Genomic DNA, 144179 nt, shown 5'->3' on the forward strand with positions numbered 1-144179 from the left:
AGTCATCTTACACCATATACCACAATAAGCTCAACATATATATGGCACAAATCCTAAATGAAGCAAAAATGTACTTAGGTACTTCTCACAGCTATAGATACTGCAAAATTCTTGACAAAAAAAGTGGATAGAAGAGGTTGTTTTTTAAAAATAAACACTGTATGGCACATAAAATTGTAAATGGTCTTATATGAATAAAATCACCAGAAACAGAAGTAGAAGAGGATAGGAAAATATTTACATCAAATTTTACCAACAAAATTGGAAATCCAAAATGCACAGAGAATCGATATAGTTATTTAACATCATACACCAATCCCCAATCAGTTCAAAGATTCAGTTTTCAAAAGAACAGCAAACTATGATTAACTCCATTAAAATATTCTCCAAGTCACTAATGGTAATAGAAATTTAAATTAAAAAACCTCTTGAGGATCCATCTTATAACATGTAAACAGAGAAAAATAACCAAAAAGGGGGAAAAGTCAGTGTTGAAGGGACTATGGGGAAAGAACGCAATAGAAAACAGAATCATGAAGAAGCCTATGCTTTGGGGATCTAAATTTGGAAATAAGCGAGAAAAGTGAGTAAATTCTCGATACTCAGTGATGCAGTCACACAATTTCTGGGCACATAGTCAAAAAAGTTAGTATACCAAGGTCCAATATTTAGCAAAATACTCATAGCAGCACACTGAGAGATGATTTTCAAAACTATGGTAAATGAATAAAATGTAATAATGTACAGTTAAAAATGACAAGTATGAGCAATTCAGAATAAAGAGAGATTTGCATGAATTCCTGGAAAACAAAAGAAATTGAATCAAAAGAAGAATGTCAACATGATGTTGCTGAGTCATTTTTCAGGCATGTCTGATATTTTGTGACCCTTTATGGGGCTTCCTTGGCAAAAACCCTAGAATGATTTGCCATTTCTGTCTCTAGCTCATTTTACAGATGAGGAAACCAAGGTCAACAGGGTTAAGTGACTTGCCCAGGGCCACACAGCTCATAAGTGTCTGAGACCGCATTTGAACTCAGGAAGATGAGTTTTCTTGAGTCTATGCCCAGTGCTCTATAAACTGTACCACTTAGCTGCCATGAACATGATTACAATGTAAACAAAAAGATCACTAAAAGGGTGACTTACTCGAAATACCTGGAAAATCAAGGAGGGCTTAGAAGAGCAAAAAGAGAAAAATACCTCTTTCCTAAAGGCACAGAAACAGAGGAAAGAATATGATATATGGCACCTTCTTCAGATACTAGAATGATAACAAATAGTTTCACTTAATTGTTTCCTTTGTCATAATGGAAGATTAAGTGTAGAGGAAAGAGTGAGAAAAGATTATGATATAAAAACAAAAGGCATCAATAGTACATATTTGTTAATACTTTTAAAAATAAATTTAAAATGTAATGTAAAAAAGATTACATTGTATTAAGAGAAGGAAATAGTATTTTTTCAAAAGCAAAAAAGTCTTTGCATATTTGAACATATCATGATAACTACTGTTTCCATATAAAATAGTAATAATACAGTACTTTATTGTTTGCAAAACAGACCCATGTTTACCCATTTACCTCACTTTACCCATGTTATCTCAATTTATCCTCATAACAACCCTGTGGAGTCTTATCCCCATTATGCAGATGAAGAAACTGAAGCATATAGAGGTTATATGACTTCCCAAAGAACACACAGCTAGGAAGTGTCTGAGGCACAATTTTGACTGAGATCTTCCTGACTCCAAATGCATCATTAAAACACTGCGGCACTGGGGGCAGAGCCAGAGGCAGAATAGAAGAACAGATCTCCTCTAGCCACACACACACACACACACACACACACACACACACACACACACACACACACACACACCCATAGTCCATAAAACACCTGTGAAAAATGACTCTAAACAAATTCTAGAGCAGCAGAAGCCACAAAATGACAGAGTGAAACAGATTTCCAGCCCAAGACAACCTGGGAGGCCAACAGGAAAGGTCTATTGCACCAGGCTCAGAGTAGAGCACAGCCGAGCCTTGCCATGGCACAGACAGCACTGGAGCAGGCTTCAGGACATGGAATCATGGGTAGCAGCTGTGGTTCCCAGATTGCTCAACCCACAAATGCCAAAGACAGCTTCAAAGGTCAGTAAGAAAGCTCTTTCACCTGGGTAAGAGGGGAGAGAGGTCTGGCTCCAACCCAGGTCCCAGGGCAATAGCAGCCACTACAGCAGCAGTTTCTACTTTTGGAGCCCTCATCCTAAACACCCTGGGGGAAGGGAGGAGCTGATCTGAGTCTCAGTTGTGAATGGTGGTCCTGGGGTGAAGAGGAGTGCTGGCATGGGAGAGCTGTTGGCTGATGTGGAGAGGAATCCTACTGACAGTTTCAGGGCAGAAAAGAGTGCTTGTGGTTGCTCACAGGCCAGATTTCAGGCCAGGAGATGAGTAAACTCCTGTCCCTTGATTGTGTCACCTTATAGCAACTGAGAACTTACAGGTCCCTAGAGATATCTCAGAGAACAGCTGCACAAAACCTATGAAGCCTAGTGTAGTATACTCTCCACTTGGCAAAGGATTCAAAAGTCAAGTAACTGGCTGGAAAAATGCCCAAAAAGGGGAAGAAAATAAGATTATAAAAAGTTATTTTCTTGGTGAAAAGATTTTCTTCCATCCTTTCAGATGAGGAAGAGCAAAGCATACCATTAGAGGAGGACAGTAAGGTAAAGGCTTCTGCAACCAAAGTCTCCAAAAACATATGCAATTGTCTCAGACCATGGAAGAGCTCAAAAAGGATTTTGAAAATCAAGTAAGAGAGGTGGAGGAAAAATTGGGAAGAGAAATGAGAGCAATGCAAGGAAATAATGAAAACTGAGTCAACTGCTTGCTAAAGGAGACCCAAAAAAATGCTGAAGAACATAACACCTTTAAAAAACAGACTAACCCAAATGGAAAAAGAGGTTCAAAAAGCTAATGAGAAGAAAAATGCTTTAAAAAGCAAAATTGGCCAAATGGAAAAGGAGGTTCAAAAGCTCACTGAAGTAATTGGTTCTTTAAAAATTAGAATGGAGCAAATGGAAACTAATGACTTTATGAGAAACCAAGAAATTATAAAACAAAACCAAAAGAATAAAAAAATAGAAGACAATGTGAAATATCTCATCGGAAAAACAACTGACTTGGAAAAAAGACCCAGGAGAGATAATTTAAAAATTATTGGTCTACCTGAAAACCATGATCAACAAAAGAGTCTAGACATCATCTGCCAAGAAATTATCAAGGAAAATTGCCCCGATATTCTAGAACCAGAAGGTAAAATAGAAATGGAAAGAATTCACTGAGCACCTTCTGAAATAGATCCAAAAAGGAAAACTGTTAGGAATATTGTAGTCAAATTTCAGAGTTCCCAAGTCAAGGAGAAAATATTACCATTAGTCAGAAAGAAACAATTCAAGTGTTGTGGAAATACAATCAGGATAACACAGGATTTAGCAGGTTCTATACTAAGGGATTGAAGGACTTGGAATATGACATTCTCGATGTCAAAGGAGATAGGATTAAAACCAAGAATCTCCTACCCAGAAAAACTGAGTATAATACTTCAGGGGGGAAAATGGAATTTCAATGAAATAGAGGATTTCCAAGCATTCTTGTTGAAAAGACCAGAGCTGAATAAAAATTTGACTTTCAAATACAAGAATCAAGGGAAACATGAAAAGGTAAACAGGAAAGAGAAGCCTTAAGGAAGTCATTAAAGTTGAACTGTTTACATTCCTACATGGAAAGATGTTATTTGTAACTCATGAGGCCTTTTTCAGTATTAGGGAAGTTCAAGGGGAAAATATGTATGGATATATAGGTATATATGGATATATATGTGTATTTATTATATATGTAGGTTTGTATGTGTACATGGGTATATGTGTGTATGTGTATAAATATACATAGATAGAGGGTTGAGGATGAGTTGAATATGAAAGGAGAATACCTAAAAAATAAAATTTGCTATTGAATGGAATGTACCAGGAGTAAGCAAAAGGGAGAGGCAGAATGTAGCAAATCATTTCACATGAAACAGGCAATAAGGACCTTTTACAATGGAGGGGAAGAGGGGGGAGATGAAAGAAAATAAGTGAGCCTTACTCTCATGGAATTTGGTGTAAGGAGGGAATAATACAATTGGATATGGAAATCTATTTTACCTTGCAAGAAGGCAAGGGAGAAGGAAGAAAATAAAAGGGGCAACAAATTGGAGAAAGGGATAATCAGAAGCGAATTTTACTGTGGGAAGGCAGGTCAAGGGAGAGAATGGAATAAATGGAGGACAGGACAGGACAGAGGGAAATGTGGTTAGTATTTCACAACATAACTATTATGGAAGTGTTTTGCATTGTCACACATGTATGACCTGTGTTGAATTGCTTATTTTCCTCCATGAAGGTGGGAGGGGAGGGAGGAGAGGAGAGATTATGCACCTCAAAGTTTAATAATGAGCGTTAAAAATTGTTTTAGCATGCAACTGGAAAAATAAGATATACAAGCAATGTGGTATAGAAATCTATTTTTCCTTACAGAAAACTAGAGGGGAAAGGATGGAAGAAGGGGGGGTAGTAGAAAGGAAGACAGACTGGAGAAAGGGGTGGAAGGGATGCATGTTGTCCTGGGGTAGGGGTTGGGGAGAGATGGGGCAAAAATTTTGAATTCAGATTCTTATGGAAGTGAATGTTGAGAACTGAGAAATAAATTATATATTTTAAAAAAAAACACTGTGGCATCTCCCCTCCTCTCCTTCAATTTTAAATAAATTTAATCAAATAAGACTGGGGGAATTCATTAGCACAGTGGATAGAGTGCTGAACTTGACATGGAGATCTGAGTTCAATTTGAACCTCAGGGACTTACTTAACTATGGTAACTATGGTTACTTAACTATTTGACCCTGGAAAACTCATTCAATTTCTCTCAGTCACATTCCTTATCTGTAAAATGAGGATAATAATATCCTCTATCCTACAGCGTTTTTTGAGCATCAAAGAGATAATGTCTGTGAGTTGCTTTGCAAACGTTAAATCATTATGTAAACTCTATTATTAATTATTAACAATAATGGCAGCATAATGTATATAGAAGATACTAAATAAATGTTTGATCCTTTGAATATTAGGAGGGTATCAAAGGATAGAGTAACTGAATATTAGAACAGACTAACAAGATAATAGACTCTCATTTCTAGATATCTTAATTAAAAATTGAACAGGTGGTTATTCATCTTTCATAGCTTTAGCAATGACTTGCCAATAGGCAAGTGAATGGATTAAATGACTTCTTTATGTTCCTTCCAGATCAGACTTTGTTTCCTTGGAAACTCCCTCTTACAAAGAAAAGCCTCTCTTTTATAAAATGAGACATCCCAATTCCAGATTAAGGATCATTGGGCAAATTCCTTGATATCATGTAACCAGTAAAGCCCTAGAATGGAGTCTTTCCATGTTTTCATCTCTTCAAATACTTATTTTCATTCAAGATCCAGATTCAAAGAAATCTCCATGAAATCTCTTCTGATCACCATAGATGAAAGTTAGTTCATCATCCACATTTCTTTATATTACTTCTTTTTTCTTTAACACATAGCACTATGCCTCATACTTCTTTGCAAGCATTTCTTTTCTTCTCTAGTAGACTATAACTTCCTTTATTGGGATGGCATTATTTTTCATCTTTGGATCTTTCACAGCTGGAACAGGACCTTGAACTTAAAAAAATATGTATTTTGCCATACTGAACTGAAAGATTGAATAGTATCACCTAAACTCTAGGATGTTTAAGATTTTTCCTTTTTCATAAGTTTTACCTCCCTAAACTATATCACTTTGCTTTCTTTCTATAGAATAAGGGTGGAAACTTTGAAAGTTAAGAAATTCATTTGGTGGCATCCAGTAACAAAGAGTTAGTGTTGATTTAAAAATATCCTGCCTTGAATCTCAGACTTAAAATGTTTGAATAGATGTCAAATAGAAACTCAACATGGGGAAACTGGCTTTCCCTGAGTACTATTTCTTTGTCTACCTCTGGCTTTAAGCATGACTGACAGGGTGAGTGCAATACTACCTATATTAGGGGAAATGTACTATTTTTATGTTGAGCTGTAAGAGAGTATGCATTACAATCTGAACAACTGCCAGAAAGATGTCCTGAGAATTTTCCACTTGAAAGAGGTTAGCAGGTGAGGACTGTGTAAGAAAGTTCTGGGGATTACTTTTTACTTACATTTTAGAATCAGAAATTTGCAATGGTGGAAATACTTGGAGGTCTTCTGTTCTGTTTTAGTTTGTTTTGTTTTCTTCTGAATGCAGGTCAGAACACATCATTACAGTCAATCTGGTTTTGCTAGTCCTAAAATATATCATATCAATTTCCTTCTCCAGGTCATAGAACAAGAATTAGTACAAGAATGCAGTACTCCATAGCTGGACAACCCACCTGAAGGATGAGGAAAGGAGAATGTATTCAACCAGTACAATTTGAATGTCAGTTCAGGAATTTATCTGGAATATTCCTTCACTATCACTATGCTCCCCCTGTTCTAGTGTGTTTTTGAGAGATTCTAGAGCAGCACAAGTACATGGTTCTAAATTCTCATAGATAAGAAGGAACACCATGAACTCACTATAAGGAAAAGATATCTGAAGTCCAGCAATAATGATAAAATTCTTAGGAATTACAAGTACCATCTTCCTATGCAGGAATATAAATAGTTTACCCTTATCAAATCTCTTCAGATTTCTCTTTCCTGTTGATCTTATGCTTCCCTTGAGTCTTGTATTTGAAAGTCAAATTTTCTATTCAGATTTGGTCTTTCCATCAGGAATTCTTGAAAGTCATTTATTTCATCAAATATCCTTTTTTACTGAAGAATGATACTTGGTTTTTCTGGTGATTCTGCGTTGTCACCCTAACTCCTTTACCTTACACAATTCTATATTCCAAGTCCTCCATTACTTTAATGTAGAAGCCGTGAAATCTTGTGTGATCTTGAGTGTAGTTGCACCTTATTTGAACTGTTTCTTCCCAGCTGCTTCAATATTTTCTCTTTGATCTGGTACCGGAAATTTGTCTATACTATTCCAGGGAGTTAACATTTTAAGATCTCTTTCAGGAGGCAATCTATGTAGTCTTTTGATTTCTATTTTACCCTCAGGTTCTAGAATATCAGGGTAGCATTCCTTGACAGTTTCTTGAAAGATAATATTTAGATTCTTTCTTATCATGGCTTTCAGATAGTCCAATAATTATTAAATTATCTCTCAGATCTATTTTCCTAGTCAATTTTTCCAAAGAGATATTTCAGTTTTATTACTTTTATTATTCTTTTGTCATTGTTTATTGTTTATTGATGTTTCATGGAGTTATTAGTTTCCACTTGCCCACTCCTAATTTTTAAGGAATTATTGTCTTCAGTAAGTTTTTATTCTTCCTTTTCTATTTTAAGGAGTTCTTTTCTTCAATGAATTTTTGTGCATATTTTTCCATTTGGACAATTCCACTTTTTAAAAGGTTCTCTTCAGTGAATTTGTGTGCCTCTTTTACCGTTTGGCCAATTCTATTTTTTAACGTGCTATTTTCTTCAGTATTTTTGTGTCTTCCTACCAAGTTGTTGACTTTTTTCATTTTTTTTTTGCATCACTCTCATTTCTTTCTCCAGTTTTTCTCTACATCTCTTATTTGATTTTTTAAAATCCTTTTAGAGCTCCTTAATAATTTGTGTGGAGGCTAAAATCAATTCACAGTTTTCTTTGAGGTTTTGCATGTAGCTATTTTAACTTTGCTGTTTTCCTCTGAGTTTTTGTTTTGATCTTCCCTGTCACCATAGTAACTTTCTATGGTCATGTTTTATTATTGCTGTCTGCTCATTTTCCAGGCTTTTTCCTTGACTTTTAATTTTATGTTAAAATTGGCTTCTGCTCCCTGCTTACAGATGGCACTGTCCTAAACTTCAGGGTTTTTGTATTGCTCTTTTCAGGGCTAGTTCTGGAGGTATCTGAAAGTTTTCAGTTAGTGGCAAAGGTCAGTTGAAGGTGGTAAAGCTTAGGCAAGTCACTGTCTTTACTTTGCCATCTTCAAGTTGTAGCCTCTGTGCCTTCTTTCAACAGATCTCATTTCCTATCCTTCTACAAGACTGGGAATTTTGAGTGTAATGAGGAGAGGCCACACAAACTGCAGGGGGTCCATGCTCTGCTCTCACTATAGAAAACCCTATGGAGTGCTGATTCTGTACCCTGGAAACTTGAGAGAAAAAACTACAAAAACTTGGCACTTGGGAATGATGCAATGCGTACTGAGCAATTCCTTGGTCCTTCCCACACCAGTCCTTGATGGTAGCAGCAGGGCAGAGGGCTCAATCAGTGAAATACGAGAAGCAATTGCTTTCTTTCTTTCCTTCTTTCCTTCTTTCTTTCTTTCCTTCTTTCCTTCTTTCCTTCTTTCCTTCTTTCCTTCTTTCCTTCTTTCTTTCTTTCTTTCTTTCTTCCTTTCTTTCTTTCTTTCTTCCTTCCTTCCTTCCTTCCTTCCTTCCTTCCTTCCTTCCTTCCTTCCTTCCTTCCTTCCTTCCTTCCTTTCTCTTTCTTTCTTTCTTTCTTTCTTTCTTTCTTTCTTTCTTTCTTTCTTTCTTTCTTTCTTTCTTTCTTTCTTTCTTTCTTTCTTTCCCTTTTCCTTCCTAGAACTCTACAACTTATGAGTAAATCACTCATAAGGTATGATGGAGTTCCCCTATTTGTCCTCTCCAACAACCATCGTAAGTTTCTACTACTCCCACCTAAAAGAGTAGACTAACTAGATATGGTTGAACCTTGGCCACTGGGTACATCTTCCTGTGTGTTGTTAAATAAAGACTAACATTAATTGATCACTTTACCCACTTAGTACCTTCAGAATTCTACAAAAAATATCTCTTCTCTAATAAAGGAGACCTGGACTTAAAGACCTTCACCATCAAAATTTTCTTCTTCCATAAGTGAATCATCTAGGACTGTCCTGTTTATAGCAAAAAAAAAAAAAAAAAAAAAAAAAAGGTTGCTTCTCATCTCAATCCAGTCTCCTGGTTTTGTATAGCTCTTGGCACCTTATGAACTCTTTACTCAACTTACTTAGAAATGGGGGGTATCTAAAGTTATTTTGGAGGGAGGAAAGTCTTGAACCCACTTTAAAAAACTTGCTCTGATGTAAATCAAATTACTTTCAGGGCTATATGAAGAGGCAATATAGTATTGAATGGAACATTGGACTTAATCTATGAAAGATTACTGATTTGAATTCTGCTTTGGGTATTTACTAGCTTTTTGCCCCTGGACAAGTTATTTAATATTGTTGGGCTTCAGTTTCTTGATCTGTAAAATGAAGTAGTTGGACTCAATGACCTCCAAGAGCCTATGATACAATCATGAGGGAAGAGAATATATTTCAAAATATTTCAAAATATCTGAAAAAGGAGACAGTACCAATGACCAGGGTGAAAAAAATATTCAGATTATATTATACATTTAGTCAAACACAATATTGTGTGTATCTTGGACAGTACAGATGGACAATGAACTAGGCAGAGAACCCAACTGAATATGAAGTTGAATTATATGTGAAAAATTAAGTATGGTTTCAATAACTACCAATACTGTCCTGGAACATCTTTCTAACATTCATATTTTCCCAGTTTCTTTCATGATGATATATTTATGGAATGCACAGCTTCTGAAGAATTAAGGCCATGAGCACCCAAAGGGCAGTGGATGGTCACATAGTGGGTAGAGTTGGGCAGCAGTGCAGAATTGTACAGGAAAAGAGACACAAAGGATACTAGTAGGAATATTTATAAAGAGCAATGGTATGGGGAATTCATGTTAAGCAACCAAGGAAGGGCTAAATGAGGGATGGCTCATGTGCATCAGTAGTATCTAAGCAAAGGAAAGAGATCTACAGGATGTCTTCTACACTGGATGGGCTTCCTGTGAAACATTTATGGAAGGAAATAGACAAGAGTAACACAAGAAAAGAAGGCATTGCTGGGTGATAATCTGTACCATAGGAAGTAGTACTCCCCCAGATATAATGAAACAACAAAAGAGGTACTTTCTTGGTCTCTACTTGCTTCATGTATTTATCTGTCCTCTTGAACTATAAATAATGAATCATCCAGTGTTTATACTGAAACTTCAATATATTCATCACAATTCTAGAGTTCATAAAGATGGAAAACAAAGTAGAATAAAGGACCTGCCTTTCAGGAGCTTAAATTTAGTTGTAGAGAAAAGATATTCACACAAACAGCAACTGGAAAACAATATGTATAGGAATATGTATAATATGATAGTAAACTGTGCAGACCAGACTTCAAATGTCATTAAAGTGACCTCTCATTGAGGCCAGGATCATGCCAGTGAGTAGGAATTATTCCCGATTCCTCCTGGTCTCATTCAGGGAGTCAATAGAAGAAAACCAGTGTACAATGAGAAAGGAACTATCCAAGGTGCTTCATCTTTCTAATACTAATTATAATTCCTATTTACAGAGAAATCTAAGGTTTATAGAGTGACTGCCACACACAGAACCTCTATGAAATAGGGTAAGTAGAGTTTCATATAATCCTGGGAGGTGCTTGTTCACATTTCAGAATTATAATTTGTCATTTTGGATCAACACTGTAAGTCCACTTTCCTGCAAGGGGAGAGAAAAAAAATATCCTCTGATGTTAACTGGTCAGAGAGATTTATTTATCCTCCATTTTTTTATGTTTTATAGAATTAATAGTTACTGTCAGAGGTGAACTTCATTCTGGCCATTATACACAAAAATTTATAACATTCCACTTTCTTTTTCTAGAACATGAAACATTGATATGAAAGCTTTTTCTTCATAATGTTAATATACTGGATGCATTTCTTACAATTTGATATTAACTGACAAGATGGTTTGCTTAGAACTTTCACATACAGCCAAATCCCACTACAGAGTAAAGTATAGACATAGAGTTTTTTTATTTGGAAATCTACTTGTGTTTTGTTCATAATTTCAACTAGTCAAAATTCAGGCATGAAGCTTTGAAACTCCAATCAAATTTCTTTAATCTGCAGAAAATGCTATTTGTAAAATGATAGTGTTGTTCCAAAATGACAAATTATAATTTTGAAAATGGTTAAAGCAATTAACAGCCAATAAATTTTAAAATACTTGGGTGTTGGGGGACTGGGTGAATAAATTTTAGTTATTTATTGGCAATATCAAGAAAGCACTCTGTTAACAAGATTGCAAAATGGTATGGCATGTTAGAATGCTGTGGATGGGGAGGCATTTCTTGTTTATATTTTATGTATGGTAGATTTCTCAGATTCCTTGATCAAATCAAATTGAATACTGATTCAAAATATAATCTCAACTGAATTCCACCTAACTTGGAAACTGTAATTAGTTGTTACTTCTGATGATAGGGTGTGCTCTGAAAATAAGTATTTCTATTGTGCCAACTATTACCATAGTAACTCTGATAGCATACCTTTTAAGTTCAGTCACCTAGTTCCCATATGTACTGACAGTTTGAGGTTCCAAAGAGAAAGTGACTATTCCTTGCTGTGTGGTGGGTCTGCTTTCCCAATATGCAGTGGGGAAAGTGTACCCCTGGCTTGAGTGAAGGGTGGTTTTGTAACTTTTGTGTTGCTATGGCTTTACAGAAAATGTTATTTTTTAAAAGCTACTTGATATCAACTGATTAATTAATATTGTTAAACACACCAATGGTGGTTCATAATGGTTACTAGGGTAGTTGTTTGTCCTTCGTTATTGAAGGAGATCATTGACATCTTCACAGTGATGTCTTGACTTGCAAGTGACTTGGATTTAAGTGAGGCACAGCTGTTCAAAGTCATCAGCTGCATCCACTCTCTCCTCCAGAGTCATCAGAGTCCAGTGGCAAGACATGGTTCAAGATGACTGGTGATGGTCCAAATTGCAGTGGGAGACTTTGGCCTTTTTATGATAAGGTCTCTTCCAGGTCTCAGTTTTTCAGGGTTTTGATGACTCAGAGTAAGTGTAAATAGCAATTATTTCTGTTCTTGTCAGAAACTCTGAGGGTCTTCCCTTCCCTGATTGTGAAAGTGGCTCATAAGGGGTTGTATTAGAACCCACAACCCCTCAAGGTTATTCCTTGACCAGAGATGTCAAATTGCCTACAATATTCACAGTGTATCCAGAACCAGATTAAAGTATAATTCAGAAATATTTTAAAAAATTAATTTAAAATACAACAGAATATAGATCCTATTCATACATGGTTTTCTAAATCAACATGCAGCCCACAAGAATCCTTGTGTAAATGATTTAGTGGACTTTGTTTCCTAGACCCTTGGAATAAGGACCCAACCTGTAAGAGTGAATACTGAGAAAGTGATTTAAGAGGGGATACTACAGTACAAAAAGTAATGAGTTTTACACTGTCATAAATCAGAAGGTTCAAATTTAAGTCAGCTTCAATCCATAATTATTTCATAGCCTTAGGCAAGACAAAGAATCTCAGCATTTTAAGAAACCTTAGATTTTAGTCCAACTTGTGCTTGAAAAAAAATCCCCTCTCCAACAATGTACCCCATTCGGCTTTGCTTAAAAGTATCAATGAGGAAGCCCAAGTTATCTCATTCTATATTTGGGTACATCTAATTACTAGCTTTGGGCAGCTAAGTGGCAAAATAGATAGAATGCCAGGTCTGCAGTCAGGAAGACATCTTCCTGTATTCAAAATTCAGCTTCAGATACTTCCTAGCTGTGTGACCCTGGGTAAGTCACTTAACCCTGTTTTCCTCACTTTTTTCATCTATAAAAGAGCTAGAGAAGGAAATGACAAATCACTTCAGTATCTTTGACAAGAAAACCCTAAATGGGCTCATGAAGAATCAGATATGACTGAAACAACTGAACAATAACAATTATTAGATTAACTCAAAGGAATTAAATTATCTAACCTCCCTGAGCATACTTTGTTTTTTACCTATGACATGCAGATAACATTTGCACCAACTAACCTCAAAGGACTGCTGTGAGGATCTGAAGTGATAAGATATAAAAAAAAAATTTTTAACCTGGAAAGCTCTATCCAAATGTGAGCAACTATTAAAAATGTTTCTATTATTACTTGAAACAGTTTAGTTCTCCCCCTTCCTCACACTCTTATTTTGATGCCTCTTCATGGTACAGCCATATTCCTGTATCCTTGAAGTATGCCAATAGAACACAGGCTCTGACAGGTCTGACCAAGACAGAAAGCTTTCTAGTTTCAGTTGACTATGTCATCTGAGGATGAAGCCAGTTATATTCAGATATGTTCATTTCCTTGCAGTTTAGACACCAAGTAATAAAATGTTTTGGTCTTAGAAACTCATGAATATCGTGTATTAAAGAGAGTAGGAATTGTAATATGAGTTGATAGATTACCTTCTCTGATGAAATCATGTATCTCCTAAAGTATTAACTTATCCGACAGAGAGATTCTTATTTTGAGAGAGCTTTGCTTCAAGGACTTCATTTTGTCTTGTAAAAAAGACTTGGCAAATTGAACTAAAACCTCATTGCTGGGGAACCCAATCAATCTCCCAGCTATAATGCAATGGCTTCATTTATTCTTTTCCGCCCTTTGAGTGCCTTGGGCTACACTGGGCTTTCCAGAATAGAAAGAGAAGAGGCTTGGAGGTAGGAATGGGTGCAGGGAATACTCATTTTCTTCAGTTAGACCCAAATTAAAGAATGAGAATGTACCTGGTTCATAGTTAATGCATCTTTGCATGTATATATTTTAATTTAAATGAAAGAAAATTTTTTTAATAAGAAAGACTGTATTCAAAGGTAATAAACCCTTTGACATTATTAAGCTAATCTTCAAGAGTACTCCAAACAATTCACATTTTTATTCAAAAATTTTACTCCCTTCTACTTTAAAAAACAGATGTGGGGCTGCTTACAGATCCAAAACAGCATAAGATAAGACATTCCAGGATAAAACTCAACAGCATTCATATAAAGGAAATAAAGCAGAGTGAATGCTTTCAGGAATAGAATTGAGTAGATTATAAAATTTGGATAATAAATTTGGCTCTGAGTTTCCTGGCAGCTAATACAGGAGGAAAACTTGCATATTCCATAGTTTTAGTTTAGTTAGTTAACTATAAGAAAATACAAAATTTGAAGTTTCTTCTGAATAAACTCCAGTAGAAATTTAGCATAATTGACCCCATAATACTACACACACACACACACACACACACACACACACACACACACACACACACACATACACACACACACACACAGATGAGCTCTATAGATTGTACAGCAAACTCCATATCATAGTCTGGACAGTAGGCATTCTTCATCTATTTGGTTTTTCCACTGTGAAGAGTTAGACCCAGTTCTTTTGAGTTGTTTCTATGAGTCTGTGTTGGAATCTGAATTCACAATACAGACACTATTTTCTAAGAGGTCTACCAGATAATGACATGATGAACTAGAGAGTACCTGAGAATGTTTGCAAAAGATTTGAGGAAGTAGAAGGAAGAAGAAAACTAGCTAAAGCCATCGGGATCATTTCCATCTTGATGGCATGTGGGATCTGCTGAATCAAGCCTCCATTTGCCTCCAAACTCTCTGAACCCTTCCACACAGAGTCTAAAAGTTGATGCTCAAAGGTGGCTCTCTGATGTTTAGACTGGGTTGTGGCCTCAGTATACAGACAGACTAAAACAGACTGAGCTATAATCGCTAAGACCATACCCCAATATCCTTTCTTTTTATTTCTGAGTTGGGAATTTCTGAGTTGAAATTCTGGAAACTGAGCAATTCTTATGAAAAGCCTTTGTTCTTCTCCCCACTGAGAGGGGAGAAGAGAAAGAATTTGAACCTGGGAAGTTGCCTTTGTTACTCCAGTCCAATCTTAGATTATGTCTAATGAATTATACTGTAAAGATTCTTCTCCCTGAATTCTCTCTGTGTTGTTTTTTCTAGTATTTATCCCTCTGGCATATACAAAATATTTGAGTAGTCTCTAGTCCTGTCCTGTGTTTTGATTTCCTGTTCAGTAGTAGAGTTTTGGGAAAGAAGGATCAAGTCTGAATAAGAGACAGAAAGACATCTTAGTTCTTCCTTTCCTTAGTGAAAAGAGTGGGGAAGTAATAGAGCAGTGGGCTCCTCTTAGATACTCACAAACCTAATGGTGCTTTCTAGGGCAGTCCACAGCGATAAACAGCAGAAATAAAAGCAAAGAAAGAGATTCTCTGAAAGAATAAGAGTTGCATATCCCCCAAAGGACAATGGAGAAGCACATAATGGGTATGAGTAGGCAGTAGCATATTACCAGAAGTAATTGTTCTGCAGCAGTGATATAAAAGATGTCCCCAGAAACTTATAACTTGAAAAGGATATGGGTCTATCTTGTAGTAAGAGTGAGCAAGCCCTATTGATATCTCAATGATCCAGATACTCAGAGATCCAGAGAAGGTCCCCAATAGTTTGAGTAGAATTCAGCAACATAGTGTTTATGATATGCCGAAAACATTTGAAACATAAAGATGCACACAGATTTAAAAGAAGCAGATGAAGCAAAAATCTACAATGCTCCAGCAGAAGTCAGAAAAGAAGAAGCAATTGTTATCTCAAAGTAAAAGGAAACTTGCTTTTTAACTTCCTTTAAACCTAGTTAAAAGCAAAACAGGGAAATTGCATTCTGTTTTAAAGCATCATAGACAGTGAATTGATGCAAATACTTAATGTATATAGACTGAATGGCATTACACCTAAAAACTAAAAGTTAAATGAATCAAGGGAGAAATAAAAAAAAAAAACTACAATCATGAGGAACCCTTTTCAAACCTAGATATATCTAACAAAACCAAGAAAATAAATAAATTAAGAAAGAAGTAAAAGACCTGAATAGAACTTTTGAATAGTTCTATTAGATCCCTCATTATTATTGAGTGAGGATAGAGTATAAATGTTTGTCAGTTGTACATGGCACCTTTGCAAAACCTGGCCATGTACTAAGGCATAAAATCCTCACAAACGAATCCAGAAAAGGAGGAATATAAACACATTTTAGTGACTATAATGTGACAAAAATATATTAAAGAGACATTAAAGAAAGATTAAAAATTAATTGGAGGTTAAGTAACTTAATCCCAAGAATTTATTGATCAGAAGAAAAATCATAGAAATAAAACATAATTTTAATAAATAAAATGACAATAATAGTACAACATACCAATATCTGAGAGATGCTGCCAGATAAATATCTATGATAAAAATAATCTTTTCAAAAATATAAAATACACAGATGAATGCCCAGGGCACAGCCAAGTGACAAAGTGGATAAAGGAGTGGGCTTGTAGTCAAGAAGACCTGGTCTTACACATTAATTATGAAACTCTAGGCAAGTCTCAGTTTCCTCATCTATAAAATGGTTGTTATGAGAATCAAATGAAATAGTAATTACAAAGTACTTAGCCCAGTCCCTGACACATAGCAAGCATTATACAAATGTTACCTAGAATGTTATCTATATGAAACAAGAAATATAAAATTTAAGTAACCTAATCTCAGAAGAAATTGAACAATGCAAAATTAACTATGGTGGGGGGAAAAGAGACAAAGAAACAAATGTCAAATACATGTGTACGTGAATTCCACCAAAAAATTCAAACAATTCATTCCACTATTATCTAAACTTTGCAAAAATGCATACAATATTAACAATATTGTAAAAACAAATAACTTTGAAAGCTTAAAGAATTATGACAGATTAACTGAATAACCACAATTCAGAGGAAGAAAGATGAAACATGTGGTGAATTCAAGATGTAAAATGACATACATTTTTTGTAAATGACCAATTTGACTTGTTTTGCTTCTCTTAACATATTTGTTAGAGGGGTCTTTTTTTTTTTTTTCAATCTGTTGGGAGAAGCGATAGGAAAAAGAAAATAAATGCTCATTAATTGAAAAAATTTAGAAAAAAGTTCAAGTTAAAATGATTTCTGTGGAAACTAAAGCAGCAGAAATAATACCACTCAATAATCCTTTGATTATTGATACATGACAAGAAATAGAACAGAGAGATAAAGGTTTGACAAAAGTAATACTTACTGTGTTAGAAGAAATCCAGCATAAAGTTGAGGACAAAGAGGAAAATGAGGTCCTCCAGATGTTCCCGTTTGTGAATGACATTGTGCTGACTTCATCAAATCCAAAAGATGTTCCTGAGTGTCGTGGAAGAAATCTTTAACCATTCAAAGTATCTTGGCCTATTCAAACAGACAAGAAATACCAACATATATCAGGACAGACATTGTATAGAACTTGTCCAACAGTATGTATGTTTGGAGAAAAGAACTGACAGAAGAAGAACTCGGTTCATCATTAAAAAGGAGAAGGAAATCAGGCTGGATTACTTTTGGCAAAATACAAAGCTCTTTTTTCTGACTTCCATGATTCCCATAACAGTAAAACCTCATCTTTTGAATACCAACATTAAACCAGTGTTATTATATGACAGTGAACAGTGATCACTATAGCCTATGAAGAACTAAAAATGAGCATCACATGGATGTCATTGAAAAAGTGACTGTGGGCAGTCTATAAGAACAAGAATAAATAACAGCATCAAAAATTGATAAAAATACTGTAATAAGAGTAGCAGTAATAGTAAAAATAAGAACTATACATTTATACAATGCACTTATACAGTTTGTGAAGTTCTTTACATATATTACCTCCTCTGATCCAACTGTGTGAAGTTGAGACTATTATTATTTTCATTTTGAAAATTAAAAAAACTAAGGCTGAAAAGGGAACATCACCTTCTAAGAGTCAAGCACATGGCTTGGGGGTGTCTGAGAAAGAATTTGAACTCAAATCTTCCTGAATCCAACATCAGCACTAAGTACATGAAATCATACACACTAAGCCTGTTCACATCCTCTTGAAAGAGCAAGGCATTACAGGTAGAAGGTCAAAGTGTTCCTTTGTAATATAGGAAGAAAGGAAAGAAAGCCACCACCACATGGGGTGGACCCTCTCTGTGGAAGTTTTGGGAGAACCTGGATAAGAGTCACACAGGATGGATGGGACAGCCCAAATGGGTTGCAATCTGCTTTGTTGGAAGGGACTCCCAAATCCATGAAACTACAAATCCCTTTGAGTATTTGAAGATGAATGTGAATAATATGATTAGGTGTGGAGGAAGTATGCATAATAATGAGATAACAACTTTACTGAGATATCAAAGTAAATATCAATGCATATGTCCATGAACCAAGCTAGTTTAGTGACTTGCCCAATGTCACAATCTAAAAAGCGGCAGAGTTGATATTCAACCAATTCTTCTGACTTTAACTTCCATTATCCTTCTCCTCTATTATACTGATCCTCAACTTGGTACTATGACGAGAAAAGAAATGGACATCTCCCTGTGCTCAGAGAGCATATGGTCTAATTAGAAGAATAGTGGGACTGTATGGAAAAGACATAATAAATCATGCATGGATCATGAATAAATTAGTGCACATGAACACATTGAACAGAAATATGTAGTTGGTATTGAAGGAATGCTGGAAAAAAAACACACCATTTTGGATCATAGATCCACAGCTGGAAGGTACATTTAGTTCATCATTTAACCAATGAAGAAACTGAGGTTGAAAGAGGCCAAAGGTCACACAAGAAACTAGAATTTGTGGTTGGATTCAAACCCAGGTTCTCTGACTCTAGATCAAGTGCTCTTTGCCCTGCACTATACTCCTCTGATTCAAGCAGAATAAAGTATATAGAGAGTGCAAGAGAAGGGGAAGGGGCAGGAAATGAGATGGAACTAATGATGTTAATCAGGTAATTTTAACTTCTACTAAAGAATTCATTTCTTTGTACTATTAAACTGTGTCTTTAGGGGAGCTACTGTATCCCCAGCTGTTTCTGCATCCCAGCTGCAGCAGCTGTGATTAATATAATTTCCAGATTGTATTAGGATAACCTGCTGTGAATGGGATTACCTTGAGAGCATGCCAAAGTGTAAGCTGATAGAGAATTTATCAACTAATTGTAGCTCAGCTAAAGCAAAAAGGTGGTTTATTGTCATTATTGTTGTATTTGTTTTTAAAGTAACTCATATGTAACTTCAATATGGATATTGTTATTTTTGAAAAGCTAGCTAATACTTTCTGACCACTATAGTGTTGACCATTCATTAGGTTACAGGACTGTTTCTGATTATCATACGGTCCTTGGTTCTAGGAGTCTAACTTAAAGACATTAGCAGCCATCTGGTAGTAAGGAAGGCAACATCACTTGGTGAAATATGACTGTGTAAGAAAAAAGAAAGATCTAGGGAGGTTGGGGTTATTGATCACACTAAGCTTACAGAACCTGAAAATAAGTATATGTGACTTTGCTAACATGAGAAGTGATTTCAAAACGATCAACAAACATTCATTAAACACTTATTAAATGCTAGTCACAGAGAAGTACTAGGGATAAAAAGGAAAGTACAACGAACAAAAAATAAGGGGAAAAAATAGGTTTCAACGAGTTAACATTCTATTTTTGTTGTTGACATCCAGTAGTTTCAGTCATATCCCAACTCTTTGTGACCCCATTTGGGTCTTGGCAAAGACACTGGAGATGTTTGTCATTTCATTCTCCAACTCATTATACAAATGAGGAACAGAGGCAAACAGGGCCAAGTGACCTGCCCAGGGTCACACAGTTATTAAGTGTCAAAAACTGGATTTGAACTCAGGAAGATGAATTGTCCTGATTCTAAACCCAATGCTCTATCCACTGTTCCACTCAGCTGGTTAAGTGACTTGCTCGGGTTCACACAGCTAGTAAGTGTCTGAGGTCAAATTTGAACTCAGTATTTTGTGATTCCAGGCCCAGCACTCTATCCACTGTGTGCCTATCTAACTCAAACTACACAGAAAGTGAATACAAAGCAGAATTAAAGAGGAAAAGCACTAACCAATGGAGGAGGGAAATGGGAAAGGCCATTTACAAGAAGACGGCTGAGTCTTAAAGGAAGTTAAGAATTCTCAGAGGTGGAGATGAGAGAGGAGAACATTCCAAGGATGGGCAGTGGGCCAGAGTGAGGACCCAGTCGGTGCAAAAGCATTAATATGGGAAATAGAGTGTTCCACGCAAGAAAGAAAAAGTAGGATTGTAGAGTACAGCGAAGGAAGACTGGAAACCACAAATAATATATAAGAACGCTAGCAAATATCAAATCAGGTTAATGAATTGGTTTGTAGTCCTGATCAGCCTACTCCTCTCCGTTCCCTACAGAGTCTGAGTAACTTTTACCAAAGCCTGAAAGACATGCCCCCCCCCAACCCTACCCCTTGACACGTAAATATTTAGATGGAAGATCACAGACATCCTTAGAAAAGGACCTAACATATTTCCATTGAAGACTTGCTTGTTTCAAGGACTAGATCCCTTTCAAATCTAAAAGTGTGTGATTGTTCCCTGTAATGTGAGCTTCTTCTCCAAAAACCTACTTGGAACCCAACATAACCTGAAGTCTACTGCTTAAGGCATCCATTCAAAAATTTTTTTACTCCATGTGCCATCAAAGGAATTTGACTTCTCCTGAGAGATTGGGTCACTTGAGTCAAATTTGGTAGCAAGCAGGTCTATACTGACCTGGGTCCAGCAGAGCAAAAGAATGCATATAGACATGCCATGCTACATTAACATCTCACAAATTCTAAGTCCATGAGAAACTTATCTCAAACATCCCACATGCCTCAGTAAACACTATACAATCAGGATCATACCACCTCTCTCCTACTCTAGTTTTTATTTTTCATATTTTGACAAGTCTACCACTCTGTATCAAGTCAGCCTGGGCTGTTACCTCAAGTTTCTCCCCCCACTCCCAGCCTACATTATCTAAGAATGTGCAGTTCATTGAACACACATGTGACTGATTTTTGATTATGGCACTCAGGTGTGATTTCTCTCACAGTGGGCTAATCCTTCCTTCACACAATCTGAATCTAATTCACATAGCACTTTATCTAGTTTCTTAAAACAGGAGCACACATTATATTTTCTAGCACATACTATATTTCTTAAAGCCAATTATTAATACCTTACACAGATTGTGTGTCCTAGCCAATAGACTTAGCAATATTTGGATGGAGTAAATCCTAATCAAATTGAAGCTTAACTTAACTTGAGGACAGACTTCATTTGGGTCTAAACCTCTGGCCAGAAAGCATCCTAGGGTCATTGGATTCAGAAGTAAAATGGACCTTTAGATAGCTCCTAGAAGAAAGAATCTCACTGAACTGCTTTTTAGAATTGATTTTTTTTTGTTTTTACATTAAAAACATTTCTGAATATATGTCCCTATCCCCTGCTTCTCCACCAGCAAACTTTCCCTTATAACAAAGATTAAAGCAGGAAGTATCCTAATAAAATCATTGAATTGATCTAATTAAGCCAGTCCATTTAAAGAAGGATAAGAGGCTATGCTTTATTAGTTTAACCAGGTGAGCACACATCTTCATCAGTCATACAAATCTGGATGACTAATATAACTGTTAACTGTGGGTGAGGAAGCATGGGGTGGGGGAGGGGATTCAAGAGCTACAGCATTAGAAAGGTAGCCCCCTACCACTTCAAGGCTAGAACCCTGAGGAGGGTTACAGAGATTTCCTATGAGTCCTTGAAAAGTCACTGCATGAGGGAGTTGTGACAAAAACCTCATGATTTTGCATGTGCTGCACATGGATCCCTGACTAATTCATATCCACAATTTCTTAAAGCTCAGTAATATTTTGTCATTTTTTAATTTATGAATGGCTACTTTTTCCCTAGTCATTTTGCTACCGCAAAAGCATCACTATGAATATTCTGATATTTATGTGTCTACACATGCATCCCCATGTATATATGGATCATATTTGTATCATACTATTTATATCTATCTATCTGTTGGCTTTTTCTTTTAATTTTTGTCTTTCTTGAAGTATACCTTTTAGCTGTGGGATCTGCCAGTTAAAATATATGGATATTACACTCTCAGGGACTATTTTAGAGTATTAAGAAAATGCATGAAGGAGAAGTACCCTGAAAAATTTAGTTCAGATTCTAAAGATGCTAAACTTCTATGTGATCCTAGGGTCTCAGAAATAGCAACAGTATGACTTTCTCACATAAATCACAAGTGAAAATAAAATTTCTTTGGAATTTGGCCTAAAATGTAATGTTTCTTACTGCCAACATAATGCCAGTTCTGCATGTGGATAATAACCTTCAATTATCACAGAAACTCCCACTACAATCATTTAGCAAATAATTCAGCATGAACAAGTCTTCCATCTTTTTTCCCTTTACAGTAAATATTTCACTTTGCATCATTTTAGAAGAATAAGACTTGAAGCATGACTGAGTGTCTCTTTGCCTTCTATTTAATTGTGCGAGAATGCTTTCTTTTATATTTGTGAAATTTTTATTACAGGATCTAAACATGACTATAGGTTACATGTAAAAGGTATTCTTATTAAACTAACATTTAGTCACTCACAATATTCCATCTTTGAATCAACACAAGCACCAGACTGGTTCAGCAAGTCCACTAGTGCCTCCTTAGCCTCCCTACTCACACTCATGCCCTCTGGTCTTCCTTCCCACTATTGTCTCTTTATCATATGAGGAGCAAAAGCTAAGTCAAGGATAGAAATAATAGCAGTAACAAATCCAGATTTCTCCCAAAGTCATAGCTGGACAGGAACAAAGGTCTCATCTCAATAAGTTTTGTTTGAGTGACTAAAATAGGCTTGCATGAGTTCAGGTCTTCTACTATAATATTTAAGTGGATTCTAATCTATAATCTTCAATTATTCCTCTATAGGGGATTTATACTACTTCTCAAGAACATTCCTCTTTTTTTTTAATTTGCATGGGTACCAGGGCTCCTCTCAGAATGTCCATTTGTTGTCTCCTATTCAGTGCATGACCAGACCACATGGTTTTCCAGGTATTCTGTTGCCAAGGCAATATTCACAGCACTGATGGTGACTACGAATATGTTGGTGTAGTTCTGAATTGCCAAGTATAACAGACTCTCCATACAGAAGGAAGAAGAAAAGCATGTATTCAGACGCTAGAAAGCCAAATCCCAACACTAGAAATCATATTTGTATCATACTATTTATATCTATCTGTTAGATTTTTCTTTTAATTTTTTTAATTTAAACTACCATCATAGTAACTAAGAAATCAGCACACATTAGCACTGCAGGGGAAAACACCATTCCCAGGCCCTTCCCCTTCCCAACCGAGGGCCTTCCCACAAGCAAATACTCACAACATTCATTGTCTTCTCTCTCCTCCGTCCTAACTGCTCTCACCAACTACCTCCCACCTCTGCTCCATTCTTCCTGTTCCACCCATTCAGCAAGCTCCTCCTACCACAGATGACTTAGGCTTCCATTTTATTTCGGCAGGTCACATGGGCCTATTAATGGGTTGGAAAGATCTTCAGATTAGGCAAAAATACATTAACAATACAGTCACACATTTTCTGGATGCTGCAGGGTGACATCATAATTTAAAAACACTGAACTTAGAGTTGGTAAGATGTGAATTCTGAGCCTACCTCAGACTCTCACTTACAATCCTGGGAAAGATCAATTAATCTCCCTCAGCCACAGTTTTATCAGTTGTAAAGAGAAGATAATAGCATGTACCTAAGAAGATGGTTGGGAGGGTAGATAGATAGATAGATAGATAGATAGATAGATAGATAGATAGATAGATAGATAGATAGATAGATAGATAGATAGATGGTAGATAGATTGATAGATTGATAGATGATAGATAGATAGATAGATAGATAGATAGATAGATAGATAGATGGTAGATAGATAGATAGATAGATAGATAGATAGATAGATAGATGATAGATAGATAGATAGATGGTAGATAGATAGATGATAGATAGATAGATGATAGAAAGATAGATAATAGATAGATGATAGATAGATAGATAGATAGGTAGATAGATGATAGATACACTATGTGTGTGTGTGTGTGTGTGTGTGTGTGTGTGTGTGTGCGTGTGTGTGTGTGTGTATCAGAGAGAGATAAAGACAGAGAGCTGCAGCTAGGTGGAATAGTGGGTAGGGTGCTACACCTGGAATCAGGGAGGCCTGAGCTCTAATCCAGCTTCAGACACTTATTAGCTGTGTCATCCTTGGTGAGTCACTTAACCTCTGCTTTAGTTTCCTCAACTTTAAAATGGGGAAAATAATATTACCTACCTCTCTGGGGTACTATGAGGAGCAAATGAGGTCATATTTGTAAAAAATACTTAGAACAGCACCTGGCACATAGGTACTCAATAAATGCTCATTTGTATATGCATATAAACATATTTTGTGTGTATACATACATACACATACATACATATATATACATATACATACATATACAATGCTTTGCAAACATTTGATTCTAAATTGTTGTTAATGCCACTTCTTACACAAAAATCATCTTGGTATCTATCTCTCAATTCGCCTTTAGGTCACTTGAAATTTTGATTCTTCAGAGAGTCCAGTGTTCATAATTCATATTCATTTATCATCATCAAGAGAATACTGACTTTCAAAAGATTTTTTTTTTGCATCAAGATACAACTTAAGATAATTGAATTAATTATACAATTTTGCACATGGAATCCAACTTTATTTCTTCCTATTTAACTACCCTCTATCATCATCAATCTTCAGTGCCTATTAAATATCTATGTACTGATTATTCACTCAATGGGCTTCTTATCAAAGTAGATGTCATAATCTGGACAATATTAATTCTCCATTTGCTTGTCTTTTCCTGTGTCAACTGTTAAGCCAATTTCTCAAGGGGCTACCAATCACAATAAGGAGGTCCTATAGTATTCTTGGACTTTATCATGTCATAGGATTTAGAAAACTTCACTACGTACAGTGAATTCTTATTCTATTTGGAATTCATATGGTATATCTTCTAGGGCAAGGGTAAATCCCATTGTTGAAAACTCATTTTATGTTTTATTGGGGATAGGATCAGGGAGAAGATCTGGTCTTATGGATCCGCTGGCACTGGGAACTCCTGGATAAGGAAACACCTATTGAGAGGATCAAAAGATTTCACACTTACACACACACACACACACACACACATTCTCTCTCGTGTGCTCTTGCACTCTCTCTTCTGCTGAATCCCATGTACCTTGTCTCAGAATATTTTTAAATGCATAAAATAAAGTACATAAGATTATGTAGGAAACCAAGTATATTGAAATGTAGTTATCAAAATGTTTTAATTTTGAAGACATCAAATTAAGAATCCCTACTTAGAAGGTGTGTGTGTGTGTGTGTGTGTGTGTGTATCACAAAAAGAGAGTCTGAGATACACAGAGATGCATGTAGTTGGCACAGTGGATAGAAGTTGGCATCTTCTTTTCAATTTATAATTTGAGAAAAGGGATTCTTAAAATATTTTGTGGCCTGGACCTCTTCTGGTGAAGTCCATTTTATTAGTAAGCACATACACAGGGGGGGCCTGTTATCGTATGTTCTTTGATCTACTTCTCTAAAAGGAAAGGCAACTTTTGTAGGGTTAACAATCACTTTAATCAAACACATATCATTCAGGGGAAAAAGTCAGCACTCTGAACTTCAGAGAAAATACAGAGAAATCCAAAGCAATAGACAACACTTCCAAACTATCTGAGATAAGCAATACATACATCATAAACCAACAGACAGATCCAACTACATCTGGGTTTTCTAAAGTCTCATCTGGCACACAAACCTTCTTCCAAAGTCTAAGCCACAAATAAAGCCTCAGCTCAGAGTATTTATACCTTTTTTAGAGCCAGAGGCATCTGAAACCTTGAGAACCAGTGCCTCAATAAAAAGTTTGGGCCTTCCTATAAATCTTCCCCTAAAGAAACTCCTCTTAATGAACATGCCTATTAATGGTGTGGGAAAGATCCTTCTCAATCACATCATTTAGTCAGAGGCACTTTATTCTAAAACAAAAACAGTGAAAGATCTTATTTTGCTGGTTGTCACACCCATGTACCCTATCTCAGAATGATATTTTTAAATGCATAAAGTACCCAAGATTATGTAGGAAACCAATTATACTGAAATATAGTTATCAAATTATTTTAGATTTAATGATGCCAAATTAAGAATCTCTACTTGGAAAGTTGCCTAGAGAAACTGAGAGGTTAATTGATTTGTATATGTTGAGTCAAAACTTAACCCAAGTCTTCTTGGCTTCAAGGTCATGCTGCCTCTCATACTTCAGTTGATATTAATCAGTCACCGAACAACGTTATCTTTGTTTTTCACCCTTTCAAGGACTCTCTATCTTTATAACATCTGTATGATGTTAACAAATGTAAAAGCAACATTTGTATTGGAGCTTCAACAGTAAGGATGTATTTTGTTCTACAGATTCAAATATTTTCTTATAGTCAACAAATCATAACCACAGTGGAAGCTTGTATTCTTTTCACCTTTCATATAATTTATATAATTATGTTACTCAGAAGATACTGTCTTTAAAAGCCTTCTCCATCAATGAAATCATCCTAAGTTTCTAAGTCATTCACATAAAATTTTTACAGATATTTGAATGTACGCATATGAAATTAAAATATGTAGGTATATAGCAGTAGAAATCTTCTTTTTGGAGTAAGGTAATTATACAGTCAATCTTTCAGTGTTGTTCCAAATTGTAGATAGATAGATTAGATAGATAGATAGACAGACAGACAGACAGATAGGTAGATAGAAAGAGCATTTACTAATATTCATAAGACACTATTCCAAAATATTGGGATATAAATACAAACAAAAACAGCCTATAGTCAGGGATAGGAACTTAATGGCCTTGAGGACACATGTGACCTTCTAGGTCCTCGAGTGTGGCCTTTTGACTAAGTTCAAGTTTTACAGAACAAATCCTCTTTAAGAGAATGTATTCTGTGAATTTGGATTCAGTCAAAGGGCTGCACTTGAGGACCTAAAGGCCACTTGTGGTCTCGAGGCCATAGGTTCCCCATCCCTGATCTATACCCTTAAAGAACTTACCTTCAAATGGAAGATGTAAAAGGAAAGTTGGATGGAGGAAAAGTAAAAGCTCCTGGGGAGGAGGGGAAAAGTTTGAAAAGTGAGAAGTGGATCTGGGAGTGAAGCAAGCATAGCCTGAGCATGTCAAGATAGCAGTCTAGACCCTGGGCCTGTGAATCCCAGGGTGAAGCTTCCTCCAAGGGTAGAAAGACTTCAGGAAAGGCAGCATAAAAGTCTAAAGACCAAGGAGTGGAACCAGTTGAAATACTGTAAAAACTAATTATCAGTGTTCAAACTTTTGTGCCTTTCAGAATGGATATCATCAGTGAACAGGGGCAGGTAGGTGGTACAGTGGATAGAGCACCAGTGCAGGAATCAAGAGGATCTGAGTTCAAATCTCACCTCAGACACTTGACACTCACTAGCTGTGTGACCTTGGGCAAATCACTTAACCCCAATTGCTTTATCCTGGGTCATCTCCAGTCATCCTGATGAATATCTGGTCACTGGATTCAGATGGCTCTGGAGGAGAAGTGAGGCTGGTGACCTGCACAGCCCTCCCTCACTCAAAACAAAGTCAAGTGTAAGTCATGTCATAATTTCTCTGATGGCATGGTCTTCTTCGGCAATGAAGGATGAAAACACACACACTCACACACACACACACACACACACACACACACACACACACACCATCAGTGAACACTTGGCCTAGTTTAGGGGGTCTTCCTGACTTCCTTTTCTCAAGTGATATTTTGATTTCTGTGTAGAGGATATTACATACCATGCTATCCAGCCCAAAAGCATTCACAAAGTATGTTTTCATTTTTATAATTTTTAATAATTTGGTCCTTATTTTAACATTTGCTCCAGCTAGCTAACATTCTGATTACATGCAGGTACCTAACACAAAAATGACTTTCACATCCATAGCTATTCATTTTCTGTTACTTAAAAGTCAATTTCACGTTATGTGATGATCAATATTTATCATTTGCAACACCTTGTGATACTTCAAGAACATATTCATAGTACATAGATACAAGATTTCTGAGTGACACCTGTCTTTGACCTCTTTCACTCCTTAATTCTTATCATCTTGTTCTGCATTCTCCCCTTTGTTCATCTTTAAAATAAAGTTGCCAATTAACTGACTTGGTCTGAAAGACCTTACTGAGTTACTTATAGAATTTCTTTTCATTCTGTGCAAAAGATTTTAGTAAATAAACTCCAAATATCTTTAGGGTAGTCTTTTTTTCTTATTCTATTTTTGAAAAACATGTGATAAACTTATCAAATGTGTTATCAAATGATTCTTCTTGTCCCAGAGAGCATGATGAAATGCTTTGTTGCTACCACAGAGTGAGTCTATGAGCCAGTTCACCATTCACCTGCAAATTTCTTATATTTTATAGTTTGATTTTAGAGAGAAAGTAAATCTCAATGTGGTTAGTTTTCTTCAGAAGTATCTAACTTGCTAGTTATTAGAAAAAAATATCTCACATTCAAAGTAACAACAGTTAAATTAATACTTATGGAAGATCTCAAACCATGTCCTTTTTCAAAATGGCACTATCATCACTGTTAAAACAAAAAAGGGTTTCATAGGAAACCCTTTTGTCCCAAAGGAAACCCATTATGTCCCATAATCCCTTTGTTTCATAGGATGCCATGGTCAAAGAATTCCTCACTGGGGATGCAACATATTGATGATGAGCTTCTCCATAGTTAAACTTGCCCTTGTTGAACAGATTCTGTCATTGGGATGCTACTTGAAATCTTCTTAGCTTGATAGAATCTTTCTAGAGCTTGCTTTCCCATAACATAGACTTTAAAAAACTCAGTGGCACTGCTCAATTAAGCACAATTTTATAAATCTAGCCTCTTTATGGATTTGGAAATTATATTTTTGTAGCCACCATCAGGTATGGATGGTACTATCAGGTTGCCATAGGTAAAGGGTTAAACCCATGGAAGTGTGTGTAATTGCAGGATAGTAGACATAATTTCATTTCTTCATGTGAAAATAGATATCATTTAAAACTATTAATCATTTGTAATGCAAGAGCTCCACTCCTGGCAGGTTCACATTAGACTGAGTCAGACCGAAGAATGAGAGTGGAGCAATAGATAAGGGGTTCATACCAATCTATTCTCATGGACAACAGATTGAGAATGAAGTGTGGAATCATCCGTCTAATTACTCGTCTCATGACAGCAGGCAAGACATGGGGGGAAGGGAAAGGAGCATCTATCTTTACAGCATCAGCCCCTGGAATATCTGCACTTACTGACCAGTGCACATCTGATTTATGGAGAAACAGGCAAAGAAGGCAACATGCCAAGCACAAGCTCCTAAGTTTTCATTAACTTGGGTTGTATCATGACGTGTCCGCATACAGCAGGCACACTGTACTGTGTATAAGTTAAGCTCAAATGTTTATATTATTTGTGATTATGTAATAATACACAAACACAGTGGAGCTGTTTACAAGCCATGATTCTGAGAATTTGTACCTTTAAAAAATCCATATTACCTTACACACCTCATTACACTCTTTATGAAAGGAATCAGGAATAAAATAGTATAAAGAAATTCTCCATGAATTTTTTTTCATGATTCCCATACCTTTCCACCTGTCCACACTGTTTCATATGATCTTTCCTTTCCTGACCCTTGTATAAAACATATATTTTTCTTGGGCTCTTGCAAAACTTTCTTATGCATTGTAAGTATTTCATAGCTATAGTAAATGCGTGTTATGTTGCATATTTCCTCCTTAGCAGATTATAAATCCAATGACAGAAGATACCATGTCAATTATTTTTATACCTCCAGGAGCAAATAGCCACAGTGGACAGAGCACTGAGCCTGGAATCAAAAAAAAAAAAAAATCTGATTTGGCGTTTGATCTCAGACACTTAACTACCAGCTGTCTGACAGTGGGCAGATCATTTAGCCTCTATCAACCTCAGGTTCCTCAAAAGCAGACTGGAAATAATAACAGCACCTACCTCACAGAGTTGTTGTGAGAATCAAATAAGGTAACATTAATGAGATGCTTAGCGCAGTCCCTGGAAAGTAGTAAGCACTTAATAAATACTTATATAGTGCCCATCAGTGCCTAGCACTGTGTTTTGCACATAGTAGAAGCCTGATAAATGACTGCTGAATGAATGCCTTTTCATGTCAGTACCCTGGTACAAAATCTGAGTTAACTCTATGTTTATTGTCCTATATAAAAGATATCAGATTTCAGACTAGATGGCACTTTTGAGGTCATCTGACTGAACTTCCCCATTTTATTTATTTTTATTTTCCTTTCCCTGAGCCCACAAGATGGCGACAATAAAGTTTAGATATGTTTCTTTATAGCTATACATATGTACATATATACATACATATATAGACATATACTTTCCCAAACATATTCTATTCCCGATCTTTGGTTTTTATGTTTATGCATATCTGTTTCCTATCCCTCCTACCTCCTGTACTTACTTCTACCCACTACATTGCCTTCTTATTACTTACCTAGCCCCCTCCAAGGATCTCTCCCCATCCTCCCATTCTCATAAATCTAAACACCATTTTATACTCCCCTTTAACCTATTTCCCCCCTCCCCTCTAAAGATCCCTCCTTTGTCTTCTTCCCTGTCCCTATGCCCCTACCATTTTATTTCTTCTGAATTTAAAAGACTTTTATACTCTTCTAAATATATTATGCATTGTTCCCTCTTAAACCCATTGCTGAGTAAAGCAGGTTGCCAGAACTACCAGCCCTCCTCCCTCATCTAATTTCTCTGTATTGATTCTTCCTCTTGCACCTCATTTGTATAAAATGATTACTCTTTTTAGCTGTTCTTAAATGGTTTTACTTTTTAAATTCAGACCCTACTCAGGTTTTCCACAATTTTACCTATGAGCTACCCAATTATTAATAAGAATCTTAGACATATATTTTACATGTAATATATATATATATATATATATATATATATATATGAAAAGTAAAAAGGTAACAGTCTATTCTTATGAATCCTTTCTAATCAGTCTTTGGTATGTACCTCATACTTCTTTTGGTTCTTGTAGGTCAAATCTCCCATTAAGTTCAGGATTGTTTTTTAACAAAAGTCTGAGAGTTTATCAATTGTCCATTTTTTTTCACTCAGGATAATACTTAACCTTGCAAGGTACGAAATTTTTAACTGGAGCCCAGTTCTTTTGCTCTTCAATATATTATGTTCCAAGATCTTGTGGTCCTTTAATGTCTCTGCTGCTAGGTCTTGTGTGAGGCAGTTTGTGGAACCACCATATTTAAACTGTTTTAATCTTGATGCTTTCCGTATTTTATATTTGAACTGAGGGTTTCAGAATTTGACCATGATATTCCTATGAGTTTTCCTCATACTATCTCTTTTAAGTGAAGATTGATGGATTTCTTTTCTATTTCTATTTCCTCCCTCCCTTGTTCTAATGCTTCATGACAATTTTCTTTAATTATTTCTTGTATTACTGTATCAAGATTCTTTTTTGATCATAACTTTTAAATAGATTGGTTATTTTTATATGTTCTCTTCTTGATCTATTCTTCAAATCTGTTGTTTTTCCTATACTATGTTTCACTTTCTCTTCTGTTTTTTCATTATTTATATTTTGGTTAATTATTTCTTGATCTCTTATAATTTCACTGGCTTCACTTTGCCCAGTTCTAATTTTCAAGGTGTCATTTTCTTCCTTAAGATTCTGTATCTCCTTTTCTTATTGGTTGACTTTCCTTTCATAATTTTCTTGTTTTTCTTGGATTATTCTTGTATTTTTCTTTAGTTTTTCCTCCATCTCTGTCATTTGATTTTTAAACTCTTTTTAAAGATCTTCTAAGAATTCTTTTTGGGCCGGTGACTGTTTGAAAATACTCATTGGGGGTTTCTTTACTTCAATATCCTCCTCTGAAAATGAACCCTGGTCTTCTCTATTCCCATAATAGCTTTCTGTAGTTGGATTCTTTCTCCTTTGCTTGTGGATTTTTTGTGGTAATAGCTTAATTTCTCATTTTGTCAATTGTATTTTTAAAATCATTGGCCAATTTTTCTTTTACCTCCCTAATTTGGCTTTTAAAATCCTTCTTGAGCTTTCCAAGAATGCTGTTTGGATTTGAGACCAGTTCATATTCCTTTTTGAGGTTTCAGATTTGAGTACAGTGTCAATGCTGTTTTCTTCTGAATTTGTATTTTGATCTTTGTCCCCATAGTAAGATTCTATGGTCTCTGCTTTCCTGGTTTGCTTCTTGCTCATAATGATTGCTTTTTTTCCTGGCTTTTAAAGTGGATCTCTGCTTCTAGGGCACAGGGGGCTCTGTCCCACATTTCTTGTGCTGAATACTTGAGGCTTTGTGTGTTGTGGCCTCTGGTTCTTTCAGCTAGAAGCTAGAATACTGTAGTTTATCTGGTACTGAGTTGGTTGGTGTGTGCCAAGGCAGAGGCTAAGTGAAGTCTTTCTGAGTTTCCCTGGGGTTACACTGAAGCTCACTGCATGAGGTGTGGGGTGGGGTGGTCTGGCTGCAGATGGTCTCTCCTCCCCTGAACTAGACCGTAGGCAGGCTCAGTGGCTGGTGAACCCTTCTCTGTGCAGATGTCTGCCCAATTCCTCTGTCTGTGCTAAGGCACAGCTGTGGCCCTGGTGTTGGCACTTATAGGCTCTACCCCTCTGGGGCTCAGGATCTCCTCCTTGTTTGCTGACTTGAAGTTTGCTGCGATGCCTCCTGTCTTGCCCTAGTCCCCTTCAGCCACAGGAAAAGGGACTCTTCCCTTAGATCTCCCTGGTCTCCCAAGCCAAGAAACTGGTCACCCTTTGGCTGATCCCACTATTCCAAGATTTTTCCTGGGGCAGTATTCTCTGGGTTTTTCAAGGTCAGCAAGGGGAGGGTGAGAGCCCTTAAAGTTTACTCCACCATCTTGGCTCCTGGAAGTTCAAGTAGGTGACTTTCAAACCTTTAATCTGTGGGTCGATAGTCTCAGGAGCAGCTACTGCTGTTTCCAGGGGTCCTCCCCTTCTCTTCATTCAGTTCCACTGGACACCCATCTTGTGCTGATATGTTTGAGAATCCACACTGCCACTTCTGCTTCAGTCTGCCTGGGCAGTTCCTGCTCCACTGCGCTGGTGCAGCCTGTGCACTCTGTACACCCCCTACCCTATGTAACAGATCCTTCCCATCAACCTTCTGTGCTGTCCTGGGCTGGAAATCTGCCACACTCTGAATCCTTCTGGATTCTGCCACTCTATAATTTGTTCAGATTCTCTCTATAGAGGTATCTGAAAGAGTTTGTGCTAGGGCTCAGGTGAATCCATGCTCTCACTCCACTATCTTGGGTCCACCACCATCATAATTTAATTTTTGTAATCACCTCCAGTTCCGGAGTGTGGGAGGTAGTGTTCTTGTCTCAGATCTTCAGTTCTCCCCTTCTCTCTGGAACCAAAGCCAAATCTCTAACCTCCTGTAAGTGCCCACAGCCAGGTACTTTCTGCCCCACTGCTTCTGTACTCACCAGGTATGTATTGATGCTTCTCACCCCTGCTACTCTTTACAGCCTTCCTTATCAGCAGAGGTTCCCTCAATCTTCAGGGGCTCAACTGCGCAACTCTCTCCACTATCATGGGGTGAAAGTTCCCATCTCTGGGTTGAAGCAGCCTCTCAAACCAACTAACCCCAGGTCTTGCTGCTTGTTGTTAAAAAGGACCCTAGCCTGGAGGTGTTTACTTTTCACTGGGACCAAATCTCATCCTGGGATTTTTTTTTTTCTGATATTCCCAAACTCCCCTAAGAAAACCTTTGTTGTGTCCCTGTTCTTATTTATCTCCACCCACGTTTTGTTCCTGCTAAGGTGCTATTTTAACTCTTTTGTGGGGGAAAATCTTGAAAGCTCTGAATTTTCTGACCTACTCTGTCATCTTCCCAGAATCCTCTCACTTCCCCATTTTATAGATGAGTGAGGTCAAAAAAAATTAAGTGACTTGCCCAAGGTCATCTAGGTCAGGGCTACTTAAACTTTTTCCATTTGCAACCCATTTTCACCGGAGAAATTTTTACATGACCCCAAATATATAGGTATATAAAATAGGTAACATATCAAACATTTACTGATATTAATCATAAAGAAAATTTATTTTAATCAATTCTTTGATTTACATATTATTTCACCATTTATTAAAGGAGAAAACAAATTTGCATACTCATAAGACAGATGTGCTGGCTTATTTTTACATAAAAAATTAAATCTTGGTGAAATATTTGATACTGCAGGACATAGAGCATCTTCAACATTTTTCAGAGTTGATCAATATTTTGATTTTATAGTCATCAATGCTGTGTTCCAGAGCCCAGGTTGCAGTGAACTCACATAATGAAACACAGGTAAACTCTGACAGAAACACCTTAGATTCATTACATGTTTGATTTTGAATCGATTTTACTGTTACAAATTTTTTGCGACACCCATATTCAGTTACATGACCCCACATGGGGTTGTGAGCCACAGTTTAAGAAGTGCTGATCTAGGTAGCAAATAATATTCTACTTTTTTAACTCAGATCTTCTGCCTTCAAATCCAATGCTATTTCCTGAATACAATAGTATATACTGAAAAATAAATCTGATTACATAAATTGCTTTAAGGATTTCATACAAGCTATATTTACTCAAAAACAGTAGACTAAATTTGGATTAATACCACAATTTTACTTTCCCAAAATATGAACATTTGTTCATGTTTACTCAGTGGTACTTACTCTGTGCTGGTTACAGAATAAGCATTCAATAAATATTTAATGAATTGAATTCCAAAGGACAGAAGTGAGCCTTTGAAAAATAATCAGTTTTTCAAAAATGTCTAAGGATAGCAGATCTTTGCTTGTTAGTATTCTTAGCACAGATCATAGGATCATAGATTTAGAACCAGAAGAATACTATCTAAGAAGTCATCTTGCAGATGAAGAAATTTAATCCCAGTGAAGTAAAATGACTTTCCTAAAGCAATAGAACTGGAATTCAAACCCAAGTCATCTGATTTGATATTGACTGAATAAGACAGATGTTTTTATTTTTAAACAGCATCAGCATTAAAAAAAAAAAAAACAGGCTAAAAGCTATGCTTAATGATTAAATGAAACAATGGAAGCCAAGATAGTAGTGAAGTAATTTTCTTTTAAGCCAAATTGGAATCAAGGAAATATTTGATTAATACATGGATTCCTTAGAAAAGTTCATTATGAAAAGCCATCTCAACATGGTGGACACAGCAAATTTCCTTCCCTCAGTTCTGCTGCTATTTGATTGTTTTCCCTCCTTCATTCTCCTTCCCCATTCCCCTTCAGGCTAACATCTGTGATTGCCTGCTCTCAGTCAAACCCAGCTTCCTGTAACTAACACGTGAAGTTGAACCCGGAGCAGGATTTACAATGCAGAAACACCTGGAGTAAGAGGAGAGAAAGGCTAATTCCCCTCTGCTATGCCTTCCTTATCTCACCCCCACAACAGCCACTACCTGTCCTAACTCCAATTCATGTCTCACTGATTGTGTTCTGAGACTTCAGAAATGAAGAAATATTGAATGTTGGAGCTAGATGGGACCTCAAAGATTGAGTCCAACTCTCTCCTTTGTCCAGTGGAAATTAGGAAGAGTAGTGATGCTTACCAGGTCAAAGTGCTGATTGAATGCAGAGCTAGAGATCCCAATTCTTGAGCCCCATGATATTCCTATAAAATGTTAAGAATAGTGTCAGTCTGATTTTCTGATAAAATGAAAGTAAAGGACACCTCAGTTCCTTGGCTACAAAGATGCACCATCTAACACCAATGGGCAACTGTCTTTCTGCACTAAGTGAAAACAGAGAGGACAATATTTATCTCTTGTTGATTCTCTCTTTGTTTTGAGACAAGAGAAAAGAGAAGAGACAGGGGAAGAGAGAAACAAAAGGAAGAATGAAAAAAGGAAAAGAAATAAAGGAGAGAGGGGAAGAAGGAAAGAACAAACAACTTGAGAAAACTTATTAAGAGTGTGCTCACAATTAGATTGTCTGTTCACACTGGGCCAGAGAAGAAAAAATCACCTGTATGTGATGATAATGTATGTTATAGAGAAGGCATTTTTTTAACTCCATGTTGAGTTAGAGAGTCTCTGAGGTTTCTTGTAGCTGAAATTATACAAGTCTATTGGGGCAGCTAGGTGGTGCAGTAGATAGAGCACCAGAGCAGGAGTCAGGAGGACCTGAGTTCAAATCTCACCTCAGACACTTGACACGCACTAGCTGTGTGACCTTGGACAAGTCACTTAACCCCAATTGCCTCTTCCTGGGTCATCTCCAGTCATCCTGATGAATATCTGGTCACTGGACTCAGATGGCTCTGGAGGAGAAGTGAGGAGCCCTCCCTCACTCAAAAGTCAAGTGCAAGTCATGTCATCATTTCTCTGATGACATGGTCTTCTTTGGCAACAAAGGACAAACAAACACCATACAAGTCTATTATCATTATCATTCCCTATCTCCTATCCCTGCCAAGCTGGCTGTCTCTTCCCAGATCCTGCCCTCTATGCTTCTGGGAGTCATTAGTGAGGGTACAGAGGAGGCAATAGCATTAAACATTTTCCTAGGTTTCTATATAGCTTAAATTGAGGAGCACTGGTTAAAGACTCCTAGTCCATGTCTTAATTATTGTATTATAATCAGGAATATCTTGCATCAATTTTCATTTATGGCAAAGAAATGATTATAGTTATCCTCTGAAGAATTCAAAAAGAAATATCATTCAATTGGATTCTCTGGATATCTTTTTGAAGCATTTTCAATAGGACTGATTATCAGATGCATGAAGTAAAATCCAAGCTCAGACAAGGCCAGGGAGATTCATGTCAGTATTATTACTGAATTTCATTGTGTAAAGTATATCAGAAGACTGAATTGTCCTTAAAATTAATTTTCCCTCAAATCTATAGCTATTTTTGAAAGAGCAAATGGTGGAGAATGGTCTGTTCTTAATAAATCAGGATTAATTTCTTTGTCTTGACTATCTAATTAAATATAATATAATCATTGATATAAGAAGATTCATTCACTGTGTTGCACCAAAAAAAAAAAAAAAAGGCAGAAGCAATGAGACAATCATATAGTATGTCAGAGGTCATCTAGTCTTGTTCATAGAGAAATAGAAATCCCCTCTGTAGAATACCTAACAGTATATGTACCTACCCAGCCTTTCTGAGAACTTATACTCCTCCTGAGGCAGCAATTTCCACTCTCAGATAATTCTTATTTTTAGGAAAATTGTAATGATATCAAGCAGATACCCACTTATTGATCCTAGAAAGACTCTTTTCCTTCTCTGAATTTCTCTCTATCCAAAGTCTGAGTCTAACAATGTAGCAGTTCATTTTAGGCTCTTTGTACTGTCTATTTTTCACATACATAAGTCTTATTTTCCAAAAAGTGCATGAAATTCTTCAGGGATAGAATCTATATCGTATATTCTGCTTACCTTCTTTTCCAGCACAACCATATTTGCCATCCTCTTGCCCACCATCTTGCCCTCTTGCTGTATTCCCTGTCCATCTCATCTGAATTTATTTTAGATACGAAATTTTATGGTGACAGGTCTGACAAATTTTTTCTTATGTTCTTGGTCACTCCTTCTGCTATTTTGACTCTAAGCATCGTTAGTCGCTAGAATTTGACTCCATTCCTGTACATCCTGCTATATATTACCTGACTCTTCCCCTCTTCTTCCACGCCTTTGAGCTCTAGGTTCGAAATTCCAAAGTACTCTTCCTAACCTGAAACATGTCTCATAGTGCTGGCTATTTTTTCCTCCCAATAAGTTCTAAGTATCTGAGAAAAACACATATCGAAGAGAATGCCAAACTAATCGACTAACTCATTCAGTGAGACACTTTGTCAGTGTTTAAGATACTTAAATGAACAAGGATGAGAGCCAAAACTAGGACAGGACAACATAGGAAAAGGAGAGATTTTTTCTTCCCAGGGCAACCACTATCTTCCTGATGCCTCAACACATGATCCTACTCTGACCATTCCCTTGGATGCTGGTCTTAATGTCCTGTCACCATGGTTCTACTCTCCCAGGAATGTCTTCCCTTATCTCCATCACAACTCCATTGAAGAGACAGATTTTTGTCATATGGGCCAACTGATCTTCCAGTGAGTGCAATTGCACTTGTGGTCAGACTGTCCTAGGTTTTATGTCATTCCCCTACTCACTCAACTGATTTTGATCTAGAAATAAGAATCTCTAATTATAGCTCTGGCAGACAGATGTTACTGGTAACTCTCTCTGCTATTTGGACTACAGGAGTTAACTTAGCTGCTAGATTCCATTTGCATTCATGTGCATCCTGGCACATATTTCTTAGCTTCCCTTTACTTTCTAAAACTCTTAGCTCCAGCTTCCCAGTTCCAAAAGGTCTTCCTAACCTGCAGTGACTGATAACATTAAGACAAATTACCAATGGGTTGGGAAGGGTGGGAGAATTACATTTTTATATGTAATATTGACAAATGTCAGAATCATTTTATATTCACACCCCATTTTTGATCCAGAAACATTTTGCTTCTTACATGCTAATCAAATGACATATATCTATTTCCAAGAATCAGATTCAACTACAGAGAATAAGTTATTATTACTACTCAGAATATTTTTTAAAAGGGCTGCAGACTCTGAAGACTTTTCTAAATGAATGACAAATTTGTTTCAAACAGGGGGAGGAAAAGCAAATTACCTCCCAAGGAAGTGAATTTATAAAGGATAACATTCATTTGAATATGTAAATGTCTTTATTATGGTATCTTGTTTGTTTTTAAATTATGAAACTTTATTAAGCACTTGATTTTGACCAATTCAATTGATTCAACATTTACTAAATATCTCCTGTGTAAAAAGTACTATGCTCAATGCTATACAGAAAATATAAATAAGACATAATCCCTATTCTCTTGGAGTTTACAATCTGGTACAGACATGTGACTCATATACAAGTAACTACCCTACAAAATAATCCATGGCAATCCAGCTGACATATACAAAAGTATTTTGTGAGGTCCAATTGTAATAGCTCATTACTGACTAGCTGAATCGGTGAGAGCTTCATGGAACAGATGTTTGTTGAGTTGTTCTTTAAGCCTGTGCAAAGGAAGTCAAAAAATCCCCCCCAAAATGAAAAAGAAGGTACCATAGGCATGGAGGACAGCATTTTCAAAATCATAAGGTTGGGAAAGTGTAGGACTGGTCTGGGAAACAAACAAGTAGTTCAGTTTTCCTGTAGAATTGAGAACCGTAAAGTAAATTAGATGAGAGATATTTCGAAAGTTAGGTGATTTGCAGATAGTGGAATTCCTTGAATTACAGGGAGAGGTTTTGATCTCTTTTTAAAAAGTAACAGAGAACCACTGAAGGTTTTTGAATAGGAGAATGGCATACTCACACAGTCACGCCAAAAAGGTATCAATGCAAATCATTTTCGAATAATGTTTAAAAAAAGAAAAATAATGAACTTGGTTTGGGACAGGTTAAGCTTAAGGTACTAGTGAAACATCTGGGTGGAGATTCTCAGCACTCCTGAATGGGACTTTAACTTGGATAATTCTTTAGATTATCCAAGAATTGTTATATTTGATTAGTGGCATTCTTGATAATTATACTGAACTATATACATGTAACTGCCCATGTTTGTCATGGAATAGTTTAGAGCCAGGAAATGACAACTGGATCAAACTTATTTCCACCCCAGTTTTTTTTTTTTTTTTTCTGGCAATCAGAGCCACAGCTACTGCTGCTTTGGGAGACCTTTCAACTTCAAAGGCACTGCTCCAAAACCCTGCTCCTTTGGAAGATAAATAAGCTAGAATGTTAGCAAGAATGAAATTATTAATGCTCCCATCAAAGAATCTATTAATTTCCAAACTAAAAATTTCAATCTGCTTAGACTAAGAGTAAATCAACCTTTCCCTAAAAGAGTATTCATCATAAATATTGTATACTTGGCAAACTACGTCCAGAGCGCTGTTCTCCTGTTTTAGTTGTTCTTTGTAATTGATTGCTTCATCTACTTTACTGAGATTTTCTTGCCTTCTGCCATAATGGATCACACCATTAAAAAAGTTTTGTTAGATCTATATTCAAGCAACAGCAGTTATAATAAAATGAAAAAAAACAGCTTGGTATAATGAAGAGAGAACCCAGGAATTCCTCTTTTCTACTGCTACACCTAATATATGTTAGCTGTCTGAACCAAGTTAGTTTTTAACATTATAAACTAAAGAGGAATTGTCAGTATGGTAGTGGAGGGAGTTATCCTATTAGAGTTTCTGCCCACAGAGGACGTTATAGATCTAGAGCTGAAATCTTTCCCATTTCCCACTAAAATAAAAAAAAAGAAAAACAAGACAAAAGATAGCAAATTGATTCTATGCATTATTGCTGTTCAGTCACTTCAGCCACTTCTGACTCTTCATGACCTGATTGGAATTTTCTTGGCAAAGATACTTGGGTGGCTTGCCATTTCCTTCCCCAACTCATTTTACAGATAAGGAACTGAGATAAACAAGGTTAAGGGTCTTGTCCATGGTCACAGGGGTCACATCTGAACTCAGGGAAATGAGTCTTTTTTGACTTCAAGACTGGCATTCTATCCACTGCAGCTACTCTGGGCTTACTCTCTCTGTTTACCTGTCCCAATTCTATGCATTAGAGGTCTACAAAAGACACAAAAGTAAATTGAAACCAACTAAAATAAATATTGAGGAAGAAATAGTGAAAACTGTTATTTCCAGATGTTTCTCAATAAAAGACCCAGTTGCGCTGCTCCTCTTCTGACAGCTCAAATGTGAGAGCGAATATTTCTCCTACATGATGTTGTTTCCCTGGAAACAAATACAAATCCACTGTCAAGGTAAGTTTTTTCATATTATGTTCCTGATTTACAAAAAAAAAAGAGATACATTGTGATATTTTTAAAGAACCAGATTCTGTATCTTTTTTGGGGGGAAAGTCTCATCAGTTTTGACTGTGGGTGCACAGAGATTTGTCTCACCAAAGCCTATAGGACCAAATAAACAAATGTTCACCAGGGCAGAAATATCCTCTTCTGGAAGGTCAGTAAAACCTTAGAGAGCATTCAGTTGAATCATGCATGATTCTATGACACTGGAAAAGCTAATAAAAAAAAACTCTCGATATATCTCCTAAGCATTATATGATTTGCTTTTATAGCTAGGTCCACAGTAGTGTAAATAATTAATCCCCTGAAGTGGTTACATTATTCATATTTGTACTACATATCTCCATTGGACTGGAACCAATTACAGTAGATCTTGATTCTTAGTATATTCTATATATGTGAGTTTGCCTACTAACTAAATTTATTTGTAACCCTAAAATCAATATTGCTGTACTTTCTAAGCCATTCATGGACATGCACAGAGCTGTGAAAAATTTGAGTCACCAGACACATACATTCTCAGCTAACATTGGATAAGGCATAGATAGCTCTGCCTTCTTGTTTTAGCTCTCATACTGTACACAAGTGTCCTTTTCATGGTGTATTCAATGCCATATTTCTCAACTTTTTGTGCTTTTTGTTGATGATTTTGCTGTTTAAACTGGCCCCCAAGGAAATGATGAAGTGCTGTTCAGTGTTATGATACGCTTTACAAAGAAAACATATGTGTTACATAAGCTTTGTTCAGGCACGAGTTATAGTGCTGTTGGCTTTGAGTTCAATGTTAATGAATCAACAATATGGTTGATTACAGAAAAAAGAAAAGGAAATTCACAAATCTGGACACTGCTCCAGAAAATGCTAAAGTAAATGTTGTGACCAGAGGCTCACAGAAATCTAATGCTTTATTTCCCCTAGGAGCAACATCTCAGTTTTCAATAATTCAGTATTTAAGGCAACTTTATAGAATATAACTACCATGAATAATGAGAATGGATTGTACCATATTTTACAAAATTATAACTCTGAGTAATGTAAATTCAAATACATGTGAACACTTCAGGAGAATCATTGTTCACACCGACCAGGACCTAAATGATCAAAATCAAAGGTTTGGAAGAAACCACTGGGATGGTCCATATATCCGGGCTGCCAGGATCAATGGCGTAGTATGTGTCTATATTTGTTTTTGAAGATGATCAAGAGAAATTAATGTGGCATTTCTCATAGGACTGTGAGATATATACATATACATATACATATATATATCTCATATATATGTGTGTATGTGTATAGACAGATAGATATAGCTATCTAGAGAGATATGTGTGTGCACATGTACATATGTGTATATATGTATATACATATCTGTATATATGTACATATGTCTGTGTCTATGGCTGTGTATCTGTGTCTATATGTGTTTCTGTGTCTGTGTGTATTCACTTAGATTTACAGAGTATTTCAAAAGTCTTAGTAAGGTTTTATACTTAGCAAAGCTTAAAATTAAGCTTTTTGAGATACCTTGTGTTTTCTTTCTCTTTCTATTTCCATAATTTTCCTCCTTTTTCAAGGTTAAAGGGTTACTTCCGTCTTTGGAACAAGATCCTCACTGACTCATAAAACTTTAGAACTGAACAGGGGCTGAGAGAATCTACTCCAAACTGCTCATTCTGTCAGTTATCAAGGTGAGAAACCAAGACGTTAAATGTCTTGTCCAAGATCAAACCAGTCAGTTGCAAGTTTAGTACTAGCACCAAAACATCTGTTTCTAGTCCTGTACCATTTCTATTACATTCCTTAGGCATTTATTTTCAGTCTTTGAATCATTTTTTTCAGAAATGTCTAGATTGTTTTTAATATTTAGTTCATTGTACATATTTATGTATTCATACAAATTAATAGATATTTAACATCTACTGTGTTCAATTCACCAATTTGAGTATATTTTAAAAGATCGATCTCAGCCACCACTATTGTTTGTACCTCAAAAATTAATTCTTCAGAAGTTGAATTTGTAGCACACTGTGGAGACATTAATGTATTTTAATACACAATCTCCATTCCTTTAATGAGAACTTAATATAAAATCAGGCCATTGTTTTCTATAGGGAGGATATTTCAGTATTGGTGCCACTTCTTCAAGCCCCATACCTATGTCAAGGGATTAGTAAGATTGCTTTATCCCCATTATCATTGCTGCATTCTATGGTTATCCCCAGTTAACAGAATAAGTACTATTATTACATATCTAAAGTAAGTTTGGAAAATCCATGTTACTAAAGATTTTAATAAAATTTATATTTTCTAGTGCTATCCAAATGCTATTTCTTGTCCCTTCCCATCTTTCCAAGCATAAGGAGATTGTATGATGAGATGTGGCACTGCCACAGGTTGAAATCTAAGCTTTTGGGGAGCATGAAAGAACCTGTCACTTATAATTTTGATCAGGAAGGTTTTTCTACTTCTTTGTAACCATCAGACTTTCCTTACTGGCCTTTACCATCCTCAGAGCATTGCCTTGTGGAGAGAGTGTGAAATTTAAGATTATCTCAAAGAGACTTTAAAGAACTACCATTTCAAAAGGACAAAGGTCAATTCTGCAGGTATAAAGTAGAAAGTGCTATTCAAAGAAAGCTACCTTTTCACAGCATTCTATTTCCTACAACAGACATGGTGAAAAACAACCAGAATAGGTTTGGGATATTACTATGTCTTCCTTGAAAAAAAATAGCTTTTAATTTGCTTGGCCCAAATTTTGGTTATCCTGAAAGACTTTGGAAAGGTCTAGACTAAGGAGATGAGAAAAAAAAAAGAATTCACTTCATGACCACTATTGTACAAAAGTTATATCAGGGACCCAAACAAAGTCTGTTATAGTATGTTAATAATTATAATGGTCACAGGACACTTTTACCCAAAAGGATGAGAATTATAATTAAAATTCTAAAGGTTTCTTCAGGACTGCTATAAAATGTGATGAAAAGAGAGACTGATCTTCTAAAACCTTAAGTCTTTAAGATTACATTATAAATAAGTCATTTCAGTATGCTTTAGAGGGAAAAAGTCAGAATACGAGGCCTAGATGAAATGGGGATAGAGGAAAATGGAAAGAAGGGACACAAAAGAACTCCTGCATTCATCAGCTTTTAAAATATAGGTATAAAATCATTGAAACTCATGAGTTGTCTAACTCAAACTGTCATATTTGTTTGGAATCAAGATGGGAGCTTGTTCTTTTCATGGGAAAAATTAAAAGACATATGAGATAATATAGGCATTTTTTTCAGAGGGTGTCTTGAGTTATGAATATAAAATGTCGGAGTTTAGTCAATTTTTTATGACTCAGATCCTGTCGTATATCAGCTCACAAAGTCATCAGGCATTTGGCAAAACTATAGAAGCATGTAGTGGGGGACGGGGAGGAGGCTAGAGTATTGAAAGGAAGAAAACCACAGACTATTAAGTATCACTGTCCACATTTTCATACAGAAAATTTAGGACTCAAGTAGATCAAATAAAGGATCCATACCACCCAATAATCCCTGGATCAGAAGTAATCTCTTCAAAATGGGATCATCCTTGAACAATCCTTTATTAGCTACCACCCTGTCTCCTAATATATTTCTTATCTTTTGCATAGCAGAGAGAAAATCCAGAAAGCCTTTACTTGATATTAAACATGAAATTCCCCTTGGTGGCTTAGGGCCCTGCTTCATCTTGGGTAAACCTGAGGAGCTGGCACATGAGCTGTTCTGTTGCCTATGAGATCATGGATAGCCTCAATAAATTGCAAGACAGACTGTTTTATCTTTGAAGATAGCATCAAGAATAGTGGGGGTTTTAAGTGGCAATGGCACAGCAGCAACAGCCATACCATGTGATGATCTTAGCTTTGCTAATAATGAGGGAAATCAAGGAAAGAAAAATTAGGGGATTAGAAGGCACAGAGAATGAATAGTGGAGAGGATACATTTAAGTACAAGAATGTCAGATAGATACAGTTCAGCATATGAATTTCATATACCTATAGATATATAAGACCCCAAAGAGTGAATGATGGTAAAAGATATTGGGGAATGTAATTTCCCCCTCCCCTATTTTGGTCAGGAAGAAGATGGAGGAAAAACTGCACTTCATAAGATGCCTTGTCATTATTCAACTGCAGGAGGTGATATATAGGATATCCCAAAAGTCTTACTACAATCCGAAATGCACACACTAGTGTACATACATATGTCAATCACAAATCTAATTGAGAAGATAAGATGAACTTGTAAAAACAGAAAAGAAACAATGGAAGGGAGTATATGCTAAAGTTCTAAAAACTTATAAGTACAAGAAAGGGGAGACATGGGCTATTCAGGACATCCCATAAAAGAATTTTAATGAACTGGAAGCACAACTTGAATGAATAGTGTGATAATGGTTGTTAGCCTTAGAATAAGGACAGTGATGTGAGATATATTATTCTTTGTCTTGGTCAGATCACATCGTGAGGTCTGCGATCAATTCAAGAACAGATTTAGGGGAAAAAACTGATGAATAATAAAATGTCCAGAGGAGGGCAATGAGATTATACTGTATGAATGTTAGTTGAAAGACCTAAAAAAGAGAAGAAAACGGAGGTCTAATATCTGTTTACAAGTGTTTCAAAATGTCTTATGGAAGAACCATTGAATTGGATCTACTCAACTCTCAGGCAGAACTAAGCTCAATAACCTAAGCGGCAGAAAGATAAATTTAGAATCAAACTGAAGAAAAACTTCCTAACAATGATCACTTAAGAAACATGGGATAGGCTGCCTTGCAAAGAGACTTCCCTATCGCTGGATATCTTCAGGTAGAGGTTGGATAACCACTCTGGGGAGGCCCTATAAATTATATGTGTATATATATACACATATATGTGTGTATAAAAAATTTCTCCTCAAAAATAAGTTCAGTTAGATGACTTCTTGAGTCCTTTCTAATTCAGATTCTCTGATTCTGACTAAAATCTAGTCCAAACTTTTTATGTTTTGAGACAGAAACTTTGGACTCAACAACCGCTATAGCAATCTCTTCAAAGTAGGATCACACTTGACATATTTTTTCTCTTCTGGTAGCGTTCTTTACATGAGCTGCCTAGATACGGACCACACCTTCACTTTGAACTTGAAACTAAATTCAGGTTAATACAGTTGGGCAGAAAACCAGCAGGAAGATGTTCCAGCACAGAAAGAATAGCAATTTAGGTGGAAGGGACTTTAGTTGGACATTTAGCATTTCTGTAGAGGGATTTAACTAAGGGCAGCTAGATGGTGCAGTGGATAGAGTACTGGGTCTGGAGACAGGAAGATTCCCCTTCCTGAGTTCCAATCTGGCCTCGGACATTAACTAGATTATGACCCCGATCAAATCACTTAACCCTGTTTGCCTCAGTTTCACCATCTGTAACACTGAAGAAGTAAATGGCAAACCACTCCAATATGTTTACCAATAAAACCCCAACAAGGCTCATAAAGAGTCGGATATAACTGAAAAATGACTAGACAACACTAAGTGGTCATCCAGCCTCTCTAAGAAAACCTCCAGTGTGGGGGGATATTCTACCTCCTTAAGTAGTACGTTCTCTTGCTCTAATTATGAGAAAGTATTTCCTTCCCTTGAACCTGAATCTGCAGGTTTGTAACTTCTCGGTGCTTCTAGCTCTTCCCTGTAGGTAAAACAAATCAAACAACACTTCCCTAAAACAATCCTTCAAATACTTAAAGACAGCTATTACCCTCACTTTGGCCTAAGAGCCAAAGAGACTTTAGAAGCATCTTCAAGACTGGTTCAGATTTAAAAGGGAGAGATTTTGTTTCCCTCTGCTTCCCTTTCTGGCCTGCCTTTCTTTCTTCTCATTTCCTATAAGTCCACTGAATAGACAGCTGTAAAAATTTAATGAGTTTGAAAAGCATTTCCCATCTGCTTAGATTTGTATCTCAAGAAGAGCAAATTACATTATTTTTTGTGTTTTGGGGACGTTGAGTCTAATGAATCCCCTATATTATTGTGAGCCTTATGCAAAATCAGAATCAGATTAAATCCAAGAATTTCTCTAGCACTGATTATGTTCTTATTTAGCCAGGACTGGAGTCAGGGTGTCCTAATGCCTCCAGGCATTAATCAACCTTTTAATTGGGACTATTTTTGGAGAATAGATTTCCTGAATTTGGGTTAAGTTAAGCCTGAACTGGGTCTTGGTAGGGATATTTTTTTGGCCCAGGTTAAAAATTCCTGATGCTATAAGTAACTAAAAATGGGGGACTATTACAATTTATCACTCTCCAAGTAACCCACCCAACTGATTAGTTTAATATGCATAGAGTGGATTTATCCAATAAAAATTAACTCTAATACATAGCTACCATAATCCTGACCTCTCCCTGTAGTTGCTTTATTTCATTATGCCCCAGTAATATGATCTTGGTATTATGGCATCAATCTCCCATGGAAATTCCCATGCAGTTTTTTGGATACTGCATAAAGTGTTTTAAACCTTTTGCATAGACTCACTAAAAGAAAGGTTTTAAAATGCACAAGAAAACATCTCCCATGTAACTGCATTACCTGGCTTCTCTTAGACCAAGTCCACTACCAGACAACAAACTGGATGAATTAAACTGCTGATTTCCAGAAAAGACACCATCGCTTTCTTTATTATGGCTATCATGTCAATAGCTTTGACAGTTGCCTTGCCACCTACCTGTATCAAATACCATTCCCCAAAGGTTATAATCCTTTAATCTCCAACACTTCCCTCCACCCCCCACCCCCAATCTCATGGGTTTCACAATATGGATTGGTGACAATCTCATTGCCCAATGTTTCCAGCAGGACCTATCCATGCTTCTCTTTTTCACTTCATTCCCCACTCCCTAGCCACTCTGACAGCATCTTTAGCTTCCCTTTCTTCTCCCTACCATACAGCCATCTCCAGTTCTGGAAGCAGGATCAAATCAGTCTTGCTGATTCCTGAAAAGGTATGTTAATCTACTTCCCCATGGCCTAATTCATCATCCTCATAACTCTTGGGACCAAAGTGCCTTTTCCTGGGCTCCTCTCCTCCATGTGTTTTGGTCTCTTAGTTCTGGAATATAAGGTCCTTAAAGGCAAGAAAGTCTTTCCTTTTGTATTTGTATCCTGAGAAACTAGCACACTGCTTGGCACAGGGGAAGGATTTAATAAATGTTTTTTCATCCATTCATGTAGTTGTTTAATCTTCCTATATTCAATCCTGTGCACAAACAAAAGCATATAGAAAACGCAACATAGTTCCCAAAGGATGTTCCAATCATGGTATCCTATAGGGTCAATAAGGAGATTAAAGTCTCTGGAACTTGAACCCAAGTCCTGATTTTCTTCATGTTACAAAACATGGACTTTGTAGAACACTCTGATGTAAAGTTATTGCTATAGCTAGCCCTTTTCTTTTTGGTGTCCCACAACAAGAAGCAGTCACTTTGCCCTAACACTAACCAACCACTCCCATGGTGGAAGAGTAGGTTTAAAGGCAAACTTCTAGCAAAGAAAGCCCTGAAGTCACCATTCTATCTACCCTCTTGTCTTTAACTCTTTCTGTTCCCATTTCTAGTGGCTGAGAAGTTTGTCGCATTCCCTCTTAATCTCAAGTTTGCTATTGCTTCTTGGATTTTCTGCTTTATGGTCACAGGCAACTTGAAGCACAGAAGTCATCAAAAGGGGCATGGGACAATAAATTTAATTTACCTTTAGTTACTTTCGTGGCACATAAATTCCAGATCATGTTCTCTGGAAGTGTAGCAGTCAGACACACATATAACACTAGTCAAGGTAGAAAGGAAAACCCGACAGGCAATCAAGAGGCCAAAAACCAAACAGGTTCAAGCTTCTCATGTCCTCTGATGAGGGATTGAGAACCCTGTTAAGGCAACAAGCTCTGAAGGCACTACAATGATAGTTTGAGTGCTTGCTCCTTCACTATAAAGTAAAAGAGAATCTTTGGTATTTCTCTCCAGTGCATGGTCCCACCTGAGTTCCTTAGCCCCAAAAGTCATTGCAAATAACCAGATCTGAAGGTAATGGGTAAGGGACAGGACCAAGTAGAGTTGACTTTCAGCAAAAATCTTGAAGTTGACACAGTTTGTCTTTTAGATATTTCCCTTTATTCCTTACTCTCCTCAAGTTCCACTGGCACCTATCCTATTCCTATTAAAATGTCAACTGTGTTAAATGATAACAGCTAACAAGAACAGCTAACAAGGCTCCAAGGACAGAAGCTATCATGGTGAAACAATAAGCAAGAAACTTGGTGTTTAGGACAACCTTGAATGATATGCCCACAAATCATTTAATAGACTATTAACTGTACCTACTTCCTAAACTAGTCTGGGGTCAAAGACATGATAGCTGGGAAGGACAATTAAACTTTAGGAAAAGGTGCTAATAACCAGAAGGGTGTCCATGTAATCCATTTTCAAAAAGACTTGGTTTTTAAGTTTTCATCAAGCTTTGTTGTTGCTCGTCCTTCATTTTCAAAGACAACTGTGACCTCAGAAGGATGATGTCTCAACTTGCAAGCGAGTTAGAGTTAAGTGAGGCAAAGCTATGACAAGTCATCAGCCTCACTCTCTCCTCCAGAGACATCAGATTCCAGTAATGAGACACAGGTCAAGACAATGCAGTAAGAGACCTTGGCTTCTGGGATAAAAACTCACTATTTAATAGGAACTGGTGGGAAAACTGGAAAATAATATGACAGAAACTAGACATAGACCAACATCTTATACCATATACCATGATAAAGTCAAAATGGGTTCATGATTTAGATATAAAGGCTATACTATAAGCAAACTAGGACAGCAAGGAATAGTTTAACTGTCAGATTTATGGAGAATTGAAGAATTTATAACAGACAAGGGATAGAGAACATTGCAAAATGCAAAATGGATAATTTTGACTACATTAAATTAAACAAAGCCAATGCAACCAAGATTAGAAGGAAAGCAGAAAGCTGGGAAAAAAATTTTTACAATCAATGTCTCTGATAAAGGCTTCATTTCTAAAATATATAGAGAACTGAGTCAAACCTATAAGAATACAAGTCATTCCTCAACTGAAAAATGGTCAAAAGATATGAACAAGCAGTTTTCAGATGAAGAAATTAAAACTATCATCATATGAAAAATACTCTAATACACTATTGATTAGAGAGACGCAAATCAAAACAACTCTGAGGTACCACATCACACCTGTCAGATTGGCTAACATGAGAAAACGGAAAATGATAAATGTTGGAGAAGATGTGGGAAAATTAGGACACTAATACGTTGCTGGAGCTGTGAACTGATCCAACCATTCTGGAGAGCAATTTGGAACTATGCCCAAAGGGTCAGAAAACTGTGCATACCCTTTGACCCAGCAACACCATTCCTAGGACGGTATCCCAAAGAGATCATAAAAATGGGAAAAGGACCCACATGTAAAAAAATATTTATAGCAGCTCTTTTTGTGATGGCAAAGAATTGGAAATTGAGGGGGTGCCCATCATTTGGGAATGGCTGAATAAGTTGTGACATATGAATATAATGGAATACTATTGTTCCATAAGAAATTATGATCAGAAAAACCTGGAAAAACCTATATGAACTGATGCTGAGTGAAGTGAGAATAACTAGGAGAACATTGTACACAGTAACAGTAACATAGTGCGAAGACTAACTTTGGTAGACTTTGCTCTTCTCAGAAATGCAAGGATCAAAGACAACTCCAAAAGACTCATGACAGAAAGTGCTATCTTCCTCCAGAGAAAGATCTATGGGGTCTGGATGCAGATCAAACCATACTATTTGCTCTCGCTTTTGCTGCTGTTTCTTCTTTCTCCTGGTTCCTGCCATTGATTCTAATTCTTATATACAACATGACTAAAGGGGAAATTAAAAAAAAAAAATCAGAGTGAACATTTACACCTTGGAAATTGGCAAATCTGAATTGCAGCTTATTATTTTGTGATTATTTATCATTAAGAAATGATAGGAAAAATGTTGATAATAAGGATTGAACTTAAAAGTATGGTGGGTGGGTTTCCTGGAGAGGCAGCTATTAAATACTTATAACCACACCACTGGACAACTACCATTTTGATACTAGGAGTAAGATTAAAAGTGAGGTCAGTGTTTAATAACACTGGAGGGATTTTCACTGTGAGCTCAGCAATTTGTGAAGACTTTGCTGATGTACTTATAATATCATGAGTCTACTTTTTCCTTTTAATTTTATTTTTAGTTTCACACTTGACAGCCCAAAGGTAATGCTATATTGTGTATTCTGCATTTGGGGAACATCTGTTGATCATGGTTAGAAATATGACAAGCAGAAATAATTCACTAAAGTGTGAAATCATTCATACTTGAATAAGCAGATATCCCCAAAAGGTACAGTATAATTTGTTCAACATGCAAATCACAAAAATATACTGCACATGGAATTACTGTGAAATTATCAAGATTACATGCAAATATATCAACACTTTTTTAAAATACCATTAATATTTCCTTACTTTTTTGGTGATAGATTTAGTACAGTTCCTAGAACATTAGTATTTAAACAGACAAGTTTATATCTTGGCTTAGACATTTACTAGCTGCAGGTCATGTAACCTGACTCAGCCTTAGTTTCTTCATATGTAAAATGGGATTGTTGTGAGGATCCAATGAGTTAACTAATATAGATAATACATTTTGCAAACCTCAAGGCATGATATAAATGCTAAGTATTTTTATATAAGCACTAAGTGTTTAACGAATATTTTTGATACATTGATTAGATTGATATTTGTGGGAGGTGTTCCTCCTAACCGAAAAGAAGACATACACAATCTGGGCTTAGACACATGGGAATATAAATCCTAGTCAGGATACGTTCCAACTGAAAGAGATTTCTGATTTAAAAAAAAATGAAAGACTTGAAAAATCAATGTTTTCTCAGACTTGTCTTTCAAGCATGCAAAAGAAATATTGAATCAGAGAATGTTTAACTAAAGCTAAAATACTCAGACACAATATTGTAGAGCAAGATAGGGCTAATATATCACTATTTAATAAAGAAGGGGTTCCAGCGATAGCCCTGATATTAGTAGATGACACCATTCTTTTAGAAGAACTCTATTTAGGTATACCTATTGCTCTTTGGTGAGTAGGTACAAGGCAAATAGAGGATTTTGTATACCACATTCTCCTCCTCTTAAAAGTAAAGCTTTTTATTTGAACAATGAGAAATGGAAAAACTGTCCAGTGCTGCCCATTGAAACTTCATTGTGATGAATGAACTAGGTCATACAAGATAATAATCCCCTTTTCCAAATCCTAAGACTATTTTTCGAGTGTGAGCAGAACCTACATTCATTTCTAAAACCTTAGTCTGAGTTTTTCCTCAGGACCATGGAAACACTTTGAAAGAAGTCATACTTTAAGCAATGCATGAATACAGAGACTCATCAATTTCTATTGGTCCTTTGGTAGGAAAATATTTAGTATCTAGTTATTCTATTTCCAATAGAGATAATATCTTTGAAAGAATTAAGACTTTGAGAGAGAAGGGTATGTGTGTGTGTGTGTGTGTGTGTACATATATATAAATGTAAATGTCTATTTATATACATGTGTATATATAACTGTAAAACAACACTAATTATGCCTTTGGAGTATTTAAGATCAGAATTTTCTAAAGAAGAGTATTAGGAGATAGAATAATGGAAGATCTCTAACAAAGTCAAAGGATTGAAAGAAGTACACACAGGTTTATTTTATCATTTGAAATCCTGCATTCTAGCTGCAAAAATCTGATCTATATACAAATCAGAATGAGAAATGCCCACATCTCAGCACTGTTCCTCAGTGGCCAACTGGTCCATGTTTGTTTCTGAGATCTATGTTTGTTTGAAGGATGATTCTCTGCCTCCTTCATCCTCATCTTAAAAATAAAAAACTTTCTATACAGGCAAGTTAGAGCAGGGGAAGGCGCATAGTAAACAATCAATTTCAGAGGTGGCAAATACATGGTCAGCAGGAACCAGTTTAAAATGTAACTGGGCAATAATGAACAAAATAAATAAAAATGCAGTAAAACATAGATAACAATATGTGTTTTCCTAAGTCAATATGCAGTCTCAAAGATCTGTATGTATGGTTTAGTGGCATCCATTGTATGGTCATACCACTGATCTGTATTTCATGCAATGATCTTCCTTGAGGGTCTTACATGAAGGACATTATTTAAATATGTGATCACAGAATGGAACAAAAGTCTTAGGGTGAACTTCACAGGTTTGGTTTCATTAACTTTTGTGTTTAAAAAAATTTTTAAATACATTAATATATTTTGGTTTTATATAATAGATACTTCCTAAGAAACCTCTTGATCCCCCCAAAATACTACTACTAATTAACAATAGGAGTAATAACAATAACTAGTATTTATTTGGTGCTTTAAGGTTTATAAAGTATTTAAAAAGTATTATCTCATTTATTCCTCACAACAACCCTGGGGGGGGGGTAGGTGCTATTATCACCCCCACTTTAAAGATGAGGAAATGGAAGCAAAGATAGGTCGTGACTTGACTATAGCAAATTAAGTTCCTGAGGCTGGATCTGAAGCCAGGTTTTTCTGACTCATATTCATGCTCTATCCACTGTACCACCTATCCACTGTATTCAATAATTAGTTCCCTTTTATTCTTGACAGTCAGGTTGAAGTTAGAAGTTTTCTTATTATTTCCTCCAGGTATGGAGGGAGACCAGCTCCCTACATACCTCACAGGTTGCCTAAAAGGAAATCACTCTGTAAGTCTAAGATTCACTGTATTTCAATTCTTCAATGCTGCCATAAGCTCAATGATGTGAGTACTACCTCAAACAATATATGTGGCATTACATTCAAGCTTTCTCATCTGTGACTTTCTTATCTGCATTCAACGGGGGTGCAGGGAAAAAACAAAGTTGGAATCAAAGGATCTGAGTTCAAATACTTTTGTTGTTGTTTTTTTCATTTGGGCAAGGCACTTAATCCATCTTTAAGAGGATTGACCTACATGACTTCTAAGAATGTTTCAGGTTGTAAACCTATTTTCCAAGAATCTCATGAAACACAGTATGAGGGAGAGAAAGTGTGGCCCATGGTCCATTAATATGGTACTTAATGAATGTCTACTAATTGATAATAACTTATGAAGTAACTGAGGTTAGACATGTAAATGATCAGTTAAACTGGCTTAAAAGCAATTTTAAAAGGATTCTCATTTAAAAGGATCCCAATAATAAATATGTAGGGGTGAAGAAACAGTTGGCCATTCCACTTTATAGAAATTTGTTAGTAATTTTTCAGGTATATCCAACTCTTCATGACCTCTTTTGGTGTTTTCTTGGCAAAAATACAGGAATAATTTGACATTTCCTTCTCCAGCTCATTTTACAGATGAGGAAACTGAGGCAAACATCATTAAGTGACCTGCCCAGGGTCACATAACTAGTAAGTGTCTGAGCTCATATTTGGACATAGGTGTTCCTAACTCCAGGCCTAGCTCCCCCAAAAGATGAATGGACTATTTTAGACAGGTAGAAATGAAAAGGATGTTAAAGGAAATCCAGTCTCATGTCCTCTTTTTTACAACTGAGAAAGTGATGGTATAGAATATTTAAGTGACTATAGCCCAAGATCATACAGAGATAGGCAGAACTGGGATTTTGAATTCAAGTCCTCTGACATCCTGCTCCATTTCCACTTCTCTAAGAGGTTGGACTGGAAATTTACAGATTTTTTTTTCAATCTTAATTACAGGGGTGATTTGCTATTCAGGGAAGGAGAAAGGATAGATTCAGAAATGAACGATACATGGAAACAAAAGGTATCAATAAAATTAAGCTTTAAAAAGTACTTTTCAGTTATGATTCACAATGTACAGATTGTCCAACAAAAAAAACAAGAAAGCTAGAGCAACCTTTAAGTGTCCTGTTAGGGAAACCACTTGAGGTAATTATTTGTACAGCAAATACAGCTGATCTCCCTGAAAGAGAAAAAAAATTGAAAGAATTTAAAGAAATCCTTGTTATGCCCTAGATCTTTAGAGAAGATGAAGGGATTCCACATCGAAGAGAAAAAACAATGAAGGAAGCCAAAAAGAAAAGAATCCAAGTAGACGAGAGGAATTGAATTTTAAATTCAGTGTCAAAATGTTGGTAAGTGGTGGGATAGATTAAGGTGAAAGAGCAGGGTAAGAAACTCCATGCCACTATGATACTGAAATCTAGAAGTGAAAGCACTTTGTGTGTAGGGCAGGAAGGCAGCATCTGGTAGCAATAATTCTCCCCTTACCAGGGGATCTGTTTCATGACCATAAAAGGATAAGCAATCCAGGCTTCAGAGATGCTGTTTCTAAACATATAGTGACAGTGTAAAGCTGACTGTGCTGTCCATAGGGACAGCTAAAAAGGCATGGGAGAGTTGTGTGTGTCCAGTCAAAGGAGTTGTGAGGATTTTTGTTACTGGAATTATTTTCATTGTTTTGTATCTGCTTTACTCATGTGGCATGTATCTTTGGTGAAGTCCATGTAAATGAGGCTGCAAAGCTGCCATCAGTGTGAAAGGCAAAGTTTACATGATAGGACTTGGGCAGTGAAAATGTTCTGTTGCAACGTCAGTGATAGATAATTGCATCATTGACAATAATTTCTCCATCCTCCTCTATGCTCTATAGAGCACACCTGTGCCAGAAGGTGTGGGATTTTTTTTCTTATAGGTGGTTTTTTTCATGAGCAATGGTTCACACCAGTACTTCAGCACCACTCTTGTCTTGAGGTACCATTAAGGTATGAATTTCTGCCTATAGAAGCAATGCAAAGAGATGAGCCAAGCCCTTGTTTGGAATTAGACCCATTTGTTACTTACTGTTTACTGGAATCATCAAATGTAACCCTCATTTTGGGAGATTCTTTTCTGATGTAGACAAAATATTTACATATTAATTTTAGTAACAACCTTTGCTTACATACTGACTTAGCAATTCTCTTGAAAATACTCCTTTGAAAAGTCAGAGGCTAAATTATTAGGCCCTATGTTTCCTCCTGGTAGGACAATAGTAGCAATACTTTCCTAACCATGTGAGGTGCAGAGGAGAAATCATTTGTAACATTTCATCTTGTCTGTTAATCACTAATTTTTTTTTTACCCTTTATAACTTGGTAATGTTTATATATTTTTTGCCTTTCCCTCAACCCCATACTAAGATAAACTATTCAAGTTCATTCTTAGGAAAATTATTGGAACTTGAACTTGGCAGGTTGCTCACCCTGAGAAAGCTAGTACATGTGCCTAAGATTACTAAATTTTCTGAACATACATACAGGCCAAACTGCTCCAAATGACCAAGCATGAGTTCTATGAGATGTGATATGAGTTCTTTGGCCAATCAGTACCTTTTAAAATTTGAAAATTAAATTAAAAATGTGACTTTGCTAAAAAGAAGAGAGGAGAGGTGGAGCCAAGATGGTGGAGTAGAAGGATGGACCTGCTCTAGTTCTCCCTCCATGGCCCATAAAATACCTGTAAAAAATGACTCCAAACAAATTCTCGAGCAGCAGAAGCCACAAAACAACAGAGCGAAAGAGATTTCCAGCCCAAAACAGCCTGGAAGGCTGATAGGAAAAGTCTATCACACTAGGTTTGGAGCAGAGCACAGCCCAGCCTTGGCGACACAACAGCTAAGACAGGACTGGAACAGGTTTCAAGTGCAGAATTATAGGCAGCTTCTGTGGTTCCCAGATATCTCAACCTACAAACTCCAAAGACAACTTCAAAGATCAGTGAGAAAGCTCTTTTTCCTAGGTAAGAAGGGGGATCTGGCCCTAGTCCTGGTCCCAGGATGGCGGAAGTCACTACAGCAACAGCATCCAATTTTGGAGCCCTGGGCCTAAAAACCCTGGGGTATTGGAGCAGCCAATCTGACTCTCAGCCCTGAGTGACGGTCCTGGGGTGAGGAGGAGCACTGCTGTGGTGGAGCTGGTGGAGGCTCTGGAGAGGGAATTCTACTTATAGATCCCAGGCAAAAAAGTTTGTGGTTGCTTCCAGACCAGAGTGCAGGTCATGAGAGAAGTAAACTCCTCTCCCTTGATTGTGCCACCTTGTAGGAACTGAGAATTTACAGGTCACTAAAGTATACCCTCTACTTGACAAAGGACTCAAAAGTCAAGTAACAGGCTGGGAAAATGCCCCCAAAACGGAAGAAAATAAGACTACAGAAAGTGACTATCTTGGTGAACAGGTACTTTCTTCCATCTTTTCAGATGAGGAAGAACAAGGCATACCTTCAGAGAAGAACATAAAAATAAAGGCTTCTGCATCCAAAACCTCCAAAAAAATGCAATGGTCTCAGGCCATGGAAGAGCTCAAAAAGGATTTTGAAAATCAAGGAACAGAGGTGGAGGAAAAATTGGGAAGAGAAATGAGAGCGATGCAAGAAAATCATGAAAAACAAGTCAACAGCTTGGTAAAGGAGACCCAAAAAATGCTGAAGAAAATAATATCTTCAAAAATAGACTAACCCAAATGGCAAAAGAGGTCCAAAAATCCAATGAGGAGAAGAATGCTTTAAAAAGCAGAATTACTCAGATGGAAAAGGAGGTTCAAAAGCTCATTGAAGAAAATGGTTCTTTAGAAATCAGAATGGAGCAGTTGGAAGCTAATGACTTTATGAGAAACCAAGTGCAAAATAAAACCAAGATACAAAACAAAAACAAAAGAATGAAAAAATAGAAAACAACGTTAGATATTTCATTGGAGAAACAAGTGACCTGAAAAGTAGATCTAGGAGAGACAGTTTAAAAATCATGAGACTACCTGAAAGCCATGATCAAAAAAGAGCCTAGACATCATCTTTCATGAAATTATCAAGGAAAATTGCCCTGATATTATAGAATCAAAGGGTAAAACAAATATTGAAAGAATCTACCAATCTCCACCTTAAAGAGATCCAAAAATAAAAACTCTTAGGAATATTGTAGCCAAATTCCAGAGTTCTCAGGTAAAGGAGAAAATATTGCAAGCAAACAGAAAGAAACAATTTGAGTACTGTGGAAAAACAATCAGGATAACACAAGATCAAGGAGCTTCTGCACTGAGGGATTAAAGGTCTCAGAATATGATACTCCAGAATTCAAAGGAACCAGAATTAAAACCAAGAATTACCTACAAGCAAAACTGAGTATAATATTTCATGGGGAAATATGATCATTCAATGAAAGAGAGGACTTTCAAGCATTCTTGACGAAAAGACCAGAGTTAAATAGAAAATTTCACTTTCAAACACAAGAATCAAGACAAGCATGATAAGGTTAACAGGAAAGAAAAATCATAAGGAACTTACTAAAGTTGAATTGTTTACATTCCTGCATAGAAAGATAATATTTGTAACTGTTGAAACTTTTTCTCAGTATTTGGGTAGTTGAAGGGATTATATGTATACAAATATATATATATATATGTATATATACATATATTTATAGAAATAAATATATATATAAAGAGAGAGACAGAGACAGATACAGAGACACAGAGAGACAGAGACTGAGGGCACAGGGTGAGGAGAATACAAAGGGATGAAATCTAAAAAAATAAAATTAATGGGTGAGAGAGGAATATATTGGGAGGAGAAAGGGAGAAATGGAATGGGGCAAATTATCTCTCATAAAAGAGGCAAGAAAAAGACTTTTCAATGGAGGGCAAAAGGGGGGAGTGAGAGAGAAAACATGAAGCTTACTCTCATCACATTGGACTCAAGGAAGGAATAAAATGCACACTCACTTTGATATGAAAATCTATCTTATAGTACAGGAAAGTAGTGGAAAAGGTGATAAGTGGGGTGGGGGGATGATAGAAGCAGGGGCAAAGGGGAGGAGGGAGTAATTAGATGTAAATACTTTTGGGAAGGGACAAGGTCAAAAGAGAGAACAAAATAAATAGGGGGCAGGATAGGATGGAGAGAAATATAGTTATTCTTTCACAACATGACTATTATGGAAGTCTTCTGCTTAACTACACATGTATAGCCTAAATTGAATTGCTTGCCTTCTCAGTGGGGATGGGTGAAGAGGGAGGAAGGGAGAGAAGTTGGAACTCAAAATTTTTGGAACAAATGTTGAGAATGTTTTTTGCATGCCACTGGGAAATAAGAAATACAGGTAATGGGGCATAGAAACTATCTTGTCCTACAAGAAAAGAGAGAAGATGGGGATAAGGGAAGAAAGAGTGTGATAGAAGGGAGGGCAGATTAGGGAAACGGGTAACCAGAATGCACAGTGTCTTGGGCTGGGGGAGGGGAGAGATGGAGAGAAAATTTGAAACTCAAAATCTTGTGGAAATGAATGTTGTAAACTAAAAGTAAATAAATAAAAAATAAAAAAAAAAAGGAAGCTAGGAGATTTCAACATACATATTAATGCTCTCTCAAACTCTCTAACTTCCTAGTTCCTCAGTCTACTTAATTCACATGACCTACTTCTGATTTCTTCTCAGCTATTAGGTACAGTAGCTGTTACATTTCCATGTAAATTAACTCCTAAATAGATTCTTCTATGTATATAAATTCCTAAATTTCTTTGTCTGATCATTCTCTTTCATCATTTCATCTTTCCCTGTGCTTTATAACTCCTCACCTTATTCTGTATTCTCATCATGAACTTTATTCCCACTAACCCTCATTTCTTTTCCAAGCCATGACCCCTGCATTGGTTATACTCTCCTTTCTTCCTCACACAACCCCTACTCTTGAATCCATTGTCCTTTGTCCTGTCACTTATAGTGCTTTGACAGACGCCTCGCTTGGATTAGTCCTACCATCTGCCTTCTTCACTTCCATTTACATGCTGCTGCATGGAGCTAGAAGAAATAACAATGGACTTCTAGTACCAACATGGCAGAGTGAGGAAGGAACCCTCTGCATGCCTCCCAAATTCCCCTCCAAAAAACTAGAAAACTGCCTCAGAATTGATCTAGGAGCAAGGAAGCAGTTTAGCAGCCCAGCATGAGAGGTTTGTCTCAATAGGGTAGGGGGGGAGTGAGGTCCAAGAGGAGGAGGAGCAACAGAAACCAGCCTCAAAGCAGGGAGTCACAGGAAGGGATGAGTTTGGGGCAATCTAATAGCAATGTTCCACCCTCCTGAAAACCAGCAGCTCCTCCACAAGTGAGTAGTCTAAGGATAGCAAGGGCCCATCCCAGCCACCTTAGCCCCAGCACAAGCTACAAGCCAGGCCTGGAACCCCATTGCTGACCAGTAGTGATGCCTCATCCTGGAGCTGGTGACCAGTGAGACTTTGCCCTTGGGACCTACCAGTAGAGAGGGCCTATTTCCATAGCAACCCAGTAGTAAGGTTCCACTCCTGGGACATACCAACAACAAGATCTCTCCTCCAGGGCCAGTCATCAAAAAGACTGTTACCATAGCAACATAACAGCAAGGCCTCACCTGGAACAGGGTAACAGCTAAACACTATACCCAGGGGAGACCAACAGGGAGGTCCCATCTCCCAGTGCAAGAAAGCAGGAAAGCCTAACCTCCAGAAAAAAACAAACAGTTAAGCCCTAAAACCCAGTGAAAGCCAGCAGGAAGACCCAGAGCCCCAGCACAAAAGGCTTGGGACAGTACAGGAGCAGAGTCCAAATTTCACATGAAAACATCAAGTCACAAAAACATGCAAAAAATAAAATGTAGAAAAAATATGACCAAAAATCCAGCAACAATCTGACAATAGAAAGTTACTAGGATAATAGGGAGGATCAAGGCATAAACTTAGAAGAGGACAATAGTGTCAAAATTGTAATGTGAAGCCTCAAATAAAAATGTAACTTGGTCTCAGACCCAAAAAGAAATTCCTGGAAAAGTTTAAAAAAAGATTTTAAAAAGCAAATTAGAGAAATGAAGAAAAACTGAGGAAACAGATGAGAGTAATACAAGAGAGTCATGAAGAAAAAGAGTCAACACAATAGGAAAAGATACATAAAAAAATACTGAGAAAAATAACTCCCTAAAAAAATAGAATTGACTAAATGGAAAAGGAATTATAAAAATCTCACTGAAGAAAATAATTTATTCAAATTTAGAATTGAATAACTGGAAACTAATGACTCTACGAGACATGAAGATATGATAAAACAAAATTTAAAAAGTAGAAAAAACAGAAGAAAATATGAAATTTTTTATTGGAAAACAACTGAACTAAAACATAAATGCAGGAGAGATAACATAAGAATTATTGGACTACCTGAAAGCCATGATAAAAAAAAAAGAGCCTAGACAACATTTTTCAAATTATCAAAGAATGCTGCCCTGATATATTAGAACCAGAGGGCAAAGTAAAAACTAAAAGAATCCACCTATCACTGTATGAAAGAGATCAGAAAATGAAAACTCCCAAGAAAATCACAGCTAAATTCCAGATCTCAAAGATCAAGGAGAAAGCACTGCAAGCAGCCAATTCATATATCATGAAACTATGGTCAGGATTACACAAAATTTGTCAGCTTACACATTTAAGAACTAGAAAGCTTAGAATATGATATACTGGAAAGCAAAAGTTATTAGGATTACAACCAAGAATCACCTACACAGCAAAATTTCAGGGAGGAAAAATGGACATTTAATGAAATAGAAAACTTTAAAGTATTTCTAGTTAAAAGACAAGAGCTGAATAAAAATTTGACCTCCAAATACAAGACTTAGGGGAAACATAAAAAAGGTAAAAAAGAAAGAAGAGAAAATATAACAAATTTAGTAACATTAAACTATTTATATTTCTATGTGGCAAGATTATATCTGTAAATCTTAATAACTTCATTACTATAAGAGCAATTAGAAGCAGTATATGAAGACAAAGGTTAAGGAAATAAGGTGAACTGAAGGGATGATAGATCTTCCTCCAAAAAAGGGGGTGAGAAAGAAAATTGCACTGGAAGAAGGAGGAGAGAGATTAAATGGGATAAATTATCCCACACAAAAGTGCCATGAAAGAGCTATTATAATGGAGGTAGCAAAGATTAAACCCTACTCTCCTCAAAACTGGCTCAGAGAGGGAAAAACATGCATACTCAGTTAGATATGGAAATTTCTTACCCTTTAAAGAAGTAAAAAGGGACAGGGATAATAAAAGGGGGAGGAGGAAAGGTGGTGATTAGACGTAAAAATTTATGAGGAGAAAAAGTGTGAGGTATAAAAGAGAGAGGGGGATAAGCAAGTGAAAAATAGCATGGAGGGAAATACACAGTTAGTCATAACTATAAATGTGAATGGGATGAACTCACTCCTAAAACAGAAGCAAGACAGCAGAATGGATTAAATACCAGAGTCCTACAATACATTATTTACAAGAAACACATTTGAAGTAGAGATGTACACACAGGGTAAAGGTAAGAGACTGGACAAGAATTCATCATGCTTCATTTGGGGATTGCAAATCATGATCTCATATAAAGCAAAAGCAAAAATAGTTCTAATTAAAAGTTATAAAGAAGAAAACTATAACTTGCTAAAAGGTACTATAGACAATGAAGTCAAATCAGTACTAACCATACATACACCAAATGGTGTAGCATCTAAATTTTTGAAGGAGTGTGTGAATGAGTTACAAGAGGAAATAGATAATAAGCTATACTAGTGGTGGATCTCAACTTTCCCCCTCACAGAACTAGATGAATCTAATAAAAAAAAAAAAACAAGAAAGAAGTTAAGGAGGTGAATAAAATTCTGGAAGAGTTAGATATGATAGATCTCTGGAGAAAATTAAATGGGAAAACAAAGATATATACCTTTTTCTCTGCAGTACATGGCACCTATACAAAAGTTGACCTTGTAACAGGACATAAAAACCTCACAACCAAATGCAGAAAAGCCAAAATAGCAAACTCATCCTTATCAGATCATAATGCAATAAAATTTACATTTAGTAATGGACAATGGAAAAAGAGGTTAATTGGAAATCAAATCAAATATTTGGATTTCCAATCAAAAATTGGAAATCAAATAATCTAACAAAAAAACCAGATAGATCAAAGAACAAATCAGAGAAACAATTGATAATTTCATTAAAGAAAATGACAATGAAGAGAAAACATACCAAAATTTACAGGATGAAGTCAAAGCAGTACTTAGAGGGAAATTGATATATCTAATTGTTTATGTCAATAAAATAGAGAAGCAGATCAATGAATTACATCCAACTTTAAAAAGCTAGAAAAAGATGAAATTTTAAATCCCCAATTAAACACCAAATTGGAAATCCTAAAACTCAAAGACTTTAATATAATTGAAAGTAAAAAAAATTGAACCAACAAATAAAACTAGAAGTTGGTTATATGAAAAAATCAGTAAAATAGATAAACCATTGGTTAATTCAGTTTTTAAAAGGAAAGAAAAAAAGCAAATTACTAGTATCAAAGTTGAAAGATGTGAATTCAACACAAAAGAAAAGAAATTAAAACAATTGTTTGGAGTAATTTTGTAATTATATACCAATAAATTTAATAATCTAAATGAAATGAATGGATACCTATAAAAATATAAATTATCCACATTAACAGAAGAAATAAAATACTTAAATAACCCAATCTTAGTAAAAGGACAAGCCAGCAATGAACTTCCTAAGAAAAAATCCCCAGGACCAAATAGATTCACAAGCAAATTTTACCAAACATTTAAAGAGCAATTATTCCAATACTATATAAGTTTTTTGGAAATATAGGCAAAAAAGGAGTCCTATCAAGTTATTTTTATGATATAAATGTGGTACTGATATTGAAACCAGGTAGAGTCAAAAAAAGAGAAAGAAAACTATAGACCCACTTTCCCAAGTGAATATCAATGCAAAATTTTAAACTATAATGCTAGCAAAGAGATTGCAACAATATTTCACAAGGATCATATACTATGATCAGTTAGGATTTGTACCAGGAATGCAGGACTGGTTCAATATTAGGAAAACTATTAGGATAATTGATAATATCAATACCAAAACCAACAGAAATCGTATGATTATCTCTAAAAGCCTTGAACAAAATATAGCACTCATTCCTATTAAAAACTATAGAAAGCATATGAATAAATGGAGCTTACCTTAAAATGATAAGTGATATTTATCTAAAACCATCAGCAAGTATTATCTGTAATGAGGATAAGCTAAAAGTCTTCCCAGTACAATGAGAAGTGAAGCAAGGATGTCCATTATCACCTCTATTATTTAATATTATACTAGAAATGTTAGCTATAGCAATAAGAAAAAGAAATTAAAGGAATTAGAATAGTCATATTATTCACAAAGAATGTTAAACCTAGAAAATCATAGAGAATCAACTAAAATACTTTCTGAAATTATTAACAAATTTAGCAAAATAAAATAAAACTACATAAATCATCAGCATTTCTAAATATTACTAACCAAGTCCAGCAGCAAGGGATAAAAAGAGAAAGTCCATTTAAAATAACTACAGATGGTATAAAATACTCGGATGTCTATCTGCAGGAACTATAGAAACACAATGATAAAATACTTTTCATACAAATAAAGAAGTATCTAAACAGCTAGAAAAATATCAATTGCTCATGGATAGATTGAGCTAATCTAATAAAAATGAAAACTCTACCTAAAGTAATCTATTTATTCAGTGCCATACCATTCAAACTATCAAAAAAATTATTTTATAGAGCTAGAGAAAAAAATCATCTGAAAGAACAAAAGCTCAAGAGTATCAAGTAAATCAATGAAAAAGAAAATGTGAAAAAAGGTCTTCTGACCATCCCGGATCTCAGACAGTACTATAAAGTGGTCGTTATGAAAACAATCTGAAACTGGCTAAGAAACAGTGGTGGATCAGTGTAATAGGTTAGGTACAAATTACATTACAGTAAATGACCACACTAATCCAGTATTTGATAAACCAAAAGATCCAAACTTTTGAAACAAAAACTCCTTATTTGGAAAAACATAACTCCTGGAAAAACTAGAAAACAGTATGTCAGAAACTAGGTATAGGCTAAAATCTCACACCATGTATCAAGATAAGGTCAAAATGGGCTCATGATTTACACATAAAGGGTAATACCATAAGCAAATTAAGAGAACATGGAAGAGTTTATCTGTCAGATTTATGGATAAGGGAAGAATTTAGAATCACAGAAGATATAAAGAGCATAATAAAATGTAAAATAGATAATTTTGCTTATATAAAATAAAAAGGTTTTGTACAAACAAAACCAGTGTAACCAAATTATAATGAAACAAAACTGGAAAAACTTTATTACTACAAGTGTCTCTGATAAAGGTCTCATTTTTTCAAATATAGAGGATTGAATCAAGTTTATAAAAAATACAAGTCATTCTCCGACTGATAAATGGTCAAAGGTTATGAAATGGCACTTTTCAGACAAAGAAATCAAAGCTATCTTTAGTCATATGAAAAAATGCTCTGAATCACTATTGATCAAAGAAATGCAAATCAAAACAACTCTTATCAGAGTAACTAATACGACAAAAAAGGAAAATGGATGTGGAGGGGATGTAGGAAAACTGGGACACTAATGCACTATTGGTGGAGCTGTGAACTCATTCAACCATTCTGGAGAGTGATGTGGAACTATGCTCCAAAGGGCTATAAAATTGTGCATACCATTTGATCCAGCAATACCACTGCTAGGTCTATATCCCAAAGACATTTTTAAAAAAAGGAAAAAGGACCTATTTGTCCAAAAATATTCATAGCAGCTCTTTTTGTGGTGGCTAAGAACCAGAAATCAAAGGAATAGACATCAAGTAGGCAATAGCTAAACAAGCTGTCATGTAAGTGTAATGGAATATTATTGTGCTGTAAGAAATGACAAGCAGGATGATTTCAGAAAAACCTAGAAACACTAGCACAAACTGATGCATAGTCAAGTGAACAGAACAGAAAGAGAACTTTGTACGCAGTAACAGTAATATTATTCAATGAAGAATTGTGAATGACGTAGCTATTCTAAATATGTATTTTTCATTTTCTTCTATTCAAGTCTTCTTGTACAAAACGACTAATATGGAAATATTTTACATAATTGCACATGTATAACACACCTAATTGCTTCCCATGGTGGGGGGGACTGGAGTCAGGGAGAAATAGAATTTGGAATTCAAAACTTTAAAGAAAGAATATTTTTAAATGGGGAAAAAAGAAATAAAACCATGAGAATTGAGTCAGATTTATTATCTAATCTCAGCTGTGCACTTCACAAGGCAATCATTCTCTTCATGCCTAAGTACCTAACTCATTCACTACCTTACTCTCCCTGCTGACTGCTTTAGATTTTTCTTGTACCTTTTCAAGTCTCCCATGATGCCTCTTTCCTTTACTCTTTCTGTGGAAGAACTCATCTTATGAAAAAAAAGAGAGGAAATTTGCTGAAAAATCTTTTCCTCTTCTCATTTCATGTCATTTTCTGTCTTCTTGCCCCCTCTATCTTCCATGGACACACACACACACACACACACACACACACACACACACACACACACACACACACACACACACCCCATACTTACCAATTGGTCAGTCTTGGCTTGAAAATCTCCAGTGAACCCTTTCCTACTTCTTGCTCCAGTCCATTACATGTGAGGAGAGTGGTAGTTTGCTATAAATGCTTTCCTTGTTTGGAACTCTACAACCACCCACTTACAGTTGTCTTCTTGGGTAAAACAGATCAAATTATCCTCTCATATGTAGGTCTCTTTTTAGTTATCTCCAAACTAATCCTTCTTAGGATAAATATACCTCATTAAATTCTCGAGAGGAAAGTATAAAACTCAAAGGGCATATGAATCCAATGTGATATTGACATAATGTACAACTCTTTCTTAAGGAATATACTAAGAAAGCACAGCCCTTAAAAAAAAGTCAGCACAAAGGAAATTCCAACTTCCTTTGCCACTTGAAGGTCATTAAGTTTGGAAGAAAAAAGTGGATAGGAGAAATTAACTATGTATATAGTACAGAGCTCATAAAATAAGGCCATTCTAAGTGGGAGCTACAAATCATTGTTTAATGTCTAATAAAGTTTCCTCTATGTCATAAAAAAATGTAATCCCATAAAGGAAACTAAAACAAGAAAAAAAAAGTGTTGGAAAACATTTAGTGCTTAATTTTTCATTTATTCAAATGGGCAGGCTTTTATACTTTGCTGCAGCATTAGCCAGCTCAGATACTAATCAATGATGAGATGTTGCTTAAGATAACACTTGAAGAGTTACATCTGGTGTAATTGAAGGGATAAAAGTTGGAAGTACATGAATACAGTCTTCCAGGGAGCGATAATGTAAAAAAAAATACATCCAACCTTTACAAGTGTTTACCATGTGTTTACCATGCTTGATTCTATTTGTTTTTACTGTTTTTGTTTTCTTGGTGTGTTAACTATATTCAAGTGACATGTCTAATTTAAGAATTAATTTCTTTGTACATGTTCAGCACTTGACAATGGATGCTTAATTTCCTGACTAATCTAAAAGGATTTAATGTGTTTTTTTAATATTTTTTCAGGCAATAATTATGAATTTCATGGTTGTATATGTTATGGCCTGGACTACTGCTTAAAAATATATATTTAAAAAAGGTTTTAAAAAGCAACATTTCCTCATTTTGCATCTTTAAGTTCTGGAAGTTATTTTGTGAATACTATGATACTATATTTGGTCTAATTGAAGATTGTCCTGGCTAACAACTAGAATAGTTATTTCATTAACATAAGATGACCCATGCTACTAACAACATGACCTTTGAAGAAATTATCATACGAAAATTAGCATTTGATGGGCAAACAGGAAACCTACTATCTTCCATTTGGAAGATTCATTCCAAAGAAAAAAAAGTAGCAAAGTCTAGGGTTTTAATAATACAAATAATCTTCATGTTTCCTTGCTTATTTTTAATGTAGAAAAATTATTGCCCAGTAAATTAACTTCAATACACAAAAGGTGAAAAATTAATGTATAAAGGCATAATTGTATAATGGATAGAATGCTTGGCTTGGAGTCAAGAAAAAATGGCTTGAAATGATTTCTTACTAGCTGTATGAGTCTGGGTGAGTCATTTAAGTTTATGTGCCTCAACATGAGGCTATGGGCCTTATTCTGAATCACAGGAGGGTTGATGGGATGAGTTCCCACACTAGAAGTTCCCCATGCTGATGAAATGACAGATCCTGAAGTATTCATGTATTGAGGGGAAGGAAGAGATAACCATTAGTGAAAGAGGTAGCATTAATATGGTGAGAAAAATACTGCATATAAAGTCCTAGGGGACCAAATTTTGAATCCAAGTTTTATTATTTTCTAGTTCTGTGACATTTCACAAGTCAGTTAGTCTTTTGAGGCTACAGTTGCTTCATAAGAGAAATGAGTCGGCTAAATTATATGATTATTGAGGTGTCTTGAAGATTTTACACCTATGAGTCCATGAACTCCAACCCACTATACTTGATTTTTAAGATGTAGCATTGACTTCCTTTGGGTTTATGGGCCGAACCATTCTGAAATCCTTCTTCAACACTTATCAGGCACTTTCTTAGTCACTTATTACTGGTAGTTACTGGAGGCAAAAATGATGACTTGAGTATCTACATTAATGCTCAAAGTCATGTTAAATATTCAAAAGATATTCATTGACCACCTATTATTTACAAGAACTGTGCTAAAGTATTCTAGGATGTATATATATTCTCCAAACTCAAGGGATTTTACATTCTACTTGGGAAAATCTCTGTTCAGAAAGAGTTTCTTATTATTTCCTCTGTATGAGAGTGGTAAAAACTATACTTTGTTTATGTGAATTGTAAAAAACAAAAGAAAAAAAGAAAAAAAGAATAACTGAACCTTTGAAACTTATTAAGAATATAGAGCTTTGAGGATGGAGAAGGAAAGATATGCCTCCTCTTCCTCTCAATCTTCTTTATATACTCTATTTCCTGTCTTATAACCACTAAGATTTTTAAAACAACTCAGATGTAATCAATCTCACACACTAAATATTAAAAAAAAATCTGATATCAGACAATGAGATTTTAGCTATCTTGTTTTCATAGAAAAGTAAGTTAATAGCAAATTTGGTTGGGAAAATATAACTGAGAAATTGCTTATAAAAACTGGATAGAAAGCTTTACACATTTAATTACTGCCCTCTATGAGGTATCTTAATAAAAAGGCAATAAAATCAGGGAATTGTCTCATTAAAATGTTACAAAAATGTATCATTACAATAATAAGCTACATAAAAGGAAAACAGAAGTTCTGAAGTGTTTAGCAAATGGTAAACTTTTTCCCCCCACTACTCATTGGTGTGAATATTGGATAATCCCTTTGCTTAGTGCATAATGGTGATGAGAAATAGAATAAACAAAATGAAATCATTTTTATTTTGCAGAGTGATAATTAAAGGTTTTTCTGTTGCCTTAGTTACAGTTATGTCAGGTTTCTATATCCTCCTCAGTAAATATAAACGAAACTTATGCTCATTACTATCCAAAATCTAGACCAGATAAAATAGTTTGATTATAAGAATTGTTTCTAAATATACTTATTTTTGTGCCTCTTTATCTGTTCCTGGATTCTGTTGAGCACAAAGATATTTGACAAATGTAGCAATGGACTGTAAATATAAAAGCTGTGCAGAACTCAGAGCATGATTCTTAGTAAACCAAGCAGATAATTCTGTCAATACACTGACTATATGCATGAGATATTTTCTTGTCCATGGCTAAATTCAATTCAGCCTTTTTTTTTTAAGCACCTACCATGTTCAGGGCTACATGCTAGGTGATAGGATACAAAGACAAAATGAAAGTTGCTCTCCTCTAGGAATTTATATTCCACTGGGAAGATACAATGTGAACAAAGAGCAGGGAAGTATATGGAAATTATGTTAAAGCCATGTCAAGGGGTAGAAAGTGCTAACAATTAGAGTAGAGGAATCAGGAAAGGGCTCATGCAAAAAAAGTGTTCCTCAACTGTGCTGCGAAGGCATCTAGGGGTTCTAAACTAGAGAAGGGAGAAAGGAGAGAATTGTGAAAATGGGGAACACAGTATGGGCCATGTCATGGAGGTGGGAGATGGAAAGTCACAAGCAAGGAACACCAAGTATGTTAGTTTAACCAGAACACAGAGTGAATAAAAGGGAGTGATCTGAAATAATTATCTCAGGACTGCTCCCAAAGAAGACAGAGCCATTGAACTCATGGCTTTCCATTTGTACAATCTTCCCTTTCATCTGCAAGGAAGGTCCAGTCCATCCTTTTTGCTTGTTAGTAGAAGGGTGTCTCCACCAGCAAAAAAATGCTCCTGTCCCAAATGTTTAATTCAGTGACCTCAAGGCAGAAATCCTCTAAACAAACAAATAGCAAGGAACACAAGTGAACTATAACTTTATTTTGGAGACTTTTCACCAGCTACTACTGTAACATAGTTTGCACAAATGAGATAGGCATTTAATATGTGTTTGTAGAACTGAATTAATGAAGTCATGGGATCTTTGATTTTAGTATACACTTTATAATGTAGTTTTAGATGACAAGCAAACAATTTATGATCATTACACGTTTTTTAAAAAGCAATTGTTGCTTACTACCCTCTGATCAAATTATGTTCACCATCTACTTTAAACCTTTGTTCCTGCTGCTCTCACTATTTGGAATGCACTTCTTCCTCCCTATCCCCATTCATTCCTTATTGTTCCCCTGTCTCCAGACAGCTTTCTCTCACTTCTCTACCTAACAAGGATTGTTGATGCATTTACTATGACCTGATTTGGACTTTTCTATATCTTACATTTGTTCAGCAGTCCTAGAAGTGATAGACACATGTAAAATGCTCAAGATAGTTATTGATGGAAAAAAGCAATTTTAGAAACATTATGAAAACATCTTGGTGATGTCGCCCTTGTACGATATTTGCATGGATATAATGTGCAAAGTTGCAGCTAAAGCTTGGTTGACTTAATTCTCTTCTTTCTCTTTTTCCCTTAGGAGCATATTGTGTGTGTGTGTGTGTGTATGTGTGTGTGTGTGTGTGTGTGTGTGTGTGTGTGTGTGTGTGTGTGTGTGTGTGTGTGTGTGTGGAGAGAGAGAGAGAGAGAGAGAGAGATCCATACAAAGTACCAAGTATTTGGGAACTACATAATTTGGGGGCAGGGTCAGAATACTAATTTATCTGACAGTCCATACAGGCATCATGCATAACTCACCTTGGCTGTTTTAAACAAAGAAAAGTCAAAATAGTTTCTGAGCTTAAAGAGAATTGTTTTGGAGTGAAATACTTTCTTCTTTTTTAATCAGGCTATGGGGAATGCAAAAAGGCTGCTTTGCACTAAGTTTTTTATAGATATTTTAAGGGAAAGGACGCTGTAAAGGCATGTTAGCATTAATCATTTTCTCTGGCATGTACTCTTAATTGAGAAAGAAGATAAAAAGTAAAGATATTCTAATTAATTTTTTGATGATTTTTTGCCAGGATCTTCCAAAATGGATACCGTGAAGAAACTGCTATAAAATCTTGATGGGAATCTGTTCGATTTAGTTTGCTGGTGTATAAAACATTGAAGGAAGAAAAAGCATCGAGATGGAGCAGAATGGAGCAGGTTACTAAGAGTGGGGGACAGAGGATGGGAATTGGAGAAATCTAGGTGACAGGAAACAAAATATATCAATAACATTTATTAAAAAAAGAAAAAAAAGGGAAACGAAGCAGGAGGCCAAACAGAAGGCTGCAGCAGATTCAGGAAACATAACATCTATCCCCCCAGCCCTCCCACCTTTCTGCATCAGGTATTGGTTGCCAGGAGACAGGGTAAGTTTTGACCAGCTGGATAAAGACAGCCCAGATTGGGGGAAACTGAAAAGGGACCAGAAGTTATACAGTTAGGTGTTTAAAGAAAGCAGTTAACACCTTAAGCCAGGACCTGTTAAAAGAACTGGTGATTGAGAAAGTAGATCATGAGGGAAAAGTTGACTTAAATGAAGGTTAACCTTAGTTTAGTAAGTTCGAGAAGAGCACGTTGGTGAATGAGTTATACTCTTAACATCAAATACTCTTTTGGGGGAACTTTTCTGACTCTTGATTTTGCAGTCTAACTTCGAGTCTCCATTCAGGAAATTTACGAAACTATGCATGGAACTCCCTCTTATGCTGAGCATACCTCCCTACTTGGAAAGGCTCCTGGATCTGGATTCAGAGGATTTGAGTTTGAATCTAGGCTCTGTCACTGTGTGACCTTATGTGACCTTAGGTAAGGAATTTCCCCTCTGTGAGTCTCATTTCCTCATCAGTGAAATGAAGGGGACTGAGAAAGATTCAGATTAGGCTCTTTTTGACTTTAACTCTATGATCACATGACTCCCTAGATTCACAATGATACTTGTTTCATCATTCACATCCTCCCTGCCCCATCCATCATGCCTTGTCCCATGGGCTTTTGCCAATCAAAGTGGGTTGGGGAGAAGCAGGGTACTATTCCTTTCTGTCTACCTACCCCCTCTAACTTTTGGTTCCATATAACTTACCATCAGGTCAACTACTTTCTCCAGAAAATTAAAAGTCAAGCAAGTTTCTTTAATTCTCTAGCCTTTCAGAGCCACCTCACTTCCCACATGAAAGATGAAAGCAAAATCTCCCAAGACTCCTCTCCAATGACCTTTGTTCTAGGATCCAGTGGGTGTCTGGTACCACCAATAATGCTTGTAGGCAAGAGCATTAGTTGACACTATCCACTGCCCTTAAAACATAGATAATTTTATACCTTATGTAGTCAGAGGATTAAATTAGAGTGGAAAAGAGAAATTAAGCTAAGTTAATGAAGTAGTATTAGTTTTATATAAAAGCACAAGTGATCAAACTATGTGTTACAGCTATTATTTTCAGTTATCTGTGCCATGTCACCTATACTAATGATTCTAAATAAATAAAATTTTTAGTGTCTTAAGTCTTACAGAGCATGTTTGTCACAAGAACCTGTAAAGTATGTAGTGTCAGTGTCATCCCAAGTTACGCAAGTATTACTATTACTAATTTAGAGAAAAGAAAAGCAGATTCTAAAAGATTAAAGGACTTACCCATGATCCATCCTGAAGAAAGATTCAAACCAGAGTCTCCTCACTCCATATCTGTTCAGCTATACCACTAGATCCTATGATATCAGGTAGCTATTATCTGTCAATTTAGTCATTTTGTATCTCTAGTGCTTTCCTGGTGCATGGTACATGCTTCATAAATGTTTATTGAATTGAAATTTATAATCTTGTCAATATCACTTCCTCTACCCTAAGAGTGTTATCTACCATCTATCCTTTGGTAGATCAAGGCTGGTCTAGCAAGATAGCTTGAGGTCCGTGTTCATTCATTCATTCAACAGACCTTGTTACATGCATACTTTGTGAAGAGGACATCCCTTTAATTTGGAGGCATCTTATCTTACAAGATAGTCAGTGCTGGTCCTGGAATGGTAATCACTCTTTGGAGAGGACAAAAAGGTTGACTATGTAGTCAATCATATGCTTTCCACCTGTCCTCATGATGCTTTAATTGTTTACTGTCTCTCTAAGTCAAGTTGGTAATAGACGTAACCCCAGAACTCTAGGGATCAGCATCCAGAGTCATTCACAAGATACTTCCTCACAGTCTCTTACCAACACCATCACTCAGACCAAAATCCTGTATTCATTTTATATCCATTTACTGTTCCCTGCATATTCAACCTCTGCTCTTAACATACTCTAAATAAGCAATTATTGGTTACTAACTATGTCTATTCCACCAATTACCAGCCTGAAATAGCAATTTAAATGGAAAGATCTTTCTTATTCATTAATAGGCCCATGTGACCTAGCTGAATCACCTGGAGACCTAAGACACATGTGGTGGGAGAAGCTTGATGAACAGAGGGAACAGGAAGGAAGTGAGGGCAGTCACACCAGTATCCGCAGTAAGGCCTGTGAGTGTTTGCTTGTGAGAAGGTCCCAGCAGAGGTGGGGAGGCTTGGGAATGACTTTGCCCCCTATGGTGATCATAGTTAGTCACTGTGACAGATTTAGCTTTCTGGTTCTGGAATTTGACTTTCTGGTGTCTGCCTTCTCTATGGAGAGTCTTTTATCCTTTGCTATTGAGAACTACTCCCGCATATTCATACTCACCCCCAATGCTGCGAATATTGCCTTGGCAATACACAGCCTCAGGCAAATGCCTTGAGTATGCTTTCAGGAAGGAAGGGAATAAGCATTTATTAAGCACCTTCAGTTTTTTCTGTCACATCTGACTCCTTATGACCTCTTTTGGGGTTTTCTAGGCAAAGATCCTGCAGAGGTTTGCCATTTCCTTCTCCAGGTCATTTTACAGATGAGGAACTGAGGCTAGCAGGGTTAAGTGACTTTTCCGGTGTCACATAGCTAGTAAGTGTCTGAGACCAGATCTGAACTCCTAAAAAATGAGTCTTCTTGACTTGTCAAGCTATGTGCTTTAAAAATATTAGCTCATTTGGTCCTCATGGTAAACCTGGGCAGTAGGAACAATTATTATCCCCATTTTACAGATGAGGAGACTGAGATAGACAGATGTTAAGTGACCTGTTCAGGATTGTATACCTAAGAAGTGTCTGAGGTCATATTTGAACTTAGGTTTTCCTTACTCCATGCCTAAAGTGGTCTATCCATCGTAACACATATTTGCCTAAGGGCAGCTGCCTCTTATTACCCAAAGAATTAATACTAACTACAGATATTTGCAGGTCCTCTACAAATCTAGCCCAATCATAGTCCTTACAAAGTCTATCAATTACAGTGCCTAAAATATTTGTATTTATTTTAGGATGTTTTGCCATTTAATAGCTCATATTTCCTTTAGTTGATCAATAGGATAAATAAAAGTACAATGTCCTAAAATAAAACCATAAATTGGTATGGGAATTTTCAAGTGACATAACCTGATTGGACTGAATTTTTATATTTAACATTTCTCTTGACTTCTTCCATTTTCAAATTACATTCTTTCAGTACATGTTTCATACTAAGGGTATGTCAAAATGGGGCCCTAGAACTAATTTTTTTCCCTCAAACCCATTTTTTCTGTCCATATACTTGACCAAAAACTTACATTGACAAAGGCAATGAATAGTTCAATTGTCTATACCCTGAAAATGGTTGACATAGTTGTTCTGCCTTCCTAGACTTCCAAGTTGTAGACCCAAGGTGGCAACCAGAAAGGGCTTATGGTTGTTAATAGGTATTATATGCACTTATCCATTTATCCATAAATACTACATTTATATAGAAATCAATCCACTTTACAAAGTAGTACCCAGGTGAGATTTCATTAGTGTTTCCATTATAATACTATCAGTCAATTTCAACAACTATTCTATTATAGGTACTGTTATTGACCATAGGTAGCCAAAGTTAAGTAACCTTTTAATCCTATTAAAAACTAGTAATGGAAATTAGCAACCTTTTGAATAATTTTTGTTTATATTCTTCAAGATTCTTGAAAAAGAAAGCTAACCCTAGGAAACAGTAAATTAGCATGCACACTAGAGATCTTATGTACCAAAGGAATCAAACTGATTTGATTGTCTTAGGTTAGTGAATTTCTCTATTTTCAATGAAGCTGGGTAGAGGGTAGGGGTGGGGAAGAATCAATGGAGATTCAGTTCCAGTAAATCTTTTGACTGATAAAATGACCATCATACCACACACTGCTTCCTTGTTCCACTTTCCAAACATTTCAGAGCTGTTATGCCAACATGACCTTAATGAGTAGTGTTCAAGGAAGAGCTTTGCAGTGACAAGAGAGGATCATATTGTAGATAATCTAATGGGTAGAGCATGACATTGAGGGTCCTTGTATACTTATTGAATTGGGACAATTCCTTTAGGGCTGGAGTCACCAAATTTTTTATGTGATGGAACTGAATCTCACCTTGATAAAGTCTTGCAATGGGCAGGTAGGGTCAGGATGGTTGCTCTGTATCAGGGGATGGGGTCCATACCAGTGTCTGGCTTTTCTACTCCACTTTAGCTTTAAAAATATCTCAGGAACGTAGCCAAACCACTAGCTTGTGGTCAAGTGGGGCCCAATTTCAACTTGGACCATTTTGTTCCAAAGAAGGAGTCTGTCCCTCTGCTCCCATGAATTTACCTTAATCAGTAGATTGACACTTAAGTGTGTCATTAACCTAATGCCAGAAGAAAACAAGAATAAAAAGTCTTTTGTAACATTCCTGTCCCTATTATTATGCAATGTAAGCTCAGTGAATTCTTTTAAATAATGAGTCATTTGCCTCAAATTATAAGTTACTCTATGATGTTGACCTAAGGATACATCAGCCTGCAGATTAATTTACTTATCCAAACTCATCTCCTTGTTACCAATCCATTGGTAACCATTTGACTGAATGGATCAAATAGTGTACTAGGGAGGTCAAATACCAGTGATGACAACTTAACTGGTTTGTGTGTACAGACACAGAAGGCACAGTCTGTGAGATCCCCAAACCTAACTTTTCCTTTTTGTAAAATTCAAAGGTCTTTCCAGTTATCTCAAAGGATATAAAATGCTCAAACCCAAAATAATTCAATTCATGTAAATTCCAAAAATCATCATCATGCCTAAGTGATGATAGGTTGTCATAAGCCCTTACCAGGTGGGAACTCCTCACTTCAGTAACATTGCAGTGACTGGGTTGATGTATTGGCTTAAATACCAGCTCTACTGTGTTGAACTCAATTAGGTCAAGCACACCCTTACAATTCCCCGGGAACGTGATGAAGTATATCAAGGGAAAGCAGGATGCTAATGTAGACAAGAGGAAAAAAAACTATTCTTAGTGCTAAGAACTGGTGATAAGCACTTCACATTTAAATTGCTAATGATATGTTTCTACTTGTTACGGGATTTTTTCTTCCCTATGCATGACATGCCCAAATGTATCTGTTTCATGCCAGTGCTGTCACATGCATAAGAATGAAGAAAATGGGGAAAATGAGGAATTCTGAAGTATTCTTTCCCCCTTTTCCTTCTTTTCTCCTTTTTTCCATTACCTTAGTGCTATTCCAGGATGCTGCCTGCTTGCCTTTTTGGATAAGTATTTCTTGTTTGGAACAACCTGAAAGGCTAGTAGGGTATTAAGTCAAATTTTCCTGGAATAAAAATGAGTTGTCATAAGACTGCATATTACAAATATTTCATTTGAAAAATTATATTTAACTGTTTTAAAATAGTAGGACACTCTGTCATGTTCAGAAGATGTACTAAAGTTACTATGCATGTCAATTGTTGTTTTAAATGCCAGAAGAGAATCAAGTTTAATATTTCTCTGAGTTACAGATGATGACAATGATGAAGAGGAGGAGGAAATATGAGTGTTGATGGCAAGGCTGATCTGGTTGTTTGGCCCAAAAATGTGCAGTCTACTTTACAGAAAACAAATACGCAAGAAACTCAAATTACAAAAGAGATCAATTTGGGAATGGTCACTCATGCTAGAAAATGATTGTTGTCTCATCATTCAAAGAGAGAGTAGCACCTACTATTTTCATTTTTTTTTTAATTTTGGTCTAGATACATTAATTTTATTGATACACTGAGTTTCTGGAGAAGAAACTCCCTCCATAGATGCAGATTAGTAATTCATCTCTGTCTTACAAAATTGTCAGAGGCATTGATAGTGTTAGTTAACTTGTCTGTGGTCACTCAGGGAGTGTGTCAGTGGCAGGACTTGAATCCAGGTCTTCATGATTCCAAAGCCAGACATTTCTTCACTATATTACACTTCCTCTTGTCTTTACATGACTAATTTATTCTCCCCTCCACACTGCCACAGTCTCAATACTAAATTTTAGTTAGAGGTTAGTAAAATACATATCTCAAATCTATACGTAGGCCCAAATCTAAGAACCCCAGACATGATAGATAGTATACTAGACTTGTAGTCTGAAAGATCTAGGCTCACATCCTTCCTCAAAAGTTAATTGTCACCCAAAAAAAAGAAAAAGAAAGAAATTACACTGAAGGGCAAGAAAAAAATTCATCGTCACTTAACTGTACTGTCTCAGTTTCCTCACATATGAAGTGGAGATTACATTAACACCCACCTCACAGGGTAGTTGTGAGGATCAAATGAGGCCCTATATAAAACGTCATCTGTCAAACTAAAAGCACTTTGCAAATCTCCTTTATTATTGCTCTTATTCTGAAGAAAAATGACTTTCTTTTATTAATGACCAATTTTATAAATGGGACCTGAAGACCTCTCTTTTTGTTTGTTAATTCAAAGTCCATTCTCTCAAGGATATTTCTGAACTTGCCCCAAAATTCACCCCACCCAGATCATCTTATCTAGGTAGAATTCTTACTGTAATCTCACCACTGTTTTACTGCAGTGGATTTTTGGTTGTTGTCCTTTATTCTTGAAGAGGACCAAAATGACGTCACTATGAAAAAGTTAAGTTTCAACCTGTCCAGATGTGGCTGATCAGACCAATATGAGCTGGGAATGCTCTACCACAGATTGGGTACAAAACTCTAAATCTGAGCATCCTACGTTTCTTCTGAGTTGTTTCAATTCTGCTTTGCTCACAGATCACAGCACGTTCTCTGATGTGGGCACACCATGTTGAGCAGTCCTGGGCAAGTGTCTCCCATGTTACACAATCAATTCCAAAGTTCTTGAGAGAGACCTTGAAAGTGTCCTTATATTGCTTTTCTGACACCATGTGATCACCTGCCCTCTGTGAGTCTCCATAAAATAGTCTTTTTGACAAGCAAATGGTTTGCAATGGAACAAAGTGGTCAACCGATCAGAGTTGCACTCTCTGAAGCATAATTTGAATGCTTGCCAGTTTAGTTCAAGTAGGGACTTCAGTGTCTGGTAACTTATCCTGCCAGGTGATCTTCAGAATTTTCCTAAGACAATTCAAATGAGAGCGATTCAGTTTCCTAGCCGGCACTGTTCCTGTCTCACAGGCATAGAACAATGAGGTCAGCACAACTCTGTAGACTTTCAGTTTGGTAGTCAGTCTTCTCTTCCAAGATTTTCTTTGGAGCCCCGCACACACTGAGTTAGCTCAGGCAATGCATGCATCAACCTCACTGTCAACGTGTACATTCCTGGAAAGTACACTACCAAGGTAAGTGAACTTATCCACAGCATCTAAAACTTCTCCATTTGTTGTAATCGATAGTTCCATGTATGGATGGTGTGTTGGTGGCTGATGGAGCACCTGTGTTTTCTTGGTCTTAATTATTAGGCCAAAATTAGCACAGGCAGCAGAGAACTGATCCGTACTTTATCAAAAGTAAAGTACAAGCAAAGGTAGAGAGATGCAGGATTCCTGCCTCAGTAAGAAGGAAAATGAAATTCAGTTTTATGCTGAGAGTAATAATCCAAAGGGTGTTTGTGATTCCCTGAAGGCTATTTATGGACCAAAAATCTATAGTGTATCACAGCTACTCAGTGCTGATGGAGCCACAATGATTCGTGATAAGTACATGATCCTAGAGAGATGTGCTGAACACTTCCATAGTATTCTCAACAGATCATCATCAATCAATGCTGAGGCCACTGACCATTTACCTCAGGTTGAAGTCAATTCCTCCCTAGCTGAACCTCTAACTAAAGAAGAAGTTTTGAGTTACATTAGGCTCTTTTCATGTGGCAAAGCACCTGGTGCTGAGTCTATTCCAGCTGAGATTTAAAGGTAGGGGGACCATTGCTCATACAAAAGCTGACTGAAATTTTCCAGGTTATATGGCAAAAGGAAGTTATCCCCAGGAGTTCAAGGATGCCTCCATTGTCCATCTCTATAATCATAAAGGAAATAGATTGTCCTGTGACAATCACAAGGGTGTCTCTCTCTTAGTCTTTACTGGCAAGATTCTTGCCAGAGTCCTCCTTAGTAGACTGATCCTTCACCTGGAAGATGGGATAAGTAGGGAAGCTGTCGCATTGGCAGGGATAGATAAAAGCTTTCTCACTTGACCCAAAAGAAGAATTTGTGGATCATGTCCCTAACTCCTAATCTATTGTATGGAAAATGAGTTATTTTTCCTTCCTGGACAGCTTGATCTCAGAATCTAGCCCTGCTAGGAAAGAGACTTCCTGAGCAGCACCAGCCTAGGGAGGTCACTCTCAGATTTGAAAGTTCATGGAGTGGATTTTTAGAGATAAGATTTCCTGAGTAATATACCTCTTAAAAAAAGATCACCAGTGTTCTGTAACTAGAGCACCATCAATGTTTAAAACCGGACGTGGGAAGTAAGGAGGCAAGATCTCACCCACTTTGCTGTTATCATGAGTTATTATAAGAGTTCAGTCCAATGGAAAAGAATGCCTTTGTATCAACCATATATTCACCTTTCATATGAAGTCCAAACCACCAAGGGCATGGCAAATCTTACAAGGATCTTGTGTGAGCGATAAGGATTCACCAGGACCATAAGATCATGACTGTAGATATTTAAGGGACTTCATTGGCCATCTAGTCCAACTCTTTATTTTATAAATAAGAAAACTGAGGTCCAAAAAAAGGTAAAGTCACCCAGGAAGTAATGAATAAAAGCAACATTTGAACCAGAAGCCCCTGACTCCAGAGGCAGTGTTCTTTCAACCATACCACAATAGCTCAACCATGTAATGTTACTCCTGTTGGCATCATTGAATTCACTTTCTTCCTGGGATTACCTATGAACATTTTCTGTTGTTTTTGTATCTTGTGCATTTTCTGTAGGGTGGAAATAAAGGTTATCTGCTATGCATGTTACTTCATACAGGGGCTGAGCATCTCTGAAAACCTCAGCATGGGCTATATTTGAAGATTCTCTTGGAACCTCCAGCTTGGGGAAATGAGACAAGGAAAATAGAACCCTTTAGGATCAGCCCCCAAGATCAGACTGAGTCCAAGTGACCCCAGAGTCTTGGAACTTTGGGGAGGGGTCTAGGGATATGGAATGTCTGAAGGACAGGTTTTAGAACAAACTGTTAAATGGTGTTAAGTACTAATATCTGGGGAATACACTCAAGGCACTGAGCTAGATAATGTATGTGGCCTAAGTTCATTTCATGGTTTGAAAAAATGAAAGACATTAGCCATTCAATCAATGGCAAAGCACTCTATGTACTATGTGGAGATGCAGAGAAATAACAAGACATAGACCTGTATTTATGATGACTGGAAAGAGAAGACAAACAAGATAGTTTCTGTCCTAAATGAGCAAGAAGAGTATCAAGTAAAGAAGCAACTAAAACGGCAACCTTGTAAAACCGTCTTTCTGTTTGATCCCAAAGGAGGCAGAAGGACCCTCCAGGTCAATAATAACATCCATAATACTTTATCTTGATTCAGATAGTGGTTTGCAGATTTTAGGACATTTTTACACGCCATTCTCTCATTTGAACCTCACAACAACATTGTGAATAGACAAGAGAGGAAATATATTCCCTAACCCTCATGGGCTTATTGGGTTATTTTTTCCCCTCACAACTTTGTGAGGCTGATGGGTAATAATCATTATCCTCACTTTATTGTTGAGGAAACTCAGACTCAGACTTGCCCAGTGTCACCCAATGAGAAAATGGCAGAGCTGTAACCAGACCGAGGCCAATGTTCTTTCTACCATACCAATGAGCACAACTAGTTAAACAATCCTAGAGAGAAGATCATTGAGCTTAAAGGGTGGCAAATTAGTTTAGCTCACTGAAAAGACTCCAAGGGATTATTATAATGTAAACACAAGCACAAATTAAAAATGTATACTTCCATAATTTGTTTGTTAATTTTTCCCCAGAGAAGTATTCTACAAATCACTGTTATTGGCTTAGGAAAATCTGTCAGGATAACTAAATTATGTTTTGTTTTGGTTTTTTACAAGGAAAAATCTATTCAATAACCATGGGTCTATGTCTTACAGTACGTATTCAGGCTCTAAAAACTTCGAGTACCACTGAAAAAATGAGATACTTATCTTGGCACTTGACATAGTTGTTTGTAAGCTGCCAAACACAAACAAGAAGATGAGCACAATTTTGCTTAATCATTACAATTAGAGAAACCAAGGAAAGTATTTACTTGTGTTATGTTCCAAACAATGCCAGCACCTTTAAAAGAAAAACATGGAGATGAGGGGTTTTTGATTGAGAATTGAAAGGTAACTCTTAGGGTATTTATTCCTGAGGTCTTCAGACTATGATCATCCAGCCAAATGTAAACCCCTGTGTAAATTATATGACCCACATTCTAAGCATGATTTTTTAAAAAATCATTTCAAAATACTTTAATATTTAATTTATTTAATATTTGCTTAATATTTAAGTACTTCTGTATTTTAACTAAATTTTAAATATTTTATTATTTAATTTGTTTAATCTTTATTTAATATTTTTAAATGCAAAAAAAATTCTTAGTTCAGAGGCTGGACAGAAACAGGCTCATAGGTCACAATTTGTTAAACCTGATAGTCCAACCTTTACCAGAACAAGATTACCTTCTACATCATAGTGACATATTTTGCATATGGGATTAAATGACTACTGTGGAAGAGTCTAGATTCCTATTCTCTTAAAGTTGAAAGGGACCTCAGAGTTTAGTCAACCTGCAAAAGAATCCTATGTACATGTTCAATCAGTAGTCATCTCTGCCTCTGTTTAAAGGCCTCCAATGAGGAGGAAGCTACTGTCTTTTGAGGAAATGCATTACATATAACTTTCATTGCTGAGAAGTTGTTTTGTTTGTTTCTTTCCCTTACTTTATGGCTAAATTTGCCTCTGCAGCTTCCACCCATTGCTCCTACATTGAAGTTCTAGGGTAAAGCAAAATAAATCTAATACTTCTTCCACGTGACAGCTCTTCAAATATAGGAAGATTATTATGCCTTATATCCCCTAGCCCCTCAACCCCTTAGTTATAAGAAAATCAATAAATATTATCCAGTTCCTACAATGTACCAGGAACTGTGTGAGGTGTTGGGGATAAAATCCAAAAATAAAACAAGTCAAAATATCTCCATTTCCTTCAACTGATCCTGATGTGGTATAAACTCAAGAGCTTTCACTCTCCTGATTTCCTTCCTCAGTAAACTTTAGAGCTTATCAACATTTTCCCAGAGACAGTTAGGTGGCACAGTGAATAAAGAATTGGATTTGAAGTCAGAAATATCTGAGTTCAAATCCAGTTCAGACCTTTACTAGCTGTAGGACCCTGAGCAATTCACTTAACATTTGTTTGCCTCTGTTTTTCTAACTGTAAAACAGAGATAATAAAAGTACTTACCTGCCAGGGTAATACTGGTGCACAATGTCTGGCACATGGTAGGCATTTCATAAATGCTCACTCTCTACCCCTTTCTAAAATGAGGCATTCAGAATTAGACTCAGTAAACCAGACATAGTCTGACTAGGACAGAATTCATCAGTATTCTCACCATCGTTAGCAACAGTAGGCTTCTTAATATGGCCTATTATTGTATTAGCTTTCTTGGCTTCCCTATCATACAGCTGACTCACACTGAGTCTATAGTCCAGTAAAATGCACAGATTCTAACTCAAGTTTAGTGACTATAAATCAAGGATTATTTCCATTATATCACATAGTTACAGTTGGATACTATTAAAAATGAATATGATTAGTTATTGGATCCAAACTAAAGCCTTCTTGGAATATCAGCGACAGGCTACTTATCAATTTGATATCCAAGTTCAGGATAATGCTCAACTCTCTATACTTGGATTCTTGACAATCTGCCATATTACATTAAATAGCAAAAACATTCCTCACATGCTGGTCTTCAATCTGCTAGAACTGTTTGCATATTAATGACTCATTTACCTTCTGGGATGCCATTTCTATATGCTAATAGATCAAGCATTCCATAATAGGTAGTAAAGTCACACCATAAGGTAATTCATTATACTGAGATGACCTTAACATTATATCAATAAGAAAAGGTTGTTTTATATTTGCATTTCAGAGCAGCTCCTGAAGTTACTAAATTTGATTTCTGCTTGTGTCTAAAAACTTTTTATCCAGGAAATTCTAGTAACATAAGTTGAGTTTTTATGCAGTTCTCTGTTATGCTGTTGTGCCTAGAACACTATACTATCTGTTTTGATGTGTGCCATAGAGTCTTGGTATGTTAGAATTGGAAGGGACCCTAAAGAATCATAGATACTCAGAAGTAGACAGACTTCAGAAGTCTAATACCTGAGCAGGAACTATCTGGATGAAAGAGGATTACATAAGTCAGAGTCAACTAGTCCATTTTTAAAAATGACTGACTTTCTTAGAGCTAGAGTTCTTTCGATTCCACAGATATCCCCCAAGATATCTGTAAACAGATTTCAAGAGATCAGGAACTTAAATGGGAAATATTACATCTCTAGTCCATATAATTGTTTTCCTTTGTAATCCAAAGCATTTTATTTTGTGTATTTAAAAACTTTATTCTGAGATACGATGCATGAACTTATCAGACTGCCAAGAGACAAAGAAGTTTAAGAATCCTTGATCACCATAACCCAAGGTCACATACCTAGTCAAAGTCCAAACTAGAAAGAGAAACTAATTCTACTGACAATTTGTAACATTCCCTTTTCTACCATGCTGCATCCATAAGAGTATATTGTTCATAATTTGTACCCCTACAGTTCCTGACAAAGTCAGAAATGTTAGTTGCATGCCTGAAACAACACTGTATATTGAATAAGTGGACAAGATCAGGGATAGTGCAACTAATGGAGGAAAAGAGATAATGGGGGACCACTGGGAATCAGTTCAAGTAGGGTTTGATGGAGAATTCATTCTGGGAAGCTTGGATTTTTGTGTAAGAAAAATTCATTATTCTAAAACGAGAATGAGAGATAGATCAGATAACCACCATAAGAAGTGTGTATGGTGGGACGTGTGGGGAGTGTCATTACTCTGTTTTTACAAACCCTGTAATGATCTTCAATCAGAAAAAAAAATTCTCAATGATTTGATTGACTCAGTTCTAATTCCCTTGTCTAATCATCTCTTTGTCAAAATGTACTTATAGTGTTCAAGTGTACTCATTAAAAGCTTCCGTTGGCGGTTTTTCTGCAACTTTTAAATCCTGACTTCTTTTTAAAGAACCTTATCTCTCTTCCACATCATGGGTCTCAGCTTATCATAATATATTTTTTAAAAAGATAAAATGTTTTTGAAATAAAGATATAAAATTGTTTCACCACAGAACTTGTGCACAAGAGTGATATGAATTGAGATAATTGCATCATATTTGAAATGATTATTGGCTATGTACATAGTACCTTTTGTGGAATAAAACTTGTCTTTATGCAACTGACAACACATTCAGCCATAGAGTTTGAAGTAAATCAGGAGCACTACTAAGAATAGATCACAGGAACAGACTGAATGATCACCATCTGCTTTCATACTTTGCTTCCTAATATAAATGATGCACTTGTTTAAAAATGCTTGAAATTTCAAACTCTAGATCTAAATCTCCATTATAGTAGAATTATATCCATATTTCCATTTAATCAGTTGTTAGGATATCGTTATTACTGCTTTGTGAGGTTAACTTATAACAATAAAAAAAAGATAAACCATGAGTCTCTTGGAATAATAAAATCTTGGAATTAGCAAGAAAATGTAGAAGTCATATAATTCAATCTGAAACCCAAGGTCTTTTACCTTATACCTGACATGGCTGCTCAGCTTCTGTTCTGTTGCCTTATATATCAAGAGTTCATGACATCTTGAGGCAGCCCACCACATCTCAGTCACATCTGACTGTATTTGGAATCTGACTCCCTATAATCCACACCAAGGAGGCAGTGAGGTGGCTCAATGGATAAAGCACTGGGCTGGAGTCAAGAAGATCTGAGTTTAAATCTGGCCTCAGACACTTATTATCTGTGTGACCCTGGGAAAGTCACTTAACCTCTGTTTGCCTTAATCCACTGCAGAAAAAAAATGACAAACTACTCCAGTATCTTTGCCAATAAATCCCCATGGAAAGCATGGTCCATGGGGTCATGAAGAGTCAGACATGACTGAATGACTGAAGAACAAGAAAAATAATTCATACCAACCATTCCATGGATAAAATGCCCAAATTCTTATGCACACAATCATCTTTAAAATATTGAAGCCAGTTATTATGTCCTTTATCCCAACTTCCTAAACAGCTTTGCCACAAGTTTACCTTTTCTACTCTACCCCTTTCAACATTTTGACCATAAAATTTCTTCAGTCTTTCAATTCTATGATGTCCTTTTCTGTCCCGCTTGAGCTGTAAGCACATGCAAAGCTTCCAGCTGACCAGCTCATCAAACTGAACTACTTACACTTTAATAACTCACTAACCACCACCATATACTCCCTTATCCACACCCTGCCCAGCATTTCCTGCATGTTTGTCGCCAGCACTATTTACCAATCCTCACACCAGCAAACTAGACTGCCACCACATTCCTCTTCTTCAATAATCATGTTCACTTTTTTGTTCTATCCCTAAAAATCCCCCTTTTATTCCATCTGTGAAATTATCATTTTGGAGAAAATGCTCACTTTGGATGAGAAAGATTTGTAGCAAGATCTTTGGCAATAACGGATACTGTTGAGAAGATATTTTTGTCACTCTGCATAAGTAGAAAAAAGACAGACTAGGGAAAGAAATGCTATTGGCTTCTTGGCTCTTTTATCCCCTGCATAGGCAAGAATAACCTTGCCAGCTCTATGAGGTGGCTTTATATGGTTGTGCAAATTGGAATAATGACAACTTTGACTTTAATGACTACATCAGAGGCAAGTTGATATGGAGGGAAAAGAGAAAAATAATAAACAAGAGGGTAGTAGTTATTGATGCTTTTTTATCAGGGATTCCATGCAGGATAAACAAGAAAGGATCACTTTTTAAGCAGAGGAAATCTGTATGACAAAGGTTGGGATCTGGAATTGGGATTTACTTTAGAGATGTGACCGAGGCTTTTTATTTGATTATCAGGTTATAAACAGGACTAAAGTAGAAGAAATACCACATTGTTCTTCTCTCCTGATGATTGACAGTGTTACCTCTAGCGGTGTTCCTTACGATGTATTATCTGACCAAGAATTGTTAGACATCCTAAGTAACTGTGAATGGGGGAAGACTGAGCCCACTGGTTCACGTGGTATAAAGAAAAGGTACTAGCTATCATCAATGTCTTCCTTACCCTCATTAGTTAGTCAGTTAAACCAAAGCACTTAATAGAGTTGAACAAGGCTTATCCTGAGCTCAGGAGACTCAAAGTGCTCTAGAAAAAGTCCAGCAATCTTATACTGAATGGTAATCACTATCTGGAACTGACTTCCAGTATCTGCCCCTATTGAAAGATATTATAGCCTTTATAAGTCTACATAAGATTCCATATCTGATCAATTAACTCAGAAGCAGAGAACTATCCATAAAATCCCAAAGTCCCTAAAAAAATAAAGTTGGTTAAGAAGAGCTAACAGGAGACAGATGCAAGTCCAAGAAGCGTCCAGTATTATGAATGAAAATCCAAAGGTGACCAGAAGGAATAGGTGATCGGTTGGTCATAGTTCTGGGTTCTTGGTTCCAAGGGCATCTTTACTATTTTTCAAGATTTATTATACCAAACACTCACCAGATTTTAATGAAAGTGTAGAGCAATTTCTTCTTAGTATGAATATCAGCTGATGATCTGTGGATCTTCTAACAACATAAAAGGCAGGCTAGGAGCAAAGACCTCATAAATGCATTTGGCTGTCAATGGTTTCTTCTGTCACTTTGCTCCTAGAGAGGGACAATATGAATGTTAAGGACTTTGAAGATGAAAGCTATGCACGTGACCACTGACAAACTGATTGTCAAAGAAGCAGCTTGCCACCATGATGGCAACACCACCTGACAGGAGCTGTGTCTTCATGGATGAGGAGTCTAATAACTATATAACATTAAATGAGTCTGCTTCAACAATCACGTCCCTACTGCTGTGGCAGGCCACTGTATTACCTATATACAGTGACTATACTGACAATGACAATTAAGGGTCTGATCATCAGACAAGAATTATTTTTCATTGGCTTGATAATCAGGACTTAATAGTAATGAGAACAGGAGATAGTTTTGAAATCTAGATTTTTGAGTATACAAAGTATTATATGAAGCACTTAGAGACTATTATCAACCTTCAGATGAATTTTTTCTATGACTATTTCCACAAATAGACCGGTAACATTTGAGTTCATACATGAGAAGTAATAGCAAATCTAAGTAATCATTGAAAAGAAGCACTATAAGAGAAGTCCCTATGTAGATTCTGGTCCAGGTAACAGTGACCACAGCAGCAATCCTGATGAAAAGGGGAGGAGTAAACCCACCAGTCTATTTGCAGACAAAGTCAAAAGGAAAGTCATCATTGAAACATCATCTGCTCCAATGTCCACAAGAGTTGTCTCCAGGTAATATACTGAAAGAGACTCAACCCACCACCAGAATCCCTACTCCCTCTTCAAATCAAACAAAGTTTAACACTACAGCAGAGAGATCTATCAATCAGACCATTGCTACCATCCAACTTATCTTCACTAATTATCAATGCTTCAACCCTCAATGATATTGTAGCCATGCAAAAAAGATACTACATTATATCAGCCTAAAAAGAGATAAGCATCTAAATAACTATAGGAATAAACTCTTAGAGTTCATATCACTGTGAATGATAGAAGTACTGATATTGGAACTTGTACTATAAGAAAGTCTCCTCTTCAATTTTTCACTCACATCATGCCTTTGCCAGGGCTCCACATGAAACAAAGGATGACACTAGTACTCCAAAAACCTTCATATAGCAATATGTTGTAGCAGATGCGACCTCTGTCACAGAGTAGGAGATAGTGCACTCCCCCAATTTACCAATTTAATTCAGTGGGAGTATGGAACTATGATGAAGATGACTTTATACCACTCTCACTACACAGTTCAAACTGGCATTAGAAACATGGAACCATATGGCCATGCTCCTACTTTTTAAAATGCTACTCTTTCATTGGAGAGAATAATAGTCTGCTGATTTTATCACTCCTTTAAAACATGCTTTAACTTCAATTCTCAACTCATTTTCAACTTCAGTTTCTTTCCCATGTCTTGTCCTGGGAATGGAATCATGCTAACATTAAGCAAACAATACTGATGTCTTTGGTCCACACTTTTTTCTTAATTTGGCATGTACAGGTCATTGAAATTTGGATTTTCCTAAGCTGGGACATCACTCCCATTAAGGTCCATGATAGAGGAATCTATATCTTCTTTAAACTTTATATTTTCCATATTACCAAGTCCAAAGTTTTATACATGGCAGGAATTCAATAAATATTTGTTCAATTGAATTTCCCTTCCCAATCCTTTCTTCCAGTACTCATGAGAGATAGTTTTGCATTCTGCTACCAGGCTGACTACAGTCACTTTGTCAACATTCTCCTAAAATGAACAAATTCAGAAAAATACTCCCGAAGTGATTTGGTCATTCCTAATATGCTGGACACAAAATATAATGGAACAACACCTCCTGCTTTTGGAAAACCTTACTTTTTTTCTTTTAAATTAAAATCACAGCAGGATTTTTGATTGCCATATCACACTATTGATTCATATAGGGTCTGCAGTATATTAACCCCACCCTCCAAGTCTTCATATGATTTATCGTCACATCACTTCCTTCCACACAACACTTTCAATCAACTTGTATGGTTTTAAAAAAAACATAACTTAAAATTACTACTTATCTATCCAACGTTATCTCGCTATATTTGGTCTATCGTTCTAGAAGGTTTAATTCTTTTAGGATCCTGATTCTATCACCTAACATTTGCTGTTCTTTCCTGTTTTGTGTCATCCACAAACTTGGTAGCACATATATCACCTATGTCATCACTGGCAAAAATGCATGGAACTCTGTGGGTCTTTACTGAAGGAAAGTGTGATGCTAATTAGAGTTAAAGATCATCCCTGCCCATTAATAGGCCTCACCTGGAGCGGAGCTTGGTTAAGGGAGACTTGTTTTATGGGAAAGTCCACACCTTTTGGTAATTAATGAGGCACTGGGTCACAAGGGTCATGATGCCCCCCCAAAATTGTATTTATAGTCTGAGGTCAGGTTTTGCTTTGGGGGTCTTACTGTTTGCAACAATATTCATGTGATATGACCAGATGAGATTCTAGGTAATAGTTAAGAAACCCCCCTCCCCTAACTCTTTACATCCCCCTTTGAAAACCCAGATTTTTGGTGTTTCTCTCTCTAACTATGTATTGCTTATGGTCAGAAAGTTAGAAGCCTTTATTTCTCTGCTTGTATCTTCTTTGTTGGTATATGTGATAAAAGAAGATTGTTGGCCCCTCAAAAGTAGCTTTCCTTTTAGAAAAGCAGATCTAAGAACCTGTGCTAGCAGGCCATCCTCACTGTGTCAGGGTGGTTGCTGCTACAGAAAGTTGACATAAATTCATTCATCAATATTCCCTACTCAAGAGTTTAAATTAGTGTTATTTATGAGTTTCATTTACGACTTTAGTGCCTTCAGCTATCCTGATCTTAGATACACCTCAGCCCAATCTCTCATTTTGTACATTAGAAAACTTAATCCCAATCAGTATTACAATATTCACAGTCAAATAATTTTAATTCTCTTGAAAATATATGCTATGTATTGTGAAATCAAAAAAATGATATGGCTTTATAACTCTAAAATGATCATCTGATATAATTTATCTAAATGGTATTATTGTCCATAGTAGTATGAGTAACCATTCCACTATGGTTAGAAATTTTCAGTCCTTTAAAAGAATATCTCATATTTTGGCCTCCACGTTTGATGAAGCACATGATGGGATAGGAAAGTGTTTAAGGAACAGAAACTAAAGACAAGGTAAAAAGGAGTTTAAAAAATGTTGGCAAAGTTGAGAATGAAAAAAAACTTTAAAGGGTTGTCTTGTACCTGCATTTATGGATTGTTCTTTTAAGTGGGATATTGTGCAGATTTTCTCCAAATCTCCAAATAATAAAATTATGGTCAATAAATATTTTTTAAATGCCTCAATTTGCTAGACATAGTGCTGGGTGCTCTAAAGATACAAAAAGAGGCGAAGGACAATCCCTGCCCTCAAGGAGCTCACGTACAGTTTATTTGTAATGTTAAATTTCAATAAAGGAGAACACTGGAATGGACTAGCAAGGGGTCTTAGATATAGAAGATAGCAAAGTAATAAACACAATGAATGAAGTATAAGGGGACCTGAGTTCTTAGCCCATCTCTGCCATTAATTGATGGCACAACTGTCTAAACGAAGAGCCCTGTGACAGTAGGGGGCATATCTTAATTTAGGAAAATTACTTATTTAGAGTTGGAATAGATTCTAGAGATCATTATCTTGCCCAACGCCTTCATTTTACCAATAACACTGAAGCCCATAGAGAATTAGTGACTTGGCCAAGGTTTCACAGGCAATAAGTGTCAAAGTCAGGATTTGAACTAAAGACTTTGGGCTCCAGAATCAGGATTCTTCATTTTGTATATAACAGTACTCTACATATGGGAAATACTTGATAAATATTTGTTCATTGAGTGATGTCAGACAAGTTTGCTTGTTTGAAAAGTAGTTACATGAGAACTCCAAGATTTCTTCAGTTCTCTTTCTCCATGACTATACTTTTATGGTTATGGAGTCTCTCTTTCATAAGTTTCCCAAATAGAATTATAACTAAAAGTAGTCTTGAGCATAAATAATAGGGTGTAGGTTCACAAAACTTTAGACTAGAAGGGACCATCAAAATCTATAGTCTAACCTCTCATTTTATAGATAAGAAAGCTGAAACTTAAAGATGTAATAACCTCTCTTGAATCTATTCTCCATCCATGATTATAAACTATTTCATGCTATATTAAGTAACTTCTCACTATCACATTTCTGAAATTATACTAATATGTGATATGAAAAATAAAATTGCATTCCATATACAAAATATGGCTTTTAGAATACATCAAAAAGCAAAGTACTTTTCAGCACATATTTTCTACTGTGTATGTTATTTAATTTTCTTCCAATAATGGTAGCTTCAGCTATACCAACTCATGGCCAGAACAAAAAAGGACCATCATTTTTTATGGAAAATATTTGGGAATCTAAATATTTTCACTTCTAGCAATGAGCAAAATAAATATCGCCTTTACTCAAGAAACAGGTAATTGTGTGTCTGTGTGTTTCTTAATTATATGAACATTCTCAAAGGTTAAAACTGACTTAAGAGATTTTCATAAAGAAACATATATATGTATATATAAAAGCATATGTATTTTAGCAACAAAGAAATAAAAAGCAAAATAAATTGTAGAATACAGGAAATAACCTTGTGTTTCACTGCATTATAAGGAAAAATTGTTAACAAACCACTTGTACAAATGTACTTGAAATAAGTGTTCTTCTCAAGAGGTTGAAGAAATGGGGGAAAATGACCCTGTTGTGTCCCATCTAGGCACAATTCAATTTTTTGAGTCCTATTTATTCAAAAACAGACATCAAAGCAATTATTGTTTATCTAATATCTGTTAGGCAGCATTACTTCATTATTATTTTATATTGACCATAAGGAAAACAAGTGCTGCAGAGACTAGTAATTCTCATGTCTACAGTGCTTTAAGATTCACAAAATGCTTTCCTCACAATATGGGTCACATTTCAAACATAACATGTCCAAAATTGAACTTATCTGTTTCAATAAAGGTGAATTTTTCTCACATAACATCTTTATATTTGTCCAGGATACCAGTATTCTCCTTCGTCATCTAGGCTCACAAATTCATTCATTCTCTACACTTCACTTTCCCTCACCCACCACCATCCAGTTAGTTGTCAAGAATTGTTTCCTCAACATCTCTCAGTAAGTACCCCAATAGAGGGCCTACCATCACAGGTTCTTAGATCTGAATTCATAAAAGGAAAGGCAAGTTTTGAGGGGTTAACAATCACTTTAATCAAGCACATGTATCATTCAGTTAGTTTAGGGGGAAAAGTCAGCACCCTGGACATCAGAGAATATACAGAGAAATCTAAATCAAAAGACAGCACTTCCAAACTAACAGTAAGCACTACATACATCACAATTCAACAGACAGATCCAACTGTCTGACCATCATTACCAGAAAGGGAAGCACCAACATCAGGGTTTTCAAAGCTGGGGGCTCCCTAGAGACTTCCCAAAGTCTCCTCTGGCACACTAAGTAAACTTCTTCCAAAAACTCAGCCCCAAAGTAAAACCTCACCCTCAGAGTATTTGCACACTGTTCAGAGCCAGAGGGCATGACTCTCTGACCTAGTGTCTCAACAGAAAAAAACACAAGGTACTTGGGGCCCTCCTACAAAACAACTCCCTTAATCAAGCTTCCCTCAATGGGTATGCCCATCAATGGATGCAGAAGATCTTCTTTAAGCACATTCAAATAGAGGCATTATACTTCTTGATTATACTAAAACAAAAACAGTAAAAAATCCTACTTTGCTTGGACTTACAAGTCACCACCCTAGTAGTGGTAGTAGGTAGTGGTAGGTGTAGTAGTGTTCTAATTAATATTCCTATCTCCAGTTACTCCCCTCTCCAGTCTCTCTCTCTCTCTCTCTCTCTCTCTCTCTCTCTCTCTCTCTCTCTCTCTCTCTCTCTCTCTTTCTCTCTCTCTCTCTCATTCCCAACTCCCTCCCTCCTCCTCTTTCCTTCCCTACTCCCTCCTTCTGTCTTCCTCCATCCCTCTCTTCTTTCTCTGACTCTCTTTCCATCTGTCTCTCCATGTCTCCCTGTCTGTCTCTTTCTCTCTCTCCTTTTAGAAAGGGGCATTTATTAGGATGGTATGGTAACAACAGTTGGTTTAAAACATTCCATCAAAAATATGTGACACTCTCTCACAACTATATAGTCCATGGGAAAGTTGGTTCACACTTAGAGAACACATGTGGAAAAAAGGTGTAAGTCACAACTTAAGGGAATGCTTTTGTAAAATCTTCAGAATTTCTCTGTAAGTACAGGATAGCTTTCTACTGGGCTCTATGTAAAACCTTAAGTCTTCCTTTCCTCATCACATGCAGTCTGTTCTCAGCTCCCAATAGACATTGCTATCAGCTCTTGTTCTCCCAGGACAGTGATATGATGCTATAGAAAAAGAAGTCCAAAATATTTCTGGCTCTTTGAAAGCCACAAGGGGTGGGAGAAGAAGCAAAGGGATTCCCTTTTCTGCCTCTATCAAGTGTTTCCTCCTAAGGGGTTTCATTGGAATGCTGTCTTCCTGGCTCATTCATAACTCGAAACTCTCCAGTGCTTTTAGATAGCTGCTAAAATGGCTATTTCTAAAACACGATCTGACCATATCATTCCACTCTTCAGGAAGTATTGTTGGCTCTCCAATGACACTAAGATAAAGTATTATAAATTGATCTCAACCCACTTTTGCGTTTTTCATGCTGGGTTCCAGCCAGACTGATGTAGTTGAGTGCTCCAACTCCTCCTTGCAAAGAACAATAAATAATTAGAATTTCCTTTTCACTTCTAGCTGTTGGATTTACTAGTTTTTTTCAAGTTTTATTGAGTTGCCACCCTCTACACAAGCCCTTTCTTAACCACCTTCTCCTTCCCAAGTTGTATGGCTCTTCTGGTCAAATTACTTGTCTATGATTTTCTTTATCTATATACATCTTGTAATCCCTATTAGAAAGTAAACTTAAGGGCAGGTACTTTTTCATTTCTGTCTGTTTTCCCAGTATCTAGCACAATGCCTTGCTCATATTACATGCTTATAAGCCATTGTTGAAAGAATGAATAAATCAAGGTATTAGAGCCATGACTCATAACCAACTCTAGTGATTCCAGAGGTAGAGATTTTCCCACTATGCCAAAGCTGTGTGCTCCATGGTGGGGATGACTGACTCAGGTTTCTTACTCAGTCTATTTCCACCATCCACAGGCAGATGAATGGGCAATGTAAGAACCTCCCTGACCCATTTTGCCCAGCCTAAACAAAGACAATATTGCCCCTTCTCCAATCATATGAGAAACATAGGTAGGAAGGGAAAGAACAAGCATATAAGTTCCTACTATGTGCCACCAAGCACTTTAAAATTATTATTAAAATTATTAAATTATTATTAAAATTATTATCTCCTTTGATCTTTATAACCACTTTGTGAGGTGAGTACTATTATTACCCCCATTTTACAGCTAAGGAAACCCAATGGTCAAGTGACTTCCCCAGGGTCACCCAATTAGTAAAGGTCTGACACAGATTTGAACTCAGGTCTTCCTGATTCCAGACTTGGTGCTTTATCCAGAACACCAAGTAACTCTCTCTTAACCTATTAATTCATAAAAGGACTAAGCAGAAAACCTTGTAACTCACAAAATGACTAACCAGGAAGCTGTGCATACTAATAAAATCTCAAACCATAGAAATTCAAAGCTGAGAGTAACCTCAAAAGTCATCTAGTTCTTGACGTAGATGTCTATTACGATTACTGTTCTGCCATTTCATTGTGTCTAACGCGGTTACCACTTTGGGGATCTTTTGGGCAAAGATGCTGGAGTGGTTTGCCATTTTCTTCTCCAGTTCATTTTTCAGATGAGGAAACAGACAAACAGGGTTATGGGACTTGCCCAGTATCACAAAGCTAGTAGTTGCGGGCGGAGCCAAGATTGCAGGGGAGAAAGATGCTCTTCCCCCACAGCCCATAAAATACCTGTAAAGAAAGACTCTCGGGGCGGAGCCAAGATGGTGAAGTAGAAAGACGTACATACACATAGCTCCAAACACACAAACCACAGAACGGCTAGAGGGGACCAAGCCAGGGAGAATTCTGCACCCAGAGACCATGGAGTATTGGAGCGAGGGAGATTCCTGCTCCGGAGAGACCTGCGGACCTCTCGCGGGGGGTCCTTCACGCCCCGGACTGGGCGCCGGGACAGGGAGCGGAGTGCGGCCCTGCCGCGGCCGCGACACTGAAGGGAGGAGATCCGAGAGGGCTACGGGGACAGGATCTCCAGTGGCCACGCAGGTCTCCCCACCCACAGAGGGACCTGCAAACCTCTCGCAAAAGGTCCGTCTCGCTGCAGATGCAGAGCCCAGCCCGGACCTGCGGCGGCGGTGGCGGCAGTGGCGGCGGCGGCGGCCACGGTTTGGAGAGGCACAGATCTGAGAGGGCTCCGGAGGCGGGATCTTCAGCTGCAGCACGGGTCCCCCCACCAACAGGTGACTGACGGGGGTGGGTGAGAGAGTCTCTTTGGAGGGTTGAGAGGGGAGTGGGGTGCCCCCAAGGCTCAGGCCCCCCCGGGAGGTGGGGTCTGAGAGGCAGCTGCGGACGGGGGCTCCCCAAACGGGCAGGAGCCTGGATCCATTGTGGAAGGTCTGTGCATAAACCCCCAGGGGGAACTATGCCTGAGAGGTGGCCCTGCCCCTGACCACCTGAACTTAATTCTCACACTGAACAGCAGCCCTGCCCCCACCAAAAATCCTAAGGCGGGAAGCAGCATTTGAATCTCAGTCCCCAAACACTGGCTGGGAGGACCAGGAGGCGAGGTGGGTGTGAGGAGAACATTCAGAGGTCAGGCCACTGGTTGGAGAAAATGTCAAGAAAAGGGAAAAGAAATAAAACTATTGAAGGGTACTTTACCGGAGAAAAGACACTTCCTCCCTTCCTTTCTGATGGGGAGGAACAATGCTTGCCATCAGGCAAAGACACAGAAATCGAGGATTCTGTGTCCCAGCCCACCCAATGGGCTCGGGCCATGGAAGAGCTCAAGAGGAATTTTGAAAATCAAGTTAGAGAGGTGGAGGAAAGACTGGGAAGGGAAATGATAGGGATGAGGGAGAAGCATGAAAAGCAGATCAGCTCCCTGCTAAAGGAGAACCAAAAAAATCTTGAAGAAGTTGGCACCTTGAGAACTAGCCTAACTCAGCTGGCAAGGGAGGTGCAAGGGGCCAATGAGGAGAAGAATGCTTTCAAAAGCATAATTAACCAAATGGAAAAGGAGATTCAAAAGCTCACTGAAGAAAATAGATCTTTCAAAACTGGAATGATACGGATCGACGCTAAGGACTTTTCGAGAAAGACAGATATCTCAGAACATACCGCACAGATTTGAAAAATGGAAGATAATGTGAAATATCTTATTGGAAAAACAACTGACCTGGAAAATAGAATCAGGAGAGACAATGTAAAAATTCTGGGGCTACCTGAAAACCATGATCAAAAGAAGAGCCTAGACATCATCTTCCATGAAATTATCAAGGAAAACTGCCCTGAGATTCTAGAACCAGAAGGCAAAATAAATATTCAAGGAATCCGCAGAACACCGCATGAAAGAGATCCAAAAAGAGAAACTCCTAGGAGCATTGTGGCCAAATTCCAGAATTCCCAGGTGAAAGAGAAAATATTGCAAGCAGCTAGAAAGAAACAATTCAAGTATTGTGGAAATACAATCAGGATAGCACAAGATCTGGCACCCTCTACATTGAGGGATAGAAGGGAATGGAATAGGATATTCCAGAAGTCAAAGGAACTAGGACTGAAGCCAAGAATCACCTACCCAGCAAAACTGAGTATAATACTTCAGGAGAAAAAATGGTCTTTCAATGAAATAGAAGACTTTCAAATTTTCCTGATGAAAAGACCAGAGCTGGAAAGAAAATTTGACTTTCTAACACAAGAATGAAGAGAACCATGAAAAGGCGAACAGCAAAGAGAAATCATAAGGGACTTACTAAAGTTGAACTGTTTACATTCCTACATGGAAAGACAATATTTATAACTCTTGAAACATTTCAGTATCTGGGTACTGGGTGGGAGTACACACACACACACATGCACACACGCACACATACATAGAGACAGAGTGCACAGAGTGAATTGAAGAGGATGGGATCATATCTTAACAACAAAAATGAAAACAAGCAGTGAGAGAGAAATATTGGGAGGAGAAAGGGAGAAGTTATATGGGGCAAATTATCTCTCATAAAAGAGGCAAGCAAAAGACTTATTAGTGGTGGGATAAAGAGGGGAGGCAAGAGAAAAACATGAGGTCTACTCTCATCACATTCCACTAAAGGAAAGAATATAATGCACACTCATTTTGATAGGAAAACCTATCTCATAATACAGGAGAGTGGGGGACAGGGGCACAAGCAGGGTCGGGGGGAGGATGGAGGGGAGGGCATGGGGAGGAGAATGCAATCCGAGGTCGACACTCATGGGGAGGGAAAGGACCATAAGAAAATAGAAGTAAAGGGGGACAGGATAGGATGGAGGGAAATATAATTATTCCTATACAACACAACTAGTATGGAAATCATTTGCAAAACTAAACAGATATGGCCTATATTGAATTGCCTGTCTGTCAAGGGGAAGGGGTGGAGAGGGAGGGAGCTAAGGAGGTTAGAACTCAAAGTGTTAGGACCAAATGTAATGTTCTTACCACTGGGTAACAAGAAATACAGGTTAAGGGCTCAAGAAAGCTATCTGGTCCTACAGGACAAAAGAGAAGACGGAGACAAGGGCAGGGAGGGAGGATAGAGGAGAGAGCAGATAGGTCACAGGGGCAATTAGAAAGCTCAGGTTTGGGGGGGGAGGGGAGAAAAGGGGACAAAATTTGTAACCCAAAATTGTGTGAAAATAAATGTTAAAAATTAATAAAAAAAAAAAAGAAAGACTCTCAACAAATTCAAGAGCAGCAGAAGCCACAAGAAGCCTCTCTTACATGATTTTCAAAGTCCTTTTTGAGCTCTTCCATGGCCTAGGACTATCACATATTTATTTTGGAAGTTTTAGATGCAGAAACCTTGGCTTTTATGTCATCCCCTAAAGGTAAACATTGTGGAGAGAGATTTCTAGCCCAAGGGGACCTGGAAGGCCAACAGGAAAGGTCTGTCACACAGGGATATGGAGAAGAGCCCAGCCCAGCCTTGGCCACATGGGCAGGGAGGAGGACCAGAGCAGGACTTGGGAGCAGAATCAACAGAAGAAGTGTCAGTTCACAGATCCCTCAACCCACAGGTGCCAAAGCCAGCTTCAAAGATCAGTGAGAGAGTTTTTTTACCTCCGTGAAAAGGGAGCAGGTTCCTCCCCTACCCCCAGCTCCAGGCAGAGGTAGCGGCAGTGGTTATGGTGACATTGGTAGCAGCAGTGGGCTGAGGCTTCAGTGGCTAGGTAGGCAGCAGCCAGCTTCCACTGTTGGACAAAATGCCTGGGGGAATTGAGTAGGTGATCTGAACCTCAGCCAGGAGCCAGGCCAGGGAGTAAACAAACACCTCTCCCTTGATTGTACCACCTTGGAGGAACTGAGAACTTACAGGCTGCCAGAATATACCCTACTCTTGCCAAAGGACCCAAAAGTCAAGTAACTGGTTGGGAAAATGCCCAAAGAAGGGGAAAAAAACTAAGACTATAGAAGGTTACTTTCTTGGTGAACAGGTATTCTCTCCCATCCTTTTGAATGAGGAAGAACAATGTTAACCCTCAGGGGATGACATAAAAGCCAAGGCTTCTGCATCTAAAACTTCCAAAATAAATATAAATAGTCCCAGGCAATGGAAGAGCTCAAAAAGGACTTTGAAAATCACATAAGAGAGGTGGAGAAAAACTTGGGAAGAGAAATGAGAGTGATGCAAGAAAATCATGAAAAGTAAGTCAACAGCTTGCTAAAGGAGATGCAAAAAAATCTTGAAGAAAATAACACCTTGAAAAATAGACTAACTCAACTGGAAAAAGTACAAAAACTCAATGAGGAAAAGAAGGCTTTAAAAAGCAGAATTAGTTAGCCAAATGGAAAACGAGGTTCAAAAGCTCACTGAAAAAAATAGTTCTTTAAAAATGAGAGTGGAGTTCAGGGAAGCTAATAACTTTATGAGAAACCAAGAAATTACAAAACAAAACCAAAAGAATGAAAAAATGGAAGAGAATGTGAAATATCTCATTGGAAAAACAACCGACCTGGAAAATAGATCCAGGAGAGACAGTTTAAAAATTATGGGACTACCTGAAAGCCATGATCAAAAAAAGAGCCTAGACATCATCTTTATGAAATTATCAAAGAAAACTGCCCTGACATTCTAGAACCAGAGGGCAAAATAAATATTGAAAGGGTCCACCAATCACCTCCTGAAAAAGATCCAAAAAGAGAAACTCTTAGGAACATTGTAGCCAAATTCCAGAATTCCCAGATCAAGGGGGAAAATATTGCAAGTAGCTAGAAAGAAACAATTCGAGAATTGTGGAAATACAATCAGGATAACACAGGATCTGGCAACTTCTACATTAAGGGATTGAAGAGCCTGGAATATGATATTCCAGAAGTCAAAGGAACTAGGATTAAAACCAAGAATCACCTGCCCAGCAAAACTGAGTACAATACTTCAGGGGGAAAATGGTTATTCAATGAAATAGAGCACTTTCAAGCATTCTTGATGAAAAGAGCAGAGCTGAATAGAAAATTTAACTTTTGAACACAAGAATGAAGAGAAGCATGAAAAGGTAAACAGGAAAGAGAAATCACAAGGAACTTACTAAAGTTGAACTGTTTACATTCCTACATGGAAAGATAATATTTGTAACTCTTGAGACTTTTCTCAGTATCTGGGGAGTGGGAGGAATTACACACACATTCACATATACACACACACACACACATATACACATACATAGAGAGAGAGACAGAGAGTCAGAGAGCAGCAGGGTGAGTTGAATAGGAAGGGATCATATAAAAAGAATAAAATTAAGGGGTGAGAAAGGAATAGATTGGGAGGAGAAAGGGAGAAATGGAATGGGGCAAATTATCTCTCATAGAAGAGGCAAGAAAAAACTTTTCCAATGGAGAGGAGAAAGGGGAAGGTAAGAGGGAAAAGGTGAAGCTTACTTTGATCACATTTGGCTCAAGGAAGGAACAATATGCACTCTCAGTTTGGTATGAAACCCTATCTTACACTACAGGAAAGTAGGGGAGAAGTGGATAAACAGGGGGGAATGATGGAAGGGACAGCAAATGGGAGGAGGGAGCAATTAGAAGTAAGCACTCTTGGAGAAGGACAAGGTCAAAAGAGAATAGAAGAAATTGGGGACAGGGTAGGATGGAGGGAAATATAGTGAGTCTTACACAACATGACTATTATGGAAGTCATTTGCAAAACTACACATATATAGCCTATGTTGAATTGCTTGCCTTATCAGTGGGGATGGGTGGGGAGGGAGAAAAGAAGAGAAGTTGGAACTCAAGGTTTTAGAAACAAATGTTGAGAATGTTTTTTGCATGCCACTGGGAAATAAGAAATTCAGGTAAAGGGGTATAGAAACTGATCTTGCCCTACAGGACAAGACAGAAGATGGGGGATAAGGGAAGGGAGGGGTGTTAGAAGGGAGGGCACATTGGTGGAAGGGGCAATCAGAATGCAAGGTGTTTGGGGGCCAGGGGAGGGGAGAGATGGGGAGAAAATTTGGAACTCAAAATTTTGAGGAAATGAATGTTGAAAACTTAAAATAAGTTAAAAATAAAAACAAAAACAAAAAAAACCCCAAAACTAGTAGTTGTCTGAGGTCAAATTTGAATACAGATCTTCCTGAATCCAAGCACAGCACCATGCCCGTGATGCCAATTAGCTGCCCCAATGCCTACTAAGATACTCCCCAAATACCCATGTAGCCTCTATTGTATACCTTAAATTACAGAGGACTCATTGCTTCATTAAAAAAAAGTCTCAAATACTTCTAATGAGTAATGGAACCAGAGCAAAATTAAGAATAAAATTCTATAAACTAAGATGTAATGGACCAGTAAGGTAATGTGGTGTAGTTAGAGTACTTCAATGAAATCAACATGAGCTGAGTTGAATCCTGCTTTAGATATTTATTAACTATGTAGACCTGGACAAATAACTTGACGTCTGTGGGCCTCACTGTCTGTATCTGTAAAATGAGTGGGGTAGACTTGATGGCATCTAAGGTAATGTAGAAGGTAAGATAAAGTTCCTGTCTCCTTCAGCTTTCAATCTGTGACCCATGAGTCAACTGGATTCAGATGGTTCTGGAGGAGAAGTGAGGCTGGTGACCTGCACAGCCCTCCCTCACTCAAAACAAAGTCAAGTCAAAGTCATGTCATCATTTCTCTGATGGCATGGTCTTCTTCAGCAACGAGGGACTAACACAACAATGACCCTATGGGATGTTTTTACTGCAGTTAGGTGATACAGTCAATAGAGTGCCAGGCCTGGAGTCAGGAAGACTCCTCTTCCTGGGCAAGATACTTAACTCTATTTACCTCAGTTTACTCATGTGTAAAATAAGCTGGAGAAGGAAATGGCAAATCATTTCAGTATCTTTGCCAAGAAAACCCCTAATGGAGTCACAAAGAATGTGACACTACTGAAAAATGATTCAACAACAATAAATGGTTGTTTTGAGTTAAGACCCTGATTTAAATGCATCAAGATAGGAAAAGGCAGGCCTTTAATCTCTTAAAATTTCATAGGCATTCCAATCCAATTCTTGGTTTGTGGTAAATATAAAGGAAGAGAAAGAATAAATGGCTCCTTAGGGAACATGGGAGAATGGAAAAGAATGAGGCAAGATATGATACATTAATTTCCTTTTTACATCTGACAATGCAAATGCAGTACATGTGGCTTTATTGTACCTACTTCATGGACTAAATTTAGAATGAGCACAAATAGCTAAAAATTCTTATTTCTAGAGCATTTTTCTCAAACTGTGAAGATTGTATTTTTTAAAATGGATGAGTCAAAGGATGTCAGTGTGAGTCACCAACGAGTAGAGAATAGAAATGCCAATTTCAATCTGCAGGATACTGACAGTTTTAATAAACATTTATAAAACACAACTATCTGTACCATAACATGCAGTAGGAGGAAGATGTAGCTCAGAGTTTTCTCTTCCTTAGAAAGTTTGTGAGTCTGAGAAGTCTAAAGAAGAAATTGGTAAGGAACTATTCCTAGAGTGGTACCGGGCCAAATTTTGCTGTCAGATCTCTTCTCTTTGCTTAGCAATATTGTGTAAGGGAAATCTGGTTGGTAAATGGTAGAGTATATGAGGGTTTTTACCTTGGGTTACATTATGTATCTGACTTGGAAATAGCTACATTAACCACTATTTATTTATATGATGGAAATTGTCAGCATCTTCACACTAATTCACAAAATGCTTTACTCAAAACAATTTAGTAAAGTTGTAGGTAACTCAGGAATTATTATACCGTTTTCTGTAGATAAGAAACTGAAGCTACAGGAGTTAAGGGGCATATGATAAGGTGCAGAGCTCCGACTTGAAGTCAAGCCATCTAATTCCTAGTCCAAGAGTCTTTCTAATGCACTGCACTCCCTCTCAATGTAATCAACCTGATACAAATGCTAAATATATATTTATAAATATTAAATTATAATCTATATATATTTAAATATAAATAATATGTATGTAAATGTATAATTCTTGAGATGGTTGAAGTGCAGCAGGTACAGGGAAGTGGAGAAGGAAATGGCAAGTCACTTCAGTATTTTTGCCAAGAAAACCCCTAATGGAGTCACAAAGGAGAAAGAACAAATGAGATTAGCATAAATTAATCAACAAGCATTCATTAAGTACCTACCATGTTCCAGGCACTGTGCTAAGTAGTAGGGATAAAAAGAACAAAAATTGAAACAGAAACTTTTAACAAATCACTTAATGTTACAAAAAAAGTATGCATGTTAAATTTTTAGAAAGACATAATCAAATGGAAAGAATTATACAAGTTCCCTAGTTTTTAAAAAATAGAATACATCGCCATGTCACAAATGAAAATCCCAAAATATCTTTGAGAAGTCAACAAATAAACTTTAGTGAAACCAAATCACAGACAAATCTTTTAATAACAATACTATCATTTACGTAGCACTTCAAAGTTTTCAAGGTATTTTACAAATATCTCGATGCAACAGCTCTGAAACTTAAGTTCTATCCCCATTTGGTAGATGAGGAAACTGACACAGAAAGGTTAAATGACTTGGCCAAGATTACACATTAGTAATAACCTGAAGTCAAATATATGAATGCCAGAAACATTCACTCTATCTACTCTGCTATTTAGCTGCTTCTAATTATTCAGATGGGCAGCTAGATGGTACAATGAATAGAGAGGCCAGTAGACACAGCACTATGTTTGGATTGGAGACCTGTATTCAAATCTGACCTCAGATAACTACTAGCTTTGTGACCCTGGGCGAGTCACATAAGTCTGTTTGCCTCAGTTTCCTCATCTACAAAATGAGCTGGAGAAGGAAATGGCAAACCACTCCAGTATCTTCACCAAAAAAATTCACAGAGGGCTAACAAGGAGTCAGACAGAATGAAGGGAATGAAAAACAAGAGTAGACATCTATGTCAAGAACTAGATGACTTTTGAGGTTATTCTCAGCTTTGAATTTCTATGGTTTGAGATTTTATTAGTATGCACAGCACCCTGGCTAGTCTTTTTTGTGTTACAAGGTTTCCTGCTTAGTTCTTTCATGAGTGAACATGTTAACAGACCAGCTAGCTGGTGCTATGGATAAAGCACTGAATCTAGAGTCAGGAAAACCTGAGTTCAAATCTGTGTCAGACATTTACTAGTTTTATCACCAGAAGTCTTGCTATCAGATGATAATATCCCTCATCCCCAGCACAGCAACTCAACATTGATAGATAAAGAACCCAAAAAGTTAGTCATGGGATGCTGGTATCTTCTCAGAACATGGGATAAAACTGAATAACTCTCTCCTACTCCCCCATCCTTAACCCTCTTTACTTTTAACTGTGAAGAAAATAGGCTACCTGTCCATGGTAGGTAGTAGTGGAAACACTAGTGGAAGCAGTAAAAGAATATTCCTATGAAGATTGAAGATAGTTGTCACTTCATTCATTAAAAGAGCTTTTAGACTCATGATGAAAAAATTCCATCTAAGGAAATACGGAGTCTGAATGCAGATCCAAGCATACTCTTTGCTCTTATTTGCTTTGTTTTTTCTCTCATATTTCCTCTCATTCATTCTAATTCTCCTATACAACATGAATAATGTGAAAATATTTTAATAAGAATGTATATGTAGAGCCTATGTCAGATTGCATGCCATCTTGGGGAGAGGGGTAGGGAGGGAGAAATAGAAAATTTAAAACTTATGGAAGTGAATTTTAACAACTAAAAAATTAATTAATTGAAAAGAAATTCTACAGGGGATAAAAAGAGCTTCTAGAAGGATATTTGCTCTTCTATTAATGTCCAAAGATGTTTTGCTCTGTCCCTGTCCTCAATAGTATGTCCAGAGAGGAACATTTTGGGTTTTGTTATCTCCTACCAGTGTATGGATGTGTAATAGACATAACGATAGAGAGAAATGAGCTGCATGGAGAGAGAAAGCCAGGAGTCATGGAGAGAGAGAAGTTGTAGAGCAAGCACAGAGAGGCTAACATTGGACACAGGTGAGTCTTGGCATGAACTTAGTTCTTTAATACCAGGGCCATCTCAAAGTACCCTGAAGCTACAGAGAGATGCTTCCCAGACCACTACTCCCTACCATGAGCCATGAGTTAATAAGATCGCACACCTCCACTCTGGGTTTGTGATAGAATGTAAAAGAATATTGTACACATTTCAGAATATGGATGGTTTTAATTTTTGCTATTTTCGTATATGTTTCTGTTCTGATAGGTTTACTTTTTAAATGCTATTTCTTGTCTGGAAATTAAATTGGAACATGTTGCGGGTAAATGGGTCAGGAATTATACATTTTCATTAAGATTCAAACCAAGATCTTTGTAGAACCAGTGGTGAGTAGGAGATGGGGAAAGAAAGCAAAGCCATCAGTTACATTATAGACCTACGTCCAGTATCTAAATTTAAGGTTTCAAGTCAAGTTAATATCATACTTATTTGTGTTGCCTATTGGATAACTTTGGGGAGAGAAGCACCGAACTGATTATTTCATGTTCTACACTACCAGCATAGCAACTGTTTATTTACTAGGAGCTCAGAATGTAAAATAAACTAGCAAGTTTGCATCTAAGAACCATTACATATTTTGTTAGAGTCAAAAAGCCACCATAGGTCATCAGTTATTAGAGTACTTGTTTTCAATGATAGGCAAAGGATTGTTAATTTGAGGGGTGCCAGTGTACTGGGATGGCCATGCTCTTGAGTGGATGTGATACATGGTTGTAAATTCTGTGAAGTAATGGGAAAAGAAGTCAGGAAGCTTTCTAAATAAGCTGAGTCCCACAGAGAAGGAAGAATTATGTAAGAGGACTGTTTGAAGGAAGTGAGCCACCTTTCTCTTTGGGTAATGATTCATTGCCATATTAACATGGATTCAGTCTTTTTCTGTAGCTAGAAGGTACTCATGCATGGTCCTGGAGTTTAAAACTTCAAGAGTAATTTTAGGACTTCCTTTTTACCTTGCTTGCCTACATACATCCAACTTGCAATTGTGGTTGACTATGTAATGATATTTTGATGCATATCCTTGACTTTCATCTGCTATTGATGTCTATTACTCCTCCACTGTGTGGTAAAGAAGGAAAAGGAAAACAAGTGAAAAAATAATAATTCTTTGTTAGCTGTATCACTGAGAGATAAGACAAAGCAAAATTCACTCAACTACTACTGAGAAATATTATGCCTCTGTCTATTTCATTAAAAAGAGGGAAGATAATATAGACCAGGTCATCTTCATATGGAAATTGCATTACCCACATCAAATAGAGTAAAAAGCTCCCTCTCAAACAAAGGGGGATGTCAAGAGACGCAGGCTGATCCCTTACTTGAAGTCAGCAAGTACACCTTTTCAATATCAAAGTAAGTTTATTCCATGAGTGCCTTCCTGGATCTTCAAAGTGGTATATAATCATGGGGTCATAAAGACTATTTCTTGCTCTTAAATTCTCTCTTTAAAAGTATCATTTGTTTCTTCTCAAGATAAATTTCTTCCTTAATACTAACTTCTACTGTGCTTTTAATTAATTAATTTAAATAATGCTATTTCCACAGTACAACAGTCAAGGCAATGATTTATGCAAACTCAGAATTTGAAAGACCATGTAAAAGTGGCAGGAAGCTGTGTCCCTTTACTAATGTATTCTTACTTGACATAATCTCAGCTATTGAGCCAAAGGGAGATGCCAAGGAGAGGAAAAAAGGGGGTAGTTGTTAATGGCTTAAAAGACAGGGTAGTTGTTAAAAGAAGCTTAATATAGACTGGAATTCACATAGCATAATGGAACCATTACCCATTTTCCCCAATGAACTTTTCTTATTACCTCTCCACATTTACTATCCAGTCATTTTCAATCAATAGCTTATGCACCTAATGTATTTTAAACCAGACTCTCCTACCTTCACAGAAATATAAGCATAGTGAAATGAAGGCGGGCAGACGCACTTGTATCTAGTTGAATATATACACCATTCCTCATCTTGAGTGAGTACATGAAGTCTATATGCCAACCCATATATACATGACCAATAACAAGTCTAACATCTTCTTGATGTATCATCATCTGAATTCTAGGTCAGAGTAACCTGGATTTCATTTTACTTACATATCTTACCCAATATCAATAATTAGTAGTGTAAAGTGGCAGAAATCATACTCTTATTTCTGCTGCAGGAAAAAGTATAAATGGCAAATACATTCCTAGACAACCAAAATCAAACAGTAAAGGTAGCCTCCATACACCCTGATAAAGTGATGACTTTTCCCATCATCACCTCTTTAGCTCCATTACTCAAAATACTCAGTCCTCTAGAACATAAGAGAAGAAAACATATAAGCCTACCAGGAATTCACCACATCTGGACCAGAGACCCTGAAAGGAGTGAGGCCTGTGTAAGGCAAAGCAGGTGAAAGAAGGAAGAAAACACAAAAGATTAACATTCCTTCTGATTCATTAACATTCTTCCAGGTATTTTTAGCAATTATTTCTAATTGACCTGAGAAAAGGCATAGTCATACAGGTGTATGAGTAATTAATTAATGGTGTTACAGTGAAAATATATTGGTTGCGACCAATGTTATTTACTTACAAAAAGGGGAATCAGAATTAACATTTTAAAGAAACTGGTGAATAAAGATTGGTGTTTTAATGTCCGTCCTAGGATATAATATACATAATGACTGTTATCTTTTTTTTTTTTTTTTTTTACAAAACTTAAAGGGCATAGAAAACCAGATTAATTTCAATAACCCCCCCTTAGTCCCAAAGAATGGATGATAAAACGTATTTCTTTTCTTTTGGTAGAAAAATGGGAGATCACAGATGTGGAGTGTAACAAACTCTTAACCATGGTCATTTTTCAATTAATTTGGCTTGATTCTTTATTCTTTGTTTCCATGGAGGAATCAATTAGGTGGGGAGTTTATTGGAAAATCACTGAGATATGAAGGACAAAGGCATCAATAAAACTTTTTTTCTTTTAAATGATGGCTCTCAATTTCCTTTTTCTGAACTCTTGCTAAGACTATGTTCTTTTTGTTTAGCAGAAGGAAAACAGCATGAGCCAAGTCAATTGACTAATTAAAAGAGAAATCAGAAATCAGCTGCTACAGTGAAAGAAAAAAATCTTAAGCCCTAGGGACAGGGAATTGGACCCACTCCAAGAACATAGAGGAAGGGAATGAAATACTTTTTTGATTTTGTTTCCAGACTAATGGTTTCATCCTAAGCCTCTGGGGGCATTTAGAATCATACAAATCAATCGCAGACAATGGCTACAGATGGGATGCTGGGCTGAGGGATGTTGGAGGGAGACCCTGGAGTCCCTCAACAAAGTGTAAAAATTGAGCAATTATCTCTCTTCCCCGTTGGGAGGCTAAGACTTTTACCCAGGGGCAAATAAACTTCTTGCTGTAACAATCTCTAGAGCCATAGTATATTCCCTACTAATTGGGAAGTCCAAAGTATCAGGAAGAGGAAAAGAGAAGAGAGCAAGAATAATTTCAATATAGTTAAAGGAGTCCCTCCTGCCTCAAAAATCCTTTATACTTGCCTTAATGATTACAGACCTGGTTTGATATCCCTTTGTGCAAGAAAGGGATGTTCCCAAAGAAAGCATAATGGGAAGCCCACAAGTGTGCTGTGATGTGAGAGTCATGAAAAGGAAATTCTCCTGCTCACCCAAAAAAAAAAATCTAAGAGAATTATAGACATTCAGAGTTAGAAGGAATGCTTAGAAGAAAGTTAGAGGCTGTTTGATCAATTTCTGACCCTCTAAGAGAATCCTCTGTAATATCTCTAACAAGCAATTGTCCAGGTTCTATATGAATACCTCCAGTGTTAAAAGACAGGTAAAAAGATGTTTTTAAAAAGTTTTGTTTGGAGTAAGAGAAAAATCAAGGAAATGAGAAATTGGTGTGGATAGGAAGATAAGGAACAACATAGGAAAAGTAATATTCCTTGAAGGCTCTTTTTGTTTTTTATTTCTTTTAATATCAAAAAAACTTCAAAGAGAAAAAATAGGAAAAAATTAATCAGAAATTAACATTCAAAAGAATAACTTACCTTTAACTGGAACTTTGGCTTTCCCTAAAGCCATCCTTCAAGGAAGGAAGTCAGAGAATTTTTAAATTTAGGGAAGGGAGATGATCTATGTGTCCAAAGGATTCACAGGTAGTGAGTAGTGGTTGCAAGATTTGAGCTCAGTTTTTCAAAAGTCAGATCCAATACAATTCCTACTACCCTATTCTGCCATTAATAAAAAAAAAAATGATAAGAAAGTATCTGGTCACAATGAGTTCATTGAATGACCTAGACAAACTACAACTGAAATTGCAGATGTGATAGCTGAACCACTTTCCATAATCTTTGAGTAATTGTGACAAACACAGGGATTTTCTACTAGACTGAAAAGAGGCAAATATCCCAATTTTCTAGGAATGTAGGGATGAAGAGTTCTTACAGCATCTTGGGGAGTTTGATGTTTATTCTCAACAACAATCTAGAAGATTAGTAGAGGTTCTAGAAGAGATTAGTAAAAGAAAGAGTTCTGAACCTGGGGAGCGATGTAGTTCTTCATCAGTGAAGGTCTTTCAGCAGAGTCTAGGTGCCTATTTGTTGGGTGTGTTATGAATGCCATTTATTATTTGAGTAAGCGGCTGAATTAGCTGACCTTTGAAGTTCCTCTAAATCAGATTCAAAGCTGACGATTAAAATCCACCATCCACCACAGTCTCCCACCCTAAACGGTGACTAAATTTCTACCATTAGTTATGCCTTTTGTTTAAGACATTATCTCCAAAAAGTTGCTTGTAACTGCTAATATATGTAAGAAGAAATAAATCCATTCATTCACTTGTGTGGATTGTTTCCCAAAAATGGCTAGCGTTCATATAGTTCTTTGAAGTTTGCAAAGTGCTTTACAAATATCTCATTTTGCCCAACAACAACCCTGGTAGTTAGATGCTACTATTATCTCATTTGACAAATGGGGAAACTGAGGCACAGCAAGATTCAGTGATTTGTCCAGTTTCACACAGTAACTAAGTTGAGAATATCTGAACTTAAGTCTTTCTGACTCAAGGTGTGGAGTCTGATCCACTATGACACCATTCAATGAACTATTACTGATATCACCCTTAACAGGAAAGGTAAGATTAGATAGGGTAAGGTTAAGCCAAGAAATCCTGGGATCACTATTCAGAGCAGGCAGATCCTAGTGAGATCTTAAAGTTGAGAGCCCTGGAAATCCAGACCATAACCAAGGAAACTAGAAACCTTAATAATACAATATACCTAAAGGAGAGGTTCCCCACAAAGGAGGTAGAAAGGCTAATAAAAAGAGAAATGTGGCCAACTTTAAAACTTTTCATTCAACCAGAGATCATTTCTGATAGAAACTATGATTAAACATTTGCTACATACATAGCACTGTGCCTAGGACATTGCAGAGAAAGAGACAGAGATGGCATAGTCCCTGTCATTGAAGAGTTTACCAATTCTTGGGTAAAAGATATGCAAGGTAGAGTGTCACAGTGTAAAAGAAGAGTCCAAGACTCTAAAAAAATTTAAAAAACAGAATAACATTTTCACCTGGGAGATCAGAAAAGGATTAATAGAAGCTATGCTGAATCTGGAAAGAGGAGGAAGGAGAGGAGAGGATAGGAGAGGAGATATATATAGATATGTATATGTATATGTATATGTATGTATTTATGTAGGTATGTATATCACTTGGAGAAGGGAGAGACTAGTAGCAAGGAGACAAATTGTTGTGCACATATTAGACAATATTTTTTATTGATTTGATTGATCTAGAACCTTGCCAAGGGCTCACACAATGGGAAATATTCATTACCTGACTATTTTTATCCTAGGAAGAATCATGAATGCTATTCTAAATGTCTTAGAAAGGAAGTACCTATTTTTGTTACTTTGTAGCCACTGTCCAAGCTATTTTATTAAGATTCATTAGTAATCTTTTAATGATCATTGGTGTCCACTCCCAGAAATTACTTTCAGGACCCTCAACAATAATAACTAACATATAGATAGGCAGATAGATAGATATAGATATACGTCTATGTATGTATGTGCATACATATATATTTGCATATATGTATATTGTATGTATGTGTATATATGTATATATACACATAAATATATTATGTTTTCCATTTCTAGAGATACAGAAGTAGAGACAGAGATATCTTTTCAAGTACTGTCAACATATTATTTCATTTGATCCTTAAAATAACTTTGTGGGATAGGCAGGGTACTCCATATTACATATGAGGAAACTGAAGGTTCATGAGATTCATTGAATGACCATGATTACAATGTGATTCTGGGTGTCAATGCTGGGACTTAAACCTGTCTTCTGCTTCTAGATTGAGTACTCTTTCTAGATCCAATTCACTACAAAAGCAAATGAGTTACTGGGACAGTTATCAATGTGGCCTTTCTCTGTTGTGTAAAGGAACCCCTGTCCCCACCATTTCACCAGACCCAAAGTGGAGATGATCTAAAAGTTATTCTTTTGGTGGTCATTGTGACTGTTTAAAGGCTCAGTCCTGGGCTTCAAAGCCAAGGAAATTAAAATGCATGGAGGAAATTCACACCTCAGCATCTGCCTACGTAGTTGTCTATTTATGTAGCAAAAGCTGTCTTTAGGAAAACAAAGTTTTTATCCTTTTTTCCATCCTTGTTCAAAAACAAGCAATGCAAGGTTGTGCACTATAGTAATTCCAGCCAAGAATTCAAAGGAAAATGAATTTGTGGACTTTCCCCTCTGCAACAGAATGAGAATGGGAACCCTTTCAAGCATTTTTGAGTATCATTCATTATGCTGCTTTTCCATGTTCCTATTCTATATTTCCCCTACATTTTCATGTTTTGTGGGGGGTTTTTCCTTCGAGTTGGCACACTGGAAACAGTGTTTGGAATGAGGCCTAGTAGTTTCATAGACCCTTGAGAAGTAACTGTTGCGCCATCCCAAACCCACAGGTCAATGGTTTCCATTACCTGCACAAACCTACTAAGTCTCTAGAGTATTCATGGCCACTGAGTTTTATTCTACTTAAAACATTCTTCATATGCAAATGAAAGGCAGGGGAGGGGATTTGACTTGGAAGTGCTTTCATCTTTTAAATGTAATCTTTCACTCTAAAATTCTCTGTCAAAATTAATCTTGTTGACTGTTGGCACTGTGACTGGCGAAAGACCAAACAAAGAATGCAGAGTAGGTGAACTGTATCGTTATGCTTGTGTACAGACACCGTTTAACTGACAAAGACTACAGTGCATTGGGTAGCATTCACTTGGATAGTTGTAGACAGAGAATCAGACTCAGAAAATATGCTAGGACTCAGGAATGACATTATTTCATTATGTGGGGTTGACTAGGAAGTTCTCTCTCTGTCTCTCTGGTGTGTGTGTGTGTGTGTGTGTGTGTGTGTGTGTGTGTGTGTGTGTGTGTGTGTGTGTGTGTGAGATTTAGGAAAGAATGCTGGGGAACTGCATGTTTACTGTAACTTCATTTTTCTGTCCGTGGGTGTTATGCGCTATGTCTACATTTAGAATTATTTCCAGAAAAAGAGAGGTACTTTTCTCGGGAGGTCAGATCTATCAGAGGAGGTCAGAAAGCCAGGTTGTGTTCTTGATACAGTGACTAATTGTGAAACTCATCACAGAACCCAGAAGACATGGTTGAGACCTGAATATTTAACAATTTTCACCCAAGGAATAGAAACTTCACTCTCTTTCCCTGTCATTCCAGAAGACAACACAGGTTATTAAATGACTTGCTACATACAGAAGAGTAAATACAGGAATTTCAAGCTGTGTTTTTCAGGGTACTTTCAAAGCAAAGGTAGCCTTCTGAATTCATTTGTACCAGAAGAAAGTCACTAATCACTACTACTTCCATTTTTTCTTCTAGTTGGTGTAATTACTTGCCTTGTTTCTGTTTCTTGCTCCTTGACTTGTTGTTTATAAGTGATAGATTTTATATTTCTCAAAAGCAAAGTCCATGACTTACTTTGGAACCTTATATATGCCCTCTACAAAGAAGTCCTTTTTATTTTCAATAATTAATTATTTAGGAATATTAACTATTTCCTCTTCATAGATTTCCAAAGTGGGTGATACCTCCTCCCTGGGGGGCGTGGGAATGATCTGGTGGGGGGAGGAGGGAACAGTAGCAGTTTGAAATGAGGCAATTAAAAAAAAAACTGTTAAAGATTAAAGAAAGTAAATTTCCAGGGGAACATTGAGTAATTTTTTTGGAAAGGGAGTGGTAGGCCAAATTTGGAAACCTCTGCATGAATTTAGGGAAGATGCCTACATATATATATATATATATGTATATATATATGTACAGATATATATCTATATATATCTATATATATGTACAGATATATATCTATATATATCTATATATATGTACAGATATATATCTATGAATATATATTATAAATAACATGAATATAATGTACAACTTATATTATTAATAATTTCACATTACCTGATAGTCACATTTCAGTCCAGTATACATTGTCATTGTTTTCTGTTAAAATAAAAGCATGTCTTTTTATCCAGTTATGTCTTATGTGTCAGGGTTGGAGTGCAGAGTAGGGGTTGGATGCAATGAAAAATCTTTTTAGAAATACGAGGACTCATTGATTTGGGAAGAGCTAAATAAATTATGGTATAATAATATGATGGAACATTACTAAAAGGATGAATTTAGAGAATATAGGGAAGACTGGGAATACACAAACTGATGCAAAGCAAAGTCAACATAACCAAGGAAACAATATATATAAGGAGTACAACAATATGAGTGGAAAGAACAACAAGAAACTGAAAGGTAGACAAGTATAATAATATGGCTTGATGGTAGAGATGAGGATGTATCTCCTTTTCTTCTTTGTAGAGAATCATCAAAATTGATTGACATGTTGGTTAGCTTTCAAGTTCATTAAAATCCAACTTCCTCCAGGACACTAGAAAGAAATTTATTTACAAGACCCATAAACAATAATAACTGACATTTGTATTTATGTTTTATCACTTTACTTTTTTATAGTAAGGGTGACTACCAGAAAATCAAATCATTTTGAAAATTAAAGAACTAGTTGGCTGGGCTAAAGTGATCACGAGAAGGTATAATGGGGTGGGGGGAGTTTATATTCTACCCTGGCTTCTTATCCTAATACTATTTGAAGTGGGTTTGTAAAGTGTGGAACTCCTGACCCCAATCATTAATATGAGTAATTTAGAGACAGCAGCTGAGCTTGGGCAAAAAACCTTCCTCAGAAAATATGTTGTTATCTTCCTCCTGAGTTCAGAACAGATCTCAATAGAATGTCCAATCTAAAGGTCAAAGGATGAAGCAAAAAATGTGCTCATTAATGTATTCATTAATTAATGAATTATTAATTAATAAATGGAATGTTAATTCTGCCAAGTGCCCTTCAAATAACTCAATTATTTAATTTAACATGAGCCAAATGATCCCTAGACCTAGTAGGAAGACAAGGGAGTGAGTTGCAATCAGCCTGAGGATTCAATTCCTGCCCACCAGACACAAAAAGGTTTGACCTCCTACATCACAAATCTGAGCCAAAGTGGATAATTAAAGTAGACACGAAAGTGGGTGACTTGAAGTCAGAAAACCCATATTCAAAGAATGCCTCCAACACATAGGACCTGTTTCATTGAGTTGCAGTGAAGGTCTAAAGAAACAATTCAAATTAAGGACATTAAGATGCTGTATAAATGTCTATTACTATGACTGGAGCAATATGAACATTCATGATTTGTGAACCAAAACCATAATTCCAAGAGAGTCCAAGTACACCAGAGCTCAGAATAAATCTACTTAATAATATGAGAGCTTGATTTTCATGGTAAGGAAGGAATAGGTGGGCTTGGGGCGGGATGTGATGACTGATATGTCTAGAAAAAAGGTACTGCTGAAACTAATGTCCTCTCTCCCCTACCTCTGGTGGTAGATGTACTATTGGTGGCCCTTTGTCTGGTTGGTGCTTCAGACTAAAATGGCAAAATAAAGAGTTCTTCTCTATCTTCCTCATGTATTAAACTGGATAGAACAGGAGAATGGTTGGGATACTATCACAGATGACCTCCTTGCTATTCCTCACAGAAGATGATCCATCTCTTAATTCTATCCATTTTCAACGGCTGTCCCTCATGCCTAGAATATTCTCCCTCATCACCTTGATCTCCTGGCTTCCCTCTAGTCTCAGCTAAATTCTAACCTTCCTCAAGAAGTCTTTTTAGGTCCTTCTTAATGTTAGTGTCTTGCCTCTGAGACTGTCTCCAATTTACTCATACACATCTTGCTTGCACCTAGTTATTTATATGTTGTCTCTCCCCTCCACCTCGCCCCCATTAGATTGTGAATCCCCTCTTGGCAGAGAGTTTTTAACCTTTATTTTTATCCTGAATCTTAGGACAGAGCCTGCCACATAAGGGATGTTTATCAACCTAATCCAAGAACAGACTCAATGAAGGAAAATTTCCAAATGACTTCAATTTGTTTTGCCAGTACCAAGACTCATTCAGTGTGAGCTCATATTACAAAATCCTCTACAGTGTCCCATAGGATGCTATTTCCTTTGAGACAGGAGGTGGAAGGCTTTTGGTACATAAGCTCAGGTATTCCTGGGGGTGGAGGTGTATGAATATATTTCTTAAGGAAGGCAAGGTAATTGATTCCAGTCATTTCTACAGTAATTAATTCAATTTCATTAAGATTGTAAAATCTCCCTTGATCACCACCAGCTCTAGATTTGCTCCTACCTTAACTGCAGTACCATGATCTCCAGGGTGTTGTGCTGAAGGGCTTACTCAGTGGCAGATAGTAGCACCATTGCTGGAGCTTCAGGGGTGGGGAGGAATCAGTTTGACTTGGCATTGGACATTACTGTAAAATTCCTAGGCCTTGTAGGAATCAGCCTTGTAGGTGCTATTGATTATAGGCAATAAGAAGGGCCTGGGGGTTAGAGCCAAGATGGTAGAGTAGAAAGATGCATATATTCTAGCATTTCCCCCACAGCCCACAAAATACCTGTAAAAAAGGCTCTTAACAAGTTCTAGAGCAACAGGAGCCACAGAACAACAGAGTGAAAGACGTTTCCAGCCAAAGGTAACCTGGAAGGCCAACAGGAAAGGTCTATCTCACCAGGCACTGAGCAGAGCAGAGCCCAGCCCTGGCTATGTGGCACTGGGAGAAACAGGACTTGAACAGACCATTGGGGAAGAATTCCCTGCAGGGAGGGTCCCAGATCCCTCAACCCACAAGGACCAAAGAAGCTCCAAAGGTCAGTGTGGGAGGGTTTTCCCAGCTGGGCAAGATGGGAATGGGGTCCCCCCAACACTGGCCCCAGGCAGTGGCAGAGGCAAAGGCAGCAGCAGCAGTGGGCAGGAGATGGCTATGGTGGCCACAGAAGTAGCCAGGGTCCATTGTCCAGGCAGCTCAGCTTAAAGCTCCTGGGGGAATTGAGCAGCTAATCTGAACTTCAGCCTTGAGTACAGTCCTGGGGGAGGAGGAACACTAGGACCCACCTCTTGAGAAAGGATTCAGAGGTCAAGTAACTGGCTGGTAAAATGCCAAAAAAAAGGGGAAAAAAATAAGACCATAGAAGGTTACCTTCTTGATGAACAGGTGTCTCCTTCCATCCTTTTGGACGAGGAAGAACAAGACATACTGTCAGAGAAAGTCAAGGCTTCTGCATCCAGTACCTCCAAAATGAATTATGAAATGGGCCCAGGCTATAGAAGAGCTTTAAAAGTGAGTCAGCAGCTTGCTAAAGGAGAACAAAAAAAAATGCTGAGGAAAATAACACCTTTAGAAATGGGCTAACTCAATTGGAAAAAGAGATCCAAAAAGTCAATGAAGAGAAGGAGGCTTTAAAAAGCAGGATTAGCTAAATGGAAAAGAAGGTTCAAAAGCTCACTGAAAAAAATAGCCCTTTCAAAGAGAGAGTGGAGTTCAGGGAAGCTAATGACTATGTGATAAACCAAGAAGTTACAAAACAAAACCAAAAGATCAAAAAAATAGAAGATAATGTGAAACATTTCATTGGAAAAACAACTGACCTGGAAAATAGATCCAGGAGAGACAATTTAAAAATTATGGGACTACCTGAAAGCCATGATCAAAAAAAGAGACTAGACATTATCTTTCACGAAATTATCAAGGAAAACTTCCCTGATATTCTAGAACCAGAGGGTAAAATAAATATTGAAAGAATCTACTGATCACTTCCTGAAAGAGACTTGAAAAGAGAAACTCCTAGAAATATTGTGGCCAAATTTCAGAGTTCCCAGGTTAAGGAGAAAATATTGCAAGCAGCTAGAAAGAAACAATTCAAGTATTGTGGAAATACAATCAGGATAACACAGGATCTGGCAGCTTCTATTTTAAGGGATCAAATGGCTTGGAATAGGATATTTTAATTCCAGTCAAAGGAACTGGAATTAAAACCAAGAATCACCTACCCAGCAAAACTGAGTGTAATTCTTCAAGGGAAAAATGTTCATTCAATGATATAGAGGACTTTCAAGCATTCATGACGAAAAGACCAGAATTGAATAGAAAATTTGACTTTCAAACACAAGAATCAAAAGAAGCATGAAAAGGTAAACAGGAAAGAGATATCATAAGGGACTTTCTAAAGCTGAACTGTTTACATTCCTCTATGGAAGGATAATATTTGTAACTCTTGAGACTTTTCTCAGTTTTTGGATAGGTGGAGGGATTATACACACACACACACACACACACACACACACACACACACACATATAGACAGAGAGCACAGGTTGAGTTGAATCAGAAGAGATGATATCCCTTAAAAAGATAAAATAAAATTAAGGAGTGAGAGAGGAAAATACTGGGAGGAGAAGGGGAGAAATGGAATGGGGCAGGTTATGACTCATAAAAGAGATAAGAAAAATCTTTTTCAATGGAGGAGAAAAGGGAGGAGGTGAGAGGGGAAAAGTGAAGCTCACTGTCTTCACATATGGCTTTAGGAGAAATAACATGTTCACTCAATTTGGTATGAAAATCTATCTTACACTACAGGAAAGTAAGGGAGAAGGGGACAAGTGGGGTGAGGGGGATGACAAATGGGAGAAGGGCATAACTAGAAGTAAACACTTTTGGGAAGGGACAAGGTCAAATGAGAGAATAGACAAAAAAGGGAGGGGGCAGGTCAGGAGGGAGAGCAAAATAGTTAGTCTTACACAACATGACTATTAAGGAAGTCTTTTGTAAAATGACACATATATAGCCTGTATTGAATTGCTTGCCTTCTCAGTGGGGATGAGTGGGGAGGGAGGGAGAGAAGTTGGAATTCAAAGTATTAGAAATGAATGTTGAGAATTATTATTGCATATAACTGGGAAATAAGAAAGACAGGTAATGGAGTATAGAAATTTATCTTGCCCTACAAGAAAAGAGAGAAGATGGGGATAAGGGAAAGGTGGAGTGTGACAGAAAGGAGGGCACATTGAGGGAAGGGGTAATCAGAATGCAAGGTGTTATGGGGTGGGGAGGAGAGATGGGGAGAAAAATTGGAACTCAAAATTGTGTGGAAATGACTGTTGAAATCTAAAAATAAATTAATTAATTAAAAATGAAAATTAAAAAAAAGGAACACAGATAGAGAGCAAAAAAAAAAAAGAAAGAAAGGCCTGAGGAAAGATTCTTCTCAGGTAAAGGCCCAGTTTACATAATCAGAGAAAACTGCACAGAATTGAAGCATTCTGTAATAATATCAGATCCTAATGGAAAGGAAGGTTGTAGAAAACAGAGTTTATGACAAATAGCAAGGAAATAGGAGGGTTCGCCAGGAAACACGGCATAGTGGATAGTGGGCTGAATTTGGAGAGGAATCCAATCACAATGTTACCACCTGCTTGAACTTCTTGGCCACAACACAGCCATTTAGGCCTCACTTTCCTCATCAATAAAATGAAAGAGTTGGATAGTGTCACCTCAAAAATACGCTTCTAGATCCTATAGATAGGTAGAAGAAATAAAGATTCAAAGTCACTGAAGAAGAATGAAAGGACTAATATTTATTATATTATAAATAGTAATAATAAGGAAAAAGTATTGAGAAAGGTACTAATATTTAGCTTGTGAACTATTTTAATCCTGCTCAAATTATACGTTACATAAACATTCTTCATGTAACTCATAATTTAGGATTGTCCAAAGGATCTGAGTTCATACATAGCAGATCTGAAGTGATGGATGGCACTCAAAAGGATTAGTTTCTCCCCTTGCTTTTGTCCCTATCCAATTAATCCAGGAAAATTCCAAGATAATCTTCAGGTATACATTTTACCATCAGCTTGGCTGGATGATAAAGTAGGGGAGATGTTCCTCAATCAGTTAATCATTAGGAGTTCCCAGTGACCTTTAATTGCTTCCAAACAATTGATCTTTATTCCCAGGCTGATTGAAGTGCTCCTCAAACTGATCAGGAGCAGATGTCAGAGGAGTGATGGTGAGTGAACTTACATTTAAATTTTTAAAGATGTGGAATTTCACCTGTAAGGTATTATTTTTTTTTTTATTTAGGAACATTTTATTTGCTGAAAAAGGCAGAGGAAATAAAGCATCCCTTTGAGAAAAAGAAACTTGAGACACTTCTGAGGACTGGTGAGAGAATTGTACCTGGAGAACCTGTCTGAAACAGCTCAAAGACCCAAGAATTGACTGAAGGTGGAAATGATTACAGTACATTGTTATCCACTGAGGCATTTACATATAGTTATTTTCAAGATTTTGAAGGATGTGGCTTAAAAAAACCCTATAGATCAAAGAATTGAGGACCATGTGATACATGATAGAATTATGGATTTCAATTTCTCTTTTAATCTCAGTTAGAGATGGGTCACTATAAAGGAGAGTCTCTGATGTGAAATATTAGAGGACACAGGAGATAAGGAGTTTGAGGACATAAAAAAGTCAAAAAAAAAGTCAACTGTTATCTAAAGACATAAGGTAACAGTGAAGATGGGCTCCTGCTGGTTGAAAGAAGCATAGCAGAGGAGAATCAAAAAAACAGTTACTGTGAGCTAAAAGGGTTGGTAAGAGTGGACTCCAAAACTACAGAGATATCATTCATTGGAGGAAACAGAAACCTCTAGCTGAGGGAAAAATTGTCTGGGCTTGTTACTGTTTAGTGCCACCTAGAGCTGGAAGCTGGCTGAGAAAAGCAAAGGAACATAGATGCTTAAGACTGAATTAGAAGAAAGCAGAATCCAGCCATTGTGTGAAGAGCTCTCGATTCTCATTGCCTTTAAAACCAAATGAAGGAAGGCTCACTCGACAGTGGCCCTTTCTGCCCTACCTGGCAAGAGAAGGAGGGAATTCTTAAAACCCAGAGAACCATTCTGAGGAATTTTGTAATTCTCTGGCTTAAGGAAGGAGCTTGCCACTCAACAGCCACTGCTTCAGCACCAGCCAAGGGAGGCGAACTGGACAGATACAGACACCAGGCCTAAGGCTGCCATGGCTTGGAATGAGTAGAATGCTATTGCTGTGTTATTGAACTTCAGACTGCTTCAGTGACCTGAGAGTATTAGAGAGATGGCTCTGTTCAGTAAGAGGGCAGACTGAGAGGAGAGGAGAAGAGGCAGAGTGAAAACTTCCTTAAAAGAGACCACTGACATCCACACTTGTAGTTTACAGCAGCTGTGCCCAACACAAACAGAAATGGGCTTCTAATTCATATTGACTTAGTTTTTCTTTCGATCTTTTTTTTTTTTTTTTTTTTTTGGCCGGCCAATGACGGTTAAGTGACTTGCCTAGGATCACACAGCTAGTATCTGAGGTGAGATGTGAACTTAGGTCCTCTTGACTCCAGGGTCAGTGATCTATCCACTTTGCCACCTTGTCCCTTGACTTAGTTTTTAAATGTAATATTATCTAATTTTTATTGTTTGTTAAATATTTCCCAATTATATTTTAATCTGCTTTTGGTCACTCAAAAGTGCTGAAGGCTGCTTGTGGCTCTCTGGCCAGTACCACTAAACTATAGTCATGAGTTTGCTTCACTGCTAAATTTCTATAAGTGTGTGTTCATTCATACACACATACACACACACACACACACACAGGTGGAAGTGTGACCCAGATTTATGGGTGGATTATTTTTATTGTTTTTATCTTCAATCAACAAGCATTTATTACATATGAGCTAGGTTCAAGGGATACAAATACCTACAGCAGTGAGTGGCAGGAGTACGTACCCCTCACAGCAAGTAAACCCACAAGTCTTTGAGAATTGATTAGTATCACTGTGGCTATGATCTGGAGAACCATGGCTGAACTGCCAGCACCTGGTTCAGTGGAGCAAGCCACCTAGCCTAGCTCATATTAACAGCATATATTTTAAGTGGCACTAACTGTATGACCCTAAGCAAGTCACTTAACTCTGTTTACCTCAGTTCCTCACCTATAAAATGAGTTGGAGAAAAAAGTGGCAAACCCCTCTAGTATCTTTGCCAAGTATACCCCAAATGGGGTCACAAAGAGATGGACATGACTGATACAAGAACCAATGAATCCTAGTGGTCTAAATGTACAAGTCACATATTGACTTGGGTTTTTTTTTTTCCATTTCTACCTTTTTTTTTTGGAGGCAATCAGGGTCAAATGACTTGCTCAGGACCACACAGCTAGTAAGTATCTGAGGCCAGATCTGAACTTAGGTCCTCTTGACGTCAGGGCTAATGTTCTATCCACTTCACTACTTATCTGCCCTTTGACTTAATTTTTAAATGTAATATTATCTAATTTTTATTTAGTTTGTTAAATATTTCTCAATTATATTTTAATCTTCTTTTGGCCACTCAGGAGTAGTGCAGGCTGCACGTGGCTCTCTGGCCAATACCCCTAAACTACAGTCATGAGTTTGCCTCACTGCTAGATTTCTACTTTATTATTTCTACTTTACAGATAAGGAAACCAAGGCAAAAAGAAGCTAAATGACTTGTTCAAGGTCATATAACTAGGAAGTACCTGAGGCAGGATTCATACCCAGTTCTTCCTGACTCCAAGTCCAACACTGCCCACAAGTAATTTTTAGTTACTTAGTCTTAGAAACAAATAACCTCATTACCTCACTCTTCTAGTTCCACAGGTTCTTCAGTTGTTAACATGAAGGCATTGACTTAAATGACCCCTAAGGTCTCTTTCAGGTCTTTAAAAAGTTGATGAAACTATCCAAGACATATGTAAAAGTAGTATGTTCATCTTTTCTGAGACCCTAGGGTCCAGGAAATTATTAACAGAAGAAGCTGGCCAATCATTTTCTAATGCTCCTCTCACATTAAATTCATTATTCTTCCCTGATTAATCTAAAATCAAGGTGAGCCTCTTGTTTGTTTGGTGGGAAGGGTTGGGTTTGTGTGTGTAGGACAGAGAAACGCAGCACACTTGAGAGCTGCTAACACAGGTTCACTCTTGATCTTGACAGGAAAGACACTAAGAAGGACTTAATAATCTTACATTTTTCTAGTCTAGTCTTCCCTGAAGAGGAATCTGGATAATGGGAGCACAACTCCTACAGCATTCCTTAATCATTCTTCTTGCAGAGGCCAGTGAGAAGTGGGGGCAACTACCCCTATGTCTCAGTGATTTCATTCATTCGAGATAGGCACAAGTGTGCTTTCCCTAAATCCCCTCAAGCCTCAATGGGGGCCAGTTGAGGCAAACACAGATTTCCCTAAGGCTTGAAGAGGGTTGATCAAGGCACATACAGCATTCCAGCTGGTGCATTCAACCCTAAGGGTTCCCCTCATTCATTGACCGTGGCCCATCTGCTTTATAAGACAACAAAGAAGGCATATTGCCAGCAATAGCCTCACAGATTTACATCATCTCATCCCTGTATCTCACTGCACAGTCGCAGAGGATGTTTACAATTTCAAAACAAATGTTTATATTATTTACCATTATATAATACTGTGCAAGCATGGTCGTGTTTTCATAATCATGAAAACTCATCTAATACCTGGGAACAAGAAATTGTTATGGCTATGGATCCCAGGAAACTGAACTCTAAGAGATAATAACAAAAATCCACTTTACACACAATAAAATCTGCCTTACGTACACTACAATCCATCTTACTTACAGTATGTATGTCCATGTCTTTAGTAGAGGCAGAAGTCATTGATTGGATAAAGGAACATCAATATACCTACCCCTTTGCATGTAGTTTCTTTAAACTTCTTTTCCTTTCCTTTTGTCCATTTATGCTTTTGAGAGAGAAAGAAGGGAGCAGACAGCCTGACTGGGAATTTCATGGAGAGGTCTGGACACTACACCCAGCAGATTCTAAAAGCAGTCAGGGTGTGCCAGCTATCATGACTCTCATGTACCTGCAGGCAAAGTAAGTCACTATCATGAGTGGAGATACTGGAGAATCAAGGAGAATTTCAAAGAGAAAAGAGAGGTGGGGTTCTTGTGGACTGATAGAATCTCTTTTCACTGGTAAACACAAGGAATACCCATGACACTTTCAAGATCACTAGACAGAGACAGAAAGTGAAAGCTCATTTCTATCTCTCCCATCCAGGGGTTACAGCGATTGCCATCAGGATTTCTCCTTTCTGCACCTTTGGATATGGGACAAAAGAGGAGAAGGACTAAAAGGACAAGAAGGTTGGAGGGAATATTCTCCATACTAACCAAACCATTTGGTGTAGTGTCTTTTGCATTTCATTCTGTGTACAGTAATTTATGTGATTGTCTTATGCTATTTCTTAATAGGTGATTGCTTTAGGAAGTGTCATAAGAACATGAAATATTTTGGTGGGTAAGGGAGCTCGATATAAATACCAAATTTCATATTTTAATATTTGACTTAATGTTCAATTCTGTACTCTTAAAAAAGGGCCCCGCAACCTGGAGTCTATGAACTTATTCTTTTAATATTTTGATGACTGTATTTCAATGTAATTAGTTTACTTTTAAAAATCTGTGTATTTTTATGCATTTAAAAATATTGCTCTTAGAAAGGGTTCATAGACTTCACAAGACTGGAAAAGAGGCAAAGATTAAGAACTACTGACCTCGAATAAATTTGGGACCCAGCCAACAAGAAGTTCACAAAAGCTACTTTTACTATGGCATGACAGTAGTGGAAGTGTTCTAAATTATTTTAATTTTAAACTCTGTTCAATAGCCATAGGAGAGATGTACATCTATTATAAAAGGGCTGCTTGCAAACAGTATAAAATAGATACCCCAAGGAGCAAGGAGTGACTTTTGGGACCAGTCCAGTGATAGCCAAGACAATGAGTCATCTGACAGTAATTATATATTCCAACACGAATTTGGTGGGATCAGTGCTGTGTAGAACCTGAGGCAGACCTGAACCCAGTCTTCCCAGAGACTGAGATGGTAGAGCAGAAACTGTCCCTGAGGTGCTAGGGAGAAATATTTGTACATTTGTTCCTCTCATTTGTCTTTTAAAAACCAAATAGACATCAAGTGGTTAAATGTTATTGGAGTGCAAGTTATTGATGGCTAACCATGGAGGAAACACTTGAGCTAATAATATTAGAGAAGAAACACCCCACAGCCTGCACAGGGGGTTGCCTATGACACTGAAGGGGAGATGTAGCAGCCTGACTCAGAGACAATAAGCCAGAATCTTCTTGCTACGCACCAAATGGGTAAACAAACATGTTAGGAACAAAATAAGCCTCTAGTTCCCTGGAGAAACATCAGAGAAGAACATTATAGAAAAGGAAGAACAGATTAAGAATTCACCATCTTCTGCCTGTAGCCCCAACATATTGTCAGCAAAGACATCGCCTTGGACCTGGAATCTGGTGCTCGTGTGTTGCAGTCACTCTCATACTTCTTTGGTCACTGCATCTTTCTCTCCTCAGTTGCTCTTTCTTACCACAAGGAGATCTAGGGTATGACAATGAGTCAACACATATACCAGTCCTAAAGTCAGAACAAAACTCTCTAGGTGAAGAAGAGGAGGAGAATATAAGATTTCTTCCTGAAAGCATAGGCACCCATCTCTGATATCCTCATCTATTTGGGTACTCTGGAGGAGATGTGGCCAAAAGAGAGCTACACTTGTGGTTTTTGTAGTCACTTATAAAAGCAGCCTTTTAATTTGTCATTCCAGGACAGGTGTGCCTTGCTGACATAGCATTTGTCTATTGTCATAATAATATGCAACTTCAATGCAACTTTTAATTCTGAGGTAGGTGTGGTTTCACCACCTGTCCACAATTTATTAGACACTTGGCATGTCTTTGAATATGGATCATAGAATCATAGAGTTATAGCTGTAATGGACCTTATGGGGCATTTAGTCTACAACCTTCATTTTACGGATGGGAAAAGTGAGGCGTGGAAAAGTTGTTACTTTCCCATGGCCAAATGGGCAGTACATAGCAAAGCCAGAATGAAAAACCAGGTTCTCTGACTCTATACAAACCCCTTTCCACTACATCACATGACTTTCCATCTTTCTATCACTGTTTTTGGTTATTACTCTGTTCAGAAAGCAAGACTATCTGTCAATAGACCAAAAAATAATAGGTAGGCTCTGCTGTAAAACCAGTTTGAAGTCTAATGTCTAAAACTATCCCATAAAATGTAGGCTATAAACTTACATTCCATGATATCAATTAATCAATCAATAAACAGATACGGAGTGCCTTGTGTGTGCCAGATACTATGAAAAGTATAAAAAGAGAGAAAATACAGTCCCTGTCCTTTAAGAACTTATAATCTAATGTTTCCATGAAGCTTATGTAGCTTGTATTTATACAAGGTGGCAAGCTAGGTGGCACAGTAGATATGATGCCATAGTTGGAGTCAGGAAATCTCATCTTCCAGAGTTCAAATCTGGTCTCAGACACTTGCTAGCTGTGTGACCCTGAACAAGTCACTTGTCCCCGTTTCCCTCAGTTTCCTCATCTTTAAAATGAGCTAGAGAAAGAAATGACCAACAACTTCAGTAACTTTGCCAAGAAAACTCCAAATGGGATCATGAAGAGTTAGACGTGACTGAATAACAATAATAAAACTATTAGAACACATAATTAGAACAGCATAATTCAACCTATCTTGACTTGCAGGGCTCAGAAATCCAGGTGAATGGATCCCGTGATAACTAGAATATATGACAAAGTTTTCTAATACGATCACTTTCTGTGTATCATAATCTACTTGTTTCCTCACATAGATAAATATTCTTAGACTTCTCCTAGGCACACAATGGAGGGGAGGACAAATAGCTGAAGGGAATGGAACTGAGGAAAAGGAATAATCGTTATTTGGAGTGAAATGTGATTTGAACCTTCCAGGAAAACTTTTCATTTCAAAATGCCTCTCCTGATCTTCTGGTCTATTATTAATGATTGAAATTCCACTTTAAGTAGAATTCAAAATGTCGTTTGTATCAAATGTTTTTTCTTACTGTTGTTTCATCCTTGAAACTAAAAATACTGCTGGAAGGTTCACATGAATTAGTTCTTGTCAGATGCCTTTTTTTTGGGTGACAAAGTAAGTAGGATGGAAGTGCCTTGAGAGCAGCAACAGTCTCTCTTTTGTCTTTGTTTCTGTGGTACCTAGCACAGTGCCTGGGATGTAATGTATGATTAATAAAGACTTGATTGATTGACAAGGCAACCTGTACACTACTAAAGCGGGAAGAACTGAGAAGAAGAAGAAAGAAGATCCTAAACACTAAGCGTCTTTCATACCATTAGCTATGGTCAGCCCTGGAGAAATAGGACATAGAAGGATAAATGGGGATAATGTATAGAAAAAGAGAAAATCAAAATGACTTCTGCTAGACAAACTTTCCAACAAGAATTCTGGGGATTTTTATGTATATTTTAAGGATGTTAGTTTCAATTGGAGGAAATGTTTTCTCTGCTCAAAATACTCTGACATCTGATCATAGCATGAAGATGACTCTGACTTTGAAGAATCATATCAGAAAAGTGCGTGATCTGGTAGATTTCACCAACCTTGAAAGTTACAGACCCAAAAGTGAACTTGATATCTATTATGCAAGGGCCAAACTATCCAATGTTAAGCATAAGGATCATAGATCTATAACTGGAAGGGATTTCAGAAGCATCGAGTCCCACCCCTCATGTAACAGATAAGGGAACTAAAGCATAAAGTAGATAAATGATAAGTGAAAAAGATAACCATTTGCCCGTTGGCAGCAGGGTTACTAATTTGTTTCCCATAGCTGCCCTTGAAGACTACGTACTAAATTACAGAAAGGTCATGGGTGCTATTAGCATGCTGATGGAGGGCACATCTTATAGGGGAAAAGAAGCCAAGGGAGAGGGGGGCAGTTAGATGGAGCAGTGAATAAAGCATCAACCCTGGAGTCAGGAGGACCTGAATTCAAATCTGGCCTCAGATACTTGACACTTACTAGCTGAGTGATCCTGGGCAAGTCACTTAACCAGAAGCAGAAAGTGGAGAAGGAGCAGAAGAAGGAGAAAGAGGAGGAGGAGAAGAAGCCATAATCAAATATGGCACAAAGGAAGCATAAAAATGATGGCTAGACCATAAGTATTGACTATCAATATAAATGTGTAATTATGATTACTCCAGGAATTTGAGACTTTGTCACTTTGGTGGATTTATGGTCACATCAACGTGGGTACTATCTTCACCAAAGTGGATAACCACCTCCTCCACATTTGCTTCTCAGATGTGATTCTTGTCCATTATTTCTAAGAAAAGGTGAAAATATGTTACTTAACAATAAAATATGTTAGTTAACAATAAAAACAAAAAAACTAAAGATCAAAGGTATTCTCTAAGTTCAAAAGAAAAGAATGAAATCACAGAATATACTTCCCCATGAGGAACATGTACCTCCATTTATCTATTCATAGATTTCACACATTCCTAAACTGTTGTGGAACTTTGGAACAGTGTATACAACAACTCAAGACCAAGGAGAATAAGATATTGACTAAGACAAATTAGCCCATGATCCATTTTAGGAAGATCTTCCTTTTGGAAAAAAAAATACATATTGGGGTGGTAAAAGAAAAAACTCAGGTGATTTGAATAGTTGAGCTAAATAAAACACCCTATGCTCTTCCTAAGGACTAATTAAATGAATGGCCCCCATTTTCAAATAAGCTGTATTGTGAGATCTCTTCATTTATCCTTTCATTGGCTTTTGTATTCACTCTCCTTTTTCTGGTTTTACTGTAATGGAGAAGGTTAGTCTGCTGCGTGGTCTTTTTATCCCATGGAGAAGTCAGTTCTGTGACTTCATTTGCTTTTCTAAGTTTACAAACAATCCTTTATATCTTCATTGTCACAGACATCAGTTTTCTTGTAATGCAATTAAACATGAAACAATTAAATGATGCGTAAAAATGTCAATGTCAGATTGGGCTTCTCAAACTCATTAGTCCACAGCACAATGACTTCCCCAAGAGATTATGTATCTTAAGGAGGTAGAGTAGACAATGTACTTCATACTTGTCTCATTTTAGAAATGAAAGGAGTGGAGCGTGACATGCTTCAGTAATCTTGTTCCCAGGGACCACAGGAAAAAGATCCCTCTAGTGCCTGGTTATGGTCAATCTCATCAGCTAAATTCAAGAACGTCTTGAAGCTGACAGCATATCAACTGAAAAGTAGCCAAATAGGGAAGAGAATGTGTAATTATGATGATTTCTGTTTTTCCAAGTCACTAGGGAATAGAGGGATGTAGACAAAGAGTCATTCTGAATATCTGGGGACAAAGTACATTAGGTAGATAGTGTCTTAGTTTTCTGTTCAAGATGCCCCCCACCAAAAATCTAAAAAAGAATAAGTAGCAGAGAAACATTAGGTGACTTGATATGGAAAACTCAATAAATTGGTATTTTCTCCCTTATGGGTCAACTCCCTTCTGAGTTGAAAACAATTCGGAATATCAGATACAGTCTATATCTTAAACCTATTGGAATGAAATTATATGTTCTTTAACCCAGTATCATCCTGCAGATTTTACCCTTACTTATCCCTTACAGACTCTTCTATGGGATACCTCTGAACCTCTCATTTCTAATGGAAGGGTAACTTTATTTGATCATCAAAAATAAAAGAATGAATTATATCAATATTCCCACTTTCTACTTTTTCTCCCTTTTAATTTGCTTTACACCAATGTATTTATGTAATAAAACAAACTTTTTATAATGGTACGATAAAAAAGATGATTGTACATGAAACTACAAATCAAATACACATAACTTGCTGTTGCTTTCAAATGCACAACAAAATTATCATGCAAAATTTTTTTCCACCCTCTCCCTCCTCCACCCAGTGATGGCTACCATTGAACACAAATTGGTATGTATGTGTGTGTATGTATGTATACATATATATGTAAAATTATTCTGTACATAATCCTATTTATCAGTTCTTTCTCTGGACCCAGAAAGCTTCTTTTTTTCATATGTCCTTTATCGTTCATCTGGGTATTTATAACAGTCAAAATAAGTTATTCACCCAAAGTCATTCTTAAAACAATGTTGCTGTTAACTTTATACAGTGTTTTCTTGAGTCTGCTCATTTCATTCTTCATAATTCCATGCAATTCCTTCCGTATTTATCTGAGATCACTGACTTCATCCTGTCTTATAGCACAGTAGTATTCCACAACTTGTTGAGCCATTCTCCAACTGGTGGGCATCCTTCCAATTTCCAGCTCTTTGCCATCACAAAGAGAATTGCTATAAATATTTTAGAACATATAGGTTATTTTCCTTTTCCCCTAATTACCTTTGGAAATAGACTTAGGAGTATTATTGCTGGATCAAAGGGTATAGGTAGTTTAATAACTCTTTAAGGATAATTACAGATTGTCTTTCAAGATGGTTGGACCAGTTCACAATTCCACTAGTGTACCAATTTTTCCACATCTCTTCCAATGTTTGTAACTTACCCTTTCAATCACTTTAGCCAATCTCATAGGTGTAAAATGATACCTCAGGGTTGTTTTAATGTGCATTTCTCTAATCAATAATGATACAGAGCATTTTATATGATTATAAATGCTTTTAATTTCTTTGTTAGAAAACTGCCTGTTCATAGCCTTTACCATTTATCAATTGGGGAATGACATAGTCATATTCATTTGTCAAAACCCTAAACCTATTGTACTCTGAAACTGGGACTCCAATGGGCCCCTGCCAAGGGCTCCTGGACCCTCCAAGCTTTAGAGTGACTCACTCTAACTGTAACTGTTATGGTAACTGTAACAGTAACTGTTGCTGTTTCCCACCCAGCCTGATGTCCTCTTTTCTTGACCTCATTAAAGGGGCCATGCCCTGGCAACTTCTTAAATGGGTCTATTCAATGAATGGTCATTGCCTCACCCTAAGTGAGTACCTGCAAAGACCTTGGCCTAAAGGGTCCAAGGTCTCCCAGTGCATCCTGGGCCATTTCCAGTCAGCCTGAGGAATATCAGATCACTGGATTCAGATGGTTCTGGAGGAGAAGTGAGGCTGGTGACCTGCACAACCCTTCCTCACTCAAAACAAAGTCAAGTGTAGGTCGTGTTATCATTTCTCTGATGGTATGGTCTTCCTCAGCAACGAAGGATGAACACAATGAGTCTGACAAAGTTCTTTATATGTTTTTGATATGAGACCTTTATCTGATAAACTATCTATAAAAACTTTTACCAATTTTCTGCTTTCCTTCTGATCTTAGCTGCGTATGTTTTTATTTATACAAAACCTTAATGTAATGTAATCAAAATGATCCATTTTATAGATAACTTTGCTTTCTGTCTTTTGTTTATTCATAAATTCTTTGCCTATCCATAAGTATGATGAATAATATATTCCATGTTCTTTTAATTATCTTGTAAAACCTTTCTTTTTATCTGGGTTATGTATCCATTTTTCTTGGTAAATCATGTAAGATATTGGTATGTGCCCAATTTCTGCCATACTAATTTCCAGTTTTCCCAACAAGAAGGGTCTATTGCTGGGCTCAGAGGAGAACACAGCACAGTGTGAGCCACAGCAGCACAGATGGACTGAAGCAGGTCTCAGGGTGCTAAATCACCGGTAGCTACTGTGGTGTTCAGATTTGTCAACTCACAAATGCCAAAGACAGCTTCAAAGTTCAGTGAGAAATCTCTCTCACCTAAATGGGAGCGTGGTCTGGCCCCAGCCTGAGAGTGGCAGTAGCCACTACCACAATAGTTTATGATTCTGGAGCACTCAGCCCACAGACAGTGAGGGAATCAAGTTACTGTTCTGGGTCACAGTCCTGAGTGGCAGTCCTGGTGCAAGAAGGAGAGCTGGTGTGGCAGAGCTGGTGGTGGCTGTGGAGAGGGAATCCTGCTCCAAGCTCCAGGGCAGAAAAGAGTGCTTGTGGTTGCTCACAGACCAGAGCACAGGCCAGGAGAGGAGTAAACACTTCTCCCTTGATTATACCACTTTGGAGGAACTGAGAACTTACAGGTCCCTAGAGATATCTCAGGAAAAGCTGCACAAAACCTCTGAAACTTGTGATAGTATACCCTTCACTTAACAAAGATCTCAAAAGTCAAGTAATTGGCAGAGGGAAAGCCTAAAAATGGGGAACAATAAGATTATAGAAGGTTACTTTATTAATGAAAAGGTATTTTCTTCTATCCTTTCAGATGAGGAAGATCAAAGCATACAACCAGAGGAAAACAGCAAAGTCAAGGCCTCTACATTCAAAGTCTCTAAAAAAATACAAAATGGTCTCAGGCCAGGGAAGAGGTCAAATAGAATTTTGAAAATCAAGTAAGAGAATTAGAGGAAAAATTGGGAAGAGAAATGAGAGCGATGCAAGAAAATCATGAAAAAATGAGTCAATAGTGTGCTAAAGGAGACCCCAAAAATGCTCAAGAAAATAATACCTTTGAAAATAGACTAACCAAATGGCAAAAGAGGTCAAAAAAGTCAATGAGGAGAATAATGACTTAAAAAGTAGAATTTGCCAAATGGTAAAGGAAATCTAAAAGTTCACTGAAGAAAATAGTTCTTTAAAAATTGCAAAGGGGGTGGAGGCAAGATGGCAGTGTAAGAACAAGTACTCACCTAAGCTCTAAGACAAACCCCTTCAGATACCTCTAAAAAGAAAAAGAGAATCTGAACAAATTTTAGAGTGGCAGAATACAATAGGAGTCAGAGTGTGGCAGATTTCCAACCCAGGACAGACTGGAAGTTCTACAGGAAGGATCTGTTGCACTGGGCTGGAGGAGCACACAGCACACACACAGTACCACTCTGGACACTGCCATAACAAAGCCAAGCAGGAAGCCCATGCAATCTGAAGCAGCAGCAGTGTGGATTACCAAACATATCAGCCCAGGACAAGGCTCCAGTGGAATTGAGTGAGAAAGAAAAACCCCAGGTAATGGCAGCAGCTGCTCCTGAGACTATCAGCCCATAGATTAGATGTCTGTAAATCACCTACTTGAACTTCCAGGAACCATGGAGTGATGGGTAAATGCTGTCCCTATCCCCTTGTTTACCTTCAAAAACCCAGAGAATATTTCCCCAGGAAAAATCCTGGAACAGAGGGATCAGCAAAAGGGATAAACAGCCTCTTTGCCTGTGAGGCCAGGAAAATTGCAAAATGGGGTCTTTCTTGCTGTGGGTGAAGGATACCAATGCAGGACCAAAGCTGTCCCAAACAACCCCACCTCAGCAAACCAGGAGGAAATCCTGAGGCCCAGGTGGGTGAAGCCCACAATCACCAACACCAGGACCCCATGCATGCCTCACTTCAGCCAGGGGAATTGAAACTACACTACCACAGACAGGGTTTACCAACCACTGAGCTTGTCTATGCTCTAGCTCAGCAGAGGAGACCTCCTATAGCCAGATCATACCTCCCCCACACTTAACACAGTTAGCTCCAGGGTAATTTCAGGGAAACTTAGAAAGACTTCACCTGGCCTCTGCTTTGGCACATCAGCCAGCTCAATATCAGGTAAGCCACAGCACTTTAGCTTCTAGCTGAAAGAACCAGAGGCCACAATACATAAAGCTTCAAGTTCTAAGCACAAGAACCATGGGACAGAGACCCCTATGCCCCAGAAGCAGAAGTCCACTTTAAGTGCCAGGGAAATGGTGATCATCATGAGCAAGAAGCAAATCAGAAAAGAAAAGAACATAGAACCTTTCTATGGGGACAAAGACCAAAACACAAATACCAAAGAAGTCAGCATTGAGACTGTACTTCCACCTGAAACTTCAGCAAGGAATAGGACTTAAGGAAAGGAATTGGTCTTAAGCCCAAAGAGCATTCTTGGAAGAGTTCAAGAAGGACTTTAAAAGCCAAATTAGAGAAGCAGAATAAAAACAGGCCAATAATTTTAAAAATATGAAAAAAAATTCACTGAAGGGAACAGCTCCTTAAAAAAAGGAAAATTGAACAAATGGAAAGAGAAGTACAAAATCTAACTGGAGAAAATAACTCCATAAAATGAACAATTGGGAAAATGGAAAAGGAGTTGCAAAAGTTAACTGAAGAAAGCAATCTACTAAAAATTAGAATTGGGCAAGTAGAAGCTAATGACTCTATGAGACATTAAGAATCAGTCAAACAATATCTAAAGACTGAAAATATGGAAGAAAATATTAATTATCTCGTTGGAAAAACAACTGACCAGCAAAATAGATCCAGGAGAGAAAATTTAGGAATTACTGGTCATGATGAAAAAAAGACCTGGACAATATCTTCCAAGAAATCATCAAGGAAAACTGCCCAGAGGTCCTAGAAGCAGAAGGCTAAATAGTCATCGAAAGAATCCACCATTCACCTCCTGAAAGGGATCCCAAACTGAAAACACCAAGAAATATTGTTGCCAAATTCCAGAACTATCAAGGAAAGAGAAAATACTTCAGGCAGCCAGAAAGAAACAATAGAAATATCAAGGAGCTACAGGCAGGGTCACAGAGGAACTTGCAGTTTTATATTAACATATTAGAGGGATTGGAATATGATATTCCATAAGGAAAGGAACTGGGACTACAACCAAGGATCAATTACCCAGCAAAAGTGAGCATAATATTTCAGGCAAGGCTATGGACATTCATTGAAATAAGGGATTTCCAGACCTTCCTGATGAAAATGCTGGAGCTCAATAGAAAATTCGATCTTCAAACACAAGTCTCAGGAGAGGCATAAAAAAGTAAACAAGGAAAACAGCTTGTTACAAAATATGGGCAAACTGTTTACACACCTATAAGGGAAGATGATACTTGTTAATCTTGAGAACTGCATATTTATTATGATATTTAAAAGGGATATACATAGATAGAGGGAGTGGGTATAAATTAAATGATATGATGATAAATGATATGATAATGAACAATGTGATTTAAAGGTGGGAAGGGATTGTAACAGAAGATATGAAAAGGAGGCCGAAAAAATTAAATTACATCACAGGAAGAGGCTCAAAAACATATTACAGTAGATGGAAAGAGGGGAGGGAGATGAGCATTGTTTGAGACTTACTCTCATCTGATTTGGTTCAAAGAGCGAACAACAAACTCAGTTAAGCATAGAAATGTAACTAGCTCTATAGGCAGTAGGAGGGGAAAGGAGAAAGAAAAGGGAGGGGAGACTAAAACGGAGGGAAGAAGTAGTAAGGAAAAAGGGGAGTAAAAGGGAGAGAGACTGAAAGAAAGGAGGGAAGACTGGGAGGCTGTAGTCAAAAATTAAAACTCTACTGTCGAGGGGAACAAAGAAGAGAGAACTAGAAGCATAAACATGGGGAAAGAGGATGGAGGGAAAGACACAGATAGTAATCATAACTGTGAATGTGAATGGGATGTACTCTCCCATAAAATGGAGATGGATAGCAGAATGGATTAAAAACCATAATCCAAAAATATGTTGTTTACAAGAAAAACATTTGAAACAGGGGGATACACACAGGGTAAAAGTAAAAAGTTGGAGCAAAATATAACATGTTTCAGCTGATATAAAAAAATCAGGGATAACAATCCTAACATCAGACATAGAAAAAGCAGAAATAGATCTAATTAAAAGAGATAAGGAAGGAAATTATATCCTGCTAAAAGGCACCATAGATAATGAAGCAATATCGTTACTAAACATATATGCTCCAAGTGGTATAGCATCCAAATTCTTAGAGAAGCTAAGGGAGTTACAGGAAGAAATAGTGAGCAAAACTATACTAGTGGGTGACTTCAATATCCCCGTTTCTGAACCTGATAAATCTAACCTCAACATAAACAAGAAAAAAGTTAAGGAGGTGAATAAAACTCTGGATAAGGTAGATATGATAGATATATGGAGAAAACTAAATGGGAATAGAAATATACTAGGAATATACTTTTTCTCAGAGGTACATGGCACATATACAAAAATTGACCATGTACTAGGGCATAAAAACCTCACAGTCCACTGCAGAAAGGGAAATATGGTCAATACATCCTTCTCAAATCATAATGCAATAAAAATTATATGTAATAAAAGATCATAGAAAGATAAACCAAAAATTAATTGGAAACTAATCTAATCCTAAACCATGAGTGGATTAAACAACAAATCATGGAAACAATCAACAACTTCATGCAAGAGAATAATAATAATGAGACAACCTACTAAAACTTAAGGGATACTGCAAAAACAGTTCTTAGGGGAAGTTTTATATCTTTTGAATGCCTATATGAATAAAATAGAGAAAGAGGAGATCAATGAGTTGGACATGCAGCTGAGAAAGCTAGAAAAAGAACAAACTGAAAATGCTGAAAACCAAAGGAGAGATTAATAAAATTGAAATTAAGAAAACTATTGAAGTAATAAATAAAACTAAGAGTTGGTTTTATGAAAAAAACAATAAAATTGATAAACTTTTGGTCAATTTGATTTAAAAAAAAAAGAAGAAAATCAAATTACCAATATCAGAAATGAAAAGGGTGAACTCACCTCCAACAAGGAGGAAATTAAAACAATAATTAGAAATTGCTTTGCCCAACTATATGCCCATAAATTCCACAATCTAAATAAGATGTATGAATATCTGAAAAAAATATAAATTGTCCAGATTAACATAAGAGAAAGTCAAATACTTCAATTACCCCATCTCAGAAAAAGAAATTGAACAATTCATCAATGAACTCCCTAGGAAAAAATCTCCACGTCCAGATGGATTCACAAGTGAATGCTATCAAACATTAAAGAACGGTTCATTCTGATACTACATAGACTATTTAGGAAAATTGGTGAAGGTGTCTTACCAAATTCTTTTTATGATACAAATATGATTCTAATACCTAAACCAGGAAGAGCCAAAACAGAGAAAGAAAATTATAGGCCAATATCTCTAATAAATATAGATGCAAAAATTTTGAAAATGTTCTAAATCACTATTGATTAGAGAGATGTGAATCAAAATAACTGCGAGATACCACATCACACTTATCAGATTTGCTAACATGACAAAACAGGAAGATGATAAATGTTGGAGAAGATGTGGGAGAGTTGGAACACTAATTCATTGTTGGTGAAGCTGTGAACTGATCCAACTATTCTGGAGAGAATTTTGGAACTATGCCCAAAGGGCCACAAAAATGTACATACCCTTTAACCTAGCAATATTGCTTCTAGGGCTGTATCCCAAAGATTGTAAAAATGGGAAAGGGTCCCATATGAGCAAAAATATTTATAACAGCTCTTTTTGTGGAGACCAAGAACTGGAAATCAAGAAAATGTCCATCAATTGGGGAATGGGTGAACAAGTTGTGGTATATGAATGTAATGTAATACTAAGAAATGATGAATAGGAAAACTTCAGAGAGTCCTGGAAGAACTTATATGAAATGATGCTGAAAGGAATAGAACCAGGAGAACTTTGTCCACAGCAACAACCACAGTGTGTGAGAAATTTTTCTGGTAGACTTAGCCCTTCACAGCAATGCAAAGACCTAAAAAATTTCCTAAGGACTTGAGGCAAAATGCCTTCCACATCCAGAGAAAGAAATATGGAATTGGATCATAGAATGAAGCAGATCATTTTCTCTTGTGTTATGTTATGTTTTGTTTTGTTTTTCATGGTTTCTCTAATTCATTTTAATTCTTCTATGCAACATGACTAAGGTGAAAATATGTATTTAATAAGAATGTATGTGTAGAAACTACATAAGATTGCAGGCTATCTCAGGGAGGGACAGGGGAAATAGGAGGCAAGGGAAGGGGGAATATCTAGATATATGGAAGTGACTGTAGAAAACTGAAAACAAATTAATTAATTAATTAAAAAAGAAAAAGAAAAAATTACAATTGAGCAGATGGAAGCTAATGACTTTATGAGAAATCAAGAAATTATACAATAAAACCAAAAGAATGAATAACTAGAAGACAATGTAAAATATCTCATTGGAGAAACAACTGACCTGGAAAATAAATCCAGGAGAGATGATTTAAAAATTATTGGTCTACCTGGAAACCAAAGGAAAAAAAGAGCCTAGACATCATCTTACAAGAAATTATTGAAAAAAACTGCCCTGATATTCTAGAACAAGGGGTTAAAAAGGAAGTGGAAAGAATTCACCAATCATGTACTAAAACAGACCCCCAAAGAAAAACTCCTTGGAACATTGTAGTCAAACTCCAGAATTCCTAGGTCAAGGAGAAAATATTACAAGCAGCTAGAAAGAAACAATTCAAGTATTGTTGAAACACAATCAGGATATCACAGGACTTAGCAGCTTCTACACTAAGGGATCAAAGGACTTGGAATATGATATTCCAGAGATCAAAGGTACTAGATTTAAAATAAAAAATCACCTACTCAGCAAAACATTGTAATATTTCAGGGGAAAAAAATGGAATTTCAATGAAATAGAGGACTTCAATGAAATAGAGGACTTCCAAGCATTCCTGTTGAAAAGACCAGAGCTGAATAGAAAATTTGACTTTCAAATAAAAGAATCAAGAGAAGCATGAAAAGATAAATGGAAAAGAAAAGCCATAAGTACCTCATTAAAGCTGAACTGTTTACATTCCTACATGGAAAGATGATATTTGTAACTCATGAGACCTTTTTCAGGATTAGGATAGTCAGAGGGAATAAATAGCATATACATATACGTAGGAACAATCAGAAGCTAACACTATTGTGGGGGGACAGGTCAAGGGAGAGAATGGAAAAAATGGAGTGTAGGACAGGACAGAGGGAAATGTGGTTAGCCTTTCACAATATGACAACATGACAGTTATGGAAGTGTTTTGCATGGCTGCACACATATAACCTATGTCAAATTGCTTGCTGTCTCAGTCAGGGAGGGTAGAAATGGAGAAAGGGAGAGAAAATGGAATTCAAAGCTTTAAAAATGAATGTCAGAAATTGTTTTTGCATGCAAATGGGAAATAAAATGTACAGGCAATGGAATATAGAAATCTATTTTGCCCTACAGGAAAATGGAGGTGAGGAGGATGAAAGAAGGGGGGTGACAGAAGGGAGAACAGACTGGAGGAAGGGGTGGATGGAGTGTATACTATCCTGGGATGGAAGCTGGGGAGAGATGGGGAGAAAAATCAGAATTCAAATCCTTATGGAAGTGAATGTTGAAAACTGAAAAATAAATTTTATTAATATATACATAGTTAGTTTATTTTTATATATAAAAATAAATTTTATATATATATGTATATATATATACATATATATATACGTATATATATATATATATATACGTATATATAGTTAGTTAGTTAGTTAGTTAGTTAGTTAGTTAGTTATTGTGTCTCTGTCTTGGGCTAAATGAATGGTGTGTTTGTGATTGAGTATAAGAACATGCCTGTTTAAACATGAGAATTGGATCTGGGGACAGTGACTAGCTAGGGGCAGGGCTCTATTGAGTCTGGGTCCTGTGGTGTGGTTAAAGCCAGATTGTGTGGTTAAATTAGGATATGCCTGCTCTTCAGTGAGGCCCATAAGGAAGTTAGAATATTGGAACTGGGACAGCTTTATTAGGATTCCATCACTAGTACTCATCAAATGTGAAAAGAACATACAAAGGACTCTACCATGTTAGGTGGAATTATCTTAGAAGGACATGTAGGATAATATTGAAAAGGTATGAATAGGTTGTGATAACCATGGTTGGAGGATGTACCCAAATAGATTAGGTAACTAATCTGATAAAGTTGATGTAAAAAGAAATGGGGTGTTACAGAATCAAATAATATTTGATTCTGGGCACTTATGAATTGTGTCTTATGATGAGTGACAGTAGGCAAGGTCAGTCCAAAGTAGATAAAAACTAGGAGAAAGTTGTTTTAGCACATTTTCTCTTTTGAAAATTGAAAATTTTCAAATTCTCCAACTCAGGGGCTTGATTTCTGGTCTTGCTGATAATCTATATGTAAGAAAGTGATGGAAAATGTTAATCACGTAGATTAAACATAAAAATGTTGTGAACGTACTTTTTTTTTTGGAGAACTGGCTGTTTAGTGTCTATCAGTATATTCCTGCTCCCAATAAACTTATAAGTTGGGTTATTTTCCTTGGAACACTGCAGTCTTTGAAAAAATCAGATGCCCATTTTACACATTAGGGAAAAGAGGAACTACAGTGAATTGACCATGATCACGTAACTAGTAATGGAAAGAGAAATTTGAATACTAGCACCTGAAAATCTTGGTGCTTGTCAATAACTAAACTTAGCAAGAATAGAATTAAGATAAGTAAATATCAATATGGGATATGTGTAATTCTTCATTGGAACATATCGATACTAATTTACATAAAATAAAAATTAATCACTCTTTTAAATATAACCACTCCAAGAAAGTAGTATTGGCCCTGAGCAAAGGTAAAAAAAAAGAAAACCCTGTCCTTAAGTTTCAAAAATTATTGCATTTACCCTTGTGATTAAATTGAGTACAATGCAATGTTTAATTGAAAGTGGGCTACCTGATTAACAGATAATCTTAGACTTAGATAATTTTAAAAATAAGTTTCCCCACCCAGTTCACCTACTCTCTGACTATATAAAGTCAGATGACTTTGTAAAGCATTTAGAAGCAGCAAAAAATTGTAGCCCAAAGGAAGGTACTAGTAATATAAGCTATACCTGTTGTTTCATTTTTTTTTAATTTTTAAGGCAGCCTGATTTCTTTCCAGTCCTGGGGCAACTGGATTGAGTTCATTTACACAGCTGATTTAGGCTGTAATCAATGTCTGCCAAACAATTTATGACAACTTATTAACATGAGAACCATGAAATTAATTACCACAGTCTAATTCTGGAAATGGCCTTGAAGTAATTTCATCAATACTTTTTATTTGTGATAGAGTTAACTGCTTGGGAACTGATTCATTCAAAGTTCCACTGGGTCACAATTAAATCTGAATTTTTTTTAATTCTCTGAACATTCCTAGAGTTTGAAATTTGGGGGGAAAGACTAGCTAATGATGACCAGTACACACAGTGTGCCATACTACTTAATTTCTGCTGTGCACTCTCAGCAAATTAGATTCTATATCATCCAATGTAAAAATAGAAATAGTTTTGAAATTAGAATCTAAAATAAGTCATGGTTGCATCATTACTATTGAATTCATTTTCTATGTAATGTCGTCTTACTGCAGATGTCATTAATCCACAATTCAGACAACTATAACTTTTGAAGAGCTCCAAGTCATTAAGGTTTCTTGGAAGCAGGCCATCTTAAGGCATTAATTATTTAAATTCTGTATTCATTGTCAAGCCTGAAAGATGACTTTACATTAGTCACTTTAATTGATCAAAGCAAATTTAATTTTTCTTTTGCCGCAGGAACCAAGTTGGTCTAAATGTTAATAGCTGTCAGAGGCTGAGTCTCCCATTAACTTATTAACAAGGAGCCTAAGACTTGTGCTGATTTTGGTAACATACTACTAATACATAATTGTTCCCTAAAACAGGTTCTTAATGTCTCATCTTTTCTTTGATGAGACAAAGATGTATACACAATATTTGTTAGCTTTTCTTTTCTTTCTGATCCTCTGAAACTGCACATTCTCGATACCATCTAAAATTTTATGCATGGGTATACAAGACGTGTATATAATTTGTATTTAATAAATCAATTAACAATAGTATTTAATACAAATATAATTTCTATATAATACAAATAAATATGTTCCTATTTTCTTGAAGATAAAGCTAGATAGTTAAAGAGACAGAGACAGAGAGAAACTGGGGTAGGGGGGCATTTATTAAGCTCTGTGATAAACACCAGAAATACAAAAACAAGCAAGACAGTTTCCACTCTCAAGCAGCTAACATTATAATGGAAAAAGAAAACACCTAAAAGTGCTAGAAACTGGGAATTAGCAAGAAAGAAGAGGAGGAAGAGGAAGGAGGAAAGGATGAAGGAGGAGAAAAGGGAGGAACAAAAACAGTTTAGAAAGGCCATTGTTAATGAAGTGGAGTGCAGTTATTTTAAATGGAATTTCTCTTTTTGTCTTGTTAGGCTGGATTTTGTTGGTAGTGAAATGCTAATGATTTCTATAGACATATTTTAAATCCTGCAATTTTGCTAAAGTTATTCATTATTTCAGATAGTTTTCAGATTCTCTAGGGCTCTAAGTATGCCATCATATCATCTACAAAAAATGATAGTTTTGTCTCCTCTTTGCCTACTTTTATTTCTTTAATTTCTTTCTCTTATCTTATTACTATAGATAGCATTTCTAGTACAATATTGAATAACAGTAATGATAATGGACATCCTTGTTAGATGTTAGATCCTTGTTACACCCTTGATCTTTTGGGAAAGGCTTCAAGTTTATGCCCATTGCAAATAATGCTTGTTGTTGGTTTAAAATAGATACTAATTAACATTTTAAGCAAGGTTCCATTGATTCCTGTGTTTTCTAGCATTTTTAATAGGAATAGGTGCTGTATTTTGTCAAAGGCTTTTTCTGCATCTATTGATAAAATCATATGATTTTCTGTTGTTTTTTGTTATGGACATAGTTAATTAGCTTACAGTTTTCCTAATATTGAATGAGTCTTGCATTACTGGTATAAATCCTATCTGGTAATAGTCTATGATCTTTGTGATATATTGCCATAGTCTCCTTACTAGTATTTTAAATTTTTGCACTGATATTCATTAATGAAATTTTTCTATAGTGTTTTTTCTGTTTTTGTTCACATTAGTTTAGATATAATAACTGTATTTGTGCCTATGGGCTCTTTCATTGAGCATTATTTTCAGGTAGTCCAATAATTCTCAAATTACTCTCCTCAATCTATTTTTCAGGTCTCTCCTGATGAGATAATTCAATTTCCTTCCATTTTTTTCATTCTTTTCACTTTGCTTGATTATTTCTTGATGTTTCTCAAAGTCTTTAGCTTCTACTAATCTAATTCTAATTTTTGAGGAATTATTTTCTTTGTTGAAGTTTTGTAGCTCTTTTTCCGTTTAGCTGATTCTATTTTTTAAGGAATTATTTTCTTCAGTAATTCTGGGGGCTTCTTTTACCAATTTTCCCAATTTTCTTCTCTTGCTCTCATTTCTTCACCTGTTATTTCTTCTACCTCTCTTTTGTGATCCTGAAAATCCTTTCTAGCTCTTCCAGGAACTTTTCTTGGTCCTATGTCCAAGTGGTATTTGTTCTTTCAGGCTTTGCTTGTAGTTATTGTGACTTCATTGTCTTCCTCTGTGTTTGTGTCTGTATCTTCCCTATCACCATAGTAGCTTTTTATTATCAGATTTTTTATTTTGTTGTTTGCTTATTTTCCCATCCTATATCTTGATTTTGAACTTTATGCTAAAGTTGGGCTCCATTTTCAGAATGGAGTGGGACTGAGGTGGGATGGGGTGGGAGGAAGAGATACTGTCTCAAGCTTCAGACTTTTTTTACCCTGCTGTTTTCAGAACTAGTTCCAGGAATTTGGAAGTTTTCAGTGCTTCCAAGCACTAATCTGGACAGAGGTATGGTCACTGCTCTCTTGGTCTGTGCTTTGGTCAGGAGAAGAAGGTAAGTTTGGTGACCTTGCACAGCCCTCCCTCACTCAAATCAAGGTCAACTGCAAGTCATGTCATCATCTTGATGTCATGGTCCTCTGAGAACAAAGGACAAATGCAACCTGTGAGTGGCAGGTCCTCCTCTTCCTTCCCCTCCTCTTTCTCCTCCTCCTCTTTCTCCTTCTCTTCTCCTATCCTCTGGTGTTCTACCTAGGGGAAGGTACACTCCAAGCCCAAAAACTGCCTTGGGTTTACTGGCTACATTTCTTGCTCAAAGATCAAGCTTAAAGTCCCCACCCACCTAACACACAGTGAATCTAATTACTAAATATTAATTGTTTCTCTTTTGCCCAGGAACCCTAAGGGTCTTCCC

At 36.9% G+C, this 144179-nt stretch overlaps 1 long non-coding RNA gene across 1 annotated transcript; it reads right to left on the reverse strand.

The window, feature by feature from the left end:
• Window positions 1–39719: 39719 nt before the first annotated feature.
• LOC140510484 (uncharacterized) lies at window positions 39720–110189 on the reverse strand. The gene is made up of 3 exons (XR_011969253.1): window positions 109825–110189; window positions 87878–88026; window positions 39720–41078 (listed from the first exon to the last, which is right to left on the reverse strand). It is a non-coding gene; the product is annotated as an uncharacterized lncRNA (long non-coding RNA).
• Between the last annotated feature and the right edge of the window lie 33990 nt (window positions 110190–144179).

Source organism: Notamacropus eugenii, chromosome 6, assembly GCF_028372415.1.
Source record: "Notamacropus eugenii isolate mMacEug1 chromosome 6, mMacEug1.pri_v2, whole genome shotgun sequence".
NCBI classification, from domain to species: domain Eukaryota; kingdom Metazoa; phylum Chordata; class Mammalia; order Diprotodontia; family Macropodidae; genus Notamacropus; species Notamacropus eugenii.